At 32.2% G+C, this 138355-nt stretch overlaps 1 protein-coding gene across 1 annotated transcript; it reads left to right on the top strand.

Annotated features, from left to right (window-relative positions):
* The first annotated feature begins 23334 nt into the window (after positions 1–23334).
* On the top strand, positions 23335–110022 carry LOC127737332 (fibrillin-2-like). Its single transcript, XM_052247934.1, has 96 exons — positions 23335–23349; positions 24097–24218; positions 24590–24657; positions 26626–26876; positions 27593–27705; positions 28611–28678; positions 29524–29774; positions 30500–30621; positions 31052–31110; positions 31468–31835; positions 32904–33016; positions 33699–33766; positions 34036–34292; positions 34672–34784; positions 35046–35113; positions 35539–35801; positions 36329–36445; positions 36921–37034; positions 37456–37572; positions 37981–38097; positions 38763–38876; positions 40209–40328; positions 40677–40790; positions 41786–41905; positions 42312–42425; positions 43406–43519; positions 47386–47499; positions 48066–48182; positions 48500–48613; positions 49619–49714; positions 49867–49884; positions 50993–51106; positions 51378–51491; positions 52992–53111; positions 53847–53960; positions 54965–55084; positions 55410–55526; positions 55744–55860; positions 56726–56845; positions 57039–57272; positions 58010–58129; positions 58968–59087; positions 61694–61810; positions 62554–62673; positions 63071–63184; positions 63438–63551; positions 63798–63914; positions 64445–64564; positions 65035–65154; positions 65870–65983; positions 67306–67422; positions 67825–67938; positions 68816–68935; positions 69530–69643; positions 70339–70452; positions 70904–71023; positions 71727–71855; positions 72903–73016; positions 74183–74296; positions 74817–74930; positions 75215–75328; positions 76189–76305; positions 77729–77848; positions 78779–78904; positions 80148–80261; positions 82388–82501; positions 84055–84174; positions 84638–84760; positions 86489–86602; positions 87263–87376; positions 88199–88312; positions 90353–90466; positions 90747–90860; positions 91078–91197; positions 92380–92496; positions 92737–92853; positions 93453–93566; positions 93987–94100; positions 95441–95554; positions 96697–96810; positions 97317–97433; positions 97831–97944; positions 98473–98588; positions 98881–98951; positions 99854–100148; positions 101513–101583; positions 102689–102968; positions 103571–103641; positions 103785–103972; positions 104229–104341; positions 104778–104845; positions 105395–105630; positions 105936–106048; positions 106620–106717; positions 107281–107531; positions 109211–110022. The coding sequence occupies exons 2-96, from the start codon at positions 24162–24164 to the stop codon at positions 109375–109377; spliced, it is 12072 nt and encodes a 4023-aa protein (XP_052103894.1). The 5' UTR covers positions 23335–23349; positions 24097–24161; the 3' UTR covers positions 109378–110022.
* Positions 110023–138355: the final 28333 nt, after the last annotated feature.

Genomic DNA, 138355 nt, shown 5'->3' with positions numbered 1-138355 from the left:
ACAATTTATTTAAGGATTTATTTCTGCAAAGCAGTCCTTACAAGCAACGTTATATTGATTGGCATTCAACGTGCTTCACGAAACCTCTTTCTAAATCATTAGCATCAATGTTATCACAAGCAAGCCGGGCTTTAAAGTTATTGTAAAAATATCTTCTATTAAGGCGGCGTAAATCCGATAAAATTACAAAGATCTGTTATGGTACATACAATTTCTCTCCTCTTGCAATATTGTTAAAACATTTGACTTTTCTACTCTTAACGCAAGTATTCCCCATCCTAAACTCAAAGACAAACTGAATGAATTGGACCTGATTTGTATCATAAAAAAATGTCAAGCGTAGACATAATTATCTTGTCTTAGAGAGGGATAAGTCGTACTTTGTAAACAAAAATCATTCTGATTCAAACAAAAATGCTCTGAAACTAACATTAAGATGCTTTTTTTCTTGATTCAAAACATATTTGTTACATTTGTAGGACGTGTTTTTCAACAAACAATCGCATTCCCATGGGACTCATCTGTGCTCCACTCATTGCCTTTGTTCCTTTATTCATGCAGGTGCTTCTTAGGAAATATAGAATCTAACACCATCCTCTAATTTCACGGCCTGTTATAAAGTTAATGTCACAAAGGATACACCAGATACAGCTAAGTGTGACTCACATCTAGAAATTGACAATGAGAGTTGGTTGGGAACAAAACTATACTACAAGAGATTATTTTATCTTTAAAATTATATATATTTCCACTTCTATGTAGCAACATGCCAGCAGCGCCTGCATACGGAGCATATAACCCCCCAATTGAAACTATATTCCAGAGCTTGCATTTCCTATCCTGATTTAGTTGGTATACCAATAAATTATTGTTCACTTTTCTTGAATGAGATTTTAAAAATTGGAATAACTTCCAAAAAGTAGCTTTTTATCCTTTACTGGTTTGTGTGTTAAAAGTTTTGTAATTTTACTTTTATTTCTTGGTTGTCATACTATCATCACTCATAGGTCTTACAGGTCCATCGTTAGTAAGTTATGTGTAAAAATGACGGGACGTGCCGCATTCTTTTACTGGTGTAACAAAGTTTGCTCATAATTGGCTTTGACTACTGAACAATGTTGGTTTTGATCACTAATAAACGTTTGCTTTGACAATACGCTCTGCATACGAAGTAAAGGAGATGTACAGTATACGTCAATAAATCAGCAACCAAGCGACATATATGAAAGAGATATCCAGAGGACAATATACAATCTTCAACAATATACAGCCCTGGTAATCATCTTTTAGGATCGTCAGTAAATCTATTTCGTTGCTTTTTGTTTGTAAGTACATCTATCGCGTTCATTTTGGTTTGTCTGTAAATCTATCTCGTTGCTTTTGGTTTGTTTGTAAATCTATCTCGTTGCTTTTGGTTTGTCTGTAAATCTATCTCGTTGCTTTTGGTAAATCTGTCTCGTTGCTTTTGGTTTGTCTGTAAATCTATCTCGTTGCTTTTGGTTTGTCTGTAAATCTATCTCGTTGCTTTTGGGTTGTCTGTAAATCTATCTCGTTGCTTTTGGTTTGTCCGTACATCTATCTCGTTGCTTTTGGTTTGTATGTAAATCTATCTCGTTGCTTTTGTTTGTCTGTAAATTTATCTCGTTGCTTTTGGTTTGTATGTAAATCTATCACGTTGCATTTGGTTTGTCAGTAAATTTATCTCGTTGCTTTTTGGTATGCTTGTAAACATAGAAATAAGGAGATGCAGCATTGTTACCAAGGAGACAAATATCAATAAATTTCAAAGGACAAATATGTGAACAATTACAATCACCGTAAGTTCTTCAAAAATGAACAAAACCAATACTGTAAGCTTTAAAAGGCCCTGTTATAACAACTTGTGAAACATTTCAAAAGATAATCCAATGCTCTGATTTGAACTACAACAATGAACGAAAACAAATATGACAGACAATCCAACAACGAAAACCACATGATTGCAGGATGAAGGACCGAGACAGGCACATAAAAATGTGTCGGGATTAAACATGACCGTTCATTTCTTCTTTAAAGTGGAACAGCGGTTTAACAACACAACATAAGAACAAATTGTAAAGGGCTTAACTCACAAATCGCTACTAAGCACATATATATATATACATAAAAAGAGAAAGAACACAAAGTACCGATAAAAGAGTACTCGCAGTTACTGAAAGTTAGTTCAAAGCCAAATTTTAACTTGGAAATAAACTATAATTCAACTAAGAATAAACAATGTTCTCCCAGACTGTCAAGTAGAACACCTCCAACTGACTAAGTACTAACAGGTCATCAGCAGTCATACGCATGACTTTTGTACAATGATACAACATATCGAGTATCGATTCGACGTAGTACACTAGGTGTTTATATCTTGATAGCAGTATGTGTTTTGTTATGTATTAAAGACAAAATGAATGTTAGTACCGATAAAGACAATATTCAAAGTTTAATTGATAACCTTAAATAATGAATTATTGAAGGAACAATAGGTTTATATGGATAGCATTTTAGTTTACGAGCTCCATAAACAACACCCACTAAAACATTACAATATGATATCCCATTTGTAATAGGATTTCAACGGATACAGCTTCAAAAAGACCCTGCTATAAAAAATTGTAAAACATTTCAAAAGAAAAAAACAACACCTTAATTTAAACAAAAAATGAAAGAATAACTAAAATTGCAGACATCAACCAACGAAAACCACAGGAGTGTAGTTTCCTGGCTCGGGACAGGCACATAAAGAATGTGGCGGGATTAAACATTTAAGGGAGTTCGCATCCCTCCCTAGACCCCGGAACAGTCGTGTAAGAAGTGAAAACAACACTTTATAAATTGCATAAGGCCGAACAGCTTTTTTTTCATTTACCTTCATCAGGAACGCTCATAACCGAATATTTGAAACCCAAGGATGTATAAGAACCGAAAAGTTAAGGAACTATATATATAAATGTATAAGAACCGAAAGAATTGAAGAGCTATTATACCAATATGGACCTAAAAAAGATAGCCAAATCCTTCTAAGGTCAACTTTGCCTGATGTAGTTGAAACCTTAGTTTCTTAATAATTTCTTAATTTATTACGAACAATTTGAAAAAATTTGTTATAAATCATGTCGGTATAGAGGTACAGACTACTGAGATGGTGATACCCTCAGGGACTGATAATCCACCAGCAGCGGTATCGACCTAGTGCTGTAAAAAGTGAAAACAACACTTTATAAATTGTATGCGTATGAAGTGCTTTTCTGGATTTACCTTCATCAGGAACGCTCAAAGTCAAATATCTGAAAGCCAAGGATGTATAAGAACCGAAACAGATGAAGAGCTATAACCCAAAATGGACCTAAAAATATGACCAAATCCATCTAAGGTCAACTTTGCCTCATGGCATTCAAACCTTAGATTTTTAATAATTGATAAACGGACAATTTAAAAAGGTTTGTTATAAATCACGTCAGTACCGAAGTACTGAATACCGAGCTGCTGATACCCTCGGCAACTAATAGTCCACCAGCAGCGGTACCGACCCAGTGATTTAAAAAATGTAAACAACACTTTATAAATTGCATGCGTCCGAAGCTCTTTTCCGGATTTATCTGCATCGGGAACACCCAAAGCCAAATATTCGATGGCCAAGGATGTATGAGAACCGAAACAACTGAAGAGTTATATTACCAAAAAGAACCTAAAAGAATAGCCAAATCAATATAATGTCAACTTTGCCTGATGGGATTTAAAACTTTAGTTTCTTTATAATTTCAAAATTCATAAAAAGACAATTTTAGAAAGGTTTAATCGGGCTTGTACCGCATTAGCCTGCCATTTTGTCTGCTACAAAACGGGAAAATTACAGAAAAACTTTGAGTTATCTTAGATTACAAAATAGCTAGAAAAGAAATTTTCAAATGAAAATTTAATCATTTTTGTTATGCAATAGAAAATCGATCGAATTGTGCATTAAGAGTAATGCAAGTCATGTCCTTAATCAGATAACCGGGTAGGAATTCTATTATTTTAATGTTTCAATCCCATATTGATAAAAGATGATAAATATCAATGAAAACATCTATATTCTGTCAAAATCAATTAGAGTGGCACGGAAATGCAATAGAACATGACAACGAAATGCCAGCGGCATTCAAATGTCCAATTTAGTTTTCTTATTGTTTAACATAAATTTACCTGTCAGACAGACATGCTTTTCTTTGTATTCCATGGTGTTTCTACAAACTTTTCTTGTTATGAGAAAGCTAACATGCATGTTATAATTTACAGGTTTTTCACATAATAAAAATATGGTATTTGTTGTATATGATTGACAATTAACATTTAATTATGTACACGAACATAACCGCGCCGATAAGGCCTACCTGGTCGCGAATATACATTGTCTATCTAGATCATGGTATATATAACTTTGAATTATTCATTCATTATCTAGACGATGCCAAAAATGTTGAACTTCTGTGCAATAAGTGATTTCTCTAACTTATCATCAAATTTGTATCAGATTTAAGTCAATACTTAGAGAATGAAAATTTCATGTAACCATTTCTCAATTATTTTTTTATTCTTCAAATGTTAGAAATTAGAGCGCAGTCCTGAATAATCAACTGCTTCACAAGATTTCTGATAACTATTTTCGAAATCCACGGCTTCTTTTATCAGAGTATTACAATATAATAAAAACACAAAGGATATGGGGTATCCACCCATGACACAAAATCAGTACATGCACAGCAGAAAACACACAAAAAGCAAAGGAACAATATAGCTATTTGTAAAGAGAAACACATAAAACATTCCTTCTCAGAAAATTCATAAATACGGAAACAGAGAGGTAGCCAAGTTACTCCATTTTATCTGAGTATTCAGAAAGTCAAAGAGAAAGATAGTTTAACCTAAAGTTGCACTGTTTTATCTGAGTATTCAGATAGTCAAAGAGAAAGATAGGGTAACCTAAAGTTACTCCTTTTTATCTGAGTATTCAGATAGTCAAAGAGAAAGATAGGTTAATCGAAAGTTACTCCTTTTTATCTGAGTATTCAGAAAGTCAAAGAGAAAGATAGGTTAACCTAAAGTTGCTCTTTTTCTTATCTGAGTATTTGGTTAATTAAAAAGAAAGATAGTCTAACCTAAAGTTACTCCTTTTTGTCTGAGTATTGGGATAGCCAAAAGGAAAGAGTTTATTGAAAAGTTACTTCTTTTGATCTGACTTTCTGGAAAACCAAAGAGAAGGATACTTTAACCTAAAGCTACTCCTTTTTATCTGAGTATTGAGATAATGATGAAAGAGAAAGGTAGTTTAATCTGAAGTTACTCCCTTTTATCTGAGTATTGAGATAGCAAATGAGAAAGATCGGTTAACCTTGACGTACTATCTCTACAACTTTATTGTTTGTATTTGTCTTCATATAAAAATATACATTGCAGAATCGAGGTAGGTGGAAGTCAAAGTTTTCCGTGACTCTCTCCTTTTTTTTTTTGGGGGGGGGGGGGGGGGGGGGGGGGGTGATGAGGGGATTAAAATCCAGGTTTTCGGTGTAAACCTCAATTCCCAAGTATATATATATATATATATATCGGATTATTAAGGTTAGGCGGTCCTTGATATACAATGTTATACATTTTATACACAATACGAAGTTTGGAGTTTCCAATTTTCATGTGGAAAATGAATCCACTGAGTAGGAGTTGAACGTGTTTTATAATGTTTAACAATCTAACATATATAACAAAACATAAACTGCGTATAATACTACCTACTGTCACGAGGCCATTACACAAAATCTTTATAGGAAACTAGCAATAAACTGTTGTGATCTTACTTTGCCTTCAAAACATACATGACGCTATTATGATTGGTGTTTTAATGTACACCTGTAAGGTAAAGTGAAGATCTATGATTACTTGACTATTCTGAGGAGATATGCCCATCCTCTGGGCTAAAACAATACAGTGATGTATGGTTCAGTGGTTTCGGAGACAGCGAAAAGTTAAGGTACACTGTCCTTGGGGCCGATTTTGAAAGATGAAAGTGATAAATATATTCAGTTAGCAATATTTCACCTCATAAGAACGAACAAAGTTACATATACACCCTGGTTGAGAGGATAGTACACATACAGCTTCATAGTCGCTTTAAAGTGGGATTCTGGTTTAAAAATTAAATTGACAAAAAAGGAGCATAAAAATTTAGAATTACACTACTACATCTTGGAAGAGTGAAATGAAAAGATAAATCTTGTGAAAAAAAGTTTGATTTTGGATTTATGAACAATGGATCAACGTCCGGAATGGATAGATCGATTCAGGAGTGACACACTTCCAAGAGCACACACTGACGAAGATTACTGGAGATCATCTTCGGTGAGATTTTATTCATGTAAACATACTGGACTACAAATGACAGGACATATCTTTTAAAGTAAAGCCTCTACAAGCACTATAAGAAATACTTTCAATTTTCTTAGGTGACTTTTCAAAATTCCCAAAATTCAAGTTAACCTTTAAAACTTGTCAAGAAATGTTAAATTTCTTTGTTCCTTTCGTCGTTGTTATTTCTAGTCATGTAAAGTGTCAGAACAATTTCGGCAAATGTTAAAGCACAGGACCGCATACATATATATGAGTCATATATATCTTACAATGTTGGAGACTTCCGTCATTTTCAATACACAGTGTGACATTTTTTTCTCAAACTTCATCATCATCTCATTACATGGTTTCTGTAATATATAAACCTTCCATCTTCTCTACATATTTTTGTAACTCAAGATGTGCCATTTTCTGGAATTTAAAGAGTAATCCCCCTTTTGAGAAGTTCTTTTAAATTTTGTGTTTTTCCGGCCGTTACACGAATCTTGCGCCAGTGATAGGAATTCTATTGTAAAAATAAATTTTCTCATTGCAAAATATTATATAACTAATTAAAGTTATTTGTCAATGAAGTCGGGACAGAAGAATTATTTGATGTATTTATTAAATGTAAAAAGTTGTAATATTTGTAACTTATGAAAATAACATTAATAAAGATTATAACTCGACATAAAATTAAGTGCAGGTAAATATAGTACACTATTTATCATTCAATGTTTCTTTTAAAATGTAGGTTTTTTTTTATTCAAACTACACTATTTCTGAGTGTTTTGTCTTTCTTGTGTAATATTTAGTTCTGAACAAGTGAACACTTACTGCTTTAACCTTTTTATTGATATGACGTTAACCTTACGATGTTATTTGTCATTATAATTTCCTTGTAATAATTGTATTTTCGACAGTAACAGCATTCTTATCATGTGTATTTTGTTATCATCATAAAATAATAATGTTTTCCTTTTTTATGTCCTGTCAGGATATTGGTAATAATTGATTGGTCATTACGATAAAAGTGCTTCCACTCTTGTGCTTTAAAAAGAAACGAAAAACAAAACCGACAAACATGTTGACTTCGAAATACTATGAAAAATACTGAAATTCTGATACATTAGAGACATTAGAGAACAGACCATATTTATCGTAAAAGTAAAATACTGCATCGTGTAGCTACCAACAGATAATGTAAATTCAGAATTTATTGCGTGCATTTATTATTGCGATTTTGACATGACAGACCAACATGTGAGAATATTTTTTGCGATTACAGGAAAAGGTGCATACAAATATATGTGTCAGATTTCAGAATGCGAGTTCTTATTATTGCGAAAAAGTAAATTCACAAAAATACTGAACTCCGAGGAAAATTCAAAAAGGAAAGTCCCCAATCAAATGGCAAAATCAAAACCTCAAACGAATGGATGACAACTGTCATATTCCTGACTTGGTACAGGCATTTTCTTATGTAGAAAATGGTGGATTGATACTCACCCAGTCGAATTTTTCGCAATAATAAAAACCTCGCAATAATTTCTGAATTAACAATAACCATTAACGTGAATAAGAACACGACATGTTTTTTTTTTAAATAAGGTAAACAATAAGCTAAGGTAGCCACCGCTGTTGGTTGAATACTGCTACAAGGATAAAACCCAGAAAAACAAATCTTACTTGTTAGGTTTCATGAAGTCTTATCTTAAGCTTTAATTTAAATGAGCAGTATTTGTGGGTGCCTAGTATGTTTTTAAAATGGTCAGACCATCGGACGAAAGAACCAGTTTCATTGTAAGCAACATTTTTCTCAATTGAATTGTTTCGCTGGGCATTTTTCATGTCAGGGCCTTTTATAATCGATTATACGATATGGTTTTCTAATTGTTGAAGGCCGTATGGTTGCCTATATTTGCTTTCATCCACATCATTCAAACTTTGGTGTATCATTGGAAATCATACCACATCTCTTTATTTTTAAAATAATAGCAAAATGACCTAAACTTTTAAATCCGGTTTTCTTGGGTAAATAGACTGTCAACTTATTCTCACAAACAATTTATCACGTTGATGTCATGCATCCTATTATAAAGCAACATCTAATTTATTTTGGTTTCTTTGTTGTCTTAGTCAAAGTGATACAACCATGACATGGCAAAATAAGACTCTGAGTACACTTTTGATAAAGAAATAAGGGGATAAAATCTGGACACTCATGTGCAGAAATATCAGTTATAAGGTTACTTTGATGTCGATATTAATATATTTTAACTAAATTTTCTATTTTACACGTAGCTTTTGGTAAAATTAGTATTAACTAAGACCTTACTCAAAACGCTATTTAATTTTGTTTGATATCAAAATAAGGAGATGTGTTATGATTGTTAATGAGACTATGTGTAAAGGTACGGGTCGCTGTATCGCCTTCAATAATGAGATAACCCCAAACCGCACAGTAAACTATACATATATGTTGTAGCAAAATGTCATTTTGAGAAAGGCTTTGCTTTTATGACAAGATATCAAAATGAACCAATGTCTTGCAGTTCTGCATCGAATGCAAGATGTTTGAAGCATTAAAGCAAATATACATGACGAATCTCAAAAATATGAATACTGACATCTGACAGATCAATGTATTGTGAACATCAGAAGGATCTTATATCTTTGATAGATTTTTTTAAATTTTCGAATACAAGGGACCAAAATTTGGCCTTACTTGATCTTCTCCTTTCTCTTAAGGTGAGAGGTACGTAAATGAACGCCTCTAGCGGAAAACGGGAAAATGTGCGTTCGTTATGAGAGTTATCTCCCTTACACAAGAAAAATATTTTCAAGATGTCGGAAGGTATTCCGCTTCGTCGGAAAAATGGTCAATTCGGTGGAAAAGTATTGAATGCTTCTCATCAAAATATAACAAAAAGTGTAGTAATTGTAAATGAAATGTCTTGTCCGAGTGAAATATTGCTTCCCTCCCAAGAAAATGAAAGTAATTTGGCATGGCGTGATGGTCGAAGAGTGGTTGTGTTGGGTTTACTAGCTGACCAACTTAAAGCTTGTAAGAACTGCTATGCACCATTGTTTCTACACAACTGTTTAAAAGAACAAAAATACGGTCTCGGAAGTATTTTGTATATACCTTGTGGTAGCTGTCCCTACACAAACTTAATAAACACTGGTAAACGGCACAGATCAGAGACTTCAAAAAAGGGAATGTTGATATGGGACGTGAATACAAAATGTAGTATGGGTAAGAATATTACAAACACTTGCATATACACACAATAACAAATCAAAGCTCACACTATAACGTTGACTTTTTTATTTTTATTTTATTTATTGAAATTTCATAGCAAATAGCCTATAGTCGAAGACTTACACTAACAGTTGCATACAAAAATTCTCAAAACAACTGTCAACACTAAGAGATATTCAACTCTCGACAAAAAAGAGGAAATACACTGTTATATGCTTAATAATGATATTCTTGATTTGATATTCGTGTTAGATAATCACTTTCTCACATAAATATAAACATTTGGATGTGTATACAAACAAAAAACCGTTGTTTACAGTGCTTTCTTTCAAGTCCGCAATATGGTCTATAAATAGAAGTGGAAAGTGCTAGTACTGAGTGTGAAAAATAAAGGATTAGAGCAAATAATTTTTAATAAAAATATTGAACAAGAGTTTTAAATTGCTGCGTGACATGAAATTTGCGGAATTACATCAGAAGGGTTAAGCAAGAGAAAAGGAAAAGAAAATTGAACGCGAATCGAAATGGGGATAGGACCTTGTGCACGGACAAACGGGAAGTAAAATGGTCTTTCAAAATGAACGAAAAATTATAAAAAAAAAAGTTTACACGTTGCTCTTTAGTCAATTTGAAATGAACATTGTGAATAATGAGTTTCAAGCATAAAAATACGCGAAGGAAAAATTACAAATCCACTGCTCGAAAATTACCCTTTAGGTGTAATATCACCAATGATTTTCCCCCATTAGTCTTTGTTAAATTTGCACTTTTCAAAAAATTGTGCAGAATTTATCTTAGTTTCAAATAAAGAAATACTCGGCATGAGTAAAGTTTTATCCTGTCCAGTACTATAGAAAATATTTCACATAACATTTCATTGCATATAAAAAAAAAAAACATCACTGGAAGTTAACCAATCAAATTTTCACCTCTTTTTTTACCTGTGCACAAGCTTTAGTAACCATGTAACCTCAAGTTTCCAAAATATCCTATAGAAACACCAAATAAAAAAATAATGGTGCTTAGAAACACCCAAGATATATATGTTTAGGACCCGGAATTTTTTTTACTGCAATGAAATGTAGGATTAATTTCCTACAACTGTCAAATTCAAGGGAATGTTTGTTTTTCATTGACGTAAACCCCACACTGATTGAAGAAATAAGTTATACATGTCGAGGGTCTCATATAATCCGTAAAAAAAAAAATAATCGGTAAATAATACTTTTTTCAGACAGGATAATTATTCCATAGGCGCTATAGCGCATTAGTTTAGAGGAACAAATTATAACCAAAGAGACACCTTTATGAAGCGGTCGTTGTCTTTGTGTGACAATATTTCTATTTTGGTAGACGACGATTCTGCTGATGGAGATTTGACGTTGCGTAATCTTTTTCGGCAACGTCATGCAATTTCTATCTTTTCCCGTCGGCAACACCCTTTCAACGGCTGATATATAAAAAGGGAGTTCGGTAACCATAGGAAAATTATATATCAATAGAAAGGAAAATTCTATAATAAAAACATTTAATTTTTATAGAAAAATCGTAGGAATGGTTTTAACTGCAGATTAAATTAAGCTTGAAATTTCTCATTTTTGGCGTAAATTTGACGTTATGTCTATGTACTTTATGGTGTTAACCCAACATTTTCAAATAACTGTAACTTTGAAAGTAGATCGGTTACCCACTTAAATTTTTCGATTTTTCTTTGTATTTTAAAAAGTTCTACGTGTATACAATTTCTTTAAAAAATCGCTGGACAAGCCATTTACGTACCTGTTACCTTAAATTAGGAAATAATGCATGTCATCTTCTGTTCAGTATCTATTTTGAGAGGTTCGCCTATAAATCACCCTTTTTATGATATTATTATGGTTATATAAATATAATATTTTTAAAAGTAATGAAATTAATGTTCAAATATTTATATTGTCTTAAATTAGCCATTAGGTATTTCTGATACTTTCGAAACCCTTCAGTGTTTTACTGGTGTATACCAAAAGTGTGTTAGTAATCATTAACCAAAACCAATAAAAACATAATGTAATTATATTTATTGTTATGTCTGTTATCATTTTAAATCTTTTAGAGTAGATGGGATTAAATGTGACTAATAAATTGAGATTTGTGTTTATCTCTTCCGTCATCCTTCATGACGAATGATAATAATACCCACTACCCACCGATGACTTTCGTCATCCTTCATAACGAATGATAATACCCACTACCCACCGATAACTTTAGTCATTTCCTTTGGTATAATGTGGGTAGTGGATTTAATAAATGATCGAATTTTCAAATTTATTTTTTATTGGATCTGATTAAAATGAAGACAAAAAATGAGATGAAGTATGCGTGAATGAGACAGGAACACACCCACACAAAACGTCTGTTGGTCAGTTTACGTTCTTCATCCAACAATCGTGTCACAATGTGGAAACTTGCCAATCGAATTGTGATGCATCTAAACGAAAAAGTAGGGGAGGGGGAAGTAACATATGCAATTAAAGTAATGTCATATATTGTCAAAGTCAAAAACAATTTTCTTAAAAGTTATTTCTGAAGTAATGGCAACTCTGCAAATTTCTTACAAACAAGGGCCATGATACTGAAAATGAAAAAAAAACAAACATTTATAACTTTGCCTTTAAGTCATTGACCATGGAAACAATTATGTCCAGACAAAATTATAATAAAATATAAATATTTGATCACTGGGGTTCTTAATGTTAACGTTACCTACAGGAACTGGAACCTTTTAAAACCAGATCATAGTCATTGACTAATTTCTCTTACTCATAAAATTGAGAATGGAAATGGGGAATGTGTCAAAGAGACAACAACCCGACCATAGAACAGACAACAGCAGAAGGTCACCAACAGGTCTTCAATGCAGCGAGAAATTCCCGCACCCGGAGGCGTCCTTCAGCTGGCCCCTAAACAAATATATATATACTAGTTCAGTGACAATGAACGCTATACTAAACTCCAAATTGTACACAAGAAACTAAAATTAAAAATAATACAAGACTAACAAAGGCTAGAGGCTCCTGACTTGGGACAGGCGCAAAAATGCGGCGGGGTTAAACATGTTTATGAGATCTCAACCCTACCCCTATACCTCTAGCCAATGTAGAAAAGTAAACGCATAACAATACGCACATTAAAATTCAGTTCAAGAGAAGTCCGAGTCTGATGTCAGAAGATGTAACCAAAGAAAATAAACAAAATGACAATAATATAAAATTTAGTAAAGCTATATTATCAATTTACTGACAATTCCTTCGACGCATATTGTTTTAAGTTAACTCGAATTGGTAACAAGAATTTTACTATAATACAGAATTAGATGGATGTCGTATTCATGAAATTTCATGCAATTAATCGCATTTTTTTTTAAATATATATATATATATCTATTCCAAAATGTTTTCTTTTCAATCCAAGGTTGCCTCAAAATTTTTAGATCCCCGACTTGCCTTAACATCAGTGCCATTGATATGTTCAATTAGGGAAGGTAAGCAATGGTGCAGAAATAAAACTGTAATGTGCTTTTAATTGGCGAGGACTTTAAATGTAATACAATTTATATAATAAAATAAAACTTTGAGAAAACAAAATAACTTGGGAGGTATGATTGTTGACTCTCTATACCACATATCTACACAGCAACATCAATAAAACTAAAGTTTATTTTTGGTTTAGATTCACTTGTGTATAAAAAGTCCAAATTGATGTACTGCACCGACGTTGATCTGTTATTACCTTATGTCCCAGATCAAAGGATTGGTAGTAGTCCTACATTATAATTAATTATTTTTATCTCAGGTAGAAAGATGTATCCGTTTATCATCATTAAATAGCAAGTGACCAAACAACGCCTGCCTGTATACTGTTATTTACTGTTGGTGATTCACATTTTCATAATTAGCTGTAAGAAACTTTGAACACCAAGTTTATATAATGTTTTCCTAGAATGAGAAGATTATATAAGAAAAACGATAGCCCATGAAATATATCATATCTGTATCAAGTCGAGCTAACGGGACCACGGATTGTTCATTTCTGTACGTCTATTTTTCGAAGGAGTCGGAAGTTAGCGTGGTCAGTTGTACTGTCGAATATGTTTGGCGATTCCCAATACCGTTTTTATTCTGAATCTCCTTTGACCTGTGTTTTTTTTCCATGACTTACCCAAACGAATATAAATATAGTATCAGTCTTTGTAAGCTCTTACTTTTTACAAAAATGTGATATAATTCTCAGTGTCATATTTAGTCCAATAAAGACGTAATTGTGTGTCTTATCTCTCAAATATTGTTGATTTCATCATAATCGTTTGATCATCATATTGTATTTTTGTCTTTGAACTTCCCGCTGTATATCTTTAAAATAACTTTCTATTTTTTATGAGTTCCAAGACTGATATTATCGATGGTGTCAAACAAATGTTGTACTTGTCTGTCCAATTTTCCAGTTTAAACATTTCGACATTATTTTTGAATTATGATGTAATTTATAATTGTATAAAAATTTGAACATTTAAAATTGTACATCTTGAGGGCTTAATATTTTTGATGAGTAGATTAGCAAGAATTCTAACTGGGAATGAGGACCGGGTACTTCATTGGACAATTTGAATATGCCTTTGGGTAAACCACAAAACAATTCTACCCTTAAATCTGATAAAAGTCCCACATTTTCTTGTGTCAAAATTAACAGATAAAAAAATGCACTGACGCATACCACACATCTCCCTTTTTCAAAGTGTAATAACAGCATATTGACGATTGAGATTTTTAAATTGAAATGGATATAGAAGTAATATTTGAGGAAAACGAAGACGAAACTGAAGAAACTAATGTCCCCCCAATGAGATATAACCAAAACAATAGAAATGTAAGTTGTTTTTTATTGAAGTACTTTGATGCAAATGTTTTGGACTGTAACGTTAAGGCAAACGAATCGTATTTTTGTTATATGTTTAATGCATAGGCAAACGTGTTGCACGAACGACTGAATTCTTCAAAGAAAACAAAATCTGACTAGACAGATCTTTATTTAAATAAAAAAAATCCATAATTTGTTGGTGTTATCTTCATCAATAAAGAGAAAACGCCACTAGTATCTTATTCCAATTAAATTAGCATGCGATTCCAAATAATTTTGCATCGACAAGCTGTCATTGACTTTTGGCCGACCGTTTGAACGTTCTGTTGACCTTATAGCCATTATAAATCAGCAGTCGCCTAAAATCGAAAAGTTTCAGAACCACCAAACTGGTACCCTTTTTATTGTAAATCGTTAGAGAATAACCCTAAGTACTTCACGCCTTCTTGCCAGTTTTAATCAATTTTCGACTCACACCACTCAAAGCAACACACACCATTTATTGGGATTTCATGTTCAACAAATCTATAGTTTCTTGTTTACTATACTTTGTGTCTTATTCAAGCTGTCAATTGTTTTGATTCGAGTGTCATTAATGAGTATATAGACAAAGATGTTTTGATTCGAGTGTCGTTAATGAGTATATAGACAAAGATGTTTTGATTCGAGTGTCATTAATGAGTATATAGACAAAGATGTTTTGATTCGAGTGTCATTAATGAGTATATAGACAAAGATGTTTTGATTCGAGCGTCATTAATGAGTATATAGACAAAAATGCACTAAGCGTAATAATGTATAATCCTGGTACCTATGCTTGCATTTTTTATCAGCCCCATTCCGGGTTTTTTCGCAGTTGGTTCACTATATACCTCTTGTTTTCAAAAGAGTGAATTGGTTCACTATATACCTCTTGTTTTCAAAAGAGTGAATATATAGAAGAAAATATATGTCAAATAAAAAAAAAACATTTCTAACTGTTCAGTTGGAGTTTTATCTTAGCAACAGCAATAGTTACGACTTTCATTACTTTGTTGATTCTTTTATTCTTAAAAGACTTTTATGACTTAACTTCTCAAATGTAGATCTCGCTCGAGCTACTAATATGGAGACAATAAAACGAAACGAAACGAAAAGGACCATGCTTTGTTTGTTTATATAGAAGTCCATTCATCACCGACGATATATAATGGTCTATAACATTGTTTATACTGATATAAAACTTCGTGTCTGGAGGGGCATATTCTGGTGGACGATTTCATCGCTGGATAAAATGCCCATTTAAACTTTTTTGATACTGTTATCATCTGTTGAAATCGTAAATAAACTTTTTTGAAATTGCCGGACTTCATGTAGATGACCAGTGAAGCTGCCTCCAGTAATATTTCAAATGACTTTGTACATAAACATAAAACTTTGATCTGCTTCAAACTATTTATTTTAAATTATTGTAAACATATTTTAGTCAACGTTATAACACCGAGAACAAATAAATATGAAGTATACAAGTAATTCAAGAATGGGAACAGAAAACAAGAGCAACATTTTCAATTGACTATGAAAATTCTAGGTATAAATTAAAAATATGTTTTTGCTTTGTAATATTTAGAATGAATTGGCAAAAAGCTCGTTCAAATAGCCAGGAAGACGGGAAATAGCTCTATTTGATTCGAAAAAAATACGAAGTAGTAGTCACCAGTTGTGATTAAAGTGAATAAAACGTGTTTCATATCACGTTGATGTAATTTAAAATTGTTACTTTACCTTTGTTGCATACAAAGACCATCAAGTATCAAGTCTGTGGTCTCCTTTCGTATTTCCATACTCTTGGCATTTCTAGAATCGGTCTCTTTGTGTTATATATTGTGGTGACTAATTTGATAATTGTTATCACATAACTGAAAATAAGACGTAGGCAAGAGGAGTTGTATGATTGTCAATGAGATAAATGTTCAGCAGAAACCAAATGACGGAGAAATATGCACACATGTCATAGAGTATGACAACTGTGATTTGTATCTCAGAGTATAATGCCCACTTTTATACGCCTCAATGTCTGATACCCACAGTCACTTGCAACAGAGTCTGATGTCCACAGTCACATGACTAAGAGTCTGATGCCAACTGTCATACTACTCGGAATATATTACTTAGTCGCACGCCTAAGGATCTGCAGCTGATGCCCACGGTCATATGCCTACGATCTGATGCCCATAGTCACATACCTACGAATCTAATGCTCTGTCATACGCCTCAATGTGGGATACCCAGAGTCACCTAACAAGAAGTCTGATACCTACAGTCACATGCCCAAGAGTATGATACCCACAGTCACATGTCCAGAGTCACTTACCTACGGGTCTGATGTCCACGGTCACATACGCAAGGGTCTGATACCCATAGTGACATGCCCTGGTATGATGCCTACTGTCATACGACTCAGAGTTTGAGTGTAAGAAAATCGTTAAAGATCTATTGATCAACTGGCTCTTTTGGAAATTGCTATTGGTTTATGTTAGTCGTTTGACTATGTGCGTTTAATATATCAATATTATAAGCTATAATATAAGGTAAATTCGGAGCTCAGAAACTGAAAAAAAAATATCCTACATTATATTTGGGACTGTTAATATTTGTATACATCTGAAATCTGTTGATGTTTCTTTTAACTTTCACTAATGCTTCACATATTTATGCATTTTAGACGCCAACGCGATATCAAGAAAACCAGTATGATCATGCCTTTGGGGGAGGAGGCGGAGGAGGAGGGGGAGGAGGAGGATTACACAGACATGAAAAAAGACATCATCATTCTCATCACAACAGTAGCCGTGCCGTCGACGGTGACGGGGTCGATGGTTACGGAAATTCTACAAGTAATTCCACATTGAACAGTCGGAAATCCTTACGTGGCTCTGATAAAAAGAGACAGAGAAAGTGTGGATTAGTTATTCTATTATTATTAGGTGCTTTGTTAGTTGCTTTCGGAATTGGACTCTTAGTGTATTTCCTATTATTGGATTGTAAGTATATTTAGTTTTTATAAAATTTTGTTATACTAATCATGGAATGTTTAATAACAAAGCTAGCTTAAAAACAAAATATGTACATATCGAATTCATCCTTTATTTGCCTCAAAATATTGATTTTTTTTTTGTTTGGCAACAGTTTTGCAACTATAAGTTTCGTCAACACAAGCTAAATATAGACGGTGTTTTTATCTATAGAGATCTGTATTTTTCTCTTAAATATTACAAGATTTTTGTTTTGTGTTTGCTTTTATGAGAAAGAGGATAACCATGACTAACTTTGGTTTAGTAATATCCATAGATACCAAAGAAGCTGGGCCGATTTCCATTGTATTAATTTGATATGTCATTCAAAACAACATTTATACTCAGTCAAAGCTAGAACCAATAAGACAGATTATTGTTTGCTGATAATATCTATTGTCGGTCTAAGGGTGCTATCACCGTTCTTTGTAATTCAAGTGTAACTAAGGTAAGCCGTACATGCATGACTAACCTTTTTATGACCACAATGGCATACAGAAGCTATATATAAAAAAATCAGCATACTCGATATATCAATTTCACACATGAAATTTATTCAGCTAGATTTATTGTTACATTTAGTATCATAATATACCTATTGTCAAAGGAACAAATTTAAATTTTATTAAGAAACTTACATTAACTAGAGTTTTTTTTCCTTCGTGCACACATCAAATCATACGAAAGAAAGAAACTTTATATTGACTTGACATACATCTGAAACCAGATAAATAACAGGTATTGAACTGAAAAATCATAATATTCAGTGAAAACACGATTTTGTCCCTATCATCTAAATCAACACCTGAGGAGTGTCATAACATACTTTTGATGCAGTTTGGCCATAAGTTATATGTCTTTATTACATGAATATTAAGATATGTATTGTAAAATGAATTTGTCACATTGTCACGGGTTGATTAACAAAGGTTGAGGGAACGCCTTTTGAGCTTTGTCATATTCCCGCGGGAAACAAAATGACTATCGGGAAAAGTATGCGAAGGATGAATGAAACAAAAGGAATGCACTAAAATTTTACCTTTATGACAATGAACGAACTTAGTATAATGGATGGTCATTCAGAATAATACACATCATAATTATATTTTATTTATGACTATAAATACATTAACTCACTCTACGCTTGATGCATTTGTTAAAACATTCGACTACAATAAAATCATCTATCTAACAGGTTAGGAAGAATTGTCTAAATAAGATATATCAACAACTTGATCGGTTGCGGATCCAGAGTTTTGAAAAAAGGGGGTCCACCAAGCAAACGTTTGGATTGGGACTTGTAAAAATCTATGCAGTAGCTCCATGCGGGAGAGGGAGGGACGCCCCTCCGAAATCCGCCTCTGTTGATTACTTACTTTTGGTATTTTGGCATAAAAAATAAAAGGCCAAAAACACTGAGGAACTTTTAGTTGTTTAAAACATCTTATCAACATACTTAATGATAACATCTAAATTCATGAACAATTAGGCACATAGACAAATTGTTTCCTTTATCCTTTATTATTTGCATTTGGTTTACTTCTTCCGAATTCAGAAGTTTTTATTTTTACTTTAAAATAATCGTAAATATTGTAACAAGTGTTCTTCTACTTCTCATTCTTCCATATACTTCCCACAAACAACACCAAGTAGTACATGATTAAAAAAACTGGTCGGAAAAACTGGTCAAGTAAAAACGATTCGGCTGATATGTTATAACAGACCTATGTATAGGAGGGTAATGACTCAGTTAAAAATTTGCCTGGCATACTGGCCCATTCCTCTTCGCGTCAGTCTTCTGTCGAGCAGTGAGCCAGGACAGGGACTTTCTATACTATATATTAGTATAGACTGTCCATGGCCAGGATCACAGGCTATATATTAGCATTATTCATCAATATGCCCGCGTGGGCCGGTTCACGCAGGAACACTATATATTGACGTTATATATACTGTTCCCAGGTTTACGCAAAAAGAAATCCAATCGTGATCTAACAGTAGTCTTGAGCAAGCTAGGACTAATATATGATGTTAGTGTAATGATCCCTGTCTCAAGATAAAGCAATAGGATCACCTTGCCCTGATACCACTATAACATGTATAACACTATGTGTTATAGTAGTCTTAGCCTTGCCTGGGTTTCTGACATTCCGAAAGATGCCCACAGCTGTAGAGCTTTTCTTATTTATTTTTTATTATCGAGAAAGCTCTCCAACACCGCTGAGTAAAAGCCAGGATTGGTATCTAGTAACGAAACAGTACAGATACTAGATTTAGGATTAATACTATATATTTATAATGCATTACAATTCGGAAACCGAAGAGTCCCGACATTGTTTTAACTATTATTGTATTCCGGAAACTTCCGCGGCAACTTCAAACTTTTGGTTTTAGGAGAAAAGAAAATACATTTTGGACAATTATATTGTCTGGCGTAACATACAAATCTGTAAAAAATATATTCTGTACATACAATACGATAGCAACCAGTGGTTTGAAAGGTTCTACGAGCGTTAGGCTGTGTAGGTATATTAAAGTTGTCAACAAAAATATTTCTTTTTATATCCATGTAAGTGATAAACAACTTTATTTGATTCATTATAGTGTAAAATATATAAACATAAGCTATTTGTGTTTTGCAAGATGCAGACCTGCCAACTATCCTGCTTTATGAGGGAAATACTCAATGAGAGGCGTTGACCTGACCCTTACGCGTTGCACTTCTGTAGATGGTATAGACAATTTAATTTCCCATAGGAACTCCTTTTCAGGCTTTTGTGGCTAAAACTGTGCCACTTTTACAATGAAGTTTCGTAAAAAAATATATCCTAGAATGGAAAGTTTATATGCACTACTATTTTTTTTCAACGTTCAAAACATAGGGCTGTGTATGTACGTAGCATATTTTCAACATTTATATATGCATAAGAGTTTGAAGTTATACTAAAATTCTGTACTACCCCTCCCTTCACTTTGGATCTTCCTCAGAATTAAATTTGGCTGCTATCCATGTGTATTTATAACATTCCCAAGTTGTGTCTCTACAAGACGAAGCATACTGAGAGATCATATCTGGGAACCCAGTGATTTTCCTATCTTTTTCAAATCGGGCCTCGGCCCTCTAGGCCATTGTGAAAAATATGTCGTATAACGTGTGAATTGGGAAAAAATCTATGATTGTTTTTATCATATTTTAATGAGGTTATAAGAATTCCAATTTTTTTTCTTGATGCATGTCAATATTATATCCAGGGTTTGACAAGAGATCTATTTAAATATTTTTTTTTACAAGTCCTTCCTCATCTCTGCTAGCCTGCAAGTTCAGAAGGCACTTGGCATAGTGCTAAAGGCACACCCATGCTCAGGTGTCTAATGGCATGCCCCCCAGAAAATTTTAAAATAAATGAAGCTAAATCATATGTGATCTGAGACATTTCCAGATGTTTTTGCATGATTATTTCACTGGTTTGTGAAACAGCTGTATTTACAAAGTGCAACGTTTAACCTATACTAATATTTATTCAAATAGAAAAATCTTGAAAAACACTTTTTCTCACTATACTTACTTATCAGAATCATCATGATCATAGTCCAAATAAATCACTGCAGGTACTCTAACTATTCTTTACAGTGCATTTAATACCCCCAACCATTTCAATTTTTAAAGAATTTGAAAACAAGACTAATTATTGTCAGCTTACCATATGTGCATGTTTTCTGAGATGAAATGCATAGAACATGTATGAAACCACTCCATGTACTCTGTTAACAAATTGAAAGCATTTCAGAATAGTATAAATGTAAAATTTAATAGTTAATCATTCCAACATTCAAGATAATATAAAGTATTTGTTCCTGGCTCTGTCTCCAGTCCACATCTTACTGTTTGCCCATTCATCTATGAAAGTTCCCAATTTTTGCCTCAAATAGAAAATTTGGCAGGTATGAAGGTATCGGGTCCTTTCACCCTTGGTTTGTTTGCCCTATTTAAAAAATGAATGTATTAATACATCTGGTATCAAGGTTTTAAAATACCTCTGCAGATATTTATTTTGGTAAATATCAAATGCATATATCTTTACTCATGAAAAAAACATGTAAATAATTTTAAATTATATTTGTAAATGCTTAATATGCTTTCCAGCAATGATTGGCTTCATTGGAACATTTGTTATAATTAAATGAATTAATTGTAATTAATGCTGATTAGGTATAATTATGATGGTGTTGATCTCACTGATTGTTGTATTAATTGTCTTTGGTGGCTTAATGTTTAATGAAAACTACATTGTTTAAAGTAAATTAGTCAGCTTGGATTGAGTAAACTGTAAAAACAATGCATGAAAGAGAATATATTTTCGCAGCTTGACTCCTTTGATCTCAAGTGTAAATAAATACAGATAACTTATAAATAATAAATATAAATAAGCTTTATTTAGAGTCGCCATAGTGTAAAAACAAGGACATAACATAAGCTCTAATGAGCTTTTAACCGACATTGGCTCTGAATCACTATGACAGACCTATACTTTATTTATGAATTGGCTATATTTTTGCTTTCAGTTTGTATGAAAGTATTATTCTACTATGATATGAATAGTACAGAACAATTTTTGATTGAAAATTTTGTTTACGGAAGATAACTGAGATATTTTATTTTACAGTGAACTTATATATTTTGGTATCAGTTATTTCACAAAAAGATTGGAAAGAAAAAGTTAACCCATTTTTTGTCTGGCCTCTGCAAAGAAGTGGAGGCAAGACTTAGGCATACTGTTTCTGGCAAAATCAAAGATTTGTTAAAGTTTATGATTAGGTCTGTTTAAGGGTGTACATGTCAGTCTGGCAGGATTCATCTGACTTGAACTCAATTTCACAGTTCATTACATTCAATGTTTAGTTTTTGTGTTTTGGTCTGTTTTTCTTTTTGTACTATAAGCAATAAGTCAACTTTATTTGGTGTATGGAATGATTGTGAGGTGTACATGTCTTGCTGGCAGGTATCATCTGTCCTTGACCTCATTTTCATGATTTATTGGTCAATGTTAAGTTTCAGTAGTTCGGTCCTCTTTTAAGATACTATAAGCAATAAGTTAACTTTATTTGGTGTATGGAATTATTGCAAGATGTACATGTCTGTCTGGCAGGGTTCATCTGACCTTAACCTGATTTTCATGGTTCATCGGCCAGTATTGAGTTTTCAGGGTTTCATCTGTTTCTTGTATACTATATGCAATAGATCAACTATATTTGGTTTATGGAATAATTGTAAGGTGCACATGTCTGTCTGGCTTGGTTAATCTGACCTTAACCTCATTTTCATGGTTCATTGGTCAATATTGCAATTTCAGGGTTTAGACTGTTTCTTGTATACTTTGTGCAATAGGTCTACTATATTTGGTTTATGGATTGATTGTAAGGTGCGCATGTCTGTCTGGCTTGGTTTATTTGACCTTGACCTCATTTTCATGAATCATTGATGAAGTTAAGATTATTTGATACTTGCAGTAAAACTTTATCTTTAGGACTGTCAACATACAATCAATCATGGTTAGTAAAGCACGCAAGACTTTTCAGGGTGTCCACTCTTGTTTAATATCTGCATGCATTTGTACTGAGATATTAACCACTACTCCAGAACTATGCTTTGTTTAAACAAAATTGGAAAGAACTTAGTACAAAGAAGGTTGTAATTGCAATAGAATTTAAAATTTATGATTTCTTTTTCAGCGGCAGGTATTACAACTTCAGGTATGTATATGATTATCAGTTATTATGTTGCTCAGTCTTTTGTTTTCTACATGTATGTAGTGTTTTGTTAACCTGTTTGTCTTTTCTGAGTCTTTTGTTTTTTTGACGAGGCACAGTTTTTCTTTGACTTAACTATGAGCATGATGAGTCTTGAACGTCCCCTGGTATCTTCTGCCTCTTATGTAGTTGTTTGGACAATATGAATTAATATGTACATAAACAGATACAGTCTTGATTTTTGTTTGTGTAAACATATTTTTATTGGAATCACTTCATAATAAAAATCCACTCCAGACTGATTTGAAAATAAGAATTTAGAAACATGCAGTTTGTGGTGTTACTCATTCATGAAAAGAAATTATAATTGGTGTATACTATATTTACATATGTACTGAATAGTAAGATGTTTTAAAGAAATAACAGTCAACTATTTAACTACAGTCAACATTTCATACTTCAAAATCTTTTCGTATGAATGAAAGCAGATATGGGATATGTTTCAATGTTACAGCAGACCAACAATACAAAAAGTCTTACACATGTAGAGGTCAACATACAAAGTAATATACAAAATGTTATATAAATTACTTTTGTAATAACTGTTGTAGAGCAACTATATGAGTATTAACCCTGGAATTGATATTAGAACAACTGTAAACAATAACCCTTAGAAAAATTTCAAATCATGAAAATTAAACAGACCTTATTAAGTTCAAATCTGAATGCATTTTATATTTATGTTTACAGCACAAACAGATCCAAATTCAGCAAGTGTATCAGTTCCTGTTTATAATGAAACATATTTATCTTCTATGAGCAATGCATCATCAGCAGACTTTAAAAGAATTGCTCTTCCATTTTGTAATGAGGTAAGTGTACATCTTTCAGAGTAGTATGCGACACATTATTGGGGTGAAGTAGTATGCGACAGATGATTTGACATAGAGAGATACACATATTGAATTATTTTTTTTCTGCATTTTATTTTAATTTTATGGTCTGTTATAATTATATATTTTGTAAACTTTTCATTTTACTGACCATGTGAGTCTTTTTTATTGCCATTTATAAATAAGTTTTTGGATTTGGTGGTGCAGCTAAAAAAGGTAAAATTGGATGTTTCCAAGAATATTATATTTAGCTTTTTTTGGTAGATAATTTGTTATTTCTACTTCTTGTAAATCTCATATATTTTCAAATAAATTAATTGAACTTTTCTTATTCTCTCCTTTTTTTGCAGATTAATGGGTATTTTCAGAATAGTGTTTTGGGGGAACGATACAAAAGATGTATGGTTAAAGAAATTACGTGAGTTACTTTGCATTATATAAGACATACATGGATCTCTCATGACCTATCTTAGGATGGGTTTTCCTAATTACTGTTTGTAAAATTGAAATGACAAATCAAACTTTACATTTAATTATGTAGTAAAAAAACAAATGGAACACATTTTTTTTAATGAATTAGGTAACTGGCACCCCTTTTGAAACAAGTGCCAGATTATACCCAAATACTAAATAGTAAAATGCTACATAATTTCATGCCAAATATCAGGAGTAAAACAATTATTAATCAAATTGAATCCCTTTACAAGAGTAAAAGTACATACTTAAATAGTAACTGCCACTTGATGATCTGAAGAAATACCCTATCATTATTTCTAATTCATTCTTAGTTTATAATCGAATAAATATATCCTGTACATATTCTTTGTCTCAGAATAGTTTATTTATATGGCTGTTGCAATTTTAGGTCACTAAAATTATTCAGTTTTATAATATTGCCCTCCACAAATTTTTATTCAAATGTTTTACAAAAATGGGTACAAAATTTATTATGGTTGATGCTGCAAACTGTTGGTATGAATTTAACCCTAATAATTCAGTGCCTCCACATAATTGATCTCTCCTACATGCAGGGCCTGAAGTCCTGATTGGTGTCATTTGGGAGAGGTGACCAATCAATCAGTCAAGGATATAACTCTATACGGTTATTAGAGAAAAATAACATACATTTGTTATTGTGGACTAAAAAATCAAAGACCTGTGATAACATATGTATGTTACATGTTTCAAAGGGACAATATACATCATTAGTTTTGTTAAAATGTATACACGTTTTATTGATATTACTATTGTCTTTATGTATACTTAACTATAGAAAGATATAGCAGTTCATATTTTGCCAATCATGCATAGTACACCTATGTTATTACAGAAAAAAATATGCCTGTAATAACAAAAGGGTGTTATTACAGCTTCTCTTTATCACTCCAAAGCATTTGCTCAGACATACATCATGTTTAATTACAAAATAGTTTAATTCACTGTAAGAAATAATGGTCAGAGCATGTAATGAGGTTCTGCGCAAGCTTCCCTGTAATTCCCAAGTGCCTCATATAATAAGTTACATGCCTTTAATAACTAAGCCTTGTTATTACAGCTAAGATTATCACTTAAAAGCCTTGTCTCATTGATTTACCATGGTTAATGATAAATGTATTAATTTAATTAAAAAATTAGTTATCAAGGCTATGCATTTGGTTCCTGCACAAAGTTTCAAGAGTTCCCTAGAGTCCACTAAAAATTAAAATGTTGATGATTTATTTTACAAAAAACAAACATATGTTATTACAGATTTGGAAAATTTAAGGATTAAAGAGTAGACAACTCATGAAAGTATCTGTAATAACACATATAAGATATTTTCTGTAATAACCCTATCAAGTTATATCCCTGACTGTCAATAGTAAGCTCAATTTTATCAAGATAGGTAAATCCCAGGATAATTCTGAATGAATGATTGACGATATTTTATTGTCTATGCATTCAGGTATTAATGTAGCCATCATAGAGCACCTAAATTAATGACTGAATTATTCTGGTAGTATGAGTTTGTTTTTCGTTGTGACTTTAGATTGAATTTGACTGTGAAGAAAAATGATCAACATGTTCTTCCATGGATATCCCTGGACATACACATTCTATATTTGCAGATGAATTTTTAAGTGAGGACTTTACATGACTTTCCACTGAGTAACAATATACTCACAATTACACATTGTAATGTCAAGAATTAGTAACAATATACTCACAATTACACATTGTAATGTCAAGAATGAGTAACAATATACTCACAATTACACATTGTAATGTCAAGAATGAGTAACAATATACTCACAATTACACATTGTAATGTCAAGGTTTGTTTATAGATGAACATTCCAAACATTAATTTCTGACTTGTTGAACATTTGATCTATTGTGTTTGTAGAGCTAATAAACAACCCATCAACTGCAAGTGTTCAGGCCTCATCAATCTATCTTCTGGGAAGTCAATCAATGTCAAGTTTGATCTTGGATTTGTTGGGGATGTCTCAGATGCTGAAATCTTGTCAGTCATCAGAGAAAAAGCTATTAAACGCTTTAAAGATGGATTTGAGCTGTCTTATATTGATGACTTTTTGGTGAATGTGAAAACTTCAAGAGAAACAACAACTAAAATTCCTGACTATGGAATAATAGGTAATTTTATAATTGTTAAATAAATTAAAATATTTTAAGTTGTTTTAAAATAAAGTAACCCATCACAAGTATATATTAACTACAAACATGTATAAACCTAAAGTTAATGTTAATTTTGATACCCCACTCTTTTTGGAGTAAGGACAATATTGCCATCACCTTGTCTGTCATTTTGTCGAAAACAAACATTTTTAGACAGAGTGATTTCATATTTTGTCAGCAGCTTCAGATTGATATTTTATATTCATGGGCACTTTTCAGATCTGTAAGGAACCTACTTCCAATTTACTGACACTTTGAATTTTTCAACATGTTGAATGAACTTGAATAATTCTCCTCACAAAAGAATGACTTCATATTTGGTCAGCAAATCAACAGTTATCAGTTGCAATGTGTGTGCACTTTTTAGATCTGTCAGACACCTACTTTCTGTTTTTCCAATACTTTGAATTATGAGTGGGGTAAGCTAATGATGCCAGTGCTTGCATTCTTGTTTTATTTGTCATCTTTCAGTGCTGAGAAACATTATTGGAGAGATAGGCAGCCTTACAAATCAGATGTAATTCAGCTTATGTTACAGGATTGACATTAAACATACTACTACATTTCAGCACAAACCCCTATCAATAATAAAAACAAAAAGCTTCAAACCTGAGCTAAATTGTTGATATTATAGCAATTGATTTAAATTTGAAAAAACAGTCACTCTTTTCCAGATGCAACAATAGCAAATTTGGATGTGAAGGTGTTCAACCTGACCTGGGTTCAAGAGTTGACAGACAATACAACCTATGACTTTTTACGTCATGCTGAACCTTTTTGTGCAGATGTGAGTTTTGTTTAAATTAGATTGATAACCAATAAAAAGATAAACAGTTATATCTGAAACAATGATCAATCATGCCAGTTGACTTTTTTTACCTCCTTCAACAAATAAAGTGAAGGCTATATAGCAATATGCTTTGTCTGTCTGTTTGTCAATTAAACATACTTGTTTATGACATTGTTTGAGAGTAAGAAGCAGATTCCATTATTTTTTTCTTAAAAACTGAAAGAAGGTATACCTTACGTGAGCTTTTAGATGGAAATATTTAATTATTTGTTTTTTTTCGTTTAAAAAAAATTGATTTGAGTAGACTTTATATTGTAATTTGTGAAACGTTTATCTTGGATGGATAGTCACCAAATACCTGTTTATCTTGGATGGATAGTCACCAAATACCATAACAGGTCCATTTGTTCACTGGCATATATCTGTGTCTGTGTATTATTTAAAACTACATTGATTATTAAAATGCTTGTATTAATTGCAAAGAGAACAACCATACATTGTCTCAAAACCTACATTTTATTATGTAACGTATGTGAAAATACAACTTTCATTTTGAAATGCCAGAACTATTTTGTATGGTATTCTGTTATATTACATAAAAAGGATAACAGGTATCACCAAAAAAAAAACACAAACAAAAACATTTAAAAACCCTCTTTTGAGTGAAATTTTCAGACTTATCATAACACTAATATGGCAGAATATATTTATATATATATATAGCATTGGATCTAGGGGTGTTCTGAGCATTTGATTCCATCCTACATGTCCTATGCTTAAATATAGAAAAAACATGTAAGAAACAATGCAAATCAAGCTGCAACCCCCTGTTTATACTGATTGGTAGTTCTCCCTCTTGTTTGTTGAATCTGACTATTTATTTCCTTCTTTCTCTTTCACAGCTGGATGCCATATTCAAAAACAGTGTACTCAAAGACAAATATTACAGTTGTCGGGTTATTCAGTTCGGGTGAGTCAAACTTAAGACCATGCAACATTATACAAACCATTTTCATAAATTTGGTTAAATCAAATGTTCTCAGGAATAATTCTACTAGAACTAGTAAGGTAAATTGAAATTCAGCTTTTTTCAGCAGAGATATGATGAAGTAAAACTCTGCTTTTAATATGACGAATGTTGTCTATTGGTCCATCAACTGGATGTGATCTTTTGGTCATTACCAATATCAAACTTGGTCTGATTATGTCCAAAGAAAATCCTATTGGTCTTTGGGTTGTAGGTAAGGTCAAGGTCAAAGTTTCTATTAGTAGACTGACATTTGGTTTCTAGATGTTATCATTTGAACCATACATCCAACTTTTACCAAACTATGTTAGTTAATGCACCATGGGAGGAAAAAGTACATATTAATTTTTAGGTCACTAGGTCAAAGGTAGATTAAATTTACATATAGAATTTTGTAAAACATCCGTTTCTGACTTTTATGTCTTCTGACTGGCCCTTTTTCATGGTCCATTGATCAATCTTTAATTTGGTAATTTCGGTTTCTTTAAGTAATAGGTTAACTATCTTTGAACTATACAATGATTGTAAGGTTGACATGTCTGTTTTGCAGAGTTAACCTGACCATGACCTAATTTTCATTGATTAGTATTGTATTAACTATTATTGGGGTGTAAATTAATAATACAACAGCAACATTACAAGGAAACAAAAATGTAAAAACCAGTATTAGGTTCTGATATTGTAATGAAAGCTTAAAATAAGTCTTTGTGTACACACTTGAAATTATTACCTGAAGTAGGTAATCCCTTTCCCAAATACCATGATATGGTTATGATTTATATTTACAGGAAAGATCCACACCATTTAGTCCGGGTACAACTCAGGTTCCAAGGACTGTCATCCCCAGGAATGAAAGAACTAGTTTTAAATATTATAAAAGACCAAGCTAAAAGAATTATGGTAAATCAAAGGGAGTATCGAATGATAGGAACCCTTCTGATAGAACCTGTTAGTGCATTAATAGATATAATCAATGGAACCATTGACCTAGATCCATCACCAACTCCGCCTGTAAGACCAACACCCAGTCTTCCTCCAGGTAAGAAAAACATAAAAACTTATTCACTTTGATTAGCAATAATAATGAAAAGTTGAAGGAATGTGTAATAACAAGAAGGTATCCATTTCATAGTAAAATTTTGAACGCTAGCAATTTGAATATCTGTACTACTCTGAAACTAGCATTCTAAAAAATACCAGTAAATAGATAGACAATCTTCCTTAAAGGGTACATTGATAAATTTTTAAGTCATTAACTGAGTTCAAATATATAAGTAAGAGATGTGGTATTATCACAAATTAGACAACTATCTTCCACAGACAAGGAAGTAAATAGCTACAGGATTTTAATTTTTGAAGGTTTCTATTTTCACTTTAGTGTTTAATAGTAGTGTATTACCTTTTGGTTGACTAGGTCAGGTTAATAATCTCCATCATTATTATAAATCAGATTACTACAATATCTAATGTGTTAGTAAATACATAGTATTGTTAGCATCTCCGTGCTACCATCCTGTTTCTTCAAGTTTCAGTTCTTAGACTCTAGTTGTATGTCACCATTGTATTCATTTCATGCTTGATTGACTCGTGTTTATTTTCATGGTAGCGTTAATCTCATTGTACGTTTTAAAGATATTTAAAAAAAAATGAGATGTATTATTTTAAGACTTTTTTGTCCAGCTAGTCTCACGTTTTAATTAATGTAAACATTATTAATATTTAGGAAGCTTGTGATATACATATGTAAATATTCTTCCATTTTAGACACACGTATGTTGTTAGCAGAAGTGACAGTATACCTATATAACCTGACATGGAATGATGGTCTGAATGTTATATCCCCAGGTTCTCCTGCGTTTAGTCTGGCATTCAGATTCTGTAAAGATGTAAGTTTTTCTTTAGTTCTCATACTTTATATTTTCAATTTAGGTTGGATTCAGCTCTGCTGTTTTCTTTAAAATTATCTAATGATTGGAGGTAAAAGATACTTTGATTAGATTTAAACACAAAGAATAAATGTATTTTTTTTATAGTATTGTTCATCTGTACTTATGTCATTATGGTCAAAAGATCAATATGTTAATTTGTGATAGTCTTGTATGTCAATTGTTCAAACCGTTGCTTATCAGTAGAAAAACAAAACAAATAAAATCATATCTCTGTTAAAACTATTTTTATATCATTGCATAGGGTAAACATAGAAATTATTTAATCCTTGATTTTATATAATTTATGTGAAAAAAATATTAAATACGTGAATACTAGTTCTTAAACATTTTTGCTGTAAATTTGATTTCCTTTGTTTTCTCATTATAGATGGAAAGATTTCATATAAATGATCCTGCATACAAAGGATGTAAAATGCTACAGTTTATGTAAGTTTACATGTGTAAAGATTTTAAAACAACATTTCTCTATGGACAACTATGAAAATCAAATAAATTTTAGTAATGTTATCAGGTTATTGCATTTGATTCAAAGATATACATGGGATTAAATGACATTTGATTTGAAACTTTTATATAGTTCCTTTTGAACTAGATCAGTGGTGTTTTAAGGAATATCTTTCATTGGGTGAATACTACCCCCATTGAATTTATGTTGGCATGATGTTTCCAATCTTATGGTAAGACCAAATTGTTCATGTTACATTTTAGACATGTTATCTGTGAGACCTTTGATACATCGATTGCAATCTGAGAATAGTAACTTTCATTTATTTTGATTTGTAGATCACCAGACCCAGGCAAAAGTTACTCTAAAGCTAGGTTTCAGTTGCAATATTCATATCCATACACATTTACAGCTGATAAAGTTGTGTCATTAATCAAGACCAATGCACCAGGTCCTTTTATGAAACCAGATCTGGATGCGTCAGGACAGAACCTAGGGACATGGCTTGTTGGGGACTTATTGGTAATATTAGAAGGTGTCCAGACAGCAGTGGACTTGACCACAAGTGTTACTATCATGCCACACACCACTGCTAGTCCATTAATAACAGGAAGCATTGTAACATCTACTGTATATGTTGGCGGAGGAACACCATCACTGCCACCTGCAACAATAGGAGGAACAACTACAGTCTATGTTCTCTATGGTTTGTATTACATTATTACAGTAGACTTACTTTGCTCTTGTAGTAGAAACTGTTGCAATCTTTTAGAATATTTTTTTTTATTCTGTAACTTTTGTATCATACAAATGGTTACAGTGAATTTGTATTGCTAGAAATTCAAACATTCATGTGTCGTCTTTTTATTAAAGGACCCCACTGGAAATAAGTTTTACTAACTTTTGTGGGTCATCCTGAGATATTAGGCTACAGTGTAAAATCTAGTCAAGTTAAATTTCACTCATTTCTAATCTAGTCTAATCATATTATCAAAATATCATGAAAATTTTCATAATTTTATTTTTTATTTCTTAATTTAAAATTTTTAGTAAACATGTATGTCATTTTAGTGTCTATAAACTATGTCTAGTGCTATATCTGTGTCTTTGTAACATTTTGTATCTGTCAAATTCATGCCTTTTTATCTTGAATAAATATATATTTTAAAAAATGAAAAAAAAATGTTCATTCATTCCTGTTTGATTATGTTCACTTTTGTAAAGTATTTACATTTGTTGTAAAAAGTTTTTGTGGTTTATGCATATTTAATGGTTTTATTGGTTTGTAAATACAAAAGCTAACAAATGGACCAACAATTGGTGAAACTTTCTGTTTACTGGCTGTTAAATGTTTTGGTTTGAATGTACCACAAAAATACATGGAATTTATTTCCTTATACTGATATTGTAGTATTTGGTGACAAGATATGTGTTTTTTGTTATGTTCGTTTCACAGAAATCTATGACACTAAATCAACATGGCAATCCTCTTGCAAAGTACAAGTATTTCATGTGTTACATAAATAAAAGGAGATGTGAGTATATGTCAATAAGATAGCCAAACAACACAAAAAAGACATTTAGATGTAAACCTACATTTCTCAACAATAGCCAGGTGTCATATATCAAGATCCCTTTGTCTAAAAAGAGGAGGATAAGATAAAGAAATACTATCAAGATCTGCCATCAATACCTAATTTCCCAAATGATCCAGAAATACTTTAAGATAAGACAAACAATAATCACTAGCAAGGTTCAAATGTTTTAATTGTAGACTCTACTCATGCCAATCTGACCTATGGATTATATGATTTCCAATGGACACCAGAACTCATGGACAAAACTTCTTATAAGTTTGCTAATCTTCAAAGGGACTTTTGTGATGATGTAAGTAACTTTTAATTTCAGGACAAAGCAAGTTTGTAGAATCTTATCTCTATTTATAATCATTTGATAGAGTGAAGAATACTAAAATCAGTGGGCAGAAGGAATTAAAGGATGATTCTGTTGTTTGAACTATTTTAGAGTTACAGTTTTGAATGTCTGTTAGCTTCTGATTCTGCATAATGTAATCATAAAATTTTCACATATTAAGTATTACGATAAAAAGTGGTAAACAAAATGCTATAATCCTTTAAATTCAAATTTTATACATTTGATTCAATCTCATTACTGCATCTAAGATTTCTTTACCTATTGTACTTTGCTTTCATCAGTCAGTTTTTTTATCCTAAAATATCTGACTATTACAACCTATTGTGTGATAATTACCTGGTAAAATATAAAGGAATTCACTATACTTAGTGTAGGTAAATATTGTCTTGGTTGAGTCAGACAAATGAACTATAAAACACAGAATCCATGACAAATGTCACCTGGCGTCAAATATTGTCATGGTTGAGTCAGACAAATCTACTATAAAACAAAGAATCAATGACAAATGATGTCAATCATTACACTATTTAACACAGTCAATCTATACATACAATACTTTGAATTTCTTGACTTTTCTGACACGTTTTCTGTTACTAGGGAAACCAATATTTAAATGATTTGTTCTGCATTTCAGTTGAAGTCCTACTTTAGTGTATCAAACCTTCAAGGACATATGAAAGAATGTATGATAGATAACTTCCAGTGAGTATAAAACAAGGCATTTTACAATTAAAGCTGGTATCATTTCTTACCATTGACCAGGAAAATAGGGCAAACATTTTATATGTGATCTTTATCATGAAAAAAAGATCATCAATGATACCAGAAAGTATTGTGAATTATTAAAGAAAACCTTTTAAGTATTCTGATTTTATGATATTTTGTATATCATGTTGTTTTTTGTTACAATTCTATGTAGTCCAGTCTGTATTTTTATAAAGTTCAGTGTATTTCCTTTTCATATTTTGTAGGAAATTTCCGACCAATGTGAACTTTCATCTTATTTTCGACACCCCATACGGCCAATACCTGAAGGACAATTTAACTCAGGTATTCCGAGATATAGCTCCTCATGACAAGAAGGGCAGCTTTGATCTGGTTGATGTTGGTGATCTCAAACTAATATGGGGTCGAGGTGATACATTTATAATTCCTACAAACTATACCATGTCTGCCACAGCAACCATACCACCATGGGTAACCACCTCACCTCCTGTTATACCTTATTGTAAGTAAATGTTTTATAGTTACGAGATTGTCAACAAATCTGTAAAAAATTTTAAAATACAAGAAAACTTTTTTTGGCATTATGTAGGTTATGCTTGATTTATCTAACCACATTAAAAAGAACCATTGAGAAGTGAGCAGTATTGAAAAACATTCAAGGTAAAAAAATCAGTATCTGGCTTTGCAAAAGATATATCTCTGTTCTAATTGTGAGGCTGTTTTGTCCACTATTTTTTGGGTAATATTATAATTATATAAAATAAAAAAAAAAAAAGAAATCCCTAAGGCTTAAATAAGTATGCATATCATATTCTTATATTCTTAATATATATTTGAAACCTATTTTTATTAAATGATTGTTCAATATATTTGTATTTTAGCTGCTACGCGACATGAATACCTGTGTCACCTATACAACAAAACCTTACCACAAGAATACTCAGATCCTACCACTTACATGTTCAATCAACAACAAGAAAACATGTGTAAAGATGTAAGTATAACTCAACCTAGTAGGTATATTGTACTACAAAACTAAAAAATTCTTATCGTAGACTGCCTTAACAAGTAAAACTGAATATACAAAGCACAATCAGGCCAATTTTTGTTGAAAAATACAACAGTTGCATATAAAGCAGAAAGTAAAACTAACTGTTTGACTGGTAAAAATGTATTTCCTGGAGAGGAACTTTTTTTCTTTGTTATAAAACAAGTTAGTAGTTATAGTAATTGATGCTTTGTGATATTTTATTAGGTTGTCCGTCTTTTTAATCAGAGTGCATTCCAGTCAGAATATTTAAAATGTGAGCTGATGGATTTCGGGTGAGTTGTTCAATTTTATCATATTTAAAACATGTCCGCTATTTTTTTCCCTCTGTTTGGATTTTTTTCTTAATTATACAAGAAGAAGAAAAATAAGTATTTTTATTTCAATTTTTACAAGTCGATAAAACTTATATATAGCAAAACCTAGTCAGAAAGCTCTATTTCTGTCAGGTAATTAACCAAAAGTGCATGATTTTTTCATAAGAAATTATGTGTTTTGCACCGTTTTGTAACTCATTATTTTATGTTCAGTCTCACACCAAAACTGATAAAATAAGACATTTAAAAACAAAAAATTACTTAAAGCTTGTTGCAGTTCAAAATCAGTGAAAGCCAATTTCATACTTTATCCCATTTACATATTTGAAATACAGTTAGATTCAGCACTTACCATGCAGCAACTATGTATTTACTTTTTTTAGATTCTTAGTGCCTAAGACAGTTAGATTCAGCACATACCATGCAGCTGCTTTGAGTCAAAACTATGCACAATTAGTTTTGGAATCACTACAGAACAAAGCTCCTAAAGCTTATCTAGAAGGAGATAATTATTTCCGATTAGGGAACCTATTACTTGGAATGGGAACCTGTCAGATTACAGTCCATGCTAGCAATTATACATTTGATTATTCAAAGACTATTGGACCATCAATTACAGCTACTGCTGGACCTACAACCTCATACAGTAAATATATTTAATTTAACACCCACCTTACAAATATTTTACAATAAGTGTCAGATTTATTTGTAGTAAACTATGAATAAAACATTCAAATAGGCTAGTACCTGACAAACTAAATCACATACTTAATTCTTGCCATACTGATAGGTATTGGGAGGTGTCAAACTTACGAAGCACAGCAACTGATACTCGTTTCTTGGTAAACAGCTGTATAAAAAAGCATAATGTATAAGGATTTTCATTTCTGATAAGAAATGTTATGTTACCCTTTAGAAAAAAAATATTTCGAATAATGTTGGTATTTTGTGTTTAATGATGTTGTATGTATATCATGGACAAAAAAAGGAGTAAATAAAGTTGAAATAGATTATGAATTTAAAATATTAATTATGCTTTTACTAATAATTTGTTACAAAAATTGACCTAGTTATGACAGTTAATAGGAACTAAGTATGGCATATATATATAAAAGAGCAAAAGTGCTATTTCAGTTATATGGGTCTTTTAGCAAACATTGGTTTGTATTTTAGCACTGGTACCTTGTATGGCCAACCCATGTGCCAATGGTGGTATTTGTATGGGTAACAGTGTGGGAGGATACATGTGTCAGTGTCCAATAGGATTTACAGGAACAAACTGTCAAGAAGGTTACTATTTAACAAATAGTTCATGATAGTGAGGACTATATGGCGGTCTGAAGATCAGAATATCACTATAACTCCAAAAATTTATGGACTTAAGCAATTTTCACTATTTTGAATTTTTGTTATTTTAACAGATTTTTTATTTATATTGAACTTATATCAATCTGAAAAAATGTTCTGACATTTATCCCTTCATTGTTGATATACAAACATCAGAATGATATAGAGACACCAAACATAGAAGGTTTATCCTAATTAGGTAAATGTTGAACCAAGCAGGTACAGTAAATTTTGTTGTCATGAAATTTTAAAATCAATTAGCTTCGTAATCAGTATTGTATTAGATTTTTTTATTTCTGTACATTATTTCATAATATGAAAAGAGATGCTTACAGTTTATAACAAGTTACATACATGTGGAAGTGAATAATTTGATTTGTATAAATGTTTTATTAGACATGTGTAATGTGTATTCCAGATGTAAATGAGTGTGTAGTAAACTTGTGTCAGAATGGAGGATCTTGTGTCAACACATTTGGAGGATATTATTGTCAATGTCCAACTGGGTGGTCTGGATCTCATTGTGAGATTGGTAGGTTGTAACAAAGTCAGTTTGGTTGTTGGTCCTTGTTTTATACCATTTCAAACAATTACCTTAAAGGTTTGGGAAGTAGGGTCAAGGATTATAAAATTACAAAAGCACTGTTTTAAAGGAAAATCGTGAACTATTTAAAGATCTTTTTTTTAAAACTTCAATTTAGTAATTTAGATTTACAAATGACAGTTAGCAAACAGGGATTGATACGATACCAAACAGTTGGTCAAATCACTGAAACAGAACAGCTTAAGAGAACACGGATTTTAATCAGTTGGACCTTTTCAATGTTAAATTAAAAAAAATGATACCTGTCCCACAATTCTTCTCCAATTGCTATTTTGTTATGTCACATCCTTTCCTCTTTGTATGATGCATTTCTGTATGATTTCTTTCATTTGAATCTTTTCATTTTTAGATTTCAACGAATGCCAGAATCCTAACCAATGTCTCTACGGTGGCACATGTGTTAACACACCAGGTTCATACTTATGTATGTGTGTATCGGGGAGATCTGGAACCAATTGTGAATTGGGTCAGTATTGAGGACATTTCTATGTATGATAGTCATTTCTGCATCAGGAAAATATTGTAAATTGGATAAATATATAGGGCACAAAGTATCAAAGAGAATAGTATGAATTGTTTTAGTATATAAGCTCATACAGAAGTTAGGAATAGTGTAATTAAAGTTTGTAAAGATGAGTAAACAGATATTTATGTTATGCATAGTTAGAAATCAAAGAGCTTGGTAGCACTAGAGGAAAAGATGGGGTTTTGTCCCTTGATATCTGTATTTTGTCAATAAATAATTCATTTAACTTTATTTGTGTTCCTCATTACAGAAAAAGGTTTTTCATATATTTTTTTTTTAAATAGCTAGCAATATTTCATGTTTAATTGTGCATTTATATGAAATTTGATGAATTTTTACTTTCAACAGATATAAATGAATGTTTACAATTTGGAATCTGTCAGAATGAAGGAGCCTGTGTAAACAGACCTGGTGATTTCTTCTGCTCATGTCGACCTGGATGGACAGGCACTTTGTGTGACATTGGTAAGTTTTAAACAAGAATATGTTCTACTAGTCATAACCACAGATACTATAAGCAATAGGTCAACTATATTTGCTGTATGGAATGATTGCAAGTTGTACATGTATTCTCCCAGAGTTTATATAACCTTGATCTTACTTTCATGGATCTTGATAACATTAAGTTGATGTGAAATCTTTAGTGTAAAACTCTCAACATAAAATTTAACCATGATCAATAAAGCAGGCAATATATCCCATTTTATGTTACTACATTATATAAGATGTCATTTAAAAGCACAATCTTTTTACAAGGCATGAAAGACTTCAAATTTTGTACCTTTTTTTAACATAGCATCTCATATGTTTTTTATCAGCAAAAAAAAAATATTTTAGGCAAAGCCAAATGCATCAGAATTTACTCATTTAAATAGATGATCAATGCATGTTGGACACTTTCTTAATGGAAGAAATGCTAAGAGTTTTTTAGAATTTATTTTTTAAGAGAGATTTAAATACCAAATCTTCAACTTGCAAGTCCCTGATTATTTGTGAACTCTTGATGTTTGTTTTCTTGTAAGCAGTATTATATGAATTGTCAATTTTAGCGAAATAAAAATAAAGATATATTCCATGCAAAAATAAGCAAAATAAGATATATTATGATATTAAAATTTCCTTTTCTTTAGATTTGAATGAATGCAAGGTCAATATCTGCCAACATGGTGGTTCCTGTATGAATACTCTTGGGTCATTTGTATGTCAATGCCCTCCTGGTTGGACTGGACAGTACTGTGAACGAGGTAGGAATTTAGTCATAATGTGTTAAACAGAATTGAACTACCAATAACTGAACAGGAATTTGACAGATAACTTTTTTTAGCACTCTTTAGATAAACACTATGATGAGCCAAATGATTTGATGTTTTCTTGTAAATGTAAAAGAAAAAAAAACAGTCCATAGTACATCATGTAAACAATAAGCAAGTGTAATTGTATTGTATATATTCTAGATATAATGGAGCTGTTGGATTCCTTGGTTTATGTATTGTAATGTGTTTTATTTATATTATAGATATTATGGAGTGTGTGGAATCCCCTGGTTTATGTATTGTAATGTGTTTTATTTATATTATAGATATAATAGAGCTGTTGGATTCCCTGGTTTATGTATTGCAATGTGTTTTATTTATATTCTAGATATAATAGAGCTGTTGGATTCCCTGGTTTATGTATTGTAATGTGTTTTATTTATATTCTAGATATAATAGAGCTGTTGGATTCCCTGGTTTATGTATTGTAATATGTTTTATTTATATTATAAATATAATAGAGCTGTGGAATTCCCTGGTTTATGTATTGTAATGTGTTTTATTTATATTATAGATATAATGGAGCTGTTGGATTCCCTGGTTTATGTATTGTAATGTGTTTTATTTATATTATAGATATTATGGAGTGTGTGGAATTCCCTGGTTTATGTATTGTAATGTGTTTTATTTATATTATAGATATAATAGAGCTGTTGGATTCCCTGGTTTATGTATTGTAATGTGTTTTATTTATATTATAGATATTATGGAGTGTGTGGAATTCCCTGGTTTATGTATTGTAATGCGTTTTATTTATATTATAGATATAATAGAGCTGTTGGATTCCCTGGTTTATGTATTGTAATATGTTTTATTTATATTATAAATATAATAGAGCTGTGGAATTCCCTGGTTTATGTATTGTAATGTGTTTTATTTATATTATAGATATAATGGAGCTGTTGGATTCCCTGGTTTATATATTGTAATGTGTTTTATTTATATTATAGATATAATGGAGCTGTTGGATTCCCTGGTTTATGTATTGTAATGTGTTTTATTTATATTCTAGATATAATAGAGCTGTTGGATTCCCTGGTTTATGTATTGTAATGTGTTTTATTTATATTATAGATATAATGGAGTGTGTGGAATTCCCTGGTTTATGTATTGTAAGGTGTTTTATTTATATTATAGATATAATGGAGTGTGTGGAATTCCCTGGTTTATGTATTGTTATGTGTTTTATTTATATTATAGATATAATGGAGTGTGTGGAATTCCCTGGTTTATGTATTGTTATTTGTTTTATTTATATTATAGATATAATGGAGTGTGTGGAATTCCCTGGTATATGTTTCAATGGTGGATCATGTATAAATCTACAGGGCAGTTATGATTGTCGATGTGTCCAGGGATGGATGGGTCAGAACTGTACTACAGGTAGGCATCCCAAAGGGGATTGAATTTAACTTAAAAGTCATGTAGATTATTTGAAGTATCACCTTGTTTGAAATTAATATCTCAGTAAGTTGGAATTGTGTGAAATGTAAATCATCCATGATACAACAGTCTCATTGAACAATGTTGAAATAGTCTAGAAGCTTTACAGAATTACACTGAATGAAATTCTGAAAAAAATCAGACATATATAGTATTTCTGAGATAAAATTTCTTATGACAAAATAATTCTCCATATCATGTATTTGATACACAAAGTTAACAATAGATGTTTTTTTTATAGTACTATGATAATTTTGAGCAATACACCTATGTATGTTTTTGTTTTAGATGTATTTGAGTGTGCTATAAAACCATGCCTTTTTGGTGGTATTTGCAAGGAGTTACTGGGTGACTATAAATGTATTTGTCCACCTGGGTATAAGGGCAAGAATTGTGGCCTAGGTAAGTAATAGATCATAAACTACTATTATGTTTTTGTCTTACCTTCAAAATAAACAAGAATTGTCTAGTCGATGATGAGTAAATGTTGGTAGGATTATCAGGTGATTATGAATGGACTACCACACCTAACTGTGTGTGAATGTATTGTGATCAAGGTTAAGAGTTTTTTTTAAACTGAATTAAAGCCCAATCAAATTTTCTTTATCAATTAACATTCATCATTTCTCCAGTCAGGTCACCACTGGTGTCTCGTGATGTACATTCAGTGCACCTGTTACCTCTTTGTTGGTGGTCAAGATTTGACCCTAACAATCACCACCTAAATTGTAGTTAGATATGAAGACTAGGATATCGACGTGCACATACCTATCAATTCATCTTTCTCCTTGCTGGATTATTAGTCAAATGTTCATCTTTTAAAAAACATGAAGACATCGTCAGTCACATGCTATGCTTCACTACATCAATTCTGTTTCCTTCAGACAAAACAAAATAATTTGAAGTAGTCATTATGCCAAAAAACTGTTATGATCATATCCAAATTTAACTTGCATCTGGAGACAAGTTATTGGTAATTAGATTGTATTTAGCTACATAAGTCACACATGTAAACATTTGATTGGGAAAAAAAGAATGAAAGATAGAACATTTCTTTTTCAAGGCATCATTTAAAAAGTTTTCAATATTTTTCTTTACTTGTTCTTCACACTGAAGTTAAATAGAGGCTTTGCCATTGCTCAATAATGGCAAATCTTGACCATTAGTTAGTTTGATTCTATAATGAAAGCTAAATAAGATATCTAGTTTGATTCTATAATGATAGCTAAATAAGATATCTAGCTTGATTCTATAATGATAGCTAAATAAGATATATAGCTTGATTCTATAATGCATATTTTATCTATCTTAATTTTATAATGATATCTAGTTAGATATTCTTTCAGATTTCCTTGAAGCTAACATGGTAAAATTTATGTTTTATTGATTTCTTGCAGAGATAAATGAATGTGCTGAATTTGTCGATATTTGTCATAAACATGGCCAGTGTATAAATACAGTAGGATCATACCAGTGTATTTGTAATAAAGGATGGACTGGTGTCAACTGTTCTGTTGGTAAGGTTAAAAAAAAGTCACTTGCTAGTTTGGGAATTCATAGTCTGAATTATATTTTTTATCTTTCAGAAATTATTCAACATCTTCAATTCATTTATGGAAAAGTTCATTTTAATGTTTATTAATTAGCCATATATATTCACCATATTTAAAACAAAAAATATATGAGAACATTTATCGATGTTTAAATTTGTATGAAGATGGAAATATAAGCTTAAATTCATTGTGAAAAGAACATCAAAATTGGAAAATGGTTGTATTTTCTCCCTCTTTCTAGGGAACACAGGTCTGTTTTGGCAGAATCAAATAAAGGTATTTTGAACTTTGTTGATTTTTGTAACAACTACAAATGTATCAACAAAGTGGACCATGACTAAGGGAAAAAAAAAAATTATTTTTTTACCAGATATCGCTGAATGTGTGAATAATCCCTGTTTGAATGGTGGAACTTGTGTCAATCATCCAGGTTATTATGAATGTCTGTGTCCATCAGGGTTTGATGGAGTTCACTGTCAAGAAGGTAGGGATTCTTTCTTCTGTAACATGAAAAACAAAAACCAAGCACTCTGTCACTATTGATTTATCAATAAGAAACATCCTTGAGTTTGAAAGACTATTGATTAGCTGTTAATCACTGTTTTCCTAGTCAACATCAATGAGATAGGCTTATGGTGTCCTTTCTACTCGACTGAGAAAAACCAATATCAATCGAGTAGTGTGATATGAAAAATTATCACAAAAAAAAAATCAAGCAGAAACCATCTGAACTTTTACACTAAGATTTACAATAAATTTTCTGGAGTAATTTAAATTGTGTGAAGCAAACACCTGTATCTTAAAAACAAATTATTTAGTCCCAAAGGTTTTGGTTAAGACAGGCTTTACTGGTGGAGAGTTGGATAAGAATTGGTTCTTTGGCAATCATACCACATCTTATTTTTTATTTACTGTACGTTTGTATGTTATATTAACATAATATTTATTCTGTCTGATAGAATAATTTAAGCTTTTGCCAGTAATATTTGTTCTGTCAGATAGAAGGATTTAAGTTTTTGCCAGTAATATTTATTCTATCAGATAGAATATTTAAGTTTTTGCCATTAATATGTATTATGTCAAATAGAATAATTTAAGCTTTTGCCAGTAATATTTGTTCTGACAGATAGAATAATATAATCTGGTGCCAGTAGTATTAATTCTGTCAGATATAATAATTTAAGCTTTTGCCAGTAATATTTATTCTGTCAGATAGAATAATTTAAGCTTTTGTCAGTAATATTTATTCTGTCAGATAGAATAATTTAAGCTGGTGCCAGTAGTATTTATTCTGTCAGATAGAATGATTTAAGCTTTTGCCAGTATAATTTATTCTATGAGATAGAATGATTTAAGCTTTTGCCAGTAATATAAATTTTCTACTTTTACCTTACATATTAGTATTGTATATTATACAATAGAATTATATCCAGATATTATGTTATTAATTAATTTTTTTTTCAGACAAGAAGGAATGTTTGAAAGGCCCCTGTTTGAATGGTGGTTCTTGTTATGAGACATTAGGATCATACTACTGCACCTGTCCTGATGGCTTTGAAGGTCCAAACTGTAATTTAGGTAATTATGCATGAAATTGAATAAATGCTAAAACCATCCAGATATTGATTTCTTGTAATAGTCACTTCCATTTTGTATGTTACAAAAGTTTTTTTTAAAGATTATAGATGTTGAAATCAAAATTTTTAGATGAATTATGGAAAGACATAATATAAAATGTTTGATAGGATGAAAAAGAAAAGGTCCTCAAACAGTTATGACCACCTCTGAACACTTCATAGATAAATTTAAAAACACACATCAATAAATCATTTATTGACAGAATTAAAAAAAAAAAAACGGACAGTTCTGTTGCCTTTTGATTACATTGTAGCTGAGAAACACCCTCTTGTTGCCTGTCGATGACATTATAGGTGATAAACACCCTCTCGTTTGACAGTTCTGTTACCTGTCGATGACATTGTAGGTGAGAAACACCCTCTCGTTGCCTGTCAATGACATTGTAGGTGAGAAACACCCTCTCGTTGCCTGTGAATGACATTGTAGGTGAGAAACACCCTCTTGTTTGACAGTTCTGTTGCCTGTCAATGACATTGTATGTGAGAAACACCCTCTTGTTGCCTGTCGATGACATTGTAGGTGAGAAACATCCTCTCGTTTGACAGTTCTGTTACCTGTTGATGACATTGTAGGTGAGAAACACTCTCTCGTTTGACAGTTCTGTTGCCTGTGAATGACATTGTAGGTGAGGAACACCCTCTTGTTTGACAGTTCTGTTGCCTGTCGATGACATAGTAGGTGAGTAACACCCTCTTGTTGCCTGTCGATGACATTGTAGGTGAGAAACACTCTCTCGTTTGACAGTTCTGTTGCCTGTCGATGACATAGTAGGTGAGAAACACCCTCTCGTTTGACAGTTCTGTTACCTGTCGATGACATTGTAGGTGAGGAACACCCTCTTGTTTGACAGTTCTGTTGCCTGTCGATGACATAGTAGGTGAGTAACACCCTCTTGTTGCCTGTCGATGACATTGTAGGTGAGAAACACTCTCTCGTTTGACAGTTCTGTTGCCTGTCGATGGCATTGTAGGTGAGAAACACCCTCTCGTTTGACAGTTCTGTTACCTGTCGATGGCATTGTAGGTGAGAAACACCCTCTTGTTTGACAGTTCTGTTGCCTGTGAATGACATTGTAGGTGAGAAACACCCTCTCGTTTGACAGTTCTGTTACCTGTCGATCAGGGCCTAATCTAGGATTTTGAAGAGGGAGAAGTGACTTCTCCTTCCAAGAGAGAGAAGGGAGAAGTGGTCAATTTCTTGGAGAAGTGAGATTCCATTACCGTTTCGGTTGCATCGTGTTTTCATGCTTATCACTAAGGAAATTGTTTTATATTCAATAAAAGATATACTTGCAGGTTTTTCATATGTTATTGTACACAATGTATATATAGAAAGTTCTTAATAAAAAGGTTTAGACAATATATAGTTGTTATTTATTTATTGATACCATTGTGTTCTAAATAAAATTTGTTGATTGGGACATGAGGGAGTAGCCTAGTAATATTATCATGATTATGATGCATTAAATGCATGTGCAACTGCCTCAATTTATTTAAGTCCAGAAAAAATATAACTCCCAGTTTTCCTGTTGAATTTCACATGACTGGGAATTTAATTTATATCACCACTTGTCATTATTTTGTAAAACATTATTGAATGTCCAGGACCGTGATTTTATAGGTTAGTTGTAAATTGAGATTATCGTTAAAGATTGTAAGTCTATAAATGAAAATATTTTTCAATCGCATATTAATTAACCGACAAAGAGCTAATTTCTATTATTTATTTAAAAATATCATCCATATCAAGGAAATGGTCGTGAGAAACAATCCACTGCTGATCACAACCTGGTCGAGTGTCGTACGTTTGCCATCACATTATCCATCAGCAGTCTTTCTATCTTTTATATTTCAATTTCTATTCAATCAATATAATAAATCTACCGTTAATTCCAACCTTTTACCTACCGAATAGTAAAATTGATCGACTCGTGTAAGTTGTAAAAATAAACCAAATCAGCTGAGTGATTACGCAACATCCTCAGATGAAAATTATCGTAAAATGATAACTTAAATAGATGGTCAGTTTTCCGTTTGAACAGTTTTGAAAGTTATATCCGAGGATGTTCAAAGTCGCCGTTGTATTTATCTAATTTGATCGTTGACAGTATTAGTCCTGGGTCGTTTCGAAAATCTCGATTTTCCTTGTCAGCCGCCATTTTTTTTACCTGTGAGACTTGTCAATCACAAGTTGTCTCCCTTTTACCGATTTTGATAGCGATTTGACTTCGCTATGAAGTCAGTCGGCCGGCGAGATTTAGCGATTTTCAAAATTCTTTGGCGACTTAAATCGTCATTTCGCCGGCAAGATTATGGCCTGCTGTCGATGACATTGTAGGTGAGGAACACCCTCTTGTTTGACAGTTCTGTTGCCTGTCGATGACATAGTAGGTGAGTAACACCCTCTTGTTGCCTGTCGATGACATTGTAGGTGAGAAACACTCTCTCGTTTGACAGTTCTGTTGCCTGTCAATGACATTGTAGGTGAGAAACACCCTCTCGTTTGACAGTTCTGTTGCCTGTCAATGACATTGTAGGTGAGAAACACCCTCTCGTTTGACAGTTCTGTTGCATGTTAATGGCATTGTAGCTGAGAAACACCCTCTTGTTGCCTGTCAATGACATTGTAGGTGAGAAACACTCTCTTGTTTGACAGTTCTGTTGCCTGTCGATGGCATTGTAGCTAAGAAACACCTTCTTGTTTGACAGTTCTGTTGCATGTTAATGGCATTGTAGCTGAGAAACACCCTCTTGTTGCCTGTCGATGACATTGCAGGTGAGGAACACCCTCTCATTTGACAGTTCTGTTGCCTGTCAATGGCATTGTAGCTGAGAAACACCCTCTTGTTTGACAGTTCTGTTGCATGTAAATGGCATTGTAGCTGAGAAACACCCTCTTGTTACCTGTCAATGACATTGTAGTGAGAAACACCCTCTCGTTTGACAGTTCTGTTGCCTGTCAATGGCATTGTAGCTGAGAAACACCCTCTTGTTTGACAGTTCTGTTGCATGTTAATGGCATTGTAGCTGAGAAACACCCTCTTGTTACCTGTCAATGACATTGTAGTGAGAAACACCCTCTCGTTTGACAGTTCTGTTACCTGTCGATGACATTGTAGGTGAGGAACACCCACTTGTTTGACAGTTCTGTTACCTGTCGATGGCATTGTAGCTAAGAAAAACCCTCTTGTTACCTGTCGATGACATTGTAGGTGAGGAACACCCTCTTGTTTGACAGTTCTGTTGCCTGTCGATGGCATTGTAGCTAAGAAACACCCTCTTGTTTGACAGTTCTGTTGCATGTCAATGGCATTGTAGCTAAGAAAAACCCTCTTGTTACCTGTCGATGACATTGTAGGTGAGAAACACCCACTTGTTTGACAGTTCTGTTACCTGTCGATGACATTGTAGGTGAGGAACACCCTCTTGTTTGACAGTTCTGTTGTCTGTCGATGACATTGTAGTTGAGAAACACCCTCTCGTTGCCTGTCCATGACATTATAGGTGAGAAACACCCTCACATTTGAAAAACCATTGATTATCTGTTTATCCCTATTTTGCCTATGACATAGTTGATGTTTACATTGACAATGTCACATGCACCCTTAGTTTCTAGCAATAATTTTTTATCTTAAGCGAGTAGCATGATATTAGAAATTATCACAAAAAAAAGATCAAAGTAAAAATACACCAAATAGTGATAATAAGTATTAACAACAATTCCAAGAATCAGATGTGAAACAGTTATAGACATTACCCAATAATCTAAATCTCATGTTTTAGATTGGCTGACTTTTTTCTTTGTAGACAAAAATGAATGCTTGGCTGACATCTGTCTAAATGGGGCTACTTGTAACAATGTGTTTGGTAGCTTTTATTGTACCTGTCCTCCTGGTTTCCAAGGAACACTGTGTGGAACCAGTAAGTATTGTATCTGTTATTGTTCATTTGCTCATAACTGATAGGATAAAGGAACCAGTTAATGTAGTTTCATTGAACCTGTTCTTGTTCTCAAGGAACGCTTTATTAAAACCAGAAAGAAATGTAATTTATTGTACCTATGCTCTTGGTACTCAAAACACTTTGTTGAACAAATAAGAATTGAGGATATGTTATTGAAGAAAACTGAAATTATTTTTTTTGAAATGTAGAAAGTCTAATGGAATATTTATGTATCAATAAAAATAGGAAATACAAATGAATGTAGTTTTTTTTTAACAATTTTATTTCACCTATGGTGCAAGTTGCAAAGTTACAAGATGTTGACATGAACCTTTGTCTGTAAGGCTTTTGCTCATATTTAATATATTACTATAAAATGTGTGAAATGGTCATTTTAGGTAGAATATGTTAATTTCTCATGTTAAAGACTTCGAAATGACCTACACAAATTGTTGTGATCACTCAAGCTAGACTTATTTTATACTAAGTTAATTCATTGTGAAGCAATTCAATTGATGTTATATTATAAACACTTTGAATTTCAGCTTCATCATGGTGTGGTGAACGACAGCCTTGTCAGAATGGTGCCACCTGTAATGACTTAGTTGGTTCCTACCAATGTGTGTGTCCTCCTGGTTGGGGAGGAGTCAACTGTCAGAAAGGTGAGCTTTATTGTGAAGGTTATTTGACTTTTCATGAAATTGTTCCCTGTGATGAATGTGAATTTGAATAAAGCCTCACTTTAAATCTCTTGATTTATAAAAATCTTTATCTGTCAAAATAGGATAAATAAAGGGTGTTTCTTCACTTTTTTCAATTTTCCTTCTGAGAAAAATACATTTTACACGAGATGTAAAAAATGAATAGATTTAGTAATGATTTATTTAAAAATGTTTAATATGATTGTATACATTTAAATTTTACAGACATGATTTATTTAAAAATGTTTAATATGATTGTATACATTTAAATTTTACAGACGAAGATGAGTGCTTTACTAATGTATGTGGAATGAATGCCACGTGTGTGAACACAGTGGGAAGTTTTGTTTGTAGTTGTCCTGATGGTAGGAGTGGACCATACTGTAAAGAAGGTAAACTTTTCTCCACTTTTTATATTACAATGTAGTCGAATACTTGCACTGCTTATCTAAGAGGATTGGTCTTTTCACTGTTTTCATGGACCAATACATTGTGACCAAAATTCACAGTAGGATCTTGTTTCAACTCCTTTATCAAGAAAGGTTGTTAGTAGCATGAAGATTCATTGATTAAATGTTGGAGTTTTTAAACCACCACTTTCAACGCTATTGGCTACATCGTGGTGGCCAGTGCGTTTGGCTACATCGTGGTGGCCAGTGTGTTTGGCTACATCGTGGTGGCCAGTGTGTTTGGCTACATCGTGGTGGCCAGTGCGTTTGGCTACATCGTGGTGGCCAGTGCGTTTGGCTACATCGTGGTGGCCAGTGCGTTTGGCTACATCGTGGTGGCCAGTGCGTTTGGCTACATTGTGGTGGCCAGTGTGTTTGGCTACATCGTGGTGGCCAGTGCGTTTGGCTACATCGTGGTGGCTAGTGTGTAAGAGAACCACAACTTTTGGCAGGAAAAGCAGCAATGCTAGTCAATTAAGATTGGAGTCAATTAAGCACTTGCCACATGCAGCATTCAAACTGAGAATCTCAGTGTTGGCAAGCTAGGGTATAGGTGATGAACCACTCAGCCACCAAGACCCCTGGTAGCAGTTGTAATGTAATTAAACTATTCTCAGTTTCTTATTCTATTCCTATTCTTACAGAAGGCTATTGCACGCCTATCATTTACTAGTAAACATTTTTCTTAAGACAATGATAGTAACCATTACTGGTTCTTAGATTTTAAGATTTCAGTACACATTAAAATTTTTAAAAATTGTATGAAAATGCATATCTATATGTATAATCATTGCTTTTAAGCAATTGTTACATTATTGGGGACATTTAGTTAATAAATTTATGCTATATTAGTCTAACACAATCAATTTCAGTGATAAACCCCATGTCTGAATCAATGACATTGCTGAGTTTTATAGTATTATTTAGTTTCTTTCTTGTTTTTTTTAGATGTGAATGAATGTCTGACTAATCCATGTGAAAATAATGCCACTTGCAGTAACACACCAGGTTCATACATGTGTATCTGTCCTCCAGGATGGACAGGTGTAAGATGTAATGTAGGTCAGTATCAGTAACACACCAGGGTCATACATGTGTATCTATCCTCTAGGGTAGACAGGTGTTAGATGTAATGTAGGTCAGTATCAGTAACACACCAGGGTCATACATGTGTATCTATCCTCCAGGATGGACAGGTGTTAGATGTAATGTAGGTCAGTATCAGTAACATACCAGGGTCATACATGTGTATCTGTCCTCTAGGATGGACAGGTGTTAGATGTAATGTAGGTCAGTATTATATAAAAATAAGGAGATGTGGTATGATTGCCAATGAGACAACTATCCACCAAAGTTCAAATACCTAAACTTGAATGTAAAGAAATAGAAAAAATGTAATAATAAAAAACTGAAAGTAGACAGCTCTCTCACAAACAAAAAAAAACCATAACTGTAAAATATAAGGGCATACACTACAAGCACGGGGACACATTCTACAGCATCCACATAGAACGAGCAACAAACCCTGCAATCAATATAATCTGTCTGTATTATGCCATAGATAGAATAGGGGCATTATGTTTTACGTTCTGTGTGTCTGTCTGTTTGTCAGTTAGTCTATCCATTTATCTAGTATCAAGTTAAAGGTTTGGTTTTAGGTAGGGTGTGGTCACATCCACTTGAAATGTAATACACATGTTCATCATGAAGTGGTATGTTTGATATATATGTGAAATTAGGGATGTGCCCCAGATTTCATGGATTAGTGAACAAACACGTGTAATCCTTTGGACACATATTTTTGTAAATATAAATTTAACAGAGGTGGATTTGATTTATGTATCCTCAGCTTTCTTTAGAGATAGCTTAAACTGTTATCCATTGATTGATTGTTTCTAATTTAAGGAAAGTAAAAGAGCATTTGATCATATAAGATATTTTCTGTGTAAATGTTATATTCCATATATATATATCTGGTCATGTCACTTGTATATAATCAGCAGAGTGATATCTCCATTTGTATAAATAAAAGGAGATATGGGTATATGTCAATGAGACAGCAAGCAAACAACACAAAAAAAATAACAAACATCCAGATGTCAACATAGGGTCTTCAATATTACAGACAATTGTTTATACAATATGTTGAGCTACAAATAACATTGAGTCTATAATATATGTTGATGAAGTGTACACTATGAAATGAAAGTAATTGTGTTAGTATAGGATGCATTTGGAACAATGCAAATTAAAATTCAGTAAATATTTTTATGATATCATTAACAACACAGACACTTAATTTGTTGAATTATTTTTCATCAGATTACAATGAATGTTCAAGTATGCCATGTCAAAATGGAGCTTCCTGTATTAACAGACCAGGGTTCTATGAATGTTTGTGCAGACCTGGTTACTATGGCAACAAGTGTGAAATTGGTAAGCTAGTCATTTCATATATTAGTCATTTTATATAATAATAATTTTTTTTTTGTCATGAGGAAAGTTGTACTTGAATTGTTTATTTATTCACACATGAATACCCTCCAAAAAAATTGCCAAAAAAAGGTCTTTAATTTTTTAAAGTTTTAATATGTAATTTCTCCTACTATTAATTTTTGTTTTGAAAAATTAAACAATTCCTTGATGCTTAAAGACTATTTTTGTCAATAGGATGTTGCTAAAATTTGCATTTTTTTTCTATTCTTAGAACGTAATGAATGTGCAAACAACCCATGTCAAAATGGTGCCAAGTGTTACAACACACCAGGATCATACACATGTCTTTGTAATGAAGGATGGCATGGACAAAACTGTACAATAGGTAAACAACAGTTTCTGCATGCTACTGGATTGGGGTATACTGAAGTATTTGAGAAGGAAGGGGAGGGTGTTTTGATTTCCTTAATAGATTGCATTACCAGAACTAATCAACAGTCATAAAGGGGGGAGTGTCTCTTTATTTCATTGATATATTTCAATAGATTGTGGATTCTTTTTTTCTATTGTTGAATGTATTATATAAGTGAAATAAGATGACAAAGATATTGATACTATTTCACAAATCATGGCATGGATTCAGATAAGTTATAAATGAATGAATAATCTTAATGTGGATCATATGTCTATATTTCCTCAGATATAATTTTCTTATACTTTGCCAAAATGTAGATTTTACAAAGCTTTTTTTCCAAAAAATGATAAAAAGTATGGGGTCACTGTGCTATTTTCAAGCTACAAGTCATGCAAAATTGCTCAATTTTGCATAGATTATTCATGAAAAAAAACTTTTTCTGTGAAAAAAAAGAAATCTATTGGATAGAATTTTGAAATAAGATATAAGACAATAGATTTTATAATATACTTTAAGAAAATGAAAATAAAAAAGTGTCACCAAACTTGTTTTCTTGCTACAAGTAAAAAATGAAAATTTCATTAACATTTCTTTTATAAGAATTTATTATTAGAGTTATCTACCCTTAAATGGGTAAGTTAAAAATTTGATTTAAACAAAAACAAATATTTGGTATTAGATAAAACAGTATAAATAAAGGCAACAGTAGTATACCGCTGTTCGAAACTCATAAATCGATAGAGGTAAAAACAAATTCGGGTTACGAACTAAAACTGAGGGAAACGCATCAAATATAAGAGGAGAACAACGACACAACAAAAACACAACATTAAAATGTAACACACACAGAAACGAACTATAATATAACAGTGGCCATTTTCCTGACTTGGTACAGGACATTTTAAGAAAAAAATGGTGGGTTGAACCTGGTTTTGTGGCATGCCAAACCTCCCGCTTTTATGGCAACGTCAAACACAACACCAAAATGACAACATCACATGACAGGACCACAATACAAATAAATGGGAAAACATATAGGACAAAGAAACACACGAATAATAGCTAACAAAAGGTACTAGGCTTAAAATTCAATACGCCAGACGTGCGTCTTGTCCACACAAGACCAACCAGTGACGCTCAGATGAAAAAAGTTTGAAAGCCAAAACAAGTACAAAGCTGAAGAGCACCGAGGACCAAAACTTCCAAAAAGTTGCGCCTAACACGGCCAGGGTTTTCTGCCTGGGACAATACAATAAATCAATCAATTTCTTTATTTGAATGAACAGTTGTACACATTAATTACCAATTTGTCTCAAAATTTGCAGACTTGAGCAAAGAACTAGACCAATTGTGTACTGCTGTTTTACAATCCAAGATGGTGGTATACAGTAAATCTACCTATAGTGAAAATTTTACCCAAGCTTTTAAACAACTTTCTGTATATGTATATTTGTATTTTAATCATTCCAGATACTGATGAATGTGTTGTCTTGACAACTCCTTGCTTATTTGGTGGATCGTGTGTGAACACAATGGGCGGATACAATTGTATTTGTCCTCAGGGACGTACTGGTCCAATTTGTGGAGATGGTAAGTTTAGTAGCACCTCAGTTGTAAGAGTTGTGTTATGCCCTGTGACAAACAATATAGATAAGAAGATGTTGTATGAGTGCCAATGAGACAACTCTCCGTCCAAGTCACAATGTATAAAAAATACAAGTTCATTTTGTGGTGATGTTGGGTTAAGCTTTATAGGGTATAATGATATTTGTCCCCTGTGATGCATTTTGTGGAAATAGTATTTATGGCTTGAGAGATAAGTATTTATGGCCTTAGAGGTACTTATCAATTTAGTTCACATACTTAAAACGAAACTGTTTTCTAGATATAACTCCACAATCAAAATTTAATCAATGTAAAAATATCTACACCCAAAATCCAATTTCCTGCCAGTGATTTTATGATATGGTTTGTTAAGCTTGTGCAAATAATTTATTACAGGGCAATAATTATATGTTATTTGTTAATTGTTAATAGTTTTTGTCAAACTCATAGAATTTTATTCCATTGAAATAAAAAAAAAATCATGAACTTTGAAAAACAGATATTTACACTATGTGAAATTTTAACTAACAGAATTCAAGCTTTAAGAAGTATATGTAGATAAAGAATGTGACTTATTTGTGATCACCATGATCATTGACTAACTTCATTAATTCCTCTTTTTTAAGTACACTCAAATCATGACAAATAACATGGAATTAAAAGGTATAAATGAATCTCAAGTATAAATTGTTTTCTTTCTATAACATTTGTATTTTACAGATCTGAATGAATGTTTGACCAACCCATGTATAAACAATGGTTCCTGCATTAACACTGATGGCTCCTATACCTGCATCTGTCTTCCAGGCTGGGCTGGACAAGATTGTTCTGGAGGTATGTATCATTAAATCAACCTTTATAGAACTGATGGCTCATATATCTGTATCTGTCCCCCAGGCTAGGCTGGACAAGATTGATCTGGAGGTATGTATCATTAAATCAACCTTTATAACTCTGATGGCTCCCATACTTGTATCTGTCCTCCAGGCTGGACTGGACAACATTGCTCTAGAAGTACTTATCATTAAATCAACCTTTAATGGTAAACTATAAATTTTCTCTGGATTAAAAAAAAAAGGAAGTCAAGATAAACTTTGTGTACCTACTGCAGCATGTTTAAGTCCTTGTCTTCCCTTCTACTGTATTGGTAAAATACAATAAACATCTTATGACATAAATGATTTTCCTGTATTTTGATACTAGTTTAAGAAAAAAAGCCAGAAGAGCAGGTATTAAGTTTTATCTTCCCAGTATGATTAAAGTGCTGATAGGACAATATTTTTCCAGAGTTGCATTGAAGATTTAAAAATACCTTGAATACATACATTCCAAAAAGTTTTAAAGTTCATTTACCTATAAAATAATTCAAAAGTTTGCAGGATGCAAGAAAGTTTAGTGTTTCTCTTTGTTTCGTTTATGAACATTAATGTCAAAGATCAAAGGTCAATATTTTTTGTGAGATTTCCTCATAAATTCTTGTTGTAAAGTAGCCATCATTTAACAGTAAATTTTAATTGATGAAGTATTCAATGACATTTGCATGTTTGCTATCAATTAACAGCTAGGAAATAAGGCATGCAGACATAGCTAAAACATGTCAGTTACTATTTCTATTCAGAACTTACAAGGATTTTGCAAATCATTATTGGAATTGGAACTTCCAATTGTAATTTATACTTTTCCACCAAAAGTTCATGTTATTCATGGCCAATTTACTCTCTCCTCCAAAGTCCTCTTGTATGTATTACAAAATGGCTAGAATATAAACAGGACCTTATGTTTAACTTATATAATAACTAGGTGGAAAAAATGAAATAATATTTTGTTTTATTTAACAGATGATAATGAATGTTTGAGTATAACACCTGTCTGTTACAATGGAGGGACTTGTACCAATACATTTGGATCCTTCCTGTGTACCTGTCCACCTGGATGGAAGGGTCCACAATGTAATAGAGGTATATATCTTTTTCTTTTATTTAAGAAAAAACGAGAATTTGTTAGAGGTCATAAACCTACGTCATTGACGTTGCTTTGGAATATCTATATTTAGGTACATGTGAGCTGTTCCAAATCTTATATTAACCACTTATGATTTTTCCCAAGGTGAATATAATGTTTTATCAAAGAAAACTCTATGCTTTTAGCCAATGAGAAAAGAGAAAATTTTTAGTCATATAATAAAACATTAATGATAATTTTAGTTATTTGCATAATATTCTAATATTTAGTTCCACCTATATAATAGTTACTTTGGAATAGTATTTTAATTACAATTTTCAGATGTGAATGAGTGTGAGACTGGCATTATATGTAAAAATGGAGGAACATGCTTGAACCATCCAGGGTCGTTTACATGTAACTGTGCTCAAGGTTGGACAGGAAAATACTGTGAGACTGGTGAGTATTCAATCATTTATTACAATCTTCATGCTAATCTTAAATATACAGAAAATATAATAACAATTTTGATTTCAGGACTTTTTGTATTTATTCTAGTTATGTGTTGCTTTTGTTTGAATTATTATTATATTGCACATGTGCTACCCTTTGTGGTTGTATTTTTGTTTTACATGAGCTGTTATGTAAACGTGTTAATTGTGGTTTTAATTTTCAGATTTCAATGAGTGTGGTACTAACAATCCATGTACCAATGGAGCTACCTGTATTAACGTCAATGGATCATTCCGATGTGAATGTCTTCCTGGTTTTATAGGAGATACCTGTGCTGGTGGTAAGGTTCTTGACCATTACTGGCTAAAGTTGTATTCAGTTAAATCTATCTGTTACAACCTGTTGTAATCAGTGTGAAAATTTTGAAGCTGTACTTTCTCTCTCTATCAGACAGAAATTGGCAGGTATATTAAGGATGTCCATTTCAATGATGTAACAAATGACCTACATATAAGGCTCTGACCTATAATTGGAAAAGCTCAAGGAATCATCATCTTAACAATATCTTAATACTTGGATAAATTAATTCATTTCTCTTTCTTAATATCCGAAGAATCTTAACATGTTATTGTTTTAAAATTGATTTGAGCTTCCAGGAAAATATTATAGGAGAATAAACAGTAGCTAGAAAGTTGGCTGTATCATCAACATGCCTGTAATTCAGTGGTTGTCGTTTGTTTCTGTGTATCATATTTTTTTTCGTTCATTATTTTGTACATAAATTAGGCCGTTAGTTTTCTCGTTTGAATTGTTTTACATTTCTTATTTTGGGGATTTTTATAGCTGACTATGCGGTATGGGTTTTGCTCATTGTTGAAGGTCGTACGCTGACCTATAGTTGTTAATTTCTGTGTCATTTGGTTTCTTGTGGAGAGATGTCTCATTGGCAATCATACCACATCTTATTTTTTATATTGAAGAGAACATATTACCAATCATCCAAGGCATAAACAAATTATATGCAAAATATTCTTGTATTCCGTAATATGATTGATTGTTGTTTGCTTAACGTCCAGTGGCAAATGTTTGCTGCATGTTAATGACGATATTTCATAATAAGGTTATTCATCCTATTGATCAATTACGTTTATTCGTCATGCTGCTTTACAATTTTACTGAGATAATACATGTACTACTGTTTTTAGATCGACTCGAATGCAGTGAGGTGACCCCTATCTGTGAGTATGGTGGCAAGTGTACCGAGACCTTTGGAGGTTACTTCTGTGATTGTCCACCTGGGAGAACTGGAACCAATTGTCAAATTGGTAGGCACTAATTATTATCTTGTTCAATTTTAATTATTTTAAGGATTACAAATTTGAATTCATTTGAATGCAAAAATTTTAATAATACAGTTCAAAATTATACAAATACAGTATGTTAATTGTTACACTCTTTCTAAAGGGTGTCAGATACTCTTAATAACTCTGATGGTATTAATCTGGACTTTAATTACAGGTATTGATGAATGCTTGACAAGACCTTGTATTAATGGAGGTACCTGTATTGATACTGATACTGGATTCAATTGTGTCTGTCCACAAGGTGTCACTGGAAATTTCTGCCAGTTTGATATCAACGAATGTGAATCAAATGTCAATCCATGCATGAACGGAGCTACTTGTATCAATAGAGTTGGTTCTTATTTCTGTCGATGTCCATTGGCTTGGAGTGGTACAAACTGTAACATGGGTTTGTATTGTCATACTCGCTAAATTTCTTTAATTTTTTTTAAATGCTTGTTGAAAATTAATTTTCTCTGCTAATTTATTATTTTAAGAAAAGTATTAGAAATATTGCAGAAAGAAGTGTTTAGGAAAGTAGAATTATATTCAGAATATGGTTACCTTGTGTTGCATTATCATGGATTCATGACTTAAAAAAAACCCACTTTTATACATTCTTCAAGGATGTTCACTACTCTGCTTCATAGTAACAAGCTCTTTAAAAGACTGTTATAAATTGAAAGCATATGAATAAAGGAACTAACATAGCTGAAAAAATTGAAGGGTCAGCGTGCTTGTTCTCGAGATATAAGCCATTGAAAATTTGGCGGGAAATGATTTTCTCTAGTTTTTTTCATACATTTAACATTGGCACCTTTTTTCTTTCAAAAACAAGGAAAATATAACAAGGATTTTATAAGATTCTCAAATATGGCTTTTTAAACTATATGTAATAAATTATGGAAAGAAAAGTAGGGGTTTGCAGGCAAAACTTTGATTGGCACTACATGGATAAAACTAGATTATTCTGAATACCTGACAAAAATTCAAAAACAATAGGAGCAAACATCCTTGAGCAAAATTTCTGTTAAGATATTTCAGCCACAAATTATAAAGAAAAAAAAACCTAAACAAAATTTGTAGTTCTGATAACTTTAACTTGATGTTGTTCATGAATATAAGAAAATCTTAATTTGATTTCAGATGTAGATGAATGTAAGGCTATTACAATCCCATGTCTTCATGGAGGAAATTGCTACAACACCCTAGGGTCATACACCTGCCAATGTAAGAAAGGTTACCAAGGTCCTATGTGTGCTGATGGTAAGTAAAATAGAGTAGCTAGAGGGAGTGGAGGTTAAATGTCTTGTTTAAGAGTTATAAACTGTGTGTAAGGAAGACTTTAATTGGTAATACTAAGAGAGTAAAACACTAACACTCAAGTTTGGGTTCCTTAAACCAATGAAAACCATTTAGTGTATTTATAACTTATTTTATCATTCAAAATTTATGTTGTTTGTGTCTCCCAAAAGAATGTTATCAAAAACAAAAATACTGAACTCCAAGGTAAATTCAAAAAGTTTAATAAAAAAAAACCTGAGAAAAATCAAAAGTAAGACGTTATCAACCCACGGATTGAATGGACTTGGTACAGGCATCTTTAATAAAAATAGGTTCAAGAAAGATTTTTTTAATCATTTATGATTTTTTTTGTAAAGATGGGAAATGTTAAATTTCTATCATAAAATTAGTATCTTATATTCATATTTGTAAATGATAAAAAGGGAAAATATGGCATTAAAAAAAATACCTGCTGACACCACTTTTTAGAATCACAATATTTGTTATGTTATATTTTACAACCTTTGCTGATATTTCATTACATGTTTGAATACAACTGTAATAAGTAAGATGTTTATTTTTAGACATTGTGTAATAAGTAAGATGTTTATATTTAGACATTGTGTGATAATTAAGATGTTTATTTTTAGACATTGTGTAATAAGTAAGATGTTTATTTTTAGACATTGTGTTGTGTGATAAGTAAGATGTTTAGTTTTAGATATTGTGTGATAAGTAAGATGTTTAGTGAAAGACATTGTGTGATAAGTAAGATGGTTTTTTTTTGTCATTGATGTTATAAGTATGATGTTTTTTTTAGATATTGACGAGTGTTCTTTGGCGGTCAGTGTATGTTTACATAATGGAACTTGTATTAACACAGATGGAAGTTATGTATGCCAGTGTCCAATAGCATGGAATGGGGATAGTTGTGAAACTGGTTAGTAAAATGTTTCTAAAATTCACTTTATAGCTTAAGATAAAAAGGAACATTTATTCTTACACTATCATTGGAAGAATAGTCATTTTTAAAATAGGATGTATAAAAATATGAAGATGTGGTATGATTGCCAATGAGACAACTCTCCACAAGAAACATATATAAACGATTTATAAAGCAGTCAGCGAATTCTTATAAAACATATATATATAACGTATATTGAACAACCCGACAGACTGACGTTAGTAAAACAAAATAGACATAAAACAAACACTGGTCAAAGAAAACAGTTATATCGTAGTGCATTTATTTAAGACGGAAAAAGCAAATTTAAAAATTCGCACCTGCTCTTATCCAAAAAAGATTTTTAAAGTGTAGTGTACTACTATTGGGACAAATTATATCAAAATTATAGAAAAGTCTATAGGCTGTCACTAAAAATTATGACAATTATATATAAAGGGGGTGTATAGTACAGTTTGACAGCTTCAGATCTACAGACATACTAATTTTTTACCTTTTCAAACTGGACCAAAATTCTAAGTCTGTAACATTGTAACTGGACCAAAATTCTAGGTCTGTAATGCTGTAAGGTTTAACGTTATATTAGGATGTAGCCATCATTCTAGATCTGTAACACTGTAAGGTTTAATGTTATATTAGGAAGTAGCCATAATTCTAGGTCTGTAATGCTGTAAGGTTTAATGTTATATTAGGATGTAGCCATCATTCTAGATCTGTAACACTGTAAGGTTTAATGTTATATTAGGAAGTAGCCATCATTCTAGGTCTGTAATGCTGTAAGGTTTAATGTTATATTAGGATGTAGCCATCATTCTAGGTCTGTAACGCTGTAAGGTTTAATGTTATATTAGGAAGTAGCCATCATTCTAGGCTTGTGATGCTGTAAGGTTTAATGTTATATTAAGATGTAGCCATCATTCAAAGTCTGTAATGCTGTAAGGTTTAATGTTATATTAGGATGTAGCCATAATTCTAGGTCTGTATTGCTGTAAGGTTGAATGTTATATTAGGATGTAGCCATAATTCTAGGTCTGTCACGCTGTAAGGTTTAATGTTATATTAGGATGTAGCCATAATTCTAGGTCTGTAATGCTGTAAGGTTTAATGTTATATTAGGATGTAGCCATCATTCTAGGTCTGTAATGCTGTAAGGTTTAATGTTATATTAGGATGTAGCCATCATTATAGGTCTGTAACGCTGTAAGGTTTAATGTTATATTAGGATGTAGTCATCATTCTAGGTCTGTAATGCTGTAAGGTTTAATGTTATATTAGGATGTAGCCATCATTCTAGGTCTGTAATGCTGTAAGGTTTAATGTTATATTAGGATGTAGCCATCATTATAGGTCTGTAAGGTTAAATATTATATTAGGATGTAGCCATCATTATAGGTCTGTAAGGTTTAATGTTATTTTAGGATGTAGCCATCATTCTAGGTCTGTAACGCTGTAAGGTTTAATGTTATATTAGGATGTAGTCATCATTCTAGGTCTGTAATGATGTAAGGTTTAATGTTATATTAGGATGTAGCCATCATTCTAGGCTTGTAACGCTGTAAGGTTTAATGTTATATTAGGACGTAGCCATCATTCAAGGTCTGTAACGCTGTAAGGTTTAATGTTATATTAGGATGTAGCCATCATTCTAGGTCTGTAACGCTGTAAGGTTTAATGTTATATTAGGATGTAGCCATAATTCTAGGTCTGTAATGCTGTAAGGTTTAATGTTATATTAAGATGTAGCCATCATTCTAGGTCTGTAACACTGTAAGGTTTGATGTTATATTAGGATGTAGCCATCATTCTAGGTCTGTATTGCTGTAAGGTTTAATGTTATATTAGGATGTAGCCATCATTCTAGGCTTGTGACGCTGTAAGGTTTAATGTTATATTAGGATGTAGCCATAATTCTAGGTCTGTAATGCTGTAAGGTTTAATGTTATATTAGGATGTAGCCATCATTCTAGGTCTGTAACGCTGTAAGGTTTAATGTTATATTAGGATGTAGCCATCATTCTAGGCTTGTAACGCTGTAAGGTTTAATGTTATATTAGGATGTAGCCATAATTCTAGGTCTGTAATGCTGTAAGGTTTAATGTTATATTAGGATGTAGCCATCATTATAGGTCTGTAAGGTTTAATGTTATATTAGGATGTAGCCATCATTCTAGGTCTGTAACGCTGTAAGGTTTAATGTTATATTAGGATGTAGTCATCATTCTAGGTCTGTAATAATGTAAGGTTTAATGTTATGTTAAGATGTAGCCATAATTCTAGGTCTGTAACCCTGTAAGGTTCAATGTTATATTAGGATGTAGCCATAATTCTAGGTCTGTAATGCTGTAAGGTTTAATGTTATATTAAGATGTAGCCATCATTCTAGGTCTGTATTGCTGTAAGGTTTTATGTTATATTAGGATGTAGCCATCATTCTAGGTCTGTAACGCTGTAAGGTTTAATGTCATATATTGCATGCTATTTTTTTCATGCTGATTTTTTGGAATTTTTGTGTTAATAAACTCCTAAATGATGTAAGTAAGATTTTTATAAATGCAATAACTTGTATCAAATTTTAATTTCAGATACTAACGAGTGTTCACTTTACAGACCATGTAGAAATGGGGCAACCTGTAGTAATGTGGAGGGGTCTTATGTCTGTATGTGTCCACCTGGCTGGACAGGAAAAGACTGTGAAACAGGTAACTTGTGAAATCACTGCAGGGCTACATGATAAAGTTTGAAATGTCACATGCATTACCTATTTGGATGTCATTGAGAATGGCATTTAAAACAAAAATTTCACTTTCAATAAAATAACCATCACTTCATGTCTCATCTATTTTAGAAAATAAAGTTAAGAAAAGAAAATGTGGTAAACAATTCATTTTTAAGTTCCAAAATTGTGTATGCAATTCCTAAGATGCATAAACCCTCATAATTTGAAATAACAGCTTGCATTTGTGTCATTTGTTTCCATGTAATGGAGATGAATTAATAGCTGCATCGCCAATCTAGGAACCCCTCCAATCTGTTCATCTGTCTATAAAAGACCTTGGGTTTAAAACTTAAATTTAGGGAGTGATTTACACTTGGTCTGCAGCTTGATACTGTTGAGTTGTAGGGTGTAAGTAATTTTAGGATCTTATGTGCGGCTACTTCCTGTTTGCCAATAGTTTGAAATTTTAATCAATTGTACAAAGCTATGCAGGTCCAGATCCCCTATTAGTCTTGTAACTTCTGGTGTTGTAAGAACAGAATTTTTTGTAAAAAAGGGCTTTCTAAAGACCATTGGAAAAGTATTAGATCTGATATATTAACTTTTAGTGTAGAAGACATTGGTAGAGCATGACAGTGTCAAAAATGTATGACACAATCTCAATTCTTAACATGCTGGTAAATTATCAATGAATGAACATCTTATTCTTGTAATTAATATTTTCAGATCTGAACGAATGTCAACAAGTAAATAGTCCATGCATGAATGGAGGAACATGTCTAAATACGAGAGGGTCATTTCAATGTATCTGTACCCAAGGATGGACAGGAAATACATGTATGGTTGGTAAGTATTATATGGATTATGATATAAATTCTTCATCCATCACCCAAGATTTCCATATTTCTCCACTCCAGGATGCAAAATGTTTATTTTAACCGCTGAGCCTCCGGAGCTGGCAAAAAATAAAAAAAATATAACTGTCAAAAGAGGAGAATCAGTTACTCCTATTAATTGATCATACATTTTCCTTTTCTATGAAGGATTCCTGCACAGCCATTTATTTGCCATTGTGGTGTTGCTTGTGATGCTAAACATCGAAAAATGCCCCCATTGATACAACATTATGCCATTAGTTTGTGCTAATTATTATATGGAAAATGGCACATTTATGATAACAGTTATTGTTGTATTACAAAATTTTCGATAAAATTAAGTTTAAACTGTGCCTATATTTTTTTAGATGTGGATGACTGTGTTTTTAATCCCTGTCTTCATGAGGGAACCTGCTTGAATACACTTGGAGGATACCAGTGTTTCTGTAAACAGGGATGGACTGGTCCTAAGTGTGATGTAGGTTAGTAGAATTTCAAATCATACTTGGTAGCTGTGTTTATTTTATTTGATGAATTCTTTATTGTCCATATTATATTTAATATTGCAGAAAGAAAAGGGGGGGTTAAAAGTTGATGGTTGATTAAGATCTTTTCAGTTTTATTTTACAACCTCTGACATGTACTTTTTGCATTAGTTATCAATTCAGGAAAGCACCTATTTTGATTGAGTCAGTCATAGTATTATAACATGAATAAGACAATGTTCTACTTCAGATATTGATGAATGTATTACAAATCCTTGCATGAACAATGGGACATGTATTAACAGTTATGGAGCTTACTACTGTAGATGTCCTGGTGGATGGACAGGAGACAACTGTTTGATGGGTAAGTGCTTTTTCTAATATTCCCAAAAGGAAAATCTGTTTACTTGTGCTTTACACATTCATGTATGTGAAATGTGTCCTTAGTTTATTCTGATAGAGAATCAGTAGATATCACTATATGTATTAATTAATAAGTAAAATTGTTATTGATTGCAAATTTTATTTATTTTCTCTTCCAAATAAGTTTGGATATTTGTATTACAGTCTGATTGTTCAGAACTTCTATGGTAAAAAATTCCTGTTTCAGATGAAAATGAATGTAGTTTGTATAAACCATGTATGAATGGAGCTCAATGTCTAAATCTTGCTGGATCCTATCAGTGTCGATGTGCACCTGGATGGTCAGGACAAAATTGTCAACTAGGTAAGATTTACTTTTCAAAAAAATGAATTATCAATTTCATACCTACCTGATTAGGATACAGTTAATTATAGAGGACCATAACAGCAGATCAATGAAATATGTATTAAGTTTTAATGAAACATTTATTTGTATTGCAAGATATATTTTTCTTATACCAATATTGAGGATTGGTAAATTATTGTTCACCAGTCCATGCATCTGTCTTAGTTTAAATGGATCTTTACTGAACTTTTATACATTGTTTAATTCCAAGAGGATAATGTCTGTTTTGATGTCCAAATTTGGCATTGGACTGAAGTCAGTAAAAGTAAAAAAAATCAGTAATTGAGCAATAAATAACTTTAATCAGAAGATGAGCAGATCATGCACTACTGCTTCAGCTGTTCATTTGTATATTTTTTGTATTGTATATTTTCGTTTCTATCATGGATTTTCTAAGCCTCACGTTGTTTTCCCCTTGTTGCTGTTGTATAGACACAAAATGACTGTTCTGTTGTGCAGATTTAAAACAATATTTTGTTTTGCCATAGATGTAAATGAGTGTTTCGCTGCAACTAACCCGTGTTATAATGGAGGATCATGTGTAAACAATATGGGAAGTTACACATGTTTCTGTGAAGATGGATGGGAAGGACCATTCTGTACTACAGGTAAGAACATCTAAATAAACAAAATAGGAAGTTACACATGTTTCTGTGAAGATGGATGGGAAGGACCATTCTGTACTACAGGTAAGAACATCTAAACTATAATGGAAGGATAAGGACATCAGTCCTTTGGGTGATAAATAAAACATGTGTAGTAGATGAATATCAATAAGCAACTGCATGTATTATGAAATAAGCTTATACAAAGGAATATATGTTGTTGTTAAGATACATTTTACAATATTTTACCTGTATAGAAATATAAAAAAGCTTTTCTCATGCAAACAATTGATGAATGCCTGTAGACAACTAGAAAATCATGCTTACAGTTGGTCTAAAAATGTACAGAAAGCATAGATGGGTATTTTGTACTGCTTTCTATAGAAGGGAATTAGTCTTGAATATTGTGATAGCATAAGATAGTTATGGACATACAATTAATGCTATATACATGTATTATCTATTGTTTTCAGATAAAAAGGAATGTACTTTATTCCCAAATATTTGTAAAAATGGAGGAAATTGTATAGAAATGGAAGGGTCCTATAGGTGTGACTGTGCTAAAGGGTGGACTGGTCCACATTGTGGTGTAGGTAAGTCAGATGTACATAAAATGAATAAGTTTTTTTCTCTCCATTTAATCATAATTACAAGACTTTATATTAGTAACTGATTTTGTGCTCTCAAAATTCTTTTTGTTTTATTTGTTGTTTCTACATTTTTCTAATTTAGTTGAGAATCTAAGGAAGCACAGCCGTTCATGTAATAAAAATATAAACTGTGTAACACTTGTGTAAATACAAGAGTTTTTCTTGTCTTTGATATGTTACTAATAATGACTTAAGTTTTATTTTCATGTAACATAATCACCAAACTGTCTCTGTTTGTTAAATGCAGAACACTGGAGATTATGTAGATTTTATGGGTCTTGTTTGTATGTGATGTTCCCTAATGAAAGTGTTGTATAATCATCAACTAAGGAGGAAATTTGAAGCTGAGAAAAAGACTTTTTTACATAATCAGTTGTCATATTAATACTGTTTGAGTTGTATAAATCAGTCTTTCTTCAAAATACTATAAAAGCAGGAAATTATTGGGGTTTTAATTTCAATTTTTTTTTCGTTGATAGAAATCATCCAAGAAATTTTAAAACCTCAACAAAATTTTTAACCTACAAAGAATATCACTTTCACGTACCTGAATACACAAAAATTAATCCCCATGATATTGAATTAAAAGACAAAACCACAAATTTTGAATGCCATGAAAACTAACGTTTCTCCAGTAATCACTTTTTTTCTGTTGTAGATGATGATGAATGTAAGCTGATCACATGTCTAAACAATGGAATGTGCATGAATACAAACGGATCTTATATCTGTAAATGTGCTGATGGTTGGACAGGAGATAGCTGTCAGTTTGGTGAGTGTGAAATAAATGAGTCCTAATAACAAAAAAGTTGATAAGGGGGTTCATAAGACAACAAAAAAAATTATTCTTGCACATGTTAATGTACTGTTGACTGTTTACGGGTAATGATTGGTAGTGTGAAGTGTAGTGCATGTTTACATTGATTGATTGATTTTTGGTGTTTTAACGCCACTTTTAAGCACCGCTTTTGGTCTATTTCGTGGCGGCCAGTTTTTATTGGTGGAGGAAGCCAGAGTGCCCGGAGAAAACCACCAACCTTCGATAGGAAAACTGACAATCCTAGTTGATTAAGATTGGAGTCGAGTGCACCCGCACGAGCGGGGTTCAAACTCACAACCTCAGTGTTGACTGGCTAGTGATTACAGTAGTAACTACTTAGACCACTCGGCCAACGAGGCCCCTGCATGTTTACAGGTAATGATTGCTAGTGTGAAGTGAAATGTATGTTTACAGGTAGCAATTGCTAGTGTGAAGTGTAGTGTATGTTTACAGGTAACAATTGCTAGTGTGAAGTGTAGTGTATGTTTACAGGTGATGATTGGTAGTGTGAAGTGAAGTGTATGTTTACAGGTGATGATTGGTAGTGTGAAGTGTAGTGTATGTTTACAGGTGATGATTGGTAGTGTGAAGTGTAGTGTATGTTTACAGGTAATGATTGCTAGTGTGAAGTGAAGTGTATGTTTACAGGTGATGATTGGTAGTGTGAAGTGTAGTGTATGTTTACAGGTAACGATTGCTAGTGTGAAGTGAAGTGTATGTTTACAGGTGATGATTGGTAGTGTGAAGTGTAGTGCATGTTTACAGGTAATGATTGCTAGTGTGAAGTGAAGTGTATGTTTACAGGTAATGATTGGTAGTATGAAGTGAAGTGTATGTTTACAGGTAGCAATTACTAGTGTGAAGTGTGGTGTATGTTTGCAGGTAATGATTGCTAGTGTGAAGTGAAGTGTATGTTTACAGGTAATGATTGGTATTGTGAAGCGTAGTGTATGTTTACAGAAAATGATTGCTAGTGTGAATTGAAGTGTATGCTTACATGTAACAATTGCCTATGTGAATTGTAGTGTATGTTTACAGGTAATGATTGGTAGTGTGAAATGTAGTTTATGTTTTTATTAAGGGATAGAGTAAAGGTCAATTGAATGCCTGAGAATACAAATAGATATGATTGACTGACTGCATCCAAATATTTCCTTGTTATATAACTAGATCAATTAATATAACTAGATCAATTTTATATTGAGAAAGACTTCAAAATGTAATCATACTGTTAATGTTTTCATAGTAATATATTTGTTACTATATTTTTTCAGATCGTGATGAATGTTTCCTAGATAGACCTTGTTTAAATGGAGCTACTTGTACTAATACTCCTGGGTCTTATGTTTGTAATTGTCTTTCTGGATTTTATGAAAAGAATTGTCAAAGTGGTAAGTCACTTGATTGAAGGCAATATAAATCCTTGTATATTTTTGGGATTCTATGAATGGGAAATGTCCTGTTTCTTCCATAAATATGAATAGAAAAAAATATAAAGCATATGTGCAGGAGTCAATAACTTTCACAAATGTCAATTAGACATCAACCTGTCAGCTTTTATTTCTATGCTTCATTTGAATGGATATATTTATAAGTGTCTTTCTTAAATACATGAATTTTATAAAGAAGACATTTTCAGAATGACATTAAATTTATTTACAAAATTATAAATATTGTTTCAGATAGATGTATGAATCACAATGATTAATTATAAGCATAAAAGGGTAATAAACATAGAAGTCAGGGCAATTGATTTATTTTCACTGCAGTTAAAAAATCGTATAATTTTTTAGAATATGACGAGTGTAGTTCCTTCCCTTGTTTGAATGGAGCCCAGTGTGTGGACCATCCAGGATATTATGAATGTGTGTGTAGACAAGGCTGGCAAGGAACAAAATGTGACATAGGTATGGTATATTTGTGTATTTTTCAATGTTGGCTGTTTTAGGTTGACTCTCTGGAGAATGCTGCCTGTTCAGTTAGACATTTTTATGTAGGGGGAAGTCAGAGTATAGAACTTCCATACAGTTTACTGGTGCACACACACAGTGACTGTTTCATTAAAGTTCAGATTGTTAATACAATTTTTACAAATCATCTTTATTTTCTTTCTGAGATCTACTTTGATAGTATCATAAAATTTGAATATGCCAAAAGTTATCTGATTGTTTAACTTTTACCTGTGTAAAGATAGTACTCAGCCCTGAATAACTCAATCTGCACCTGTACAAAAGATAGTACTCAGCCCTAAATAACTCAATCTGCACCTGTACAATTACAGTTTTCATTTCTTTCTAACTTTTACCTGTGTAAAGATAGTACTCAGCCCTAAATAACTCAATCTGCACCTGTACAATTACAGTTTTCATTTCTTTCTAACTTTTACCTGTGTAAAGATAGTACTCAGCCCTAAATAACTCAATCTGCACCTGTACAATTACAGTTTTCATTTCTTTCTAACTTTTACCTGTGTAAAGATAGTACTCAGCCCTAAATAACTCAATCTGCACCTGTACAATTACAGTTTTCATTTCTTTCTAACTTTTACCTGTGTAAAGATAGTACTCAGCCCTAAATAACTCAATCTGCACCTGTACAATTACAGTTTTCATTTCTTTCTAACTTTTACCTGTGTAAAGATAGTACTCAGCCCTAAATAACTCAATCTGCACCTGTACAATTACAGTTTTCATTTCTTTCTAACTTTTACCTGTGTAAAGATAGTACTCAGCCCTGAATAACTCAATCTGCACCTGTACAATTAAAGTTTTCATTTCTTTCCAGATGTTCAAGAATGCCTGATACAAATAGAGATATGTAATTTCCATGGTAACTGTACAGATTTAGCTGGTTCCTACAGGTGTGACTGTGATCCAGGCTGGTTTGGAGATCAGTGTGGAAAGGGTAAGTTTATTGTCATAGAGAAGGATATCTACTGAAAATAAAAAGGTTATTTTAAAGTTACCTTCTCTTTGAATAAATACTTAATTCTACAAAACATCTTGGCTAGGAATAAACAGATAAAAAAAGTTTCATCCCATATCTTCCACCTACATGTATAATTTGATAGTTTATGAAAAGTGTGATGAATATGTTCAACTCATGGGGGATACTAAATTTTTAACCGTTTTTCTGCTAACAAAGGTAACATGGCTGACCAGAAAACTGCTACATTGTTTCTATTGGTGCTATCATGGGACAATCAAAGTATTTAAATTTTATAAGTGCCAACTGCAATTATATTTTCAGGATCTAATGGTAACCCTGGTTTGCTTTAGTATTGGAAGTTTGCAAAAATATGTAATCCAAAAATGAATTATTAATTTAAGCTCCTCCCTTATGCGCATTTCAATTAGGACTGCAAGGGGAGTCTGAACAATTTGGAATAAGAATAATGTTTTTGGAAAGAGTGACATGTGTTGCAGCAGACTGTTACCTTGTGAGCCAGGACTTGTAAATGGAAATGTCTTTTTCATGTGATCATTTTATTGTTTTCAGACAAAGATGAATGCTTACAAAATCCATGTGTTAACGACGGCACATGTCTTAATACTGCTGGATCATATACATGTCAATGTGGTCCTGGCTGGACAGGAAAACATTGTGAACTAGGTAGGTACTGCTAAGTCATTGTTACATGGATATAAGCTTCTGTAGTACACAGGGGGCCTCGGTGGCCGAGTGGTCTAAGTAGTTACTACTGTAATCACTAGCCAGTCAACACTGAGGTTGTGAGTTTGAACCCTGCTCGTGCGGGTGCACTCGACTTCAATCTTAATTGACTAGGATTGTCAGTTTTCTTATCGAAGGTCGGTGGTTTTCTCTGGACCCTCCGGCTTCCTCCACCAATAAAAACTGGCCGCCATGAAATAGCCCAAAAGCGGTGCTTAAAAGTGGCGTTAAAACACCAAAAATCAAATCAAATCTGTAGTATACACATACACAGGCTACACAACTTTTCTTTGAATTCATGGTATCTAATAACTTACAAATTCCTATTTTTGAGGGATTTTTTTCAGTCTGAAGTAAGAATGCATTTAATAGGAGAGAAATATTATTGATTATCCACTACATCATAGATGTAAATTTTCATGTAATTAAAATTATTGCAATTTCATTAGTATACACAAAACATCGATTTTTTTTGGTCATATATTAGTTTTGGTTGAGAGCACATATATCGGATTGGTTGATTATTCTAAAAACTATTTTGCAAGCTGATGGTGGGAAACAATTAGAACCCTTGATATATGAAGCATACTTGCCAATTATGTTGATGAATTATTTTGACTGTTTTCTGTTTATAGATTTAGACATGTGTAAATCCATTACCTGTTTGAATGGAGGGTCTTGTTCTAAAAGATTGGGATCTTATAGTTGTTTGTGTTTACCAGGATGGACTGGTCAATTCTGTGGTACAAGTAAGTTTACATTAAAACCAAAAAACTATGTAAAACTTTATCAGATTATATTTTGTTTACACCAAAACCAAAAAACTACATAAAACTTTATCAGATTATATTTTAATGTAAAATAGGAATACAAAGAGAAAAGTGGTCAGCTGATGCATCTTTGGAAAGTAATCGGTGTTTGGACAAACATTTTAGACAATTTTGCTACTTTCTAAAGATAAGTAATAATTTAATCTTGTTAAGTTATGTATTGAGAAACTTTGTAAAGAATTATTTTTCATATATGAATTATATTCAATATGTGAACAATTCCTTTATGTTAGGAAGGAAGGTCAGCTTGACCTGATTTTTATAGATAACTGGTGTACAAGCAATGCCCATGTTTAAACAGTTTTACTAAGCTTTATATGAAAAAAAAAACCAATTATATTAAAAAAGAAATAAATGTTAATATTTTCAGATATTAATGAATGTCTCCAGATTCCTCCTGTTTGTCAATTTGGAGGTATATGTAGAGATTTACCAGGGTCGTTCGAGTGTAATTGTGCACAGGGTTACAAAGGTCCAACCTGTGAGGGATGTAAGTATAGTCCAAATCAAGATATTAATATTTTGTTCAGAAGTGCATTCATATTCGTTTATGTAGTCACTTTTAAAATGTCCTTTTAAAACTCTATTTTGCTTAAGTTAAAAGCTGATTAAAAAAATGTGCACAAAATTGTGCAGGCTTAACTCTAATGAATTAGGATGTTCCACCTCAGTCATTTTGATTTCAATTATTGACAGTTTTTTAAAAACCTTTTGATAGAATTTAAAATAACCTGACCAGTTGCAAGAAAATATGGCTTAGGTTCTGTAATTTTATGATAAATTCATTCTTATTTTGGCTTGCAAAAGAATCCATAGGGACTTGGGTACCAACAGGTAATAAATGAGAAAGATCACAAAGCAAGGCTTTATTTTTGTTCTTCATGTTGAAGCTTGTCATTTTGAAGCTTTAATAGGGTGTCTAATAAGTCGAACTCAAGTATGTAAGTGAATTTATGAATACCCATAGCATGGACATAAAGGGTTCATGAATGGGTTCATTAATGATAATGATATGGTTTCTAATTTTTTAAATAAAGTATCATTGAAAACTGTAGGAAGATAAATAGAACTTTAAGCATTAAATTATTGAAGCAGCTACATTTTTTATTCAGTTTTATTAAGCATATATACCTACTATTATTTGTAACAGACATGACTAGTATTTTATTGATTTTTCTACAAATATTTTGCAGACATTGATGAGTGTAAAGAAGGCACATATCCTTGTATGAATGGGGGAACATGTGTGGATCTTCCTCCGGCACAAGGGTTCTATGAATGTATTTGTCCTAATGAATGGGCTGGACCAAACTGTAATAATGGTAAGTGTTATTTAAAAGGTTAAAAGTCAGTTTGCAATGCAATGTACTACTGCATTCAGTCCATTGCCAAAAGCTTTGAAACACGAAGCTTGCAGTGCATTTTAAATCTTGGCAATTAAACTGTCAAGAATAAAAATGTGTCTTAGGAGATACAGAAATCCAATCTGTATCTCATGTGATTCATTGTTAGACACTTATCATTAAATCTGCCAAAAGAGAGTTCTTTTTATACACTATGCTACGAAGTCTAGGGTCAAGGTCATAGATACTAAAGTTAGACTGAAACTGTGCAGTGTTGTTTCTGGATGCTAAATTAAATACTACATATGGAATTGCATCCTCACCTCAGTATATGGTCACATATAATAATAAGAAAATCTCTTGTGTACATAATATTACTAATTGTTATCAGAACTGATTATTTTGAAACTATGCCATCAGGTCAATATAAGCTTTGCACCTTCTTAACACTCATGGGTAATGTGAGCTTGCTCAATAAAGGTTCATTGATTATGTAATGTCAGGAGGTTTTTCAACTTTTTTTGTTGTCACCTTTACAAAAACAGAGAATAGCATGGAAAGTTTACATTATTCTGTTTATTTCAACTAACAGGCTGAGAATTGGCAAGCCACAAGTTTATGAAAAGTAGTTAATCTGTCAATCAAAGTATTAATCAGCAAGGAATAACAGAAAGAAAAATATATTATTGTCAATACTCTGGGTTTCTGCTATCTGGGAATGCAATTTTCATGCAATCATACCTTTGTAATTACTCCAAATGTATCTTGTAAACCTAAGGGTTGAAATGTGTTAAATGTTAACCAAGTTGATGATGACATATAAAAAACTTTGAGAGATCCTTAGATAAGGTGATAAATTAGACATATGTTGAATGTAAGCTTTCTAATTTGAACTGTCAAGTTTTCAGTGTTAAAGGAAAAAGGTTACAATAGTTTACTAGGATTTGTTTTTGTACAAATACGGGAAGTGTGAGATTTTACTCCTGAATCATAAGTTTTAATGATTTTGTTAACATTTATCAACAGATACAGATGAGTGCCGCACTGGGCCATGTTTGAACTTAGGCACCTGTGTGAACACCAACGGAGGATTTACTTGTAACTGTCCTGATGGTTGGACAGGACCAGTATGTGGTACAGGTAGGTATCTCTTGTAGTAACTAGTGTGTGGAACAGGTAGGTATCTCTGGTAGTAACTAGTATGTGGAACAGGTAGGTATCTCTGGTCGTGACTAGTATGTGGAACAGGTAGGTATCTCTGGTAGTAACTAGTTTGTGGAACAGGTAGGTATCTCTGGCAGTAACTAGTATGTGGAACAGGTAGGTATCTCTGGCAGTAACTAGTATGTGGAACAGGTAGGTATCTCTGGTAGTAACTAGTTTGTGGAACAGGTAGGTATCTCTGGCAGTAACTAGTATGTGGAACAGGTAGGTATCTCTGGCAGTAACTTGTATGTGGAACAGGTAGGTATCTCTGGTAGTAACTAGTATGTGGAACAGGTAGGTATCTCTGGTAGTAACTAGTTTGTGGAACAGGTAGGTATCTCTGGCAGTAACTAGTATGTGGAACAGGTAGGTATCTCTGGCAGTAACTAGTATGTGGAACAGGTAGGTATCTCTGGTAGTAACTAGTTTGTGGAACAGGTAGGTATCTCTGGCAGTAACTAGTATGTGGAACAGGTAGGTATCTCTGGTAGTAACTAGTATGTGGAACAGGTAGGTATCTCTGGCAGTAACTAGTATGTGGAACAGGTAGGTATCTCTGGCAGTAACTAGTATGTGGAACAGGTAGGTATCTCTGGCAGTAACTAGTATGTGGAACAGGTAGGTATCTCTGGCAGTAACTAGTATGTGGAACAGGTAGGTATCTCTGGCAGTAACTAGTATGTGGAACAGGTACGTATCTGTAGTAATAATTATGCTAAATTAAAATCATATGTAGTCTCTTTCAATCTTCATACTTAAGTTTTGGACAGATAATGTTTTAATAAAGCTCTTGTAAATGAATGGTACTCTATTTTTTAACTAATACAAATTTTTATAAAGAAAGGAAAAAGTTATGGACAAAACTGAATCTGATATTATAGTTTAAATTCTGTTCTTGATGAAATGGATTTAAGGGAAATAATTTGCATTTTCTTGTATCTGTGTAGAAAAATTGAAACAATTGAAATTAGTTTACTCATCAGTCTTTATCATAAAATTTGCACTAGTTTTAGTAATGTCAGAATGAAAGGAAGTTAACCAGTTTCAGCTTCACTCTACAAGAATATCCTGATTGACATGTTGTATATGATTTGTTGTAGATTTCAATGAATGTTCCCGTAATCCATGTAAAAACCTCGGTACCTGTAGTAATTTAATAGGATCTTACATGTGTCAGTGTTCACCAGGGTGGACAGGTCAAAATTGTGATGTTGGTAGGTATTCAAGAATTTCTTTCACTATTCTTCCACACAATAAAAATGAAAGGAATTTTTAAGAGATCAGAATTTGGATTAAATTTGCATATATCCTCTTGAAGTTGCTGTTTGATTGAACAGTAAACTGACAATTTTCTTTAAGGTACACCACTGATTTTAAAATAACTTCATATTTATTTCTATTTATTTACTGGTGAAAAAATCACAACATATGAAATGATATTGCACAAACCAACTGTATAATCAATTAACCATCTTTGCTCCAAAGTATCATAAAATAAACTTTTCTCTAAAGTATCATAACATAAACTTTTCCTCTAAAGTATCATAAAATAAACTTTTCCTCTAAAGTATCATAAAATAAACTTTTCCTCTAAAGTATCATAAAATAAATTTTTCCTCTAAAGTATCATAAAATAAACTTTTCCTCTAAAGTATCATAAAATAAACTTTTCCTCTTAAGTATCATAAAATGGCTTTAGATCAAAACTATGATAAAATCTTTTTTTCTCCTCAGATATTAATGAGTGTTTAGCCAATCCCTGTTTGCATTTAGGCACCTGTCGTAACTTACTGGGTACTTATGAATGTATATGTACAACACAATGGACTGGTAAAAATTGTGAAGCAGGTACGTACTAGTGAAACACACACTAATCATGCTTATTTATCCAATTCTTTGGAATAACTATGATTTCATTTTATTGCTGTACACTTCATTCAATTTTTAATTGTTTCATTATTTATTTGTAAAAGCTGAATGAAAATGCTAGACATTTATAGATTCCACTTTATTTTTTTTATTTATTACTCTTCCTAGTTGATATAAAACATGTTTCCAGATGATTTTGAAGTCCTTATAAGAGTTCAGTTTATTTTAGTTAGGTTTTAATTGTAATGGATATTATATTTCAGATTTGAATGAGTGTTTACAGATAACATGTTACAATGGCGGAACTTGTACAAACTTGGATGGTTCTTATAAATGTAACTGTCCTAATGGGTACAGAGGAGAATTCTGTGAATTAGGTAAGTCTAGATAACATGTTACAATGGCGGAACTTGTACAAACTTGGATGGTTCTTATAAATATAACTGTCCTAATGAGTACAGAGGAGAATTCTATGAATTAGGTAAGTCTAGATAACATGTTACAATGGTGGAACTTGTACAAACTTGGATGGTTCTAATAAATGTAACTGTCCTAATGGGTACAGAGGAGAGTTCTGTGAATTAGGTAAGTATAGATAACATGTTACAATGGGAGAACTTGTACAAGCTTGGATGGTTCTTATAAATGTAACTGTCCTAATGGGTACAGAGGAGAATTCTGTGAATTAGGTAAGTCTAGATAACATGTTACAATGGTGGAACTTGTGCAAACTTGGATGGTTCTAATAAATGTAACTGTCCTAATGGGTACAGAGGAGAATTCTGTGAATTAGGTAAGTCTAGATAACATGTTACAATGGTGGAACTTGTACAAACTTGGATGGTTCTTATAAATGTAACTGTCCTAATGGGTACAGAGGAGAGTTCTGTGAATTAGGTAAGTATAGATAACATGTTACAATGGGAGAACTTGTACAAGCTTGGATGGTTCTTATAAATGTAACTGTCCTAATGGGTACAGAGGAGAGTTCTGTGAATTAGGTAAGTATAGATAACATGTTACAATGGAGGAACTTGTACAAACTTGGAAGGTTCTTTTAAGTGTAACTGTCCTAATATTTTTTTTTATGTGGAAGAATGTTTCAAAAACATGTCTATTTACTTAAATATACTTATCAAAATCCATCCATTTGGAAATATTTTATAAAATATAACCTGTATTGTTATTTATTCCAAAATGAAAGTATTTCCATGGATATGATTCTATTTATTTACAGATATTGATGAGTGTGTTACACTACAACCCTGTAAGAATGGTGGCTCATGTTTTAATTTAATGGGCTCCTACAGATGTCAGTGTCCCCAGGGATGGTACGGCAATGACTGTGAACTAGGTAATTTTTTTTTAATTAATAATTGTTTTAGAAGGATTTTTAAATACTGAAAAGCTATGTTTCTGTCATATTACTATTTTAAACATATTATCATTTTTATGAAGCCTGAAAATACAAGTTTACAACATATAGGGTCTTTAAAATGTATAGATCAGTCTGTATTTAGAAGGGGTCTTTAAAATGTATAGATTAGTCTGTATTTAGAAGGGGTCTTTAAAATGTATAGATTAGTCTGTATTTAGAAGGGGTCTATAAAATGTATAGATTAGTCTGTATTTAGAAGGGGTCTATAAAATGTATAGATTAGTCTGTATTTAGAAGGGGTCTTTAAAATGTATAGATTAGTCTGTATTAAGAAGGGGTCTATAAATGTATAGATTAGTCTGTATTTAGAAGGAGTCTATAAAATGTATAGATTAGTCTGTATTTAGAAGGGGTCTATAAAATGCATAGATTAGTCTGTATTAAGAAGGGGTCTATAAAATGTATAGATTAGTCTGTATTTAGAAGGGGTCTATAAAATGCATAGATTAGTCTGTATTAAGAAGGGGTCTATAAAATGTTTAGATAAGTCTGTATTTAGAAGGGGTCTATAAAATGTATAGATTAGTCTGTATTTAGAAGGGGCCTTTAAAATGTATAGATTAGGCTGTATTTAGAAGGGGTCTATATAATGTATAGATTAGTCTGTATTAAGAAGAGTTCTATAAAATGTATAGATTAGGCTGTATTAAGATGGGGTCTATAAAATGTATAGATTAGTCTGTATTAAGAAGGGGTCTATAAAATGTTTAGATTAGGCTGTATTAAGAAGGGGTCTATATAATGTATAGATTAGTCTGTATTTCGAAGGGGTCTATTAATGTATAGATTAGTCTGTATTTTGAAGTGGTCTTTAAAATGTATAGATTAGGCTGTATTAAGATAGGGTCTATAAAATGTATAGATTAGGCTGTATTAAGAAGGGGTCTATAAAATGTAAAGATTAGGCTGTATTTAGAAGGGGTCTATAAAATGTATAGATTAGTCTGTATTTAGAGGGGTTTATAAAATGTATAGATTAGTCTGTATTTAGAAGGGGTCTATAAGATGCATAGATTAGTCTGTATTTAAATGCTGAGTACTGAAGTATTTAGTGAAAGTAAATTCCATGAAATTTGTAAAAATGAATATTACGAAGAGGGAATTAATTTCTTCTCGTCTTTTCTGTTGTCAACAGCATGAATACTAAATGTAAGGAGGAAATTATCACTGTATTGTCATTATGTAATCTGTCTATCTCAAATATTTTAATGGATGGAATTTAATGCAAGGTAACTTACTATGAGGACTATAAGTATGTATTAAAGAAAATGTTTCAATTAGATTGGTGTTCTTATTACATTGTCATTTGCTAAATAAAATTATGCTATTGTGATTATAGATCGGAATGAGTGCGACAGTGTTCCTAATCCATGCAGGAATAGTGGTACATGCATCAACAACGATGGATCGTTTACCTGCCTTTGTAATCAATACTGGACAGGACCATATTGTGATATTGGTATGTATTTTATTCTGTCTTTAAGAAAATTTGATAACAAGAAGATTTAGGTGCAAAATGTGAGTTTTTTGGCTTATTATTTGAGAAATTACATGTCAATACATTCCGGAATTCAAAATGTTGGTTCCACTTTGGATAATTGTCTTGTAAGGTCATTCACGCCTGCATTATTAAATAAAAATCAAATTTTTTATGAAAGGTACTTATTGGCAAAATCTGAGTTTGAAAATAGGTACTGCAGGAAAATTTTTATGGGAATTACTGCCCCTTTGAAACATAAATTGCATTGAAAATTTTCTTGGTAGCGCTCTAACATCTTCATTTCTTAAAGAATTATTGATAGAATTTCTGTGGATTGTATCAGATGATTTGGATTATAAATTGTTGTTACTTCATTGTCTTGTTCTTTGTTCTGTCTGAAGGTCAAGCAGGGAAATTGCCTGTATTCACCATCGGTCATTTATTTTGTTTAAATTGATCTCCTTGTCAATTTTACAAGCTAAATTAACATAGTGAGTAGTAATTCAAGCTGCAATGTTCCCAGCTTAAGGCTACCCCACAAAATTTACTATTTATAAAAATAAGAAGATGTGGTATAATTGCTAATGAGATAACTTTCCAACAGAGACCAAATGACATAGAAGTTAACAACCATAGGTCACTGTGGAGCCTTCAGCAATAAGCAAAACCCATATGGCAAAGTCAGCTATAAAAGGCCAAGAAATGAAAATGTAACGTGAAAACTAACGGCCTGATTTATGTATTTCTTTACCAGGGATTAATTTGAGCAAAATCAAATATATAGGTAAAAAAAAACCTTGAACCTGAATGTATCTACTTAGTTTTGCTATAATTATTCATGCATTTCATAAGTCACTAACATAAATCATTGTTGGGTAGCATTTAATGAATGTTCTTTTATTTTTACAGATATAAATGAGTGTTTGTCCATTGGAAACAATCCTTGTTCTAACAATGGATTATGTAAGAACACAGATGGTGGTTTCTACTGTGACTGTTCTGGTACTGGCTTTCAAGGAGACAGATGTCTAATTGGTAAATTATTTTATATAAAGATAAGCTTTTATCTGTAAAGCATGAATAAAATATATATATATATTGCAATAAAGTGGCAAACAATATGTGCAGAATTTGTCAGATCTGCTTGATACCTACCCATTGTTTCCAGTTTCTTTGAATTTTTCTATTGAATAATTTGAACTTTTTTCAAGATCTACTGAACAATAAGAATTTAGTTAGAGGAATTGTAATGTGTCAGCAGTTTTCTGACCTTGTGGGGTAGGTCAACAAATTCTAATAAAAATTTGATACTGTGGATTCATTTTTATTCGTGGTTTACCAATTTTCGTGGGTTTCGTGGGTCACAGCGAACCACGAATTTAAGAATTCAACGAAGAATAATCCCGAGAAATGTGTATGGAGTCGGATGTTTATTTCCGGTTATGTTATGCAGTTCTAGTATAGTGTTAATTAGCGATAAACATTGTAACATAACACGTGTTTTTATTGAAAGAAAATACAAGTATTTTGATTAAATCAACAATTAATATAACGAATATCAGTGATAATTTACTTTTTAAAATTGATTAAAACTGTTCATGGAAAATAACTGCAAGTTGTTAATTACCGTGTCATAGTTTGGTTTACTGGTGATTAAAAATCAATAGGATTAAGTACGGGGTTATTGCCCGTAGGTAATATTGTTTATGACAGGAACATTTATTTTCACACCTTTTACTTATATGACTGTTTATTACATCGTGATTAGGGAACTGAGCTTTCAATCATAGAATTTTGAATGCCTTATGAAATTCCGACAAGAATCTATAAATTGTAAAACAAACAAATAATTAGTTGTCTCTGTCCATTATTGTAATAGAAGTTTTCAATGAACACTTTAACCTAGAATGACCAAGCGAGGATTTTGACAATTCAAAACTTTTTCAATGAATTCCTTCTTTTTTGTTTGTTTTATAATTGATCAAACCAAGGAGGTTATATGATCTCCAAAATCAAAAAGAAATCCACGATTTACGTAGCTGATTTTTTTTTTGTAATCAGCGATCCACGAATTTACGTATACCACGAAACGTCTTTTTTTCTCTATCCACGAAAATTGATACCCACGAAAATAAATGAATCCACAGTACTCTTTTTTTTAAAAACTGAAAAATAACATTTTGGTCAGAGTGAAAAAAAATATTTCTGATGTCTTTGTACAGTTACGTTTGTAAGAATAAAAATGCAAGCTTGATTTTCAGTATTTTTCCTGTTTTAGATAAGAATGAATGTCTCCTAAATCCATGTTTGAATGATGGCTCGTGTATAAATACACCAGGTTCTTATGTGTGTCAGTGTCTTCCAGGAAGGACAGGTCCAACCTGTGGCATTGGTAAGATATTTATTGATAATAACTGGTAAAAATAATGAAAAAGGTTTATAACAAGGAAATTATTTTGATAACATTAAATGTTTAAAATTGTTCATGCAATCGCTTAGATTTGAAGGAGGGAGATTTCTATGAGAAAATTTTAAATGATAATATGAACACTTGGTATTTTATTTCAGTTTTGAGTAACACTGTTAATGTATTGTTCAGATGCTAACACATCGATGTTACTCCATATTTTATTTCAGTTTTGAGTAACACTGTTAATGTATTGTTCAGATGCTAACACATCGATGTTATTCCATATTTTATTTCAGTTTTGAGTAACACTGTTAATGTATTGTTCAGATGCTAACACATCGATGTTACTCCATATTTTATTTCAGTTTTGAGTAACACTGTTAATATATTGGTCAGATGCTGTCACATCGATTTTACTCCATATTTTATTTCAGTTTTGAGTAACACTGTTAATGTATTGTTCAGATGCTAACACATCGATGTTACTCCACATCTCTTTTAATTCATATTAAATTTATTGATTTCAGTTGCCATTTTAATGACATAAAAAAGTCTCCTTTATTTTTTGTAGTTTTATAGCAATCATTAATAATGTTATAAGATGAAATTTATTTGAAAATATGAATAGATATCTATCCGATAATTTAATTTGTCAAGACATTTAAAAGAATTAAAATGGAACATTATACAAGATTATAGTTGTGAAATTTATGATAAATCCTTTAAGTGTAATACCACCAAATCATAGTACGTCACATCCTGTTGCATATGAAAAAGGGTAGAATAAAATATTCCTTTGAATTTGACAGTTGTAGGAAATAAATCCTACATTTTATTGCAGTAAAAAAATTATGAGTCATAAACATATATCTTGGGTGTTTCAAAGCACCATTATTTTTTTATTTGGTGTTTCTATAGAATATTTTGGAAACTTCAGGTTACATGGTTTCTAAGGCTTGTACACAGGAAAAAAAAGGGGTGAAAATTTGATTGTTTAACTTCCAGTGATGGTTATTTTCTTATATGCAATGAAATGTTATGTGAAATTTTGTCTATAGTACTGGACAGGATAAAACTTTACTCATGCCAAGTATTTCTTTATTTGAAACAAAGATAAATTCTGCACAATTTTTTGAAAAGTGCAAATTAAACAAAGACTAATAGTGGAAAAACAATGGTGGTATTACTCCTATTATGGGAAGCTGCATATGCACCTTTGACCTTGTGTGTTCTCTCATTTGTTAAAATTTCATGCTATTTGAGTGAAATATTACAAAAATGAAATATTCTGAGTGGATTGAGTCTCAAAAACACATTTTATGAGAAAATTGCCTTGAAATAGGACTCTACCTTGAATATTAGTAGACAGAGCAAGCCATACTCAGTGTTGTGGGGAGCTTTTTCTGACTTTTTCTCCTTATTTCTTATATTTTGCTATAAAAGAAAACTTTTTCCTAAGTAATACTTTAATAAATATACAGTTATAAGTAAATAAAATTATTTTCAAAGCAGTAACAACAAATTATTCACTAAAAGGGAAGCTTTTTATGTCCTTTTCTGGAGCGCGGCGTAAATTTAAGTTTTACGTAAGGACTTATTGAAACCTCCATGGAGTCAGTAAACTTTTATATGGATAGTTCAATTACTCATTTATTATCACATTTCTTTCATAAATGAGTGAGTTTCCCCAAAATTTTGATTTATTGGCCTAAATAGTTGAAATTTTGAGGAAGTTTGAGGTATAAATGGACCAAAAGGGACCTTATAATGGAGACAAAGAGGTCCATTAGTGGTATTTATCATCCTAGAGTCATCTTTTGTATCATATTTAACTATTTATAGGCAGATGGGATAAATATTTATTGGTCCACACTATATTCTATCATGATGCAGCTTGATTTGGATTTTTCGAAGAAATTTTGCTCGAATCACTATAGATGTCGTCTTACATTATACTAGATTTTTTTCTCAAACTATTGAACTGACTATGAAAAAAATTGACAGTAATGCTTGAAATAACCAGTATTACAAAGGAAAAAAATCACATTCAGTTTATTCAACAAAAAAGTCTTCTTTATATATAAATACTGTGATATTTATTTTGATAGATGAGAATGAATGCCTATTGAGCCCATGTCAGCATGGAGGATCATGTACCAATACAATGGGATCCTATAGTTGTCTGTGTACAGAGTACTGGAAAGGAGCAGAATGTACAATAGGTAGGTACCAGTGTATAGGTGGATAGTAGTTATCAAGAATACTGGAAGGTGGTAAATGTACTACAAGTATGCAAACTGTGGAATCAAGTACAGTCGAACCTCGTTGTGTTGAACTCGGTTGTGTCGAAAACTCGGATGAGTCGAAGTAATTTCTCGGTCCCGGTAAAATTCCCGTTTGATCAATGCATAATTACCTCTGATGAGTAGAACTCGGTTGATTCGAATACTCGGTTAAGTCGAGTAAATTTTATAGTCCCGTCGATGTAAAACTCATGTAAATTGACCCCGATGACTCGAAGTTCGAAAGTAAGAATTTTCAAAAGATGCAGACCTAATGATAAAAATTCAAATCGGATGTATTTCTGATGTAACCTAATCATTTTCAAAAGAGATTAAAGCTGAGTAAACATACTTGTTTGTATAACAGTTAAAACGACATGTTATGGTGACCGGTAATTAACACCTTTGTTGATCGTTCAAGCGGAATGTTAGTGTGTTGACATTTTTAACATCAGATCAAAACAAAACGAACTTAAATGACCCAAGCCGAGATTAAATGAATCGTTAGATTTAAAACTCATTAATTACAATAAATAAAAGTATAAGGACAATTATGATAAATTCGTGATAATTTAATGTAAAGCATACGACCTCTGGCTCATCAGAGACTGTTCATAACTTAATTTGTTCCGCGAGTGATTTCATAATTTATAGTGACCGACCTTTGTAAATATTTGTGTAGACTATAGATTTTATTTGTTCATGATTTGTATCTGTACTTGTGTGTTTAATTATTATGAATGACAAAAAATGGAGATTGAATACACAATTATAAAGTGTCATATCGAATAAAGGCACACTGTTCATTGTATCTAGTTTACACAAATCTCATACCGTATTTCATGCATTCCAAATTTATGAAGACACACTCGACCTCGGATGAGTAGAACCTCGGATGTGTCGAAAACTTTGGTCCGGTCCCTTCGACTTCGACACAACGAGGTTCGACTGTAGTTGCTTCTGAAGAAATTTTGTTAGGAATATTTTCTTGTATTAATCATCATGATTAGCTCCTTTTCTTTAAAATAATATTTGTCTTATTTGTATGTATACAGTTATTTATAAATGATCAGTGAAAAGTATTTGTCTTTATAGTCTCTCTCTTTCAACTAGTCAAATAATATAAAAATTAGAAGATGTGGTATGAATGCCAATGAGACAACTCTTCACAAGAGACCAGATGACACAGACGTTAACAACTATAGTCCACCATACGTCCTTCAATAATGAGAAAACTAGTTTCCTTTTGTGTATCAAAATGTTACATAAGTTAAGTTAGTAAAACTCTTTTTTAAAAATGATAAGACCTTTTTTTATTTACAATTTATTCAATTTGACAAAGATTCTAGATGAACTTTTGTTTCAGGTTTGCCTGAATTTAGATTTTCAAAAAGATGAAAATATCTGGAGTCTCAAAAATGAAGAGTGCAAACTTCACAACTCTGAATAATAATTTTATTTGAAATAAATACAAATATGTGTTTTTGTTGCAGATGTTAATGAATGTGTGGAGAGGATAAACGTTTGTATGAATGGAGGATTCTGTATAAATCTATCTGGTAACTTCACATGTCAGTGTGCCCCAGGATTCACTGGACATCGATGTGAAGTGGGTAAGTACACACTTACTTCAATTTTATTGCTATATTAATGATTTTTATTTCTTGGTGAAAATTTGTTGAAGATATAAAATAATTTGTTATATCTCCAGTATAACATAAATGCAGGGTAGAGATTAAACTTTTACCAAACGAGTATTATAAAGATGGGGAACATTCCAGTTTGGAAATGTATGTTAAAGTGAGGCTCTAATTTGCAAAGCTATAGATAAGGGAATGAAAAGACAAAACTAAGTATGAAAAAACAAGTTTGCATTTTCACTTTTTCATTCAGGTTTAATTTTCTTAGTGATTAAAAATGTTTTAACTTTTTAAGCATGAGAATTGATAACAAATTTCTGAGAATAAGATTTGTATTTCAAAACTTATGGATCTTAAAGAAGATTTTTTTTGTAAAAACAATGTATACCATGTTTATAATGAACTTCTAAATGTTTCCTTGTTCAATATATTATAGAAATTGATGAATGTTTGTCTCTGAGTGGTAATCCTTGTTTGAATGGTGCCAGTTGTATCAACACAGAAGGATCGTACATGTGTCAGTGTCTCCCAGGGTGGACAGGAACAAACTGTGATGTCGGTATGTATACATGTGTCATTGTCTCCCAGGGGGGACAGGAACAAACAGGATGTCTGTATGTACATTCTACACCCAAAAAAATAATGCTTGTTTCTTTGGATATGGTAAAGAAAATTATATGTGAAAATTACTTTGTGCAGTTTTACTTCTTTCTTCCAGAAATAATTAGAAGAAGTGACTGCTTAAATGTGATGTGTGATTAATAGTTTCCAAAGAAGTTTATCCCACAAACCACGCCTCTTTTGGGGAGATATATAATATTCATAGATATTTTGTTTTGTTTATGTACTGGTTCCCAGATATGATATCTATGTTTCATCTCATAGAGACATAACTTGGGAATGTAACCAGTATATATACACATGGTTGTGGGGAATTTTGAATTCTAATGGTCACTTAAAGTGAAGGTAGGGGTAGTACAGAATTTAAGTATAAGTTTAAACTCTTAGAAGTTCGGGGCATATAAATGTTGAAAATATGCCGCAAACCCCTTTGTTTTGACCTTTGAATAAAATAGTATTGCATATCAACTTTCCATTCTAGGATATAATTTTTCACGAAACTTCATAGTAAAAGTTTTAGACGTAAAAGGAGTTCCTATGGGAAATTGCATTGTCTATATTTACTGAAATGCAACCTATAAGGGGAATAACAGTATTAAGCGTTAACTGACAATATCAGTCTTGTCGACATATTTGTAGACCTTATCCTGCTGATCATATTTCTTTTTTAAAGTTTCTATTTATTTATTATAGTTTTCGAGATAATAGGCAAAAAACACCAGAAAAAAAGGGAAAAATTTATCATTAAAGGTCAATAACTCTAATCAAGAGTCGACTGAAGATTTCCGCCAGTATGGCTTATTTGTAGAGCTTGTCTTGCCAATCATTTTTGCTTTTTAAAGTTTCTATGAAGATAAAAGTCGAAAATGAAAAATTGGGAAAAATCGTCACTAAAGGGCAATAACTTCAATAAGGAGATGTCCAACGACTTTGATTATATTGAATTATTTGTAGATTTGTTTTGTTATTTGTAGATCTTGACTTGCTGATCATTTTTGCTATTTTGAATTCCTATCTATCTAATAAAGTTTTCAAGGTAATAGGCAAAAATGCAAAAAAAATGGGAAAATCTTCATTAAAGGACAATAACTTCAATAAGATGTTGACTAACGAGTTTGGCCATGTAGACTTAGTTGTAGATCTTGTCTTGCTGGTCATGTTTGCTATTTTAAGTTTCTATCTATCTATTATAGTTTTCAAGATAATAGGCAAAAACGCAAAATTGGGAAAAATCATCTGTTAAGGGCAATAACTCCTATAAGAAGTCGTCTGACAGTTTTGATGTCTAATGCATTTGGTAGATCTAATCATTGTCAACATTTTTGACCCAGTAGTTTCAGAGAAGATTTTTGTAAAAGTTATCAGATGCCAACAGACGACAAATGCCAAGTGATGAGAAAAGCAGCTCACCTGGCCATTTGGGCCAGGTGAGCTAAAATGAAAATGAGTAATTTAATAATTGTATTCATTTGCTGTGTGAAAATTATTTTACTGCAATATATTGATGAAAAATATTAAATTAAAGAGGACTAAGAAATCCTTTACTAACAATTAATGAACCAAACAATTAATAATTTGATAAACCTTTGGATTTTTAACTCAGAAAACACTGTTTATTTTGATATGGCTGTTGTAACAAGTCCAGTGCATTGTATTTTTTTGATAGATATAAATGAATGTTTTACTCGACCATGCCAAAATGGAGGCACATGTTCAAACACACAAGGATCATACACATGTGCATGTCTGGCTGGCTGGACTGGACCCATGTGTGAAATAGGTAAGTAAAATAGAAACATTATGAAATATTATACATTAATACATAAAGATTTTTACATTAAGAATATCTAGAAGGATGGCATGGACCCATAGGAGAAATGGGTTTGTACTCATATACGAATGAATTACACTTGCACATGTGTTTCTTAAGACCTCCTCATCACTAAATGGCTATATTCTGGTGTTTGTGTTGTGTACCACATTATGACACTGCCATTTAGATACATATGTATGTATTATTTTCACGTTAATTTTTAAGAATGATTAATGGTTTTACTGAACCTAATTTTAAATGAATTAAAAAAGGTGTGTAATTAGGGTCAATGAGACAGAACCCTTAAACTTGAATTGAATAAGAATGATGTCTTAAGGTTCCTGTACAACCTTCAAAAATTTAGAAGTGCCCACATGGTATGGAAAGCTTTGAACTCCTTGAAAAAAGTTTAAAGATGTGCATATACACTTGATTCTTAAATTAGAACAAATTTTCTATATTCTTATATAAAATTTTCATGTCAAAAAAGTGTTTGCTTAAAATAATGTGGAAGCAATAAAAAAATGTATTGCATCAAAAATATGTATTCCATCAATATGATAACGGACTTATGACTGAGTTTATTACAAATGTCCTTGGAATACAAAATATGACTATATTTAACAGATGTAAAGGAGTGTCTCCAAAGTCCATGCTCCAATGGTGCTACTTGTATCAACAGTGCTGGATCCTTCTCTTGTCAATGTCCAACTGGTTGGAGTGGACCTCTCTGTACTATAGGTAAAGTTTATATATAGATTCAGGAACATGATATCAGTTGTATTACTGTGACATGCTGTGACATAGACCAGAGAATTAAACTAAAGAACTATTGCATAGAATGACTACAATACATTTTAGTGCATCAAGATTTAGGGGAACTATTGAGTACTCTCTCTCTTGCTACAGTCAGTTCTCAGATATTTAAAAGACTCATAGATAAAAATATAATGATGTGCAGAAGCATCTTTGTTAGACTTACCATGTGACATAAGATAAATGTCAGGTAACCTATTTTACACGGTTTACTGACTTTTATTAAGTTTTATGCTTCGTTGAATTATATTTAAAGTTTTACCTCAGACCATTGTTTAGTTCTCATATATTTAGTCCCCTACAATCATTTAACTTGGGGTAAGGGTGCATTTAGGGGAGTACAGCTGCATGCCTAAAAAAGCAGGTCACTTTGACCTATCTTATACACTTCATTGATTCATATCAACTTGTATGTTCAAGCTATATTTTCAAATACTAAGTGACAGACAATTTCACACTGAAATTAAATTTTGCATCCATAACTGTTTAATTTATATTTCCCTTACAAATCCAACTTTAAAATTTTTAAACTGTGAGTAGATAACCCCTACATGTCATATAACCCAAAATGTCATATAAAAATTTAATTGAGTATAACAGCAAGAAACTTGAATCAGTGCGTTTTCCTCTAGTAGATGCGCTTATAGTTAATGTGTCATACTTAATACTTATCATCTTATTTTAGTTAATGCATTAAACAGATGAAAATTAATGAAATAAAATTTGTCATTTTTTGTGATATTTCAGATATAAATGAATGTGTGAGTTTCCCCTGCCAGAGTGGTGGTACATGTAACAATATTCCTGGTAGTTACACCTGTAACTGTCTTCCAGGGTATACAGGGAAGAACTGCATTACTGGTAAGTATTAATACAAGTTGTCATGCTCTAAATTGCTCCAAGTTTAAATTTAACAGATGAGTAGTGTTAAACTAGTAGGTGCCTTTGTGGCCGATTGGTCTAATTATTTCATATACTGTATCACTAGCATCTTAACACTGAGGTTGTGAGTTTGAACCTCGCATGTGACAGATGCATTCAATTCCAATCTTAATTGACTAGGATTGTCAGTTTTCCTGCTGAATGTTCTCTCGGGGTACTCCAGCTTTCTCCACGCATAAAAACTGACCCCCACGGTGTAGCCAGTAGTTCTGAAAGTGGCATTAAGCATCAACAATTAATCAGCCATGTAAAAATAGTTTTATTTGAGCATTAAACACTCCCCCTCTTACAATGGTGCAAATAAAAATGTACAATGAAAACAAGTTCACTGAAAGGGTTAACATTATAATATCAGTATTATTGACAAAAATTGTCTGTGAAATATATATTTACCTGTACTCTAGGATACAGAGGGAAGCAGAATTAAAGAATAAAAAGAGCTATAATAAGTCTGAAAGAAATCACCAAAAATATCAACAATAACATGAATTGAAATGAATATACATTTAGAATGTAGAGCAATGGAATATAAAAGTTAACAGCAGACAACTAAATTCAAAAGAGACTTATTTTACATGTCAAACATAACATTTAACGGTATTAAATATTTGTATGATTATACATTTGCAATAAAAAAAGTCATAAAGAATGCAAGTTTAAAGTTATAATAATGTTTTTTACCCGTCTGTTTGTCTGTCCATCCATCAGTTTGTCAGTTCAGTTCTTGTCAACGCAACTATTCATAACCACACAACAGAATTTCACGAAACTTTGTAGATAACAAGGACATACTAAGCAGATGTGCATACATATCGACAGGAAATTACGATTCATTTTTTTATGCCCCACCTACGATAGTAGTTGGGGCAATATGTTTTCTGGTCTTTCCGTCTTTCTGTTCCTCTTCAGGTTAAAATTTTTGGTCAAGGTAGTTTTTGATGAAGTTGAATTCCAATCAACTTGAAACTTAGTACACATGTTCCCTATGATATGATCTTTCTAATTTTAATGCCAAATTAACGGTCCACTGAACATAGAAAATGATAGTGCGAGTGGGGCATCCGTGTACTATGGACACATTCTTGTTTCTAGGAGTTATGCCTCTTTGAACTAAGAATTTTGGCCTTAATGTACTATTGCAGTTTTGTCATCGCAACTCCTCTGAATCCACACAACAGAATTTCATGAAACTTTGTAGATAATAAGAACATGCTATGTTAATGTGCATATCGACAGTGAATTATGATTCAGATATTTTTCTAGAAGTTATGCCAATTTGAACATAGAATTTTGGCCTTAATATACCACTGCAACAGTTTTTCATCGCAACTCCTCTGAATCCACACAACAGAATTTCATGAAACTTTGTAGATAATAAGAACATGCTATGTAGATGTGCATATCGACAGGAAATTATGATTCAATATTTTTTCTAGAAGTTATGGCCATTTGAACATAGAATTTTGGCCATAATATACTAATATAACAATTGTCATCACAACTCCTCTGAATCCATGCAACAGAATTTCATGAAACTTTGTAGATAATTAGGACATACTATGTAGATGTCCATATCCACAAGAAATTTTTATCAGTTGACTTTTGTAGCAGTTATGAGTCTTTGAACTTAGGAATCTGGTGATATTTTGTTTGCCCAGTGACAATGTGGGGCTGTAGGGTATGTGAGAATGCTCACAAAGGTTCTTTAATTTAAATAAAATGATAGGAGAAAATTTAGCATAATGACCACAGTATTTTATGGTTTTAGAATTGCTATAAATTTTGCCACATTCACAAGTGTGAATAATATAATTTAGCAAAATTTTAACTTTTATAAAATTGATAAAAATACTGGTCACTTCAGTGAATTGTGATGGTAAAATACCAAACAGTTATTCCTTTTTGTTTGTGGTGATTTCTATAAAATCAGTCTCTTTGATTTTAATTTTTTCCTTTCAGATATTGATGAATGTTTAGAAGTAAATTGTTTAAATGGTGGCTCATGTATAAATACTGCAGGATCATTTCAGTGTTTATGTGACCGAGGATGGAAAGGAGACTTTTGTGAAACAGGTAACTTAATAAGATATAAAAATTAGAACATTTTTAGTTGGATTTTATGGTGAAGAAGGTTGTGTTTAAAATACCATTAGGTTGACATTAATATAATGAAGATAGCATAATAAGGCGTTAGTGAAATCAAATACAGTTTTCATTAATAGAATTTATTTTTTTATGATAATGCTTTCAGACAACAGTTATCACTGTTTAATATGTAAACATATCTGTTATATTAAACTTGATATATTCTATATATTGTTCTGCATAATTGTTTTGTATATGTCATATTCAGATATTGACGAGTGTCTACAGAACGTGTGTATGAATGGTGCCACGTGTGTAAACAAACCAGGAGGTTATGAATGTGTATGTCCACTTGGCTTTACCGGAACAAGTTGTACATTTGGTAAGTTTCAAATTTATCAACCATGTTTTTTTTATTTTATATTATACTTGCATTCAAATAACAAGAAATTAATAAGTAGAAAACATTAGTAAGCAATTATGTCTTAATGCATTTTTTAGTATATGCTACATTCATATTAAAAATATATTTCTACTTGGGTAACAGAATTGTACACAATATGTCAGGTATGTAATTGTGATATAATTTTCTATTTTAGATGTCAATGAATGCAATGAGTTTATTGGAATTTGTCAAAATGGTGGACAATGTGTAAACACAATTGGAAGTTATCGATGTCAATGTCCTCAAGGCTGGAAATCAACTAACTGTACAGTCGGTAAGTTATGTGTAAACGCAATTTGAAGTTATCGATGTCAATGTCCTCAAGGTTGGAAATCAACTAACTGTACAGTCGGTAAGTTATGTGTAAACACAATTTGAAGGTATCGATGTCAATGTCCTCAAGGCTGGCAAGCAACTAACTGTACAGTGGGTAAGTTATGTGTAAACACAATTTGAAGTTATTGATGTCAATGTCCTCAAGGCTGGCAAGCAACTAACTGTACAGTCGGTATGTTATGTGTAAACACAATTTGAAGTTATCGATGTCAATGTCCTCAAGGCTGGCAAGCAACTAACTGTACAGTCGGTAAGTTGTGTGTAAACACAATTGGAAGTTATTAATGTCAATGTCCTCAAGGCTTGCAAACAACTAACTGTAAAGTCGGAAAGGGATATAACTCTTTCATGACAAAGACTTTTTGTTTGTATATGTAATTAGGGTGACAAAATACTCTTTCAAAATATCATCAAGTAGTCATCCTAGAGATTGAGATAAGAGAATCTTCATAGGAAAATCTTTTCATTCTGTTAATCCATACCATAATTTTATAAAGTCTTAAGTTTTACTGAAAGAGAGTTATATGTGCCTGCATCCAAAAATTGATTGCAAAAACACAGCTTATGCTACTTAACTTTTAAGAAATATATATATAGATCATGTATCATACTTCCGTGAAAAAAAAACTTATTGATATAACTTGATAATTTTTAAAAGGGGTTATTTAGATCAATCACTATCTAGGAATAAAAAGAGAAATGGGTTCTTGTATTCCTTATATGGCACAAAATAATGTAGAATCTGGTCCAATACCAGGAATTTCAAGTTTTATTATCTGTCCATTGAATTAAACACATTTGTTGAAAGGTTGCCTCTGCTGGCAAAATCACAGATTATTTGATTCATGAATCTCTCAAGTATATCTTTAAGATAAAAACAAGACAATTAAGGGAAATTGATTTCTTTGGTATGTTTGATTTTATTGTTTTTCTGTGTCATGTTATTTATATAATTATTACTGCCCTGAAGGCATTGATTCTCTCCAGGCACTCCAGCTTCCTCCACGAATAAAAACTGACTGTCATGTAATAGCACAATAGTGCTGAAAGTTTGTGTTTAACTACAATCAATCAATCATTATTGCTAGTTTATGAGATAAATTCTTTTTATATATTGTAGATATTGATGAATGTTTGATTGCCAACCCTTGTCTAAATGGAGCTACTTGTAGTAATACACCAGGGCTGTATGAATGTCTATGTGCACCTGGATGGACTGGTCAAAAGTGTCAACTGGGTAAGAATTACAGAAAAAAAACTTTTTTTGGGAAATGTTAACCACTTTTGTGTTCTTTTTATCTGATATATTAATATTATTGCTTTATTTTGTTTGTTAAGTTTTGTTATTAACATTTAAAGCAAAGGCAAGGATGTAATGATTTAAGGAAGCTTACTAAAAAGTTGAATGAAAATGAAAAAAGAGTCACATTTTGTTTTGTGTAAGTTTAAGAGATACAATGTATGTTTTCCTCTGCAGATATAAATGAGTGCATAGATACCAATATTTGTCAAAATGGAGGTTTCTGTATGAACACACAGGGATCATTCCAGTGTCAATGTGCTCCAGGATGGACAGGTCCTAGCTGTGAAATAGGTTAGTATATCTTAAGACTGGTTTTAGACTTTACTGAAATTGATGTTACTTCTACAAGAGGAAACATAAAAAAGGTCTAGTGTAAGAACAAACAAAAATGCTTACAATCCAACAGCTTTGAAAAACTAAAGCTCTGGCAATATGAATTTCAACATAAACCAAAGGTAAGGTGGTTTTAAGTGTGTGTAGAGGTAAACCATTTCTGTACACATAAATCCGTTGTTTTAAATGTCTGAATAAAATTAGCATAGATTACCTGTTGTAAATGTCCAAGAAAACATCTACACTATGAGCTTTCCTTAACAAAGATTGCTTGTTATAAATGTCCAAGAAAACATCAAACTACATGGTTTCTTTCCTTAACATAAATTGACAGTTGTAAATGTTTGAGAAACCAACGGCACATTTGTTCTACATAATTCCTTTTTTTTAGCACTAACCTCATGCTTATGACAAATTTATGGAAAATTTCAATAATATCATTAGTAGTTAAAATTTCACCCAGCCTAAATGTTTATGTATAATGTGTTTGCTTATGATTGTGGAATGATTCATCACCATTTCTATTATATTTTAAGTGAAGTTATTGTTTATTGCAGATATTGATGAGTGTTTACAGACTCCATGTCTGAATCTGGCCATCTGTACCAATACACCTGGATCCTACATGTGTCAATGCCCTCCAGGGTTTACAGGACCTAATTGTGGAATAAGTTAGTAATTCTTACATTTCACTTGTTCTGAGTATGCCATGTTTGAAAATGGACATAGTGTAAACACCAATCATTCAATCAATCAATTTTGAACTTCTAGCTAGAATATACCTGCAATATATGACACTAATCAAACTATCAATCAATATTGATTGCTTTTTTGTCCCGCTGAGGAGGGGACAATAAGTTTTACCCTTGTCCATCTGTCCGTCCATCTGAATGTCCCAAAATTAGTTTCCTTCTCTAACTTGAGTTTGTCTCAACCAAATGTTATGAAACTTATACACAATGCTCATTACCACCAAACACAGACCAAGTTCAAATTTGGGTGGCATAATTTTTGATAAGCACTTTGAATAGAAGATCAAAATAATGATATGTGATATAAATCAAACTTCTGACAATATTTTGACATTTCAGACATCAATGAATGCCTGACTAACCCGTGTTTGTTTGGAGGCACCTGTATCGATACTATTGGATCCTACGTTTGTCAGTGTCCCCCAGGCAGAGGAGGCAACAACTGTAAAAATGGTATGTTTTATTTTAATATTGGTTTTGATATATGAAAATATGTCTACTATATATTTATTTCCCTTGCATTTGTAGGAGATTTGAAGATTTGTTCACTAAAGAAAATTTATTCCTGAGGGAAATATGACATTTATAGGATCAACAGTTGTGGGCTATTAAAATTTTTGCAAAGTTTACATGTTAAAGGTTGTGATTAGATCAGTTTGAGGGGAACCACTAACAGTAAGTCAATGATATTTGGTATGTAGTTGTATTAGTATAAGCACATCTCATTTCCATGGAGATTATATGGACCTGCTTCCTCCACCCTCAATCATGGTTTATTGACTTTTGAAGTTTTGAATGTTTACATGTTTTAGTTTGTGATCAGGTCAGTTTAAGGTGAACCACTTATGATACATCAATGATATTTGGTATGCAGTGGTATTGAAATTTTGCATATCTCATTTCCATGGATATTATATGGCCCTGCTTCCTTCCCCCCTCAGTCATGGTTTATTGATTGGAATTTTTGAATGTTTACATGTTAAAGTTTGCCTTGTGGTCAGGTCAGTTTAAGGTGAACCACTTATGATACATCAATGATATTTGGTATGCAGCGGTATTGAAATTTTGCATATCTCATTTCCATGAAAATGTTGCTAGGTAGACATGATGTTCACAAAGGAATAAGTCCCATTAACAAAGTAGATTTATATTGATTATTTATATGAGTATAAACCTTTGTGAGCTTCTTATATGAATAAGAAGATGTGGTATGAGTGCCAATGAAACAATTCTCCATCCAAGTCACAATGTATAAAAAGTTAACAATTATAGGTCAAAGTACAGCCTTCAACACAGAGCCTTGACTCACACTGAACAGCAAGCTATAAAGGGTCCCAAAATGACTAGTGTAAAACAATTCAAACAGGAAAACCAACAGTCTAATCTATATAAAAAACGAGAAACGAGAAACACCTATGAACCACACCAACAAACAACAACCACTGAACAACAGGCTCCTGACTTAGAACAGGTGCATAAAAATGCAGCGGGTTTAGATGTTTTTACAGGCTCCAACCTTCACCCTAACAAATTACAACATAAAAAGACACACTATAAAATATCAATTGAAATGGCTTAACTCGATCAACAAGACTTATGCCTGTTTCCTAGGAGTTCAGTATTTTTGTTATTTTACTTTTTTCATATATGCCAAAAAATATTCTGATAGTTTATATACAGTGTTTTAAAGCTTATATGTGTATTATACATACTGATGAGTGTGTATCTAATCCATGCTTCAATAGAGCCACCTGTTTATATACAGTGTTTTAAAGCTTATATGTGTATTGTAGATACTGATGAGTGTGTATCTAATCCATGCTTCAATGGAGCCACCTGTCAGAACTTGGAAGGATCATACAGATGTATCTGTCCACTAGGATTTACTGGCACCAGATGTGAAGGAAGTAAGTATATATTTAACCCTTGGGCTATAGGTCAAACATATTTTTTAATTTTAGATTTCTTCAAATCCAGATCATGTTAACATGAATATACAATATGTTTTTTGACAAGAAATGTTCATGTATACATGTTGAATGAATTTTTTTTTTACTTAATTTTTTTTGGGGGAGGTTGGTGGTCTCCTGGTAGGGTGTTTGGCTCGAGTGCAGGAGGTCGTTGGTTCACACCATGTCTAGGTCAAACCAAAGACTTTAAAACTAGTAATTGCTGCTTCTCCATTAAGCAATTGGCATTAAGGAGTAAGAACAAAGACTGATAGGCTAGGAGTCAGAATAATGTCTCCCTGTAGGACTGTTACGTAAAAAATCCAGCTCAGAGTTTCAGTCTAGTACAAAGCAGGGTCAATATTCATATTACATGAACATGTCCTCATCCTGAATTTGCATTTTATTTGTTGCTGGATGATAAACCATCCATCATCATCATTTTTTGGACCCGATGAGTTATTACCAAGACTTCTCCTCTGAAATCATAAGGTCAATCTGGACCAAACTTAGGCACAATCATGCAGGGTTTTTGCATTAAAAATAATATTGATTATGCTTGTAGCACAAACCCAGCCACCATTGCTTAAAATAGAAAATAGGAGTAAAATCCAAGTTATCATCATATTTGTCTTGAAAATCATTGAACATAGGGAACATTTGACAGGGTTAACATACTTATAATGTCTAAACCTATTTACCATCAATTTAGACCAATCTTGTAAGATGACTCTTAGGAATTTTTGTATATTATCTTGAAAACTATAGAAGATAGACAGAAAATACAAAGTGCTAAAATGATGAGCATAACAAGGTGTAAGTCATAGGATTGAAGTTATTATTTGACAGAACTTATTGCCCCTTATTCAACAGTTTGTTTTTTTTGCATTTTCACCCATTTTTGCTTGTTTTGCTTTTTATCTTGAAAACTTAACGGCTAAAGTGATTAGCAGTACATGATCTATATAGAACTTGGTCTTAATATTTCCTAAAGCTAGGGTCCCCCAGTGAGCCATTTGGGCTCTGGAGCCTCTAGTTTTTATATATGAAGTTAAAACAGTTTTCTGTTATATTTATATGTATATATTCCTTTTTTCTAGATGTGAATGAATGTTTATCCTTCCCTTGTAAAAATGGTGGATCTTGCTTTGATAATGTAGGATCGTATTCATGTATATGTGCTCCAGGCTGGGAAGGTCCAGAGTGTACAATAGGTAAGTTAGTTTTGATAATGTAGGATCATATTCATGTATGTGTGCTCCAGAGTGTACACGGGGTAAGTTTGTTTTCATGTATGTGCTCCTGGCTGGGAAGGTCCAGAGTACACAATAGCTAGGTAAGTTAGTTTTGATAATGTAGGATGTATTCGTAAAACTGTAGGATGTATTCGTGTATATGTGCTCCAGGATGGGAAGGTCCAGAGTGCACAATAGGTAAGTTATTTTTGATAATGTAGGATAGTATTCATGTATATGTGCTCCAGAGTGTACACGGGGTAAGTTTGTTTTTGATAGGATTTCTTTCCATCATTTTACTATGTTAATCATGAGAGTCCTATTTCTGTCTCTATGATTTTGTCTTAGAAAGGTCAAAACATAACATTGGTAAATATGAATAAATAGTTGAGTTAATACATTTCTTGTCAGATTTAGTCTTATATCAAGTAGACTAAATTTTTTGTCAGCTTTTTTTATAATAGACTTTTTTTTTTATTTTTCAGATATAGATGAATGTATAAGGTTCAGTCCATGTCAGAATGGAGCTCAGTGTACAAACACACTTGGGTCATACACATGTTCTTGTCCAGCAGGATGGACTGGTCCAAACTGTGATATTGGTAAGGTTGTTATTCTTATAACATAATAAAAAATTGGTATATAATATATCCCATCGGAACAGATATTTCCTGGATTTTCTGATTTTCCCCGTTAGATTACTGACAGCATACTTCCAGCAAAGTGAAGGAGGGGAATTTATATTGATTGCTAGTGTGCACTATATATCCACAACTCCTCAGACTCCTGCAAAGTGAAGCAGGAAAGAGTATAGTTATTGTTTTCTATCTCTTTATTTTACTTTTGATCCAAAGGAATGTTTTGGTTTCCAATTGTAAAACAGGGACTTTGACATTTCATCAAAAGACTTTTGTATTTGCCACACATTTGCTATTCTCTTTAAATAAAATGTTTTTTCAACTTTGAACTTACATTAAAAGACATTTTTAATATTTGTAGATATAAATGAATGTTTTAACAACCCATGCTTGAATGGAGGTACTTGTGTGAACAACTTAGGATCATACCAGTGTATATGTCCTCCAGATTACACTGGACCTAACTGTGAAATCAGTAAGTATAGCTATTGAGGGATGTGTCAGGGTACTGTTATACTGTGGATTCATGTGTTTTCATGGGTATCGACTATCTTGGATTGAGGAAAAATGATATGTTTTTGGATATTTGAATTCATGGTTTGTGCTACTTTTGATCATTTAAAGTGGGGGCTTACTGTAAATAATCCTGCTCTGTGCTATACCATGTGATGCATTTAAACATCTATTGCTCATCAACTTCCTGTATAACGAATGATTATAGCAGTGGTATCTTTTGTGAGCGTACAGTAGATAAAATTAGATGATGTTTTCTTGTGAAGCATTATCTAATACAGAATCAACAGCTTACATTCACCAATTTTATTTTACCTAATAAAAACTGAGTTTAAAGCAATATAGATTCTTTGTTGATTTATAACAATTCAATTACACATGAAAATAATGTGTGTGTGTATATTAAGTCATCAGCGTGTCAAAAACAAAGATTTACAATTTATAAATTTATTTTGTTTCACTTTCTTTTCATGCAGTGTTTTTTTTTCAGATATATTGACAGGTTTCAATTACAACTTCAAAGTTTTGAATATGTCATGGACCCCACAACTAATGAACAACAGAAGTTCAGAGTATATAATGCAAGCTGCAGCATTCTGTGCAGATGTAAGAATAGTTTAAAACATTTTTTAGATTATGTTTTTGTATACAGGTATTGTAAGAAAAAAATTAAGGTGAAATATTAAATTAAGTACAGATTATATCTCACTATTCTAGATTAAAAGATCATACAGAAATAGATATCAAATTGTCACTTGTTTTTATTAAAATAAACAATATGAATTCAAAAATATCAGAGCACTAGGAACTTCCGACCAAAAAAACTGAGCAGTACTTTAAATTGCTGCATCTTAATGTGATTCGAAAGTCATGCACAATTTGCTTATTTCTTTTTTAGGTTAACAGAATTATTCGTCAGTACCCCAATTTGTTCCCTAATTACAAAGAGTGTAAAGTAACTGAGTTCATGTGAGTATGCCTGATATACATATTGTATACATAGGTGTCAAATTTCAAAATCTCCAAAGGAGGACATCTCTGCCCAACAAAATTGGTTATGAGGAGATTTACTAGAGTGCCATTTTTCTGTGCCATTTTGTAGGCTACTGACTCTTATTTTTGATGATTTATAATAAATGAAAAAATGAATATGATGCATATCAACAAACAACAACCTCGGAATTACAGGCTCCTGACTTAGGACAGGCACTTACAGAATGTGGCAGGGTTAAACATGTTTGCGGACACAAACTTCCCCCCTAACCTGGGAGAGGGGTGTAACAGAACAATATTTGCTTTGACAATGATGTGTATATGTTATCTTGGTCTGTATAGTGTATCAGAATATTATTACTGAAATAAGAAGAAACAAAAGAAGTTTCAGCCTTCTTACATGTAAATGTAAAAGTCAATCTTTTACTTGTATGAAAGACCAGGTTATAAGACTGAAGGTCATAACCTGGCATGCATAATGTATGAAATATAGTCATTGTAGTAATGATTTAAGGAACATATCATTTTTTTTTAGCCAAATGTTTTATATATACTGGAATAAAGTTAAGAGAAGATGTTTTATGTTTACATCTTGAATTGATAGATAAGTCATTTTTAAGATGCGATTTAGTTAGATTATTTTTAGACATTTAGATTTCTATACATTTTAGACAGTTATTTTCTGTGTATAATTATGTTCAGTAACTTCATTTCAAAGAATATGAAACATGATATTTTGTGTGTATAATTATGTTCAGTAACTTTATTTCCATGATATATTGTGTGTATAACTATGTTTAGTAACTTCATTATAAAGAATGTAAAACATGGTATTTTTAATCACACATCAATAATGTACTGATTTGTAATATTTTTAGACGTGATGTTCAGACTGGGAACGTTGGAAGTGTAAACTGGGAGGCCGTTTTCACAGGAGACCAGCAACAAGGACTATCTTCAACAATTAAGGACACCCTGTTTAATGAACTACCTCAAGAAGTATGGGGCAACTCCAAAGCTATAAGGATAGGAAATATGTTGATTTACCTTATGGACTATGAGACAACAAGAGCACAACTTGACCTACAGGCATTAAACTTGACTTGGGTCAATGACTTATTGAATCCTAATTCATTTTACTTCAAGTCATATTCACAAGCTATTTGTGCTGATGTAAGTAGTATTACTCACAAACAGGTGGCTAACAGGGTTAATTATAACTTTAAGATCGTTTGTTTATTTTGTAAGGCCACCTCAGTGCATTGTTGTTATGATAGACAGTTAAAGTTCAAATCAAATTCAATTTATGATTTTGTGTCCTAAAACTGCATTTCATACTTCTTATTTTTACTGAAAATTTTGAGGTCTGTTATTGATAATGTACAATTTGTGTATGCCTGTTTGTTTAAGCATTTTGAACAAAAAGGTGTGTGTTTTAAGGGCCAGATATTCATTTGGACATAAATGACTGACATGAAAATATCCCTCTTGCAAATACCAAATTATAGAAATAATTTGTTATTAAGTTATCACTGCGTCAATAAAGAGGATGGACAACAGCCTAACTGTTTGCAAAAATTTTCAGGTCATGTAGTATGGTTTCAGCTTCTTTTTGGCAATTTTAAATAAGGTGAATGATCTATTTGTTCATGTTTTTATATCAAATGTATTCTTTTGTATCCATGGAAATATCAGAAGTTTTCACATGTTAAGATTTATCAATGATTGCACTGACCTTTTGCATCATATATTTACTGTATATTTAACTTCTGTTGGGTAAATTATTAGTCCCCTACCGACAAAGTCGAAGGGGACTTTAGGTTTGCACTCCGTCCGTCTGTCTGTCTGTCTGTTTGTCCATCTGTCAGTCTGGCAAATCAGTTTTCCACACTTTTTTTCTTCATGCTTGAAGATATTGATTTGATATTTGGTGTATTGTTTTATCATGACAAGTAACAGATCAAGTTCGAATTTTGTTCCGGTCTGATAATTTTGTGCAGAGTTATATGGTCCTTGGACTTAGAAAATTCACTCAAATAATCAGTTATCTGCACTTTTTTTCGTCATGCTTGAAGATATTGATTTGATAATTGTTATAAAGTTTACACCATGACAAGTTACAGATCAAGTTCAAATTTTGTTCCGGTCTGATGATTTTGTGCAGAGTTATGGTCCTTGGACTTAGAAAATTCACTCAAATAATCAGTTTTCTGCACTTTTTTTCGTCATGCTTGAAGATATTGATTTGATAATTGTTATAAAGTTTACACCATGACAAGTTATAGATCAAGTTAGCATTTTGTTCCAATACAATGAATTTTTAATCGGTAGAGGACTATGTATTGCCATGCAATACTCTCAAAATGCTTGTTTCATTTAAGAATCTGTCTTAACTTCCATGTAAATTTGAAATGTGACGCAACTTCAAAGCTATTCAACATGAATGCATTTTGTATGATCTTTTTTTGAGCCTTGTATATTATGTCTTTTCTACAATGCTTTTACCAGTTAACATTATCATTCCTGATATTTTACAGATTGATCGACTCATGCAGGTATACAAAGGCCAGTTTCCAGGTTACACTGGATGTCAAGTGACAGCATTTGGGTTTGTTTACATTTATTTCACATTTAGAGGGATCTATAAAATGATAACTGTAGGGGCTTTTTATTATCAAAAATATGTCTTTTTAAAATTATGCCTGATTCAAATTAAATGTTAAAAAAGAAATTAGAGGAAATTGTTGTAATTTCATTGTTTAAATGATTTTCATGTTATTGTACATTCCAAATCTCTAGTTTTTGTCTCATCTGCGATGAAAGTCCCGGAAAGTGAGACATAGGGATTGTTTTTGCGGCTAGAGTGATGGCGTCAACAATTGTTAAGTTTTCTGCTTAAGTTAATTTGATAAGAACTACTTGTTATAGATCATTGATATTTAATATAAAGTTGCATTACTATCAGTACATATCAGTTTGACGCTTATTTCAAGGCACTACCCCTAAGGGTGTGATCCAGAGACTGAATAAATTAGCAATTTTCAATGTTAAGTTTTCTGCTTAAGTTAGTTTGATAGGAACTACTTGTGACAGATCATTAATATTTAATATAAAGTTGCATTACCATCGATACATGTCAGTTTGATGACTATTTCGAGGCCCTGCCCCTAGGTCATGGTGACTTTGAATTAATTAGCAATTTTCAATGTTAAGTTTTCTGCTTAAGTTAGTTTGATAGAATGCACTTGTAATAGATCAATGATATTTTGTATGAAGTTGCATTACTATCAGTTCATATCAGTTTGGTGATTATTTTGGGGCTCTGTCACCTAGGTCATGGTCCAGTGACTTTGAATTAATTAGCAATTTTCAACGTTAAGTTTTCTGCTTAAGATAGTTTGATAGGATGTACTTGTGATAGATCAATGATATTTTGTATGAAGTTGCATTACTATCAGTTCATATTAGCTTGACGACTATTTCAAGGCCCTGTCCACTAGATAATGATCCAGCGACTGAATTAATATACCATGTTGCTGTCCATCAGATTGTCTTTTTATTAATTTTATGCCGACAGGCGAGACATATCTCTGTGTTAACAGTTTATTTCTATCATTGCCTTCATGTAAGTATAATTCCAATATTTCTAGTATTTCTATAATACCTATATTGGAATGGGTTAGTTGTTATCAAAAAAAATTTATATTCCACAGAAATAATCCTACTACAGCATCGATTGATCTGACTTTTGAAGGTCAACATTTCAACTTGCAAGACAGAATTATGAACTTGTTTAAAAATGAACTTCCTGAAGTTCGTTATCAGAATTTCCTTGGATATGTCCTAGGAAATCTATTGTTCTTCAAAGACTTCTTCACTGATTTTACTGCAGTACCCTTGACCTTCCGAGTACTTAACTTAACATGGGACCAACAGCTACTAAACAAAAATTCTGGAATGTTTCAAGGCCATGCCAAACTGTTCTGTTCAGATGTAAGTTTAATGCATAGTGACACCATTTGTTTATTTGAAGTGTTACAAAGAAATTTAAACCAGGAAAAACTTTATCAATTTGTTTTTATATTTATTTACTTTTTGAGATGTGAATAAAACTGGGAGTATAGTATATTGAAGGGAAGCAGTACACCAGGTTTGACTGTAATAAGGCTGTTCCATTCAACTTGTATTGTACACATTTGTGTTATTTGTATATGTTATCAATTGCAGTCAAAGGAGTATTATATTACCTTCCTATCAAAATGCCTGCTCTGGAAGTCATGTACTGCTCAATAGAGGTGTAAAGATTGTCTTGATATCTGATCATACTTGTCTGTTTGGGAAAGCTATGGGGCATATCTAAATTTGCTAAACACTATGTGTTGAATTGACATTTTAGGTTAGATATGTTTATTTCCACATGTTAGTCACATATCAAAACTGACATTTCTACTCTGAAATATCTAGATTATATTGTCCTTTTCATTTAAAAATTGAACGGATTGAAAAAAAATTAACTACTTTTGCAAATATGCTACATGAAATACTTAAAATGACCAGGTTTTTTTAAAAACTTATATAGAATTATTGTTTATCAGGTTGACAATTTATTGAAGAGACATCCATCATTATTCCCCGACTATGAAAGCTGCCAGATAAAAGAGTTTGGGTGAGTAAGATCCTTTTCTTTTCAGTTCATTCTTTATCATCAATGTTATCAAGCATAACTACTTTGTAGACAATTGTAGCAATTCACATACTTTTTCACTACATCTAGATCAGTCCATTATAACAGATATTTGTTTTCTTTAGCAATAACCCAGTAACCATAACCATGGAACTACAGTTTGGTGGTTCCAATAAGAATGTACAACAAATACAACAGAATGTTGCCGGAATGATGTTTGAAGACTTCCCAAGATATCGCTACATGAACAGTATTGGTCATCTTGTAGGAGATCTACTTGTCTTCTATGATACCTGGGAGTATATTTTGCATGGTAAGATATATAACAACTTCAAAATGTTTTATTTACTCAATTTGACAACAGTTGAACTATAATAAAAGTAGCCTGAAAAAATATCAAAAAGATTCAAAGTATTTACAGATTAAAATAAATGTTATATTTAACCATAAATACTTTCCTTGATGTGACCATACAAACACCAGCATGATATCCCTACATAAACAAATATATTACAGAAAGAAAAAGAAAATAATTATAAAAAATATATAAACATTTTTTTTTTCTTCAGATGCCTGGTTATCCAACATCACCTACTATGTATACAGTCTTCCACAAGCTGATCAACATCTTAATAAAGATTCTGCTGAATTCAAAGAATTTGAGACAAATTTCTGTACTGATGTGAGTTCTGTATTAAATGTTATTGTATTGATTATACATTATAATTGTCATAAGATTTAAAGATTGAAAAAAAATTTTCAAACCAACATATATTTTACCATCTACACCACTGAATTATAGTGTATTAGTAATGGACAGCTGGTTCTCACTGTTTTGGTAACAAAATGTTATGGAATTAAACAGGAATTTGAACTTGTTGATGACATTTTTTTAAAGATGATATTTTTAGTTTGTGTAACTAATATTATCATGTCCCATTTACATCATATCTTATATCGATCTTGTGTAACTAATATTATCATGTCCCATTTACATCATATCTTATATCGATCTTTTTAAAAGTTGCAAATCTTGAAAAAAAGAAACAGGTATATAATTTAAATACTAAAAAAGATTATTGACTTTAGATTTTAGATTCATTGTACTTTTTTTTTAGATTGATAACTTTTTCAATAACAGCGTGCTGAAACAGAGATATTACCGCTGTTTCTTTGATCACATTGCGTGAGTATAATACTAGTTCTTGTTATTGCCTTTTTATGATAAGAATACCATGATTTAACGAATACCTTACATGTGTAGTAGGTGTAAAGGTTTTATCTTTTTTATTACTGTTTGAATATTAAGTAGGAAATAATTTAACATGACGTTTGCACAGATTGATTGTTTTTGAGATTCTAGATTGGAAAATATTTACTTGTTAATTGACATTTAATACATGTCTGCACAATAAAACTTTGAATTTTACGGAATAGAATGTAGTGTAAATCCCTATCAATGGGGTTCATTCAATGGACCCATTATTCTTACTATTGAATTCTCTTATCCAGGGCATTGGTAACTGTCCCAAACAATTATCATCATCTTTCTAGTTCTAGAAAAAAAGACTTGTATTTGTTCTTGGTTTTTTTTTCCATTTAAATATATTTTATACCTTATGATTTTAGTTTGTACTTTGATTACTTGGAAATAATATCATAATCATTCGAGTTCAACCAAAGTCTTTTGTGTAACGAATGAACCTTAAGTAATTAACTTTGTACCTGTATTTAGTCCTGGCAGCCCAGACTATACTCTGACCTTCAGTCTGGTATTCAATGGTACAGATGAAATTCAACAGGAACTGGTATCTAATGCGATAACAAGTCAGGCAGACACTTACCCAATACAGAACAGAGACATGATGTTTATTGGAAACAATCTAGTCTACTCTGGTGGTGGATTTGACAACATTGCCATCAATATTTCTGATTATCTGCTGGGACCTGTAGGACCCACACCTAGTCCAGGTTAGGAATAACTTAAAATTTGTATGCAAACTCTCAAACAATATTGTAGGACCTAGACCTAGTCAAGGTTAGGAATAGCTCAAATTTGTATGCATACTCTCAAACAATATTTTGGCCGTTCTCCAATGATTTTTTTCTAGTTTTATTGAATTTCAGACTGTTGACAAACAGAAAATATAAAAGTAACATTAAGGTTTAGATGTTAGATAATAAAGCTTGACCAGAAAGTTTTTGATAGAAACGTGCAGATGACCAGGAGACTTTTTGTGATGAATTTTAATAACCAAATTTTGTTTTGATTTCAGTGAAGACAGTATACAACATGTCTTTTGTGTTGCTGAACTTCAATTACAACTCCCAGCTGGCCAATCCTAACTCGGCTCAATTCCAAATGCTGGCAAACAGATTCTGTAAAGCAGTAAGTATTTGTACTTGAGGAATTTATATATTATTTTAATCCACATTTGAAAAATATGTAGATGTGCATAGCGACAGAAAATTATGATTCAGATTTTTTTCTAGGAGTAATGCCCCTTTGAATTCAAAATTTTGGCCTTAATATACTACTGCAACAGTTTGTCATCACAACTGATCTGAATCCACACAACATAATTTCATGGAACTGTAGATAATGACACTACATGTAAATGTGCATATCAACAAGATATCGGTTGACTTTTGTAGGAGTTATGAGTCTTTGATCTTAGCAATCTGGTGATATTTTTTTTGCCCAGTGACAATGTGGGGGAATGGGATATGTGAGCGTGCTCACAAAGGTTCTTTAATTTTGAATAAATTTTTATCAGTTTATTGAAATACAATTTGGTACTATTCAGAAATATAACTGACTTATTCATATATTTTAATTTCTGACCACATCTTTTATGAACATCAGGTAACATTGTCTTGTGGCAATTCAACTTTATATTATTCACAAGGAGTTCAATGATTTACAGACAGTATGTCCAATATGATTTTATCTTTTTCAGTTAAATGAAACATACGGGCCAACAACAGATGTATCAGGGAGACTGGTTCCAAGGCCTTCTTTTGAAGATTATGAAAACTGTGAAGTCAAAGCATTTACGTAAGCATAGATATTAGAAATGCAAGATTTTGATAAGTGTGTAGACCGACAGTTTGCTGTAAATCAATAAATGAACTGTCTATTGTAATGGGGGATAAAAGTCACTTGAAATGTTCAAGGTGAAAAAAAATTGTTTGACAAAAACTTTTCAGTTCAATTAAGGTGGTACATAACACTACAGGGAGATAACGCTGTAAAAACCAGCTGAACATTTCAATCACGTTCTATTGTTAAGGAAACATTAAGCTTCTCAATGATCAAAATTAGTGTTTGTCAAACTGCTATATATCCAATGAAATTTTTCCAATAAAGTGTGTGTTTCAAGTTTTTTGAAATTTTAATATTTTTGTCAAAGGGTCAAAGTAAATATTTTGTCAAAATTTTATGAAAATTAAATGAGCCAAATTAATTTTAGTCAAGGTGTTTGGTACCACCTTAATGTAAGTGTTCTTTCTTATTTGGAGGTCATCAACAATGTACTTTTGAGTCAAATACCATATTCGTTTATAAAAGAATACCTTGGAGTAAAGGGATAGAACTTTATGTATAATATTTATCTATAGGAGAGATTCATCTGGAGTTGACAAGGTCAATTTTATCCTGACCTTCAGTGGTGAACAAGATCCAACGTTGGTAACATTGATAAAGGGATTGTTGATAGAGAATGCTCCTAGAGAAACAGTCAATGGTCAAATTACACTGCATGTTGGTGGTCTTTATGTGTTTGAGAGTGACTTAGCCATTGAACAGGCTACTGTTTCTGCAACAAGTCTTGGTCCAGGTTCAACTGGTCCCACTGCTACAGTTCCACAAAGTAAGTCCACATTTTATATTATCCATAGTTGAAAATTTCTTAATAAAGACATGGAATTTGTTTGAAATGTAGAGTTAGATTTTCAAGACATTTGAGATTTTCACCAGTATTTCAACATTATAAGCTGATATTGCATTCAATGTTTTATTATTTTGGTTCAATATAAGATAAAACAATAAAGGAATCTATTGAATTGATATCTATAAAATAAAAATAAAGAGATGAGAAAAAGTTTGTATGAAGTATACATTTTAATTTTGCCTTATTGATTTAATTTGCTTTAAGTTGTGTCATTTTTCATTTATTTTGTATTTTTTGTTTTGTCTATAGTATTTGTTACTAAAACGCTGCTTTTTACACTTACTGTTTATACTTCAAGTTGCATGTCATAATCAAAAATCTATGGAATGAAGATATAATGTGTATATTATATAAATATTTGGGAATGGAAAATAAAATAATTCTGCATGGACAATCAGGTATTAGCTGATTTATATGTATATAATTCTCTGAATAACTTGAAAAGCATGACTTTACCATCCTCTTATTAATAGAGGCTTTTGATACCAGCACACTGCTGTTTTGCACCAAATGATATTGGAAACCATCTGTCAATAAACTGTTCCCATTATTGGCTGACTCCAGTTGGAACATTGATCATAATTTTCCAATCCAGTTTATCCCTTTTAACTATGTGAATTATTGAGGAAAAAAGTAGCAATAAGAAGCTTAGTGTAGATTTGACTTTGACGCAGTCTTGATCTTTTTTCTATGTTAATTACACTGGAGTACTTATTATTGATAGGATTGTATAATAGTTGACAGTTTCTATTCCTTTCTGACAACAAACTTTTGAAAAACCAAATGGATAAAAGATGATTGTACAAATTACATGTAACTTGATGGATCTTTTGGTGGCAGTTATTTACTGCAAAATGTTGAAATGGTTGTAGAGATTAAAAAAAACATAATGAGGAATGATCAAACACAATAAACACTGAGTGGAGATCATGTTAAAACCTAGTTGGGATAGAAAGAAATTACTAAATGTCAATAATTCTTTACAAGAAAAGTAATTTATATTGCCCTTTTTACCTGTTTGCTTGACACTGGTTGGCTTCAGAAAATTGAGTTTAATCTTAAAAATATATGTTGACTTTATGTTTGAAATGGTGTTTTGTATATCAGGAAATAATTGACCTCTGAGAAAATGATTGACCTCTGAGAGAAGGATTATTCTGCTAATTTGACTGATTTTTTAAAAAGAGAATATTAGGAAAGCTGTTCTGTTCAGTTCCAATGGTAATATTAAGTGTAAATAAATTGTCTGTCCCATAGATTGAACATTTTATGATTTACAGTTCCCATTTAGATCATATAATATTTCCTAAACTTCTTGGAATATTTATTTTCTTGTCTAGAGTAGAAAACATTTACTTCTCTTTTTAACATTTGATTTAGTTAGATTTCTCTTTACTATATTAGACTTCATAATGCTTCCAGTCTTCACTGCAATACTTTACCAATGTAAATTTTCTTTTATATTTGGATACTTCAAAATCTTCAGTAATATTTCCTTAGTTAGATTCTTCAAGTTTTTCTTCAAAATCTTCTGCATTTATTCAAACTGGACTAACAACAATCAGTTACCATGGTAACAATGGATTGTGATTTTCCAGATCCCTGTTATGGACTTACTACTGAAGCATATTACATAGATCCAAACAATTGCCGTGGTTACATATACTGTTATCCTGGACTGGATCCAATTAAGGGAACTTGTCCCTCTGGCACATCATTCAACATAGCAACAAAAGGATGTCAAGTTGATTCTTCTTGTACTTGAAGTATCAGGAATGTTTTACAGACTTTGTGCTCATTATTTATTTTTTTATGTTTACATGTCAAGATTTTTAGATATATTTTTAATGCTCGGAAATTTGTGATGGAGGATATAGTATACTGTTTTTTTTTTACCATATACGTTTGATACTTGATGTGAAAATTAGAAGTTTTAGCCATTTCAAACCAACTTGTAAAAGTATAGAATGCTTCTCACTGTATGTGTGTCCCCTAACTGGGAAATATAACTTTATAATAGAAAAAATCTATCTAGTGCTAAAAAATGAGTAATGACCTGCACATTAATATATATATATGTATATATAGCTATCACATGCTTAAATGTTTTACTTAAGAAGCACTTACTATATCAAACTAGTAAATACCTTTTTCACTTTATAAAAATTTAAGCAATAATACATAGGATTTGGCATATCGTCTATTATTATACCTCACCAGACCTATATGGCTTTCAGCACTTGCACTAAAAGGAACAAATACTGAGCGGGTATTTTGTCTTACAGATCCGTGTGCAGGTGTTTCTGGTGTGGCCTACTTCAATGATCCTAACGATTGTAGAGCTTATCTGATATGTTACCCTGGAATGCCACCATACAAACTAACTTGCTCACCTGGAAATTCTTTTGACTTAGGAACTTCATCTTGTGTAGCTGATCCAACTTGTCCATAGACATACTTATAAGTTATATTGAAATTCTCTATAACACATTTTAATATGGATTGTTTGAAAAATAATTGTTTGCGATATTGCAAATTCAAGATAAAAGTTCTTTTTATTCAAGAAATTTTTTTTATTTTATTTGATCAGATTATTGTTTATAAGTGGAAAGAAATCAAACAAAAAATCATTTTATAAATAAATATGTTAAACTATACAAGTATTTAATCAGTTTATAAAGATTTATACTTCTCTACTGTAAAATCTGTAATCGATTTCAATTTTTTGTACACTTTATGTGTTAGTACCATGTTAAGCAAATTTTAGCACAGACTTCCTTTTTAAATTATTTTATGAAAAATTTGATAAATACATTTTTACATGATGCCAAAAAATAGAAGAAAAAAATGGTAGACATTTCTTTCCCTAATGCAAAGTCCCTTTTTATAATGAAATCCATAGCATAGTAGGGAAAAAACCTAAAAAAAATTACCATAGTTGATAGCTTTTAATTTCAGTTTTATATTTTATATTTTTGTACAAATTATGAATATTTATTAAAATTTCTTCCACCAATTATATTGCATATTTTTTAAGCTTATTGAATTTTTTTTAAAGGTTTGTTACTTATAGTATGATTAAAAACCAATGATGGGAAATGGTATATTTTTCTATACCATCGAACTAGAACTCACTTTTGGTCAGTAGTTATGTAAAGATTAACAGTTGTATAAGTATAATGATACATGTATATGATACTGTCTCAGGTTTCTGTGTGATAATTTGATCTAGATGTTGGATTCTCCCAGCTGTTCACAACTGTTCACAATGGAGATTAAAAGAGAAAAAAAATACTGACATTGCTTTTAAGGTTTCTGGTAATATACCTTATGGTCATTTAAGGTTGTCCGTGTGTGCAGTTTTGTTTTGCTTGTCTCTTACAGTCTTTTCAATACTTTTGGTTTCAAGATGATTAAAAATAAAATGTGTGGTAAGAATACATTTGATGACAATTTCCCAGGAAAAGTAGGTCACTTGGACTTACATTTTACAATTTATTGACTGGCAATTTTACAAAGTGACTTTTTAACTTGATGAATTAATCCGGAGGCTCCCAAAAATATCAAAAGATTAATTATGATTAAAAATAATTGATATATGACCTAAAGCATATTTAATGTATAAAATTTAATAGACATGTGTCTGTAAAATTAATGACCTTATTTGTGTCACTTGTATTTTGTTTTTTTTTACTTGCAGAAATATATATTGTTTTAATAGTTGTGTCATTTATACAACAAAATAATTGTCACACCTGAGTCATGTCACTCAAGTAAAACCACATTAAATGTTTATTTAGAGAATCAAAATGATGTAACGCATGTATATAACTAACCTTAATTTGACGAGGCATGACAGAACAAATGTATGTGCATTAATGTTATTGATGTTTGCATGTAATGCTATGAGAAAACCATCAGACATTGCCGTCAGTACTAATGAAATACATAGAAATAATGGCTTTCCAAACAAAGGAAATATCTGCATGTATGACTGATTTAAATGGAGAATGACAAAAAAAAAAACAAGAAGAAATGCATGTTTAAAATTTTGTCAGATAAGCTTGTAAACAACAGCATGTGTTTGTTGTTTGATGCAGACCAAAAATCAATGAAAACAGTGATTGTTTGTGTCTAACATTCAACATAGCATGAAAGTGATGGCAAGCATGAGTAGCAGATACCAGGGCATGGACAGTTGAGTACATGGTCAGTGGATGACAGTTGAGTACATGGTCAGCTGATGACAGTTGCATGGATAACTCTAGTTAAGCTGATGACAGTTGCATGGATAACTCTAGTTAAGCTGATGACAACTGCATGAATAAACTCATCAAATGTGTGTCCCCAGTGACTTATTAATGGAAAGATGTTTTTACCCTTCCAGCATCATGCAAAGGAGTAACAACTGTTGGTGAAGTTTACTTTGCGGATCCAAATAATTGTCGAGCATTTATATTTTGTTCACAAGAGACGCCAATGAGTTACTCATGCCCAGCAGCATACAAATTTGATCAAACGAAGAAAAATTGTGTTCCTGATCCAACTTGTAAATAGGAATGAATACAATGATAGAATACTGTGCCATATGCTTGCCAGAGGAGAATGTTGGCGTATATTATTGTTTATGCATATTCTCAGATTATATGGATCATCTGGACACCACCAATTATGGAAATTGTTAAATAAATGTTGAAGATCGAAACAGGTCAATTAAATTATTTTCATGATGCCCTCTTCAATGATAAGACACTAATATATTTTTTGAAAAAAATGAAAATTTTATTAACAGTTTTGAAAATGTTTGTAGACAGAGATCTAGCAGTAAGAAAACAAGCAGCAAACATACAAAAACATGGGACATGGGAATGAAAGTAAAAATGTGATGTTTCAAGACTTAAAGGCTTATACTTATTGTTATTGTTTAATGGCCCTTTTATGACCAAGCAGTTAAGCTATGTAAAGAAAAAAAAATTGGTTTAAGTGGACCTTTTTTGACTTTTAGGAGAATTTGATATTGCTGAAGACTGTTGTTTTAACTAATTATCCATTTCAGCATTTTATGAATACAATGCAAATAAAGTTAATTATATACAAACCAGTTGTAATTTATTTAATTTATGTCTTGTAGTGCACAAAGACTAATTTGTTTTTATGGCCCCGCAACAAAACACCTTCACATATTGAGCTGATTTTTGTATGCGAGTCTACTATGATGAGTTACAGATTGACTCTACATTTGGTACCGTTCTGCTGATTTTTCCTGAAATTACAGGCTTTGGACTTTGAAAATTTCATGAAAATAGCAGTTATACAGACTTTTTTTCTAAACACCTTCACATATTGAGCTGATTTTTATAATTTTATAATGTGAGTCTACTATGATGAGTTACAGATCGTCTGCTCCATTGATTTTTGCTGAAATTACGGGCTTTGAAAATAACAGTTATACAGACTTTCATTCTCAAATTTTTACTTCTAAAAATGGCTCCAAGCTTTTTTTGCGAACAGGGCCATTCATGTCATTCCTACACATCTAGTTTATCATCTCTATCTGGCTTTACTATTAATATATTATTATTCAACTGTACTCACTGTACCTGCTTTGACCACTTGAATGCGAACATAGAAGGAAGTGTTATCTAAGGTTTCAACTCCCTCCGGCAAAGTTGACCTTCGATGAATTTGGCTATTTTCAAGTAATTTTTGGTCATAAAGCTCTGCAACTGTTTTGGTTCTTATACATCCTCTGCTTTCAAATATTCGGCTTTGAGCGTTCCTGATTAAGGTAAATCCAGAAAAGCACTTCAGATGCATGAAATAAATAACATGTTGTTTTAATTTTTTATCATGATTTGTTATTCCCTTTTCATTTAAATCTTATCTTGTTTCAAAAATACATCTTTTATCATGTTCTATAAATATTTTTTTCTAGAATTATTGTGTCAAATTGTACATTTGGCAAAAAACCCAATTTGACACATTACAGAACGTAGAAAGAGTATGTGTGCATGAGGTAATATTCAATTACATATAAAAAAAGCAAACAAACAACTTAATCGCAACAGATTACCTACAATGATGAACTCACATGGTACAGCCAGCTGTTACTTTTTAAGGAAAGAAATAACCTACAGGTGACACCAAGATTATTATAGTTTAATTTATAATTTGGGATCAGAAACTTACAAGTCATGGAATGTGAGACTTAATTAATACATTTCTATATGAAACAGCGACACCTGTATGTTTCATTCTATATGAAACAGTGACACCTGTATGTTTCATTCTATATGAAACAGCGACACCTTCATGTTTTATCCTATATGAAACAGCGACACCTGTATGTTTCATTCTATATGAAACAGCGACACCTTCATGTTTTATCCTATATGAAACAGCGACACCTGTATGTTTCATTCTATATGAAACAGCGACACCTTCATGTTTCATTCTATATGAAACAGCGACACCTGTATGTTTCATTCTATATGAAACAATGACACCTGTATGTTTCATTCTATATGAAACAGCCACACCTGTATGTTTCATTCTATATGAAACAGCCACACCTGTATGTTTCATTCTGTATGAAACAGCAACACCTTTATGTTTAATCGACATGTTCAGATTACAGCTCAGTAGTCAGTGAACTAAGATTTCAACCTTACAGGCAAGTTGATATGTAGGTTGCTTTTGGTCACATAGCTTCTCACAAAGTCAGGTATTCATACAATGTTGACTTTCATGTTTTGGATTTGAGCATTCCCAATGAAGGTAAATCCAGAAAAGTGCTTCTGACGCACCATTTATTTTTTCAAATTCCTTAGGCAAAGTTGTCCTTAGATGAACTTTACTATTGTATTAAGTCTTTTATAGTCAAATAACTTCATTTGTATTCATGTATTTATGCATCCTTGGTTTTTAAATTTTGAAGATTTAAGCATTCAAATGCAGGCAAATCTGAAAAGCACTGCCAATGTACCAAATTTATTATGTGCTCTTTTCATTTTCACCAGGGTTTATTAAACTTTGTTTAAAGGTAGTTAATGGCCAGATATTGCGAAGAGACTCTGACCTTATTTTCACATTTCAGTAGTTCAGATCAGTTTAGAATATTTTTTTTTTCAAATTTAAGTCTGTTTATTGTTTACCTTGCCCATTTCACTGTATGGTCATCAGGTGAAGTTTTTAAATGACCGCCAAAATTTCTGCGGTCGTATATTGGTATCACGTTGTCGTCATCCGAAAACATTTGGTTTCCGGACGATAACTTTATTATTAGTAAATAGAAATCTATGAAATTTAAATATAAGGTTTATAACCACAAAAGGAAAGTTAGCATTGATTTTAGGGGTTATGGTCCCAACAGTTTAGGAATTAGGGGCCAAAAGGGGGCCAAAATAAGCATTTTTTTAGTTTCATGACAAAAACTTGTGGAACAGTGTATGGATCTCTCTGAAATTATACCACAAGTATCCATACCACAAAGGAATGGTTAGGATTGGCTTTGGGGGGTTAAAAAATGAGAAAAAACAAGGGTGTCCTGGTTAATGGACAATTACTTAAGTACAAATTACAGTGTAAGGGAGGTAATTCAAACACAACTTTGAATTACCTCCCTTACACTGCTTTTAAATTATATATAAAGAATTTTTGTATTGTCTTGGATGATTAGCTGTCAATTCAATTTTAGAAGTTACTATTTTAATAATTTTAGAAATGCTGATTAAGGTAAACTAATTTTAGCTATGATTATGTATGTCATTTTCTACTTTAAGACTTTTATGATGTATTTAAATGGGTTATTATGGTTGCAAACTTCATTGGAAATTTGAATTGAAATTATGTTGACCATGACTGAGGGAAAGAAATTTTTTTTTTAAAAAGGGGGGGGGGAGGTTAAAAAAAATTGGGGGGGGGGGGGGGTAAAAAAAATTGGTGGTGGGGGGACAATTTTTTCTCCTCAAGATTGCAGAAATCAAAAAGAAAATCCTTCAATTTTTTTTTTTAAAGGGGGGAGTATTGTGTCCATTTTTGCCCCAACTGTTCATGATTGGACCTCAGCTGTTGTATCCTGCTGCGCTTGGCGAAGCAATTTATTTAAAATTTGGTCTGTTCCTTAACTATTTTTTGTGATAGATCACCAATATTTGGTCTTTTAGTTTGTTTTAACAAACATATGTCCATCACATCACTAGTCCTTAGCAACAAACGCTAAGGTTTGACAGGGGGGACCTCATCTATCCTGCAGTAAAACTCATGCTGTAGAAGGGCATCTGTTTGGCTTGCAGGATTGTTACCTTGTCAATGTATATTTGTTCTGCATAATAAAAGATTCCCTGGAATGTTTGTTATAGATAAAGGCAACAGTAGTATACAGGTGTTCAAAAGTCATAAATCGATTGAGAGAAAACAAATCCGGGTTACAAACTAAAACCAAGGGAAACACATCAACTATAAGAGGAAAACAAAGGAACAGCAAGAACACTGAAGTGCAACAAAAACAAACGCCAACAGTACATAAACAAGGCATAATATTTGTTCCTGTTGGAACAAATATTCTATGCCCTTTATTCCGTAAGAAACAAAAACTGTAATACTTGTTCCAGTGGACACAATTTTACAGAATACTTCTTCCACTTTAGAACTTATATTATGTTATAGTTCTGTTTCTTATTAGCCACACTGTTATGTCAATAATATATGGTAGGTTGATTTGTTTTGAGAAGTAGACATACATTTTATAACATCTCATCTAGACCTAATTTTCACACTCCAACAATCAGGATTTATCTTTTTGATATGGTAGTATATCTGAAAAATGTATACAGATGACAATAGTCATGATAGTTGTGATATGAGATTATTGTAAGAATAACATGATCTTGATCTCAATTACAGAGTATCAACCTTTGGTATTGTTTGCGTAACACTTAAGGGTATCCACTTCTTTACAATATTTCCAGAAAATGGTTTGGAGAGGAAATGCTATCAAAAGATTTTCTGTTGTTAAGACTCCTATAATATTGACTATATTGAATATTTGGATATCAGCTGAGAGTTCTTTTTTGTAGACTTTAAATCATTAATATTAAGAGAAATATATTTGCCTTAGAAATTATTGGTTTGTTATACTTGTCTATAAATCTAAATGACAGACATTTACCACTATACTAGTATGCATGTATTTGTTTGTACCAGTTTGCTTTTAAAAAGATGATAGTTTGAAAATATTGTGTTCTCATAATGCTGGAATCTAGTTAATCGTTCATACTTTTTACTTGATTTTTGTCTCCCCTGTCGGAGTATGCAAGACATAGGGATTACTATCCAGCAAGCTTTATATTTCAGAAGGTGAAGACCTAGATGCCTCATACTTTGTATGCAGATACCTTGTGTTATGAAGTTCCGTCTGTCATATGTCCATTGTCCTTGACCTCATTTCCATGGTTCAGTGACTGCTTGAGAAAAAATTAATGTTTTTTTGTCATGTGAATTTCTCAATTATGAGTAATCGGATAACTTTATTTGGTAATAGTATATGGGTTCCTTGCAACATCTACATGTCTGTCAGACAGGGTTCACTTGACCTGGACATTATTTCATGGATCAGTGATCAAGGTTAAAGGTTCATGATTAGGTCCGTTTCTCAGATACTATAAGCAGTAGGTCAACTCTATGTGGTGTAGAATTATTGTAAGGGGTACATGTTAGTCTGGCAGGTCTCATCTGACCTGGACCTCCTTTTCATGGTTCATTGGTTAATGTTAAGTTTTAGGGTTTTGGTCTGTTTTTCAAGTACTATAAGCAACTATATTTGGTGTATGGAATGATTGAAAGGTGTACATGTCAGTCTAGCCAGTATAACCTGATCTTGCCCCCATTTTCATGGTTCATTGGTCAATGTAAAGTTTTGGTGTTTTGATCAGTTTTTCAAATACAAATAGCAATAGTTCAGCTATATTTGGTGTATGGAATAATTGTAAGGTGAACATGTCTGTCTGGTAGGTACCATCTGACCTTGACCTCGTTTTCTTGGTCATTGGTCAATGTTAAGTTTTTGTGTTTAGTCATTTTTTCAATTACTGTGAACTGACTGTAAGTGTTGCTCTCCACCTATTACAGTTTATTCAACATTCTGAACAAATTGCATTTTGTTTTATCATACCAAACTGTTCAACTGGTCAGAAATTTTAACGAACTGCTGTAGAAAAACAGTCAAGTCTTGAAAGTGCAAGGAGATAAAATAAAGCATACTATTAGACTTTAATTCCATTTCATTGATATTATGAAATTCATTCAAAGTAACATAAGCATAGGTCAACTATATTTGGTATATGGAATAATTGTAAGACATGTCTGTCTGACAGGATTTATCTGACCTTGACCTTGACCTCATTGTCATGGATCTTTAAAAATGTTAAGTCTATGTGATACTTGTAGTAAAACCTTTATCTTTAAGACTTTCAACATAAAATCAATGGTCAGTAAAGCAGGCGAGACATAATTATGCACTCTTGTTAACCTATATGAAGAACATTTTCATATTTTTTCATTAGCAGTATAACAGTCTAATCAGTTTGTTGATTGGGGCCATTATCTGACAGAAGCAGAACCCTATGACATAGTTTCATACTTGGCTGTAGTAAATTGCATAAAAGGTTGAATTTATTTTTTATTAGTGGCTCTTTTCGAAAAATGTAATCGTAAGTTATAATGAAATGTTCACGACTAAACGTTTTTTTGTAAGATGTTTTGTGTGTTACTTTTCTTGATGGTTATGTCCCTTATGGAGGTACATTTCTGGGTTCCATATATGGGCATGTTTGTCATTTTATTTAGGATTTTAATGAACTTAGTATTTACATTTGTAAGGCATTCTTTGATTCAATATTGTGTATTATTAGTTCGATTCCACTGCTTGTGGACGTTTTGTCCCTTAATGTATCACCAGCAAAGTAGTCAGCTAATATTTGGGGATGTGAAAAGCTATTTTTCTGTAAATTTACTTTTTATTCTCGAAACAGTAAGGTGCTTCTCACCCTAGGCATAGATTTCGGAATTTTCAGTTTTAATACTCTTTAACAACTTCGTATTCAATTTGGCTTTCCAACTGTTTTGATTTGAGTGCCACAGATTGATCTTATTTAATCAAAATGTCTGGCTTATCAAATTATAAACCTCAGCTTGGACACAGATATAGATTAGATAACAATGCTACTACTACTAGTTTGCAAGTAGTGAGTATATTATCAAATATTTTTACAAACAACTATTTCTAAGAATTTCAAGAAAGTAACAAAATCGTCAATTTATATTTCTACACTGTGCTGTTTGTTAGCATTTGAAGTTAGTGTTGAATTACCTTATGAGCGAGAAAAGAAAAATCAATACTTCATTAATAAACAAAACTAAGACTCGGAAACGAAATGTAGGGTGTTCCGAAATTGCTTATGAAAGGAGACTTGATTAACCCAGAATTTCTTGTTATTAGGTTTATTCTGAACAAAATTCAAGAAATTATGTAATCTTTATATATTTGTGTGATATTAGGTTAGGAAATTTTCTTGAAGTCCATGGGGGATAAATTTATCTTCTTTCTTACGGGACTTAATACTACCTATAAATCAAGTTATGTAATCTTATGCCCTGTTGAAAAATACTGTTACAAATTAATTTAAAATGTGGTGCACTAGCAATATGTTTTACCATTTTAACAGTAATCTTATTTGAAGGAATATCCATCTTGTACACTCAACCCACGTCCATTTTCAAACCTCATATCATTGATAATGTCAGCTTGATAATAAGAAAAATAACTCGAATACAATAAATGAAATGGATGACATGTAACAAGCTGTGTGAAACACCATTCATACCATTGCATGTGTCTAAGCTCGAACCATGCTGAATTGTCATCAGAAATGCAGACTTTTCATTTATTTGAAAGATACGCGAATGACCCGCACATCTTCGCTGATGCTTTCTGATAAAATGAAGATAACATACGTGCATGATCATGAGGCTGGGTGAGAGACACAAGAATACCGTGTATTGATGTCAAAGAGCCCAAATTTGGCTACCTCAAAAAAATGGGCCAGAAAAGCGCTAACCTTGGAGGAAAACCGTTGTTTTAAGTATTGTAGTTTACGGAAGGCAGATCTTTTTAACTTGTTTGGTGTGTAACATAGCACAGAAAAATAACCCGTCCTTTCAAAAGTGCCGATTTCTTCTAACTTCAATTTTCAATCTTGGAATTTTGTAGTATACCTTTAATCTGCAGAAAATAATAATACATCGGCGTAGATTGGTGGAGCGTTCCTAAATATTAAATTACGTATTGTCAAACAGCAATTCTCTCAAACATTTTGTTGTGTTAAGTGAACAGATTTTCACAGATAAATTCTGGATAAGAGGAAACTTTTAAATTGTTTACCAGAGAATATAGTCAACGTGATAGCCAATATGGCTGAAACCATTGGGAGTTATTGCCCATAAATGACGTTTTTTTTTACTTCTTTTCAGAGTTTTTGTCCATAATCCCCAAAAAATTGTATTAGAATTTATAAACTGCTTTAATGATCAGTAACACAAGTTAGATCGACAAAATTTCCAAAATGATAAAACCCTTAAATGACGATTTTTGACTAATTTTGAAGGTTTTCATATTATCTTAATTGTTTGACAGGTGAACGATTCAGACTCTTAGGAGCCTTTTGTTATTAAGATCCCGTTCGATTCATGATTACACTTTTAAATTACATTTATATAGTTGTGATACGATTGAGTAAAAGTTTTGACCAATTTATGATAACAATACCCCTCCTATAAAAGTTTTCCAGTAATAAAAAATTGACTTCATTGCAATCTGATATGGCACTGTAATCATGCCAATATTGTCATTGAAGCAGCTCCGAAATGGAAAGCCCTCTGATTATTATAAGGTTTGCCCCTCCGTAGTCCCGAAATTGGTTTCCGTTCTCTAACTTTAGTTTGTCTCTACCAAATATTACGGAACTTATAGTGACTTACACAAGCTTGATACAACCAAAGGTAAAACAAGGTTATTTCCCTTAATAAATGGAAAACAGAGGAATTTGTTGTTTCCTCACTCTAACTTTAAACCAAATGTTATGAAATTTACACACAACGCCAATTACTACAAAACACAGATCAAGTTTCCAATTTGGATGTCGTCACACTTTGACCTTAGATGAATTTGGCTATTTGTTTTAGGTATTTTTGTCATATAGCTCTTCAATTGTTTCGGTACTTATACATCCCTCGGATTTCAAATGTTTGGTTGGAGCGTTCCTGATGAAGGTAAATCCAGAAAAGCGCTTCGGACGCATGAAATTATTAAACGTGTTGTTTTCAATTTTTTTCACCGTTCTCGAGTTATGTCCATTTATAAATGGAAACATTTCTGAACTTGTCGTTTCCATACTCTAACTTTACTTTGCCTCAACCAAATGTTATGAAACGTATACACAATGATTATTACCACTTTACACAGATCTGTTTCAAATTTTCACCGTTCTCGAGTTGTGTTCCTTTAAAATGGAATAATTGCTGAAATTGCCGTATAATCACAATCGGGAGAATATGTGTCTCTTGGACTCATTCTTTTTTTATTCTTTAATTGTAATATGAAGATTGCCATGAGAAGGGCGAAATTATAATGAGGCACTTGAATTATAAAATCAAAAATATTATATATCAGTTGATCAAAAAATGTCCTTCAGATGTTCACCAAACTAATTAGTCTGTCAGATATTAGGATTTATTCTATGCTTTCCTTATAGTAACGAGAAAGTCAAACAAGTTATCGTTAATACGTAGATGCTGCGAGTGTTGTCCTTGATACTGCCAAAACGTGAGATAAAAAAAGGTCCGACTTAAAAATTAGCTGTGCTGGAAAAGTATTGAAAAAAAAATTGGTAAATTTTTACGGTAAACAATGAAATGTACTTTTTACTATATATCAAATCTATCAAGAAGAAACAAAGATCTATGACCACGAAAACATTAAACTATTAAAGCTGGCCGAAAGCTGAATTTTGAGTACGTATTTGTGTTGATCAAAACAGTATTCAACAATTATAAGAAGGAGAGTATAGAAAATAGATATGACGAACACACTGCACATAATTGTTAAAGGAAGGATATGATTCAGTAAAATTCGTTTAGGCCCTTAAGATCCGCAGCATGACTAGATTGAAATAAAACGTCTATTTTAGCAGGTGTTTAAAGTAGTACTGATATTACGACAAAGAAAGTATTTGAAAATTAACTCAAAAATATAAGTTCAAAAATGTTCATTAGTGCTGATTAGGTGTAAGTAATAATTACAAAACACAGAACTTGTAGGAGGCAAGTATTGTTCCATTGAGTCGTCACGCTGTGTGTTATACACGCATACAGAAAACTCAACTAACTTAGTGTTTAGCAATATACATTCAACAAAAAGACAAAAGAGAGAAACAAAAATCCCAAGAGCACAATCAAAAACCACAAGTCCAAGAAAGACGGACAATACCTTGACAAAAGGGAGAAAGAGCAAAAAAAGTCCACAAATAGAGCAACATGAACTCCACCAAGGCAAGAGGTGAACTCAATATCGTATCAACTGAATGAAACATATGTGCCCCCTTCACAGTTGCTACTGGAATGTTAGATTTAAATGTGAAGATTGGGGTAAATAAGAAAACATTTCTGTTGAAAAAAAGTGTCCTACTTTTTGATAATATTGCCTAGTAATCCTTGCAGTCGTGGAGTCGGGGTTGTATGTAGACAATCATTAAGTATTTTTTATATATTTGAAATTGAAGATCTGTTTTCTTTCTTTTTTTTTTCAAACTTCCATGGCATTCGATGCCTATATTAACCAGGAGTTGTGAAACTTACTATCTGTATTTTTTTTTTTTGGGGGGGGGGGGGGGGGGTCATTTGATTTGTAAATACCTTTGTCTGTATGGGAAAGCTCAAGTCGAAAGGTTTGTATCTATTACTAGTATATTCTTTCTAGTGTTTTCTCGTCGAAAGCGTTGTTTGCCTATTTTTATAACGCATCTACGATAGTACGTAAGCAGTTTGTTTTCCGGTCTGTGTTTCCATCTGTTAGCTTGTTCGTTTGTCCATCCGTTCCATATCAGATTAAAGTTTTGGTTTATAATAGTGTATCATGAAGGTGTGGTCACATCAATTTTAAACTTAATACACATGTTCACTATAATGTGAAGAATTTAGAATATTATGCCAAATAAGAGTTTTGAACAAATTTCAATCACGCTCTTTCACATTTCTATGTTCAGTTAACAGATTTATGATGTCCTATGAACACATATTCGTGTTTTCTTTGCACATAATGTTTTATTTTTATAAACTGAATAAAATTAAACTATGTGTTAATGTGGCATTACACAAAAACTCATCAAAGATGCCAGGTTTACAATTGTGTACATCCGACGTGGCATTCGTCTACAAAATACTCATCAGGGACGCTCACATAAGACACATGAAAAAGTTTACGGGCAAAATAAAGTATGAAGTTGAAGAGCATTGAATACCTGAAATTCCGAAAGGTTTTGCAAGATACGGATAACGTAATCTAATCATGGGGTAGAAAATCATATGTATTTGAACAATTAAAAGGTTTGTAAACAGGTTGGTTATTAATTGTACAAAATGAAATAGATACAATTAATACATTTGGTTTGTATCATCAAATATTTGAAATTAAAAGTTCGACATTAAGTTGTCCATGAATTAGTATTTATCTCTAAAAGAGGGACGAAAGATACCAGAGGGACAGTCAAACTCATAGATCGAAAACAAACTGACAACGCCATGGCCAAAAATAAAAAGACAAACAGACAAATAATAGTACAGATGACACAACATAGAAAACTAAAGACTAAGCAACACGAACCCCACCAAAAACTGGGGGTGATCTCAGGTGCTCCGGAAGGGTAAGCAGATCCTGCTCCACATGTGGCACCCGTCGTGTTGCTTATGTTATTACAAATCCGGTAAATAGTCTAATTCGGTAAGTCACATTCGTGAAAAGGGAAGGGTATTGTAGTTACGACATAAGGAACATATCCGGTATCATCTGTGAAACGGTTATTCCATAACGGTCAACCAACTCGTGATGGCGTCCGTAAAATTTATGAAGGGATGATCTCAACTTCACCATTTGGAACTCTTGGCTTAATAGCTTCCTTGTGAGCAGCAATCCTCTATCAAGGAAATCATGATAGGAAACACAAGCCCGGGAATATCGTATCAATTGGGAGATATATACTCCGTATGCAGGCGCTGCTGGAATGCGCTTATGTTAAGAAGCATTTCAAATGTATAATTACATCCTAAGCCTATAGACACATTTTTCAAGATCTGACCTAATTATCATGTGCGCTGCCATTAATCTATTTCGTGGTGCCGCAGCCATAGCACTAATGATAGATAACGCACGTGCTTTAATCACAACAATATCGATCTTTTGTTTACATTTTGTTTTTCACTATTTTCCTTTTCGTTTTATGATGGGGAGTGAAAATAAATACAAAACAGGTGGTGGGAACTCATGTTCAGTTCATGGTTGTTCCAATAATCGAAACAAAATATCTTTGTGGAAGAAATCAATGTGTGAATTACATGGTGAAATGCACGACCATTGTCCCTGTTTGATTCCTTACAGACTCACATGTAATACCATCCAAGAAATCGATAAGGCTTCAGTGGATAAAAGCTTTAAATCGGAAAGATCTTCCGAGAAACGTATATGTATGCTCTGAACATTTTATTGACGGAAAACCTCCCGGAATCCTTCTAAGTTAAAGATGGGGTATGAAAACAAGACAACTCCCGGTAGAAGAAAAATTTTAAAGCATCAGTTGACAGTGAAAAAAAGAAAACTAGAAGATGGTGATTCCGATTCCGATATGGAAATAACAGAATAGGACACTACTTTAGAAAGTGAACCAGGCATAAGTACGACGTCTGAAAAACTACCGGAGGTTATTTGTAGTTTTAATGTTTTAGAAGCTTCATCTACTGTTGGTACACAATATCTTGAATCGGACTTCTTACCGCAGACAGATCACACCTACGGGAAAGAATGGACCGAATTTCAGGCTCGATTTTTTTCAAACAAATATAGTTTTAACGGACGAAAAGGGAGTTCAAAGTAAATCTGATGGAGCAACTATGTCTGCTGCACAAAATTTAATAACGGACAATGACGCTTTATTGTATACAGGGGTCACAAAAGAGGTCTTTTTCACGCTGGTGAAATGTATTACTCCTTTCAATATATTTAGTTTTCAATTAGAGGTAGCAGGTCAATTACTCCTTGTGCTCATGAGACTTAAGTTAAATTTAATTTTTGACGATCTATGCAGAAGATTTGGTATATCACGGGGTTTAGCTTGCAAAATATTTAATTCGTGGATTCCTGTGTTGGCAGATAAGTTAAAGTCCTTGATAGTGTGGCTCCCTAGAGAAGTAATAAGAGATCTCGCTAATATAAAAAAATTAAAGTTTTTTTTTTTTGGTTTAAAACAAATAAAACAATTTTCAATACAAATTTATTTCCTTGAAAATTTCTGGCATTGAACTTTTAACTTCACTATACATGATGAACCTAACTTTCAGATAGTTCTTGTTACGATTGAATGCTTTGTTTACGTTTTTAACATTACTGTAATGGCGGACGGTATTGTAGAGCGCCAAGCGGCGACGATCCTTATTACGGGTGATAATTGAAAAAAACGTGTCTATTGCCATGTATAAATAGGAATCATTTTCGATATGTATTATGTGTTTAATGTTAGTTTCTGGAGGGTATTTACTAACAATTAGATTGTTTTCTTGGTACTTAAGTATAATTTTCTCATGATTTTATCAAATAGCATATCATTATCAGGGCTTCCATTAATGATTTGAGTAAAAACCAGGTTGTTTGTTTGACATCAAGTGAATTATTTAGTACACAAGCCTGTTTTAAATGATTTTGTTTTTAAGTAGTAAATGTAAGAGGAACTCATTTATCAAAATTCTCCTATGCATGTAACAGTTGAACTCGAGGCTGTTGAGTCTTAAGTAGAAAAACGCGCGTCTGTTGTACAAAGTTGTAAGCCTGGTATCTTTGATGAGTTTTAAACCCATTGGGTCGAGGCCACTGCTGGTCTTGAGCTGCTGGTGAACGTTTTGTCCCCGAGGGTATCACCAGCCCTGTAGTCAGTACTCATTATTTGATATACTAAGATTTTTCTACTTCCAGGTAAAGGTTGCCTTAGACTTTTTTGGCAACACTCTATGGAATTTTCAGTTTATAATGCTCTTCAACTTCATATTTTATTTGGGATTCAAACTGTTTTAATTCGAGCTTTACCAATGAGTCTTATGTAGACGAAACGCGCGTCTAGCACACAAAATTATAAGCCTGGTATCTTTCATGAGTTTTTCTTCCTATAAATTGAACTGAATACCTAACATGGAAGATTGATACATCAGAGACTGCTTTACGTAAAATTAATTCAAACTAGAGCAAGTAAAAACTGACGCCAGTTGTTCAGCGGATACTAGTATACATATTATGTTCCATCTGAGCATATTTAAATTGATTTGAGCATCTCTTGCTTCAATCTAAATGAAAAATTTCCTAAAGTGCTTTTTGGTTTGATAGGTAATGTATTCACTTCTTCCATTGAAGAAGCATTTTAAAAGTTGTTTATGATCTGAAAGTTTCGTGTTTTGTGACTTCTTGAAAACGTAATTAATCAAAATGATATACCTATTTTTATTTTATATTGAATGAAAACGCTCAGCTTCTATTGTTACTTCAAATATTTCTGTTAAAGCTTGTTATAATTGTTACTTGTGGGAAGTACTTCAATTCCGGTTCGACTTCAGGTTTTGGTAGCCTCCTTGGTTTACATTTGAATTTTGTATGTTTTACTATACATGTACAGAAGAGTGACGTAGGGAAACCCGTTCAGTGCTGCATCATCAGGCAGATTACTTCTTTAAAACCCAGGTTTGAAGTAGTGTTTATTATGGACTAACCTGAAATTTTGTAAATTAAGGCAACAGTAGTATACCGCTGTTCGAAACTCTAAAATCGATAGAGATAAAAACAAATCCGGGTTACAAACTAAAACTGAGGGAAACGCATCAAATATAAGAGGAGAACAACGACACAACAAAAACACAACATTAAAATGTAACACACACAGAAACGAACTATAATATAACAATGGCCATTTTCCCGACTTGGTACAGGACATTTTAAGAAAAAAATGGTGGGTTGATTAACCTGGTTTTATGGCATGCCAAACCTCCCGCTTTTATGGCAATGTTAAATATAACATTAAAAATGACAGCATTACATGACATGACTACGATACAAATAAATGGGAGAACATATAGGACAAAGAAACACACGAATAATAGCTAACAAAAGGTACTAGGTTTAGAATTTAATACGCCAGACAATGTAACAATGTTTATTTGTCAAGGTTGAGAAAAGACAGTAAATTGTACCTGGAAATTAACATCAACAAAAGTAAACAAGTTAACAAAATAATTTTTAACGATGCTTTTTTTCTAAACTATTATTTTTCTGTTTTCTAGCTTTCTCAACAGAGCCAGTCACAACAACGTCAACGCCTACTGATCCCTGCAAGCCTGATAAACACAACGAGTACTTTGCTGTTCCTGGAGATTGTAACAGTTTCTATGTATGTTCTTTTGGAACAACATACAAATTTAGATGTGCTGATACATCGGTTTTTTATGCACTGAAAAACGCATGTGATATAAACGATGGTACTATACAGTGCTAGAAACGAAAATATATCATTTTAGTACTATTCAGCGATAGAAACAAAAACATATCATTTAAGTACTATACAGTGCTAGAAACTATATCAATGTTGTGTCAGTCTAAAGAACGTCTACAGCTGTAAAGAATGTTTATCAGAACCAGTCTTTGTTAATTGTAGTTAATCCAAACGTTTAAGATATATTATATGCACAGAGTCATTTTGTTGTGCCGGTGTTCATAAAAGGGGTTAACAAGTAATGATCATCAATTGCCACCTCAAACATAAAAATGTACAAATAAACATACATGTATAAATTACAGTGCAAACAGTTGAATTATGATTATCAGTCAATTACACTATAGTTGATAAAAAATTAAAGTTGCCCATGTGGACGATACAATTCACAATAGTCATAATTACAAATAATGCTCACATTAATAACGTCATTTGGTATTTGTTTACAAAAAAGGGGAAAACAGAAATTATATGACATTGAAAAGATATATATAATGTCATCACTCCAACATTTTTACGATTTAATGAAAAACAATTATATTTTCCCAACAAAGTGGTCGTACTCCCCCTCTACGCTCCCCCATCCCCTCCTCTGAATCCGTCACTTATCACACCACTATATATTACGTTGAACTTGATTACTGTATGTATCAACAGAAGTGGTATGTTAACACTCTGTAACAAGAACTGAAATTCAACAGATCTTAACATCAAAAGATGACATGCATTTCCACAACACATTCATATCAGTATGTAGATGACACCTGGATTTATTAAATTTCGTTTTCTCAATTCCCAACCCGTATAATACTGTTACACATTTATGTATTGATAAAAATAACGTACAACACATTTATGCATTAAAGAAATAACTTACAACACATTTATGCATTAATAAAAATTACTTACAACACATTTATGCATAATATAATAAACCTCAACACACGAACGTTCATGTATTATATGTATAATATTGCTAATTCACAAAACACACATGCATAATAACTATCCATGACACGTTCATATATAACATCAGTCTACATCATCTTTGTGTCGAAATTCATCCCAAAAAATATTACATCTACAAATTTATAAATAAATATGTATTTATTATTAATTCACTTTTAGATATTTTTGTAAAAAATGTCATAGAAACTAAACGGATTTTTATGGCGGTAAAATATGCATCAAAAGAGAGATGCAATACAGTCAATTGTGTGAATGATGTATTGGTTAAAATTTGTTTTTTGTACTATATTCTTCGGTTGTTAAATAATATTGCATTTACAATATTTTTTGAATTCGAAGATTTATTTAAGTGTTGAAATGGTGTCTTTTTAAAATTTTATTATATTGTATGTGAATTTTTAAATTTTGAAGTGCCAGTTTTGCATAATAAAAAAAAATTATAGAAAAATATTGTTGTTTCAACCTCCCATTTATATATATATGTATATTTGGAGACAATTTTTTTATCAAAATGGATGATGATGATGATGATGGATGGCTATGATCATCAAAATGGAGGAGCTGGTACTTAGGCTTGCTATTTCCCTCGACGTCAACAATTTGTTTGTATATAGATCATTTTCTGGAGACCAACTAATGGTAAGACAGTCAATGATATCTGGTACCTAGTTTTATCAACATTGGTAGATCTAATTCACATTTTCATTGATATTATTCGGCCCTGCACCTTCAGCCAAGGTTGATTGACCTTGATTTTATTACCAAGTTTGCTTATCTGCTCCTCCGTCATGATTTCAAATATGAATTTGTAGTATTAGTTTAAAATGATTTTAAGTTTTTATCATGTTATCTTATTGATGAAATTTTATTTGTAAATACGTAATTTCGCTTTAAACAAAAGTTTTAGTAAATTGAAAGATTTTTTGTCTGATTTAAAAAAAAAATGTCTCGTTATAATATTTAGAATACAGCTCGCCGCGTTATAGCCTTTTTGTGCTGATGCGGCGTCAAGCAATCAACAATCAATCAATCAATCCTCCGTCATGTGTTCCAAAACTTCGATGTAACATCTGCACTCTGACTAGTTTTCCTCATCCAAATTTTACGAAACTCCTACCTAATGCTGAGAAGAACTGACTTCATCTTCTCATTGAACAGTGTTTTTACCTACACAAATGGGAATCGTAGATAAAAATTCCTTGTTTACGGTCATGAACAATCCAATCTCACCGATTCCAAATAGAATTTCACCAAAGATATCAATATCAAATGCTGAACTTTTTATCGACAACATATATGTGTTGCGTTTGGTATTTCAACCGACAGTCGGTATTCCAATTGGTACTCATTATACACCTGTACTGGCCGTTTTTGGGGTTTTTTTTCTTACATGAAACAGAATTCATACAAAAACTTCTCAAGGACAACAAGAATAGAACTTGCAGAGTTCTTTAACTTCACTCTCGGATATATTGATGTCATGACTGGCAATAACCCACATTTGTGAGTGCTTGTATCTTTCCATATATCCCAGTGAAGTTTAGATTAAGGAAACTACCGAAACTTGAAAATCTGCTTTATGACTTGATTTTTTACTTAATATTGACATAGAAAGACGTATTTAAACTAAAATCTATGACCATCGTGATGATTTTAACGATCCAATTGTCAACTTCCTGTTTCTCGGCAGAAGCAGTTCCTTTGGCCCATCTGCTGGCGTTTACGTATATCTCAATTTTGTTATGTTCGTGCATATTTACACTGTGCGTGATTCATTAACAGGGTTGTACTCTTGAAACAAATTGCGCGAAAAAAATTCATGAGGAGGAACGACTCTAATCGACAATACATAAGATTTATAGTCACCTTCACGAACAAGTTGACCGTTACACTGTGTATTTTTCAACTCACTGGCGCCATGTTTTCACAGTCTCACTCCTTTTGCAGTTTTTACTTTTAACCTTGCGTAGTATTTTCTTAATGAATGTATGAGATTTGAACTTCGGTAAACTACTATTGCCTGTTATTTAAATGTTAAAGTATTGTAATTTTAATTTTAACATTTGCATTTTACTATCAATATATCAAAATTACATAGCGGCGAGACATAGAAAAGTCTGCCAATAAAAAAATCTTTTGTAATTACATAGGAACGAATCCAAATTTGATAAAATGTCTTCATGCCTTTTGTAGTTTTGCAACATTCGAATTTATTTTATGATTAAATTGATTTTTAATTTCCCATGACAAAATTGGACGTTGCCATCGTTTTTTTACTTTAAGAAAATTGATATTTATAAAGGGACATACTCAAAGTTGTTAATAACAGATTAGTTCTTGAACACACATTATTCTTGAATTTCAGCTTCATTTTATTAGGTTACGTACTTTTCATGCATTGGAATAGAGGTCATTACAAATATTAACATGTATAATATATATAGATTATCAACAAAAATACATCAGAACCACAAGAACAGCAGTATTAGCTGAGATTTCGTGATTATATTCTGTTACTCATACTTTATGTAAGATACAGTAGCCCAAGATTCTGTGTTACAGATCTGGACCAGGCACACAAAAAACCTTAACAAAAAGACAAAAAGAAAAACCAACACAAGGTATCTATCTTACTGTACTCGCATTTGTTGAAAGTTAGTTCAAAGCCAATTCCAACCATTAAATAAACTGTGTTTTCCAAGAGTAAAATTTCGATCAGTACACATCCAATGAATTTAGTGTAAAGACGTCATAAACAGTCTGAGAGAATGTGACCTTGTGTAATGCCTAAATTTAAGTTTTGACAGGATCATCGAAAACTTCTATGTTTACGGTTTATATTTGTGACTTCATTCCTTTAAATATAAAAATCACGTCAAGTCAAGGTTGACATAATGATCCCTTTTTGTGGACTTTGGTTGACTTTATCATTTTCCTTTTGTAATTGGAGACCAAAATTAACTGGACCTTTCTATTCTTTCTTTATCAGCATTTTAAAGTTCTATATGTATAACAGTGGAATTGCGATAAAAAAAATTAAGGAGATCCGAAACAGTTTCAAGGGAAATAACTCTTGGCGATAGGTAAGCGTTCCAACTCCTGACATAAAACATAAAACATGGAATGATGTCTGGTATGAACATTTTTTAATCTTTTTGCTCAGAACCACATGGCCGACAAGGCCATTTTTAATTTTCATTCGTCACTTTTCAGTTTTTAAAAGGTATTTTGTACTTTACGTATGTTATACTGACGCTATCTCTTTATGTAGACGTTGGCTAATTAGTTATCAATCGATCTGTATTATGTTTGAAAATGTAGTTTGATGACGTAAAGGTGAAGTTGATGAAAACAACATTTACTTTGATAATGAATCCATAGTAAACGTTAATGTGACACCAACTCAACAACAAAAGTACACCAAATAAGTGGAGGTACATCTGGGTATAGATAAGTTGGATTACAAATGCAACACAAAAGATAAGTTGAATTACAAATGCCATAAAAAAGACCTGACTGAACACACAAGCCCAGAAAACAACGGCACCAATAAAGACGTACAGTTCCACATTAGGATAGCCAAAGAACACTGTTGGTCCTGTGCACTGTTTTTTGTGCATGTACAACATTGATGTAATGAACTATTACGAAGAATCCTTTCTTTATCATCTTTTTTATCATTTTTATGTTGGGAACAATATATAAGATACTCAAACCACTGTTTGTCCTCCAAAGTGATCATGATGTAATTATGAACAAGCAAATTTAATGTATTTATGTATTTCTCAGTCCTGAATGTTCTTGCATTTATTTGTACTGTATTCCTGTCACGTAATGTTGTCATTTTAGCGGTATTTTTAACATTGCCAAATAAGCGGGAGGTTTGGCTAGCCAAAAAACCAGGTTCAACCCACCATTTTTCTTAAAATGTCCTGTACCAAGTCAGGAATATGGCAGTTGTTATCACATAGTCCGTTTCTGTTGTTCCGTTTTGTTTCCTCTTATAGTTGATGTGTTTCCCTCAGTTTTTTTTAACAGCGGTATACTGATATTGCCTTTATTTAAACCAGTAAGATTGGAACCTCTACATGATGAAAAGAAATTCCTTCCACTTCAGTTTTCTAATAAAGGAATTGATGCAATCAACATCAGTAACGTTCTTCATCAAAAGGAGGTAACATCTAAAATTCTACTTTATTTTCAAAATCAGTCTGTTCCTATTATATATATTATATACAGTTACAAAACCATTGCACCTAAAGTATTTAACTATAAACAAGCATTGCAGGACCTTGATTTAGATGACAACCTAAAACAAACCTCTGGCATGTGACTGTTCCTACTCGCCTTATATTTACAGCCCCTCTGGCCATGTTATTACTGGGGATCTAAACATAATTCAACATGAACATCTCCGAAAGGTGATATCTCATGGTCCTAAGTTCAGAGAATCCCAACACATCAATTGGAGCCATAACTTCAAAATAATTATGGGTTCCTTTGAGGATTACGCCAGAGCATGGGCTAAACGAGAAGAAGTTGAACTGGACTCTTTGTCAGAATGGGTCAAAACAATCAGGTCTCTGATAAAACGTCGAATTCATAAGTTGAAAAACTGTATGAATGATTGACCAAAGTCCGTTTTCAGAGACAAAAACGCTGTGAAATGTCTATCATCTCTTCACGATAAATATGTTGTTGTCCATGCGGACAAAGCTTCAAATAATATTGTCTTTGTATGTAAATCGTACTACTACGAGTGTCTTGTAAAAGAATTAGGAATAAATTAGCACTCAGGTAATCCCACATACAAAAACATATCATTTGACAAGGATAAGATTTTGGCGATTCATAAGTCCTTTATGGCTTCAATGAACATTACATTCAACAAATGCAAAAATGCAAAAAACAGCAAATCTGAGGATTTACATTGTTTGTTTTGGATACCCAAGCTTCACAAAATTCCGTACAAACAACGGTACATTGCTGGTTCATCTGCATGTTCTACAAAAGATTGACAAAAATTCTGTCCGCAGTGAAAGAAGGTCTTCAGAAATACTGTGAAACTGTTTACTCGCGTAGTGGTATTAACCATATGTGGATTCTAAAAAACTCTAAAGAACTTCTGGATAATTTTATATCTCGATCTCTCTATGAATTTACTTCTATCAAAACTTTTGATTTTTCAACCCTGTATACCACCGTTCCCCATGTGAAATTGAAAAATAGGTCTAAAAGAAATAATCCACAATGCTTTTCAATATAAAAATGGTAGCATACGCTATAAATTTATTACTTTGAGATACCATACGGCATATTTTGTTAATAGCGAACAAAAAGGTAAAACATGCTACACAGAAGAACAAATGATCATTATGCTGGAGTTTCTTATTGACAACATATTTGTTGAACTTGGGGGTAGATTTTTTTTCAAAAGCCAGATCATTTAATTTCACATTCAGATATATTGATGATGTTCTTTCCATTAACAATCCAAACTTTTCTGATTGGGTTCCATTAATATATTCTCCAGGACAAGAAATTAAAGAAACAACAGACACAGCTTCCTCTGCCTCATTTTAATACTTTTTACCTCGAATTTGACATAAGCGGTCATCTCAGTATCAGAATCTATGACAAACGAGACGATTTTAATTTTGAAATTATCAATTTCCCCCATATTAGTAGCAAAAGAGGGACGAAAGATACCAGAGGGACATTCAAACTCATAGATCGAAAAACAAACTGACAACGCCATGGCCAAAATAAAAAGACAAACAGACAAATAGTAGTACAGATGACACAACATAGAAAACTAAAGTCTAAGCAACACGAACCCCACCAAAAACTGGGGGTGATCTCATGTGTTCCGGAAGTTTAAGCAGATCCTGCTCCACATGTGGCACATATATCAACTTCATCTACATATGGGATATACATTTTCCAACTCATTCGGTATTCCAGAGCTTGCAGTTGCTACTCAGACTTTATAAAACGTTACAAGTGTCTGAGCAGAAAGTTCATGAACCAGGGTTATGTCAAAGAACGTCTCGTCCTTTTTCTATAAAAAGTTCATTGGAAGATACCAAGACCTTGTTGATAAATATTCCGTATCAACTTCACAAATAATACATGATGGTCTTGAGGTATAGATTCTAGGTACTGACGTTGTTTATCACCTTAATTACGTGGTATAGTGTTCTTTTATTTGTCTTTGTGAATTATTAACCTTTACAGTTTAGTTCATTTTTTGGTAATATCCTTTTGGCGTGGCTCGGTACTTATACATCCCGTTATTATTGTGCTATGGTCTTTTTTTTTGTATTCTTGTCTTTCATTTTTGCTTATTTGCTTTGTCTATATGCCATTTGGTTTTTCTTTGTTGACATATTTGTTTGTTTTTATAGTGATTAGGATTATAACACAATGTTGACTACTGTACCCCTATTTTTGACATTTTTACCTATTATGTCTGTTTCTTTTGTTCACACATTGTTGTTAATATAATGGAATTTTATGCGACTGTCATACAAGTGAGATGTTTAGCTAGCTATAAAACCAGGTTTAATCCACCATTTTCTACATAAGGAAATGCCTGTACCAAATCAGGAATATGACAGTTGTTTTTCATTCGTTTGATGTGTTTGAGCTTTTGATTTTGCCATTTGATAAGGGACTTTCCGTTTTGAATTTTCCTTGCAGTTCGGTATTTTTGTTATTTTACTTTTTCAGTTAGTCTTGTTATAGATTATAACGCTTCGAAAATGAAACAAAACAGAATCGCATATCAATATTTCTGTTGTTTTATTCATCCAGCACGGTGACATTTATTTTTATTTGCTAATTTTAGAAAGCATGACAACAATAAATGTATAAAAATTACTTTGTAAGAACCGCGCGATTTCCGCATTTTGAAGTTAAAAAAATTGCATTTTGCGAATCTTATTCGTGATTTCAAGCAATAAACTAATCATTCTTATGTGGATTTAGTTCCCCCTAATTTTCATTTAACACAGCTTTAATCCAATCTCATTAATTTACAGACAAAGAATAACTTTTCGAAAAAAATTATAATGTTGATTAGCTTTTTACAAAAATGCAAAAAATTCAATTTTCAGTGTCTATTTTACTGAAAACTAGCGTGGAAGTGTTTTATTTAGTGATTTCTACAATAAATTGCCTTGACCTACAAAAAACTATAAAAATGACAATGCAACGTGAAACGGTATCGGATATTTCAGAGTGTGCACTCTTGTTTACAAACTTTGGTATATCCCTTCCTAAAATAAGAAATTTGTATCTACGTTAGCCATTCTTTTAAATGAAACAAAGTAGGCATACTTAGTTCAGTCTGTCTTTAATTTAGGGATTGGGCAAACTAGTTTAAAGGGTAGAGAATTCAGACGTTTTTATGCTGTTACAAGAGGAAAGAGACTTCGATTGTATGTTCTCCAACAGATCTTTTTAATTTTTTAAGTACCCATATCTGATTCATACCACCCCAAGAGTATGTAGTTGCACAGTTATTCTGAAGCCCGGTTTGATTGCTGATAAGATTGATGTTAATAGTTTGTGTGGAAAGGAGGTTTCGTGGAGACACTTGACTGACCAACCGATATAACGTTGTTCGTAAGAACACTTGTGTAATTTTGGTATCCACATAAGTGAAGGAAGCCCCTGTTCTTCATACATGTATTTGGTTGAAATTTCTTAGGAACAGAACTGACCTATGATTGTTCAGGATTTTCTCCTTTTTAAGTGTCCTGTGAGTCACGAAAGCATATGTTGAGTTTTCAAATGAATTGTCAATACTTAATTTCGTTATCAACCCATTGATGGATGTGATTTACTCACAATAAAACGTTTCTGTTTGGGGCTTTATCTGTGGGGACAACAACGTATTTGTCATGGAAGTAGGACGGGTGATTATGAACATTTGGTCTTTGAAATTAGATGTAGCATGAGTGTTCATACTCCCATTCATTTGTTTGATTTTAATTTGTATCAATGACTTCACAATCCTAACTCATTCTGAAAAAGTATACATGTCTTTTTCGCGTTTAGGCTATTACCTGGCATAATCCCCGACTGAGTACTCCAATTTATGGATTAAAGCTAGCGATATTTCAGTTTTTTTTCGTTTACACATTTCGCAGAGAAGTGATGTTGATAATGTTTCGATCATACGTAATAACGTTTCCAGCTGAAGTATAAGTGAATGTGAACAAGCAGATGTACAATCAGGAGGATTAGCCTTCAAGTCGTCAATATTGTCCAGAATGTTCTTGCATTTATTTGTACTGTATTCCTGTCACGTAATGTTGTCATTTTAGCGGTATTTTTAACATTGCCATATAAGCGGGAGGTTTGGCTAGCCATAAAACGAGGTTCAACCCACCATTTTTTCTTAAAATGTCCTGTACTAAGTCAGGAATATGCAGTTGTTATCACATAGTCCGTTTCTATGTATGTTGGCGTTTGTTTTTGTAGCAGTTCAGTGTTTCTGTTGTTCCGTTTTGTTTCCTCTTATAGTTGATGTGTTTCCCTTAGTTTTGGTTTGTGACCCGGATTTGTTTCAGTTAAATCGATTAATGACTATTGAACAGCGGCATACTACTATTGCCTTTATTTGGGATACTGCAACACGTGTTTCTATTTTAAAATTTTAGTTACAATAGGTATGGTAAAGGTTTAAAATATAATAAGTAGGGAGGCACTTTCAAAATGAACTGATTTATGATAAAAGATATGGCCTAAATTCATGGCATCGAACCCTTTGCTGTCAAATGAGAGCTTTAGACAAGGACGTTTCTCATTTGCTTACCCAATTTTGTCAATATAGCGGGACTATAAACAACTGTAAAACACGTGGAAGGTTTAGCTAGCTATAAAACCAGGTTTTACCCACCATTTGCTTCCGAAAATGCATGTTCCAAGTCAGAAATATGACAGTGGCTTTCTTTTGTTCCGTTGATTGATAGAGTTTGATTTTGTCAGTTTTATGGACTATTCCTTTATTGAATTTGGAAGAATGCTCACAACTTCTTTTTATGGTAACTGCATAAAATACAACTTTAAAGAAGAGAATATCTGTCACATAATATAACAGTTTTGCTCAAAACCTCAGGATGTGTGAACAGTTGAGTTACGAATTTCAGTGTATCATTTTTATACTCACCCATTCTCGTCCAATGGAAAATCAGTATTTTGCCTTCTATTTTTCATAGTACATGGCTTTCCATGCACTGTAAAATGCTATACATGAATGACTTTTCATTGTAGATTAATTATGAAAGTGAATTCTTAAAAACTGCAGTAATGCAGTGTACACTCCCCTGAGGCAATTTCCCAAGGAAAAGAGCAAATGAAAAAAATCATGAGTACTGTTGTTAAACATTATGTAAAGGTGCATATATATAGAACAAAACAAAAATAAACAAAAAAAAAACAGAATTGAAAAGGGGGCAAAGGTTAAAAATTAACTATTGATATAAAAAGCAAAGGAAGTTTTTGAATAAAAAACAAGACATTTATCAATAAAAAAAGTAAGCATCTGATGTTGAAACGATCTTAATTTTAAAATCAATTGATAAAGTGTTGTCATTATCAAAAATTATACAATATTAGAAAAGCTGGTGTGCCTTTTAAAATGAAGGAAATTTAGATAAATAAGTATTAAGTTGTACCTGAAGCTGAAGAAATCTTCATTTTTGAATAATTTATTCTTTTTTGTTATCACAAAACTATATAATTGCTATTTCATTCCATCTGTTGAAATGACAATTCAATATGATTTACATCCCTTTTACTTAACACTTAAAGTGAGCTCATATTAAGGTTTGACTATTACAATGGGAAAGGATAATTTTTGTAATGTCACTCGAAGGTGTGAATATGTTCTAAATTGGTCAGACAATACTTGGT

The sequence above is a fragment of the Mytilus californianus genome, unplaced genomic scaffold (genome assembly GCF_021869535.1).
Source record: "Mytilus californianus isolate M0D057914Y unplaced genomic scaffold, xbMytCali1.0.p SCAF_4, whole genome shotgun sequence".
NCBI lineage: Eukaryota > Metazoa > Mollusca > Bivalvia > Mytilida > Mytilidae > Mytilus > Mytilus californianus.
The sequence above is the reverse complement of the archived record's forward strand: the minus strand, read 5'-3'. Positions and strand labels throughout refer to the sequence as shown.

Bases quoted from the DNA above. Each gene is read 5' to 3' on its own strand.
- LOC127737332 (XM_052247934.1), top strand. From the start codon at position 24,162: ATGAGCAATGCATCATCAGCAGACTTTAAAAGAATTGCTCTTCCATTT. The intron at 28,679-29,523 runs GTGAGTCAAACT...TTATATTTACAG, and splicing joins TGTCGGGTTATTCAGTTCGG to GAAAGATCCACACCATTTAG. The intron at 86,603-87,262 runs GTAAGTAAAATA...TATATTTAACAG, and splicing joins TGGACCCATGTGTGAAATAG to ATGTAAAGGAGTGTCTCCAA.